At 34.2% G+C, this 144,179-nt stretch overlaps 1 long non-coding RNA gene across 1 annotated transcript; it reads left to right on the top strand.

Annotated features, from left to right (window-relative positions):
- Nucleotides 1–56,950: 56,950 nt before the first annotated feature.
- LOC150098080 (uncharacterized) lies at nucleotides 56,951–136,810 on the top strand. The gene is made up of 2 exons (XR_016549607.1): nucleotides 56,951–57,223; nucleotides 136,617–136,810. It is a non-coding gene; the product is annotated as an uncharacterized LOC150098080 (long non-coding RNA).
- The last annotated feature ends 7,369 nt before the right edge of the window (nucleotides 136,811–144,179 follow it).

Raw genomic sequence — 144,179 nt, 5'->3', positions numbered from 1 at the left:
TCCCCCCCCAAAACAGGAAAACCGGCCCCGTGAACACACAGGGACTTACAGACATGAATACCTACGACAATATGCGGAAGTCATGGGGGTCCTCACCACATGTCGTAACGTCAGTAGTTAACTATGAGTCACGTCATGGTAGTTAACTTCCTAGATAAGAGACTACACTTGAATGGGATGGGATGGGATGGGATAGGATGGGATGGGATAGGTACTCAGTACGTCAAGAGAATAACACATGATCCAATTATTTTTGAAGTATTTCAGAAAGTATGGCTTCTTACACTTTCATACTGCAGTAAATTAATACCACAATCCAAAGTTATCCAATGCATTTCTTTGCAGTTGGATAATAGATTGCCGGAGAAACAAAGCTCTAACATTTTGTTGGCGATTATTTAAATAAAACCCAGTCGATGATTATTGAGATCACTTGATATAATAATAGAATGTTTATTCTTACTTGAAGTTAATCTAACTCAAGTTATATTTATTCTGGGATATCGCATATCCACATGAAATCTAAAACCGATAACTGCAAATAAATAGGCCTGATTTGCAAATACCTTAAACCTTTCCCAGAAATAAATACTAATATAATGATTTAACATAATTTTTGGTGTCATTTCGGCAGTTCATTTTCTGCAAATAACGTGAATTACTTCTTTTGAAATTTAGTTTTTATGGATAACTCTACAGGCTTCAGCTTCCCTTTAGTTAAAACTAGGAACACGTCCTAATTGCTTTGCGTATGACTTGTTTAAGGTTACCGACTAATTATTCTGATTAAAAGCAACATACATTAACGCACGGTATTATAACGATAATGTGATTGTAGTTTATTCACCATCCTTACATAACTCTGTGACTTCAGCAGAACGGTAATGGATTGTCTCCCTCGGTGTTCAAGAGAGAAAGAGAGTCCATTATGTCCATGGATTTATTCAAATAGAAAGACAGACTTCCATCTGTGCATAAGGCACATTTATCTAGATGACAATAAGGGATATTTAAGACTTATTTAAATTTCCATGTGTTAGAATTAGGAACAGAACAAACCGCTAATAAATTTCGCTGAAGAGTAAAGCAACAATCCTGAAAGGAATCCAGGACTGTGCAACATACCACGAATCGTCATCACCATAATGTTCTCTATCACTCTCGAAAGTCTGTTGTTCCCTTTTGAAACGTAACTGTTATTATGTGTGGTTGGCGAGAAAACACAATGGAATTGTGATTAGCTTCAAAATCATGATATTCATCTTCGCGGCAATTTAAGTAATGTGTTGCTTATCGATCCAGAGGCAATCGCCTCCATTTCTTATGACCTTTGCAATGTGGCGGTTCTTTTTTTTTTTTTATCCGACCCGCACAAGAGTGGTCGCATGAAATATAGCCCATCAGCGCCTTGTACTAGTATGAGGTGTAAAAAAGAAACACAGGCGGAAAGAAGAAAGAAAGAAAGAAGGAAGGAAAGGAGAAAGAAAGAATCTTTTGTAATCTTTCCTAATTTTGTAATCTTTTTAAATATCCAGTTTTGCAGTCTGGTGAACCGACAAACCAGCAAAACTCTCCAAAACCCTGCAAGGACTCCATTCTCTTAATGCCGGCACTGGAAAATTCACGATAGAAGCAACAGTGTTTATTAACATACTTTTTCTTCTTTTTTTTTTTGGCTATTTTGCATACTTTTTTCATCAAAAATTATACTGATTCTTTTGCGTTCATAAATATGATCAAGATCAAACTTAATCTCGATTACTTTATGGATTATCTCCATAGTTAACCTAATAATCTGAAAATATTGTTTAACTGGTATTTAACTTTGATTTCGTAATATTTACATTTACGTCTTGTGAATTATAAGCCATTAAGCTGTTTATCGAAGCATACCCCTCTTCATTATCGTATCGATTTATTTTAAGACAATTTCGATAATTTTTGGTTGTGTCTCTCCGTGTGCGTATTATGATCACACATTTCTCCAAAGTTCTTTTAACATTACGAACTATTCCTAATGACTGCTTCAACACATTGCAAGTTAATTCGTAAACATTTTCCACACGTACTTAGTGAAACGCTCTCTCTTTCACACACATGCACACATTAGAAATTAAGTTCTTGCAGTAACAACAGTTCAACTCGGGTTTTTTCCAGTGATAAAAACGTCAACAGTAAAACACGAATATAATGAAAGATGCCCATGCAGGAGCACGTGCAGTGGACAGAAACAGCAAACAACGAAAGAGAGCAATCGTTCGCCAAAATGCAACTTGTCTACATAAATTGTGTCACAACCTGGCACTGTCACTCTGTTCGTGGTGATGCCTGTTGTGCCCATCGCTATGGTTACTTTGGAGCACCTCCACGATAAGCTGTTTTGGTTTTCATTTCGACATATCACGCATTTTCATTACGAATAAAAACGGTATGCATTATAAAAATATATGAATTAAAATAATAAAATAATATAAACTGCTGAGTCCGTTATACAGTAATTATACCAGCATTATAAAGGCACTTAAATCCAATATTGAGAAACAAGTTATTAAAAAGGAGCATTTTAATCTTTCATGTTCTCAAAAAGTTCATAAAAGTAATATATCTATCTATACATTTTCATTATTGTGGAAAATTATTATCGATTCCCCTGTTCATCTTCTCTAATGGCCAAAAGCTTCTCCTAAGAGTGGTCATCAGGGCTCTAACTTTGCTCCAACAAGCACTATATGAAATATGTAGAATAATCTGGGCCAAATCATTACCTTAATCTCTATGGAAGGCTTATGAACACCAAATAAATATTCGTCTAAGCGAATATAGACCTCTAAGGGGCTCGCAAATTTCGTTCCTGTTTATGAAATGAAAATATCTGATTCCTGTAGCAGGTAAGAAAGGTTTAAGTCCTGAATGATACTCCATATTAAATCAGAAAAATCAACTATTGAATCCATATTACGTAAGATTTGGAATAAAAGATGATGATAATTGTTAGAAAGAGATTGCATAAATTATTTTCCTGCGATGGAGACTGACCATCAACCAATTTCTAAGGCCTTAGGACTAACGAATACCACATGTACCATTTGAGGAACATAAAAGGAATAAAAGACTTTTTATTAAGTTTGTATTTAATTTTAGCCTGACTATTACTAATCGAAATGCTTTTTATTTTTCATATTTTTTTTAAAATTACAATATCATCTAAGGAGTGAGACGAGTGAATTATATCTGATAGTTGCGTGTATTCTAATTTCATTGAATGACTGTTTACTATTTGGTGAATGAAAACTTCGAGGTATTTCAAGGAAGAAAACTCACTTCCGTGTGAAAGCAGATCTTAAACTGCAATGCTTTATAAAGGTTCTTTATGTTCCAGACAGGATTAGAACGAAATGAGAACAAACAGGTCTTTCTACCCAAATGGCATAATCTCTTCCCACTAAACTATGAAGGCTCTAAAGGCGAATAATTGGTTTCTTTCTAGTTTGTGATATGGAAGTCACATTGATACCACGTTTGTCCATCGGCTAGAAATATCCAGGCTCGAATCCATTTGAAATGCCCAAAACCTTTATCACAGCCGTTTCTACTGAAGGTGAGTTTGCTAACCTCATATGGAGTGTCAGACGTTTTTTGTTTCTGTTTTAACGAATCAACAACGATGCTGAATAGCATATTCAGTTAATCAACAAACATAACATTACTGATCCCATAGCCTTAGTTGTTCCAATCAAACCAAACCAACTAGTAACCTGAACAGCAACTAGAAGCTACTGTAAAAATATTAAATGTGGATTACGATATGTAGAAATTAAACTGCATTTATCCAAAAGGTCATTAATTTCAGAAGCTTTTAGAGACGCTATTAAAATATAACTGGGACACTAAATAAAGGTATGGAGAACATTTAACATGAGGAAGTTTCTTGATGAAAAGATTAACGATATTCTTAATTAACCAACTCCATATCCTATACAAACAACATTACATTGAGATATGCTTTACCGTCCTATGTTCAATCATATAATAACCAGAAACAGTAAATATCAGTATTTTATTTTATTACCATAAGGTTGTAGTTCGTATTAATATTTGCCATCTACAGCCATTACAATCAGGAAATAAATCAGAATTTTTCAATCGAAACAGGCTGGGAAGTATTAATAAAACTGAAGTGCAGTTAATAAAAATATAGCAAATTAGCTGTTAGATGGTATATTTGTCCTCAGGGAAATATCAGCATAATCCAGTAAGGCAATCAACTGATTGCAATTTTTCTGATGTTAGGATTTCGACATCGAAGTTTATTCATGAAAGGGGAAAAGATCGCAAAATATCAAATGAAATACAGAAAATCGACGAAATGCCTGCCATATCAATAAAAGTACTTCCATTAATAATCACAATAGTATTAGACGAGAAAATGTCGTAAATGAAATTTCATACAACGAAGTTAATGTCATCTTTCATTATCTCCAGTAGGGAAAAGGAAGAAAGATTATATGAATAGCGAGACGTTAGACAAACAATCAGTGAACGCGAGAAACGATACTGAACATAAAGGAGAGTCATTTATTATGGAGAAGTGAATAGAATATTGGAAATCCTCTCAGTGTATTGTCATGATCATATGAGTGGATAAATTATTATAAAGAACCGTAGAGCTCGATGGAGTTTTCTTTCATGATTAGTAAAAATACGCACTTTTTTGTCAGATGAAACTGTAGCAGACTTTAGAATTACATGAAGTAGAGTCGTGATCGGATTACGTTCGGAAAAAGAATTTTACCGAACCCTAATTAGACAAGCCAGCCCGTAAACACAAGCTGTTTACTCATACAAAACGCTTTTTTTCATGTCCTTAGTTGCCTTAGATATTAAAAGAACGAAATCGGTTTTGCAATGATAGTAATCATAGGATATTACAGAATTATAACCATTGAATTTTACCGTTAGTCTTGAGTTGTAGACAACTATAACTCAAAACTAACTGTAAAATTGCCACTCTGTGGTAGCTGGGATTCGGACCCATGACCTCTCAAAAGAAGGACAAATATCAGCACATTTCTACTGAATTTTCCACGCTATCCAGATAGGAAGTATTCCTCATATACATTTATAATCAAATACCTACCTTCCCTTTTTTGTGTCAGTCTTTACGTAAATACTTGAAGGAGAAATATGCTATCGTACAGTAACGAATATTATTAATAGTTACCCTTATTTCCTTCTAGAATTCTAAATTACTGCAATAAATTATTCCTAGCTAGCGGGTAAACATTCAGCGATCGTGATTACTCCAAGAGTGATTACCCCATTATGATGGAACTCAGCGAGTTATAATAATATCTAATTGAGCATTCTGCAGTTACATATTATTTTTTTTTTCTTCTTCCCGAAACTCTGCAGTGAATCCTACACGAAAATGGATTAGAGTGTTTACTATTGAAAGATAAATTTCATCATTAGTTACTAAACGGACGCTGCGCAAGAAGGGATACGTGCGTGAAATAAAATACCATAATTACTTTGAATAATGAGAATAAATATCGGTGAAGAATCTTTCTTAAACTAGATGAGTTTCTATTAGTAATCCGCTACTTTAACGCTAATGATAAAACTATACACGTAAATAGTTTGCGAAATAGTAATGATATTACATAGTATAAAAGCTTATAGTAAACTGGGTAAACGCATTTTATTTCAAGACTACTAAACAGGCTTAATAGGGGACTCTATCATCCGTTTGCTTAAGGCTCTCAATATCCCGCTTCTACCATTTGCGGAGGAGAGGGCCAATGGCATTCCAAAGCAAGCGCTAGAAGGAATCGTTCCGGGATCAAGAATTAGGGGCCGACCGCGATTAAAATGGACTGATAACATTAAAAAATGGATAAATTCCTTCCTTTCTCAACTGATATCAAGAAAAAGTGTCCGAGATGATTGGAGGAGGCTAACAAAGAATATCATCTACCAGCCATGATGACCCAACGGTCCATTTAGGACTATGGGAGAGAAAGATAGACCATTTGCGGTGGAGTCGGCTTGAATACGGACTAATCTATTATCGATGGTATTCTGTTGACGACTTGAAGCGTGAATGTGAAACATAATGTTGTATTGCCGGAATTTTCTTTTGAACGCATGTACTATTTCAGTTTCGTCACCACTAACCTCGTCGTTATTCATGGCATTAATCTTCGACAGACGATCTATTTATTGTTGTAAAATTAATGGCAAAGTATGCTATCAGTAAAAGAAAGACAAGCAGCTGGACACGTGATCACTTTCAACCAATAAGCAGTATGACTTGTAAATACATGAACACTGATTATTTTTCGAGAATATCCGAGTGTGATTTTACATACACTGAATATTCGGTTTTATAATTATGATCGGAATATTGATTTCTGACTGGATGTTATTGCTCAAATATTTGATTTGCAAGATTGTTTGGTTCTGTTCAGCATAACAGTTATGTCACCAGTGGCGTTTTTTTCAAGTTTCTCGGAAAAGATGGCCTTCGTGATTATCTTGCAGGGCATCTTCACTAGCAATTAAACTATAAACGCTTTTGACATCTGCCAATATCAGCTACCTACAAACAAAGGGAAATTAAAAGATAAAACTGAAATGGATGACGAGCACTCATAATAGGCCAATGTAAGAATTACTTTAATAAAGCACAGCGAATATCAACTTCACGGGAAGATAACAGTAGCTAGCTCTATAGCAAACATTACCCCTACAAGGTAATCATTATCTCTTCGTTAAGGTGATATTCGCTCTTCTTCACTAAAGTATTTTTTACATTATTTTATTAAGTGTTCCTCATATTGCGCAGTTTTATCTTTTACTTCCGTATTGCCATACATTTAAAAGTTTACATTGACTATATTACTGTATTTTCACCGAATAGTACTGTTTAAATAATTAAAGCCAAACCAGAACGAATGTTTCAATTCATCCGACAGTTGATTTTCTGATGGTGTTCTCTTAACGTATTGATTTCCAGCACTATGAATGAAATGCGATGTCGTTAGCCATGTCAAAGTACTTTCATACTCTATTAAAAGTTAAAGGATTATTCGATCAAACATTAGTATCTAGGGACTAAAGAGCCATCGAACTAATAGTCATACAAGACTTGCTACTCAATAAACGTGCAACTTCAATGTTCCATAAACAAATGGCCGCCCGATCTCCTATTACTGCAAGCATTAATAGTATACCTTACGAAACTGATACCGTGATTGAAGGATAATAGAGTTTTGAAGGAGTCATTTAAGGAACCTAAAACCATGTTATTATGTTAGCCTGCATATCTTCTTAGGCATTATGCTGGGAAAAAACCATTAAAACTTCCGTATAAAAATCAGCCTTGTTTGACAACATACTTAGCAGAATACAAAGAGTATATTTGATCTCTGGACATTCATTAAAAAATCCCCTAGTCTAATCGAAATCTCTATCTGAGTTCTGTTAAATAAAAGCGGAACCGTAACAGAAGTGGAACTGGATGTCACAGTTTATTCTTCACAGAACTAGAACAACAGCTCATCAAATCGAAGAGCTGCAGTTGAACTTCAAATTGCTCATGTCCGATGCATTTGTCGCTCTCATCATCATACATTATGGCAGTCATTGCTGCCAACTGGTATACGACGAATGGAAGAAAACAAATAAGTAATTACCATAAGATTCATTAAGTACAAATCCATTTTCTGCAAAAGGAATTCAATACTTATTTCAAAGCCGATCTTATTTCTAATTATTTATTAATACGTTTCTTGACGAGAAAGAGTTGGATTATTAACATTCAAGAGTATTTTAATCCAGTACGTTTATCGATTTTCTTAATTAAAAACAAAAAAATCTAAGCAACGATTCACTTACCCGCTGATGTCGAAGTTCAGGGGAACGGAGTGCGCAAGCCTCAAGGGTTCTTTCAAAATCGAGTTCAACCACAGTCCTGGACTCGGGGTCTTTTTCTTGCGTTTCGAATGTGCCGTTAACACCCTTCTGAGTCGACTTTGTGGACAGCTACTGTGAACAGTAGATTCCGCCATGTGAGCCAGATCCAGGGCCGATCCACTAGCCGCACGGTACCTTCTCTGCATTGTGCACGAGTTAGTCCGAAAAATGGGATGGACCGCTGGTGGAGGAGCAGTAGCGATGGTGTCGAGAGAGTGAGAGACAGAGAAATGCTTTAGCGATGGAGCTTGCTAAACGTCATCGCCACACGGCACGAGATCAGAGGCATGTTGAAATCGCACGAGGAAAGAGTGTTGTTTCCGATCGACCAGCACACCATCAATACGTGATATGTGACTTTGAGCTCTAATTAAACGGTTCCTTTAGATCTTAAGGAGGGAAGGATTTCGTCATTTTTTTTTCTCCTGCCTATTCATCGGAGATCGTTTCCACGAAGGTCCATCCTACTGGTGCACATACATGTGGATTCCCCGCCGTAGCCTCGATCCCAGGATAAATAGCAAGCGCAGCAACGGAGGAGGAGCAGCAGCAGCAGCACACACACGCACACACTCGAACAGGGTTCGGAGGAAGTAGATTTGCCGCGTTCTCGTTACGTTGCCCGCCTTTGCTTTCGATGAGCCGGCAGAGATACCCCCCTCCTGGTTATCGCTTCTTAAATGCGCAGAAATCGCTGCGCAGATGTTTAAAGAAAAAAGGTTGGAACAAAAATGCGAGACACATCCAGGTACAGGTGGATAATGTTTGTTTTCTATTTTCTGTTGCATTCCACTAAAGAACTTCTTACCTGCTATTCGTTGATCCGTGTGATTGTAAGACGACGAAAAATGCAATGTTTACAGAGAAAGATGGAAAAAGGGAGGATAATGGGGAACCAGACGAGAACGCAGAGGATGAAAACGAAGCAGGTGATCTATCGCGTGAGTTATATGAAAAGCAAAACTATTGAAACCGAGATATAAAATATGGAAAAATGAGATCATGCTATCTATTTTGAAATAATGTTCGAATGAGTGCTGACTGGGAAAATGCGTGGATTGAGTGATAGCTCGAAAGACCGCATTAAGAGAGAAAAAGCAGAATTTTCATTTCAATAAGATAATCGAGAAACCAGGATGGAAGTATGTTGTCAAATACAAAGATGGTTAGGATAAGCTCCGGATTCAAAGAACGATATAAATAGAACTAATAGCTTTCTGAACGTCATCAGCGCTTATTGTTAACTGAAGAGGTTTCAGAGAGATTGCGAAATGCACCACGAAATCGACATTTTTGCTATTGTTACATCTTCGTCTTCTTTTATCATTATTATGAGTTATTTTGTATTTATTTTTATTTATGTATTTATTTGCATATATATGCTACACGTTTCCCTTCTTGAAGATCTTTGGTGATATATTTTCTCAAGAAATTTAGCTAGAAGGAATAGAAAATTCTTAGGCAATTTTATACGACATACTTGTGTCATTACCACGTATGTCAGTACTGATAAAAAAGAATATATTTTATTTGAATTAGTTTTGATTCCATTTATCCTCATCCAATCAATAACAAGTCCACATAATTTTATTTTTCACAAATAGACCGCCGATGTTTATTTGTTTCTTTCCTAATTGTATATTAACTGTCTACAATGCTATAATCTGATAGTAAAGGAAAAGTCAGAATCAACACCAATCACTGACTGACCGATGAGTGTTGCTAATCACTTTCCTTACTTCTGGTCAAGAGATCTAAAATTAAGGTAAAACTTGAATCATCAGACTATATGATTCGCGTTCTCATCATCTATAAAATACTGTTCATTGACAAACAAATCCAGACAGCACGTGTTTTATTTTGTAAATCCCAAAAGAGATTTTTAAAACATTTCATTTTGTTGTATTTTTACATATTCCGGAAGCCCTACTCTACAGACCAAAACTCGTGGCATTTTTTCAAGCTACTTCAGGCCTCCAACAAGTTGGATGATTTTCTCTCACCGGACGACGAATTTCATCTCCCACCTAAACATAATCACGAACATCCAAGTCCATAGCGGAATTCGAAATAGCATCCTTTACGTTAGAGAGCGAGTGCATAAACTACTTCGCGGTAATTTATCTACAGAGCCGAGTTTTTTTTTTTTTTTAATTTTTATCAGCCCTCATTTAATGAGCATAGCATATAAAACAACAAAATATATGTTATTAAATGCAAGAACGAGCTCCCTACTTAAATTCTCGTTAATTTATGGACAGTGAGAACGTAATTAAGTACTAAGCGATTACAAGTCACTCAAATTACCAAGAAAAATAAAGTAAATAAAAGTGACCTTAGCTGAAGTGCGTTCGCTATCTTCTTCTTTGAGTGTCCCTTCCGCCACGGCGTGAAGAAGCTTTTATTGCAGCCGAGTCATCGCATGAGCTGAGGATCTCTTTTATTGGAACGTAGTCAGGTCGGGGTGTACTCGTAACCAAGCAACAAATATCCAATGCGACCTACAAAGCACATGGACGTATTTTCTCGATTCTTTTCTTATTTAATATCTTAGATCTGTATATCTTTTCTGTTTCCTTCGAATTCGTGAAACTATTCGCAAAGCATATAAGACGAATTCCAAATTAAGATTTATAAGTTTCTAAATTAAATTCTTCAGACACCACACGGCACCTTTTAACTTCTACCACTGTCTGTCTGGCAATATAGAATTCTCTCTCTCTCTCTCTCTCTCTCTCTCTCTCTCTCTCTCTCTCTATGAATGTCGCATTATTCTGTTCTGTTTTATTTATTCGTTTATTTGGTTTCCTTTTATAACCGGTTTATTAAATATTTTAAAAAGAAAACCAAACTGATCCTTCAATAGATTGATTTAGATATTTGATTAAATACAAAATGTTATACCCCATTTATGAGAAAAGTTGTTGATATTCTTTATTGGTATTAATAATAATAATAATAATAATAATAATAATAATAATAATAATAATAATAATAATAATAATAATAATAATAATTAGCAGTTAAATGCTGTATGGCAGAAAAGTTATACTTGGAAAATGTTAACAGTACTTGGTTTTGTAAGAATTTGTTTTCTATCTAATATTGAAAATCACTACAAGATGGTGTATTGGATTTTCAGAATTTATAGTTTGGGAATTTTCAGAAAAGTAATAAATAAATAAATAAAAGAAAAGAAAACAGATTGTTGTTTCTTTAAAATATTACAAACAATGCTACGTTAAAGAGCTATAAAATAATAAGAGTATAATTGCAATCGTATGAATAATAAATTTTTACCTAACTTACGCGTACTGGTTAACCATTGTATTGGGATTTGATATCAGGGGATGCGGTAATTTAAATAATATATACAAAAAGTTTATTTATACGATTAAAGTTAGGAAAGAACATAAAATTTTCTGTTTATTTCTGAAGCTATTAATTCTTTCATGTTTGTTTGTGAAAAAACGTGAGAAAAATATATAATTTAGAAAAAAATAAAAATTAGAGCAGAAAAAAGAAGAAAAAGAAAGAAAAATAGAAACAGAAAAATATAGAAGAATATAAAAATAGAACAATACAGAACGAAGCTGGCCTGATTAGTCGAGTGGTTAGCGTATCTACTTTCCAGCCAAAAGGCTGCGGGTTCGAATCCCTCCGTGGGCATGGATGTTTGTGATTGTCTTTGAAAATACTAGTAATGGGCGGTAGATGGCGTTGGTGTAGACGTGGTTCATTGTGGGTGATGGAGATAGAGAGTTGTAGAGCAGATGCCCTCCTTCGATGAGTCCTTAGACTCCCTGGAGATGTGAATTAATAATAATAATATTAAAATATAGAAAAATATAGCCATATTTCTGTAATATTCGTACGCATTCTTTATATTAGCAAGCAGTCTGCGTCGAATTGAGGTTTACTTTGACTCCAAATTTCACAGATTCTATTTTTAAATTTGCGATGAACTGTTAGACAAATAACTTTGAATTTAAAGACCAACGCTTTTAACTATTCAGAAATTAATAGTTACATAATTGTATTTACCGTAATAAAACTCATATAGTGTAATGGCCAATTTAATAGTCTTAATAGTGAGACTATGCGAGCACGCGCGCGCGCGCTTACGCATACACATACAAAGAAACACACTTTGGTTGTGTGTTCTTGTCGACATTGCAAAGAAATGAAGGGAAAATTCCCATAATATATTTTATGTTGGATGTGGTGTCATTCCAAAATATAAACGACACAGACTAACAGCACCTAGTTGAAATACTCTAGGACCATTTGAAACTATTACTGGTAATTATTAAATAGACAAAAGTAAATAAATAAAGAAAAGTATCCCTGTGTCGCACGATATGAAATGTATCGTGCGACACAGGGATACGTTTCATTTCAACTTTGCCCCTTTGATTATATTATCTTATTATTTCTATTGACTTTGAACGTCAGAATAATCATGTAAATGGAGAGAAATTCATAATTAACCAACAAGACCAAAAAATAAAAAAATAAAAATGAAATGAATGAATATTTAATTTATCTAAATAGAAAACAAAAAACTAATCGCTTGATTTGGAAGACGTTACCTCATTTCGGCCTGTTTGTTTGCTGAATGTTTACCTTCGTGTTTAAAAGATATAGAGTTGGGCGAATACTTTACTTTGTGGCAGGAACTAACAAATACTAAAGAAACTAAATATTCTACTGAGATTGCATAATTTATAGCTTAATGGAGTGATTTTACAGGATTAAGAAGAGGAAGGAAATTGAGATGAGTTTTGGAAGTGATGGTACTCTGCATGGTAAGATGCATTAAACTGTGACTTAAAATAAAAAAAACGTTTTAGCTTCCAATCTCCAACAAAATGGAATAAATTATAAATTAGATAGTGTACGATGAATTCCAGAAAAAGAATTAGTACAGTGAGCTCCATAAACTTCAAACTTTGCACTTAATCTTAAAAGAAAACCAAGAGATTCTAAAGGATACTCTGAGGCAACTCATGTTGTTAAAATCGTTGTAATCAGGATAAATTGAGTCAGAAATGGAGAGCCTATAAAAGCATTGATATACTTTATCCATGTCAGAAATTTATTCCGAGTAAAATATATTTCTATTTGAAACAAACAAAAAAAACAAAAAATTCTAATCACTTTGCATGTCGACGTTTTTTTAAAAAAAAAAGTCCACTCACAGCGATTATGGTGGTGCTATAATTCTTTGAGCAATTAATATTTTAGTAATAATAATAATAATAATAATAATAATAATAATAATAATAATAATATTTGACTAAATTCAGACACACCGTTCCAGAAGCAGGTGTATAAAAGAAAAGAACTGAAAGAAAAAAAAATCATAATACGAGCAGGTTATGCATAAATCTCTTGAAAATCGGACCAAAAGTTCTAGTGAACTTTAATAAAAGTATCGGATACTAGTTGAACACAGCAGCAAATGTCAGTGACGGTAAACTGCCTTAAGGTGATTGTTGTGCCGACAATAATACGTTGGACATCAGAGTGACAACATTTTTAAGCGGTTCTTTCGTTTAAGACAAAAGTGAGATAGGCGAAAGAAATAAAGTATTTTTTATCTTCTTCGCGTACATAAACTTTACTTTTTTTCTGAAGCTAGGGGAAGCTATTCATCACCAGGTGGCAGACCAGTAGGAAAGCAACAATGGAATCGTGCATAAGGAAAACGTAGAACAGAGAAAATCCTATTTGACGTTAGAATGTCAAATTTTGCACAGTATTTCGGATGATTTATTGAAAAAGAAAAATCCTCTGACAAACAAATGTTTTCGTACAGCAAGTTAAGAGGAAACTATCACAGTTCTGAGAATACTTTGTAATAATAATAATAATAATGGCACAAATTTTTTATGTTATTTTTTCTGTTTTATTTTAATGCCGATAAATGGTAACAAATGCTGGTTTTGAGAATCGGGTGTTTGTAATATTTTTTAAAATGGAGAACTCAGAACTTCTCTACTTATTTTGTGGATTAGAAATAGATTTTCCTTTCTCACAATGAGTTTAAATCCTGGAATTAAATTTATTTTAAGTCTGCAATAGAAGGAATGAACCCGGTAGGCTTTAGAACATCAGTAGAACATTAATAATAAAAAGGAGAAATATCCACAATCCTCATATGGATGCCGTCAACGTTTGAAATGACCTTATGGAACCTGCATCCGCTTTTAAAGTCATAGTTAGTTACTTTCTAATAAGCTGCGAGGTTTCCATTCTCCGAAATGCGAATATTTCCTCCAGCAAAACAGACAAACCAGCCAAAGAACACTCATTAATGGACACACCAGATTAATCATCCTATCATTACCAACCGCCGCCCCCAATCGTTTTGTATGCTTTTATTACTGTCACTGCTTTTCTGTCAAACACGTTACTATTGGTTGAAAAAATTCCAAAAGTCAACAAGGTTTTGACACTAGATATTATAAACAATTTTACGAGTTTTCTTTCAATATTAATTTATTAGTATTGATTAGTCATTCGTTAGTATCGCTAAAAGTTGTTAGTCGTTTATCTGTCAGTCTTGATATTTGCATATTACTTTTCGCTGAAAATCAAAAAGTATTTTTAACGGTTCTTCCATTTCAAATAAACGTTAGTCACCTTATTTGGTATTTTATAATTTTGGTGTCTTCTTCATTTGCGAAAAATATGCCGGTTCATTTTAAAAACTCAAAGCTATTGAAAACTAAGATAACCAATTCTGTTAAAGCAAAATTCCTCTTCGTTCTTGTAAATACGATGTCATAAATTCCACTCGGTAATAATAAATATAATGATTAGAATGAGAAGAGACGATAAAAGCATTTTGATAGAGCTGATTGAAATAGTCCCTATGAAAACACGAGATCTGTTGTAAATAAAGTTGTCAATAGCTTCATTAAAATTACTTTAATAACATTTCCAGTCTCTTTACTATCTGTAAAAGACCAAAGGCAACATTATATTTTTTTAATGTCAAGAGAAGTGGGAGATAATCGGAGAATAACAAAATTATGGAAAAACGTGAACGAAGAAAAATTACTAATGAAGAAAAAAAACTGAAAGAAAGAAAGAAAGAATAGAATACGTAGAGCCGAATGCAGATTATTTTTACTTTATTTATTTTTTAAATCATTCTCCAGAAACTAATTTTCTAAAGTTTTTTTTTTTCCTAATTTCCTTCACTAGCTAACAATAGTGCTACCATTTAATTCTCCCATCCGTCCTCGCCGTTCGTTCTTTTTGTTCACGTGCGAATTGCCAATGTTTCAATATGCAAGTTGGTCACGCGATTTGCACATTCGCTTCCTTCGTCATCAGAATACGAGAGTACAATTCAACGCTTGTCCAAAAAGAGGCGTTTTGCTATTTGCTCACTTTATATGTATGTGGGTGGGTGGGTGGGTGCAAGTGAACGAGCATTAAGATATAGCTCGCTTTTCTTTCCTTTTCTTTTTCTACCTCATTTGTTCTAATAGCGCAAAATATTAAAGAATTTGTCAAAAATTCTTGCCTATTCTCAAAGTATTTCAATAGACTGATTTTAAAAGAAATAATGAGGAATAAAACTCTATAATTCTCTATTCATAAATGTGATATCGATTGATATTAAATCCTATAATTTAACAGCAATAATTTTTATTTGCTTGTAAAAGTTACTAATATGTATACATTACGGTTCATAATTTTATAATAAAATTTCATAATAATATTCATAACAAGTTTCATAATAAAATTCATAACAAATTTCGTAATCTCATCTCATCTTCCTTTTCCCTCTTTTACCTTGCGGAGTAGAGGGTGTATTAATCATCGGACCTCAAACCGTTCACAGGATAAGGTGGATGTATCCTAGCCCCCCCCCCGTGAATCCTATGTCCGTAGTGTTGAGTTCTCAAGGCAGGTTTGCCTGCTTTGCGGCGGGATGAAACGCCCAGATAAACTGGAGGAAAAACCCTGCGGTACACGCCCAAGACCGGCTAACTTGGCTATGACTGAGGAAGATCCTTCAGCTCCTCACGTCACCGACGAGAATCGAACCTAGGACACTCCTTCCCCAGACATATGGTTGCGAAGCGCATAGCCCCTAGGCTAATCGCGCGGACAAATTTCCTAATAATATTCATAAAAAATTCGTAATAATTTAATAATGATGAAAGATAAAAGAAAGAAATTGAAATCAAAGTGCCAGCCTGATTGGCCCCCTACTGGTTAGCGTATCCGCTTTCAAACAAACAAGTTGCGGGTTCGAATCATACTGTGGACATGGATGTATGTGAGTGTCATTAGGTGGGAGATGGATTTCATCGCTCGGTGTGAGACCAAATCCCAGCTTATTGGAAGCCTGAAGTGGCTTGAAAAAGTCCGATCTTTGGTCTCTAGAGAGGGGTTTATGGAATATGTAAAAAAATAAATACAAATACAAAATTAATTAAAAATAAAGGAAAAAAATCTTAACCCATCCACGGTGCTAATGTGGATGGGGATAAAAAGCCTAAATCAATAGAGATCATAGCATTTAACTATATAACGTAGTTTATCTGTTATTAATACATAGAATTCTTAATAGAAAACATAGTTCTTGGCACCAAACCGTTTTCATACTTAGGTCAGTCTAAAAAAAAACAAAAAACATAGACTTTATTGTAATCCCAGTTTTCATTCTTCTATACCAGCTGGGTGCTTTTTAAAGCATTCTTTATCCAATCGCGCATTTTTAAAACAGCCATTAGCTAGAAAATTTATAAATTTAAGGGATTCGAATTGATCCTCAATTCAGTCGTTCGAATAGAAACAAAGCAAGGCTATCGATCGCTACGTTAATTTAGATGTTTGTTATTAAAGCTTGCTTAGATTATCCGGGTGTATCTGGAAAGAAAAATTATGAAGGTTTTTAAGCAGGTAGTGAGGTACAGACTGCCTTTATAATGATGCTCATGAAAATTAATTCCTTTAACGGGATTAAAATTCAATTACAAAAGAGGTATTCGTTGCACTTATAAGTAATTAGCTTCCTTCTGCTTGTCGGAGTTTTCTACACAAAACTAGTCCTAGATTATACATCTCTAAGGCAGTAAGGTAATTCCCTAAGAAAAAAGGCATTCTTACGTGTTTTTTTTTTTTGACATATTTACATTAGTTGAGCAGCTGCACGCAGTTAAGATCCTCGCTCATAAGAGTGCAAGCACTTTATCTGACGCTGAACTGCTGTGGAAAGAAAAGAACATTTAATGCCGTGAGAGTCAATTCGTTTATTTTAACTGAACCTACACGATTGAAACAACAAAAGAGTACTTTAAATCATTCGCTGTTTTACCTAGAATTTTCACTCTTCAGTTGTCACTTATACTACCCGACAGGCATTTGAAATGAAATCAAAACAAATGTAAACCAACACTGCAGAGCGTACTAAGAAAAATGTACCTTTTATAACACACATGTGCGTGCTACGCGTGATATAAAATCTCAACTTCTGAATTTTCAATGACATCAACAATAGATGGACAGGCTGATAATAATAAGGTGAATGAAAGCCAACAATAGCTTATTCTTGTAAATAATTACTACTCAATCTTCACGCTATCAACAATTAAAATACCTTACAATATTCATAACAGAATCGCAATACAAAATAATATTTTAGATGTTGTGCAATTACGTCGGTCTGATGATAATATGAGTAAAAACATAGGTTTCAAAGGCCACATGATTGATCTACTTGTTCTTAAAATTTAAACTGGATATTTTAATATTTTATTTTAATATATTTGACGACATATTATACGTTTAAGTTTTATTCTTCTTAATTACCCTTTTATCATTTTTAAATACTCCTAAAAATGACATCATCTAGTATTTCATAACACTATGCAGAGACACGTTTTTTAATGGATATCAAGTTCACTTAATTTTAATTATTGTTGTTTATTATGGTCCTTTATTATTAGTAAAATAATATACGATGAAATCCTGTAACATAAGCTTCATTTTCTCTCAAATGACCATAATAATCTTAATAGGACGCTTGCCTGGAGACATTTTTTCCCTTCGTGTAAATATAAATTATTCAGACGGCAAGCTTGCTTCCTTGCATAACACGTGTGTAATGCCGGGAATTTATCGTCACACAATCTGATGTCTTAATGAGACATAACTGAGAGTCTCGACTCTGTTACTTAGAAGTTCATTTAATGGGTTAAAATGAACAAATTAGGTCTAAAGATGCTTAGTTTATTAAGTATGTGTTTCAAACCCTATGCTGAAATTATTTAGTGCGCATTTCATTAATATAAAATTTTTATAGAAAATTTCAGCAATGCGCAACTGTGTTTTGTGAAGAAGCATATTCGAGTATTTCATTTAACAGATCATAAAACATATAGAGTAATGTATTATAATAAACATTAAACGGGTTGCTATCAATATTGTATATAAAAATGTGCAATACTCGTATAATTAACTCTCTCTCTCTCTCTCTCTCTCTCTCTCTCTCATTTAAAAATGTTAATAAACCCTTCTGCACATATCTATTATCCTAATCCTACATACTAAACCGTTAAATAAATTCTTAGACGTCTAATTATTCACGAACCAGAAAATTGTATTTATTTTTTCTAAACTTCGTAAGATGAATGCATATTCTATTATATTTCCCACGTTCCCAACTGTTAAAAGAATAAACGACAGTAGTATCATACATGTGCGTGCTATGGTGATATAAAATCTCAACTTCTGAATTTTCAATGACGTCAGCAATAGATGGACATGCTGGTAATAATAAGCATAACAGCTTGATATGAACTGACAGAACCAATGGAATTTATTATGTGGTATATTATCTGGAATTAAAACAATTGGCGGAAGTTACTACGATAACGAGCCAAGAGGCTATTTTTCCGGCGACATAAATTAAGTTTAAGGGAGATAGTAAATCCCGTGTTATTCTTCAGCCGGGTACGAAACTCGGATCGAAATCCAAGAGTTTCATGCCGAAGAACTATCGGCGAGTTCAAGCGTAAGTATCACTGATGAGACCTCAATAAGGGTCGAAACCGGTTTGGGTAGTGACCTCTTCTCATAATGTAAAACAGTAATACATCTCCTAGGAACTGCGTTTTACATTACGAGAAAATATTAAGGATAGTGACGGATCTTGCTCCACCTTTGCTACGAGTTGCCATAGTGTTGTACTACCCAAGTAATTACTTACGCTTGGACTCGCCGATAGTTCTTCGGCATGAAGCACTTGGATTTCGATGGATTTCGATCCGAGTTTCGTACCTGGCTGTAGAATAATATGGGATTTACTATCTCCCTTAAACTTAATTGGCGGAAGTGTTCGATGATTTATATGAAAAATTACCAATTAATAAATAAAGAAAATGATATTCCTTTATTTATGCACTTTTGTTCTTGTTGGAAAGTACACTGATCCGAATTTAAACAAATTAATATAATAAAGGTAGTTTGGATAAAAATTATTATTAATTGAATGATTTATACAACTACTGCTAATTTAAAAGATGTTCTAGAAGACAATTATAAATTCTGTTAGATTATTAATTCAAAAATAAACTATTAATTGTAGCCAACAATTACGTTTCTCGTATACTTCATTAAATATTAGAAGACAATGATCATGTCCATGCATTAAATGATTGGTCTACCCTTTATTTGTTAGCATGCGAGTGAACCACCATTCCCAGGAAAAAAGTATTAAATACATCAAGACAATCAACAGAGAAGAATAAGAAGGGTATTAATTAGCATGAAATATATTTAGAAATGTGTTTGTGTTCTCTAATCAAATCAAGGTTTGTGTGTAAAAGGACCAAAACACGAAACACCTTAAGAGTTTTGTGGTATTTCTTCTCCGGCTATATATCTTTAATATCACTTCCCCCGTCGTGCATTTGGTAGAGAGAGAGATAGAAATGCCCCACAGAGCTCAAAAATATCTCTGACTAGAATTTCTCATCCAATTACGTAGCATGCAATCTTTACGATATATTGTTGTGACTATCTAGTTTCGCAATTCCTCCGGTTTGTTGCCAGGAAACGACCTTTTGCCTCCTGTGGACTCTTTATCTGTTACGTGACTGAAGTAGGATGGGGAAGGGAAAAAGAGGTCCAGATTGTCCTCGAGATGAACGCAATTATTGATCTACGCTGCTCTCTTACTAAAGTGTGGTTCTTCGGTTTCTTGCTGATGGCTGCCAGATGAGTGGGAGTGTTGACAAAAAAAAACCAAGTACTGTTATACGTAGGCCATATTGGCAGCAAAAGAGAGAATAAAAGTAATGAGGAGCAAACGCAGAGATAGCTAAGTCAAACAGTTTATTTATTGTTACGATCCGACCATCGATTGACGATCCCATTCGCACCAAATGAGGATAACGTTAGAGTCTTTGGGAACTAAAATTGCAACGTCATTGTCGTGTAGAGATAAACAAATTAAGGTTCTCGTTAAAACAAAAGGAAACGATGAGAGATGAGTCGTTTTCTTACTTCTTTTGCCAAGAAAATGGCAATAAACACTCATATAAATCTATCATGAATCTACAAGAAAGATTAGCCAAAGATTCAAGTATCTCCAAAGAAAATTCCCTCTTATGGGTATACTGTTGATGTAGAGAGAGAGAGAGAGAGCATAACATGTTCTCTCTTTAGATTAATGTGAAGTATATGTAAATTATCATTAACTAAGAGTTAATTCATGGGAAGCAGTACAATAGGCTAACGTAGATCATTCAACATATATACTATTTAGTATTTTAATTGTTGTCCATGAAGCTTGTCTTTGCAAACAACAATCTTGCATTTGTTATTGCAAGTTTTTATCTTACTTTTTGCAGATTATGTTAGAGATAGTGTTTCAATTGAGACACTATCTTGCAGATTGTCTCAATTGCTGAATATGGTTGCTGATTTTGATTTCGAGATACTGCTCCAATTGTTGCAGATTTTCTCAGTGTCACGATTGTTGAAGATTGCAATTTCGAGATACAGCTTCAGTCATTGCATATTTGATTATTACTCAATTGTTGCGGATTATCTTAGAGACAGTGTATCAATTGTTGCAGATGCTGCTACAAAACGTATCTTAATGATCTTAATGGTTGCAGATTTAGATTTCGACATACTACTCCAATTGTTCTATATTTTAATTAGAGATATTGTCTCAGTTATCGCAAACGGTACTACAAATATGTCTTCAAAATTTGTAAAAATTATTACAGATAATCTCAAATGTTACAGATGTCTTAATTGTTTCAGATTTTATATAGCATATGCCATTACTGGTTATATCCCAGAAAGAACAAATCTATGAGCATTATACGTAGAAAATATGAAATACTAATTATTTATAAAACGTTAATTGAAATAACGCGCACATCGTTATAGTAATAAAAGTGGAGAACTATTTTACTAAAAAAGACTTCGACGACGAATGTATCGTGAACAGCAAATCCAGTGATGTTACTCAAGAGGTTTAGATAACAACCTCTCTATTGTCTTTTGGGTAGTTTATGTACAAAGTGATAAGGAAACCATTATTAGAAAACGTGAATTTAGCTTTCCACTGCAATAAGTCCTAATAGTGCGACGAAAAACTTCCCTTCCTTTTTCTCATGCGACAAAAAACACTTCTGCTGCGTATGATCCTTTGGCCTGAATTTCTTTCAAATAATTTATTAAAATATTCAAATATAAGAATAGAAATTGAAGTAAGAGTAATGTTCTTCAGTTCTGTTTGTCTATTCAGTATCAACAAAATCCATAAAATATATTAGTCGCTTTAAAATGTGAAGTATTCGCATGCGAATTAATAAAAACCAGAAAATATTTATTATATTCCTTCACCTATTGGGATTTTTCAATATTAAATTTTCTTCATATGTTTATAATTCTATTAAGAATCAAAACAAGATAATCTGCCCCACCTAGAAAAAATCATTAATCTTAAAATGTGCCACAACCAAATTTAAAATTAAATAAACCAAAAGAAATGCTGTAAAATTTAACCTCATTGCATGTGCACTAAAACCTAACTCGTGCAGCAAGCTCTGTATACATAGAAACACGCTAGCAAAAAGTAGCTTTGTACACACATTGTTTTCCTGAATTTACTCAGAAAAATTTTAAAAAATTAAAAAAAATGCAAACGTAAAAAACTTCGAATGGCATTTAGCTTCCTACATTTCCTCCTTTCCACTAAACAAAATACAGAGAATAGTGTACATGCCAATTATTCGAAAATTATAATAATAATATATTTAACTTTCAATGTTGTCTTTTAATGAATGAACGTCTACAGGCGCAAAAAGGAAGCTAAAAGTCTCTTATTTATGAAGTGAACAATTGCACACTCTAGTTTAAGTGAAGGTCAGAAAGTTACTCTAGCTCAGCAAAGTGTGAGCACTTTTCTAAATCTCGATGCTCTTCCAAGGCATACGTCTACGCGAACTCTAACGGATGTGCTACAAAATCAATGCACTACCTGAATACAAGCATTTGCTTTCTAGCACGCATTAAACAACAGTGCTATTCCCACTGTTCAGTTAATAGGAGAGAGAGAGAGAGAGAGAGAGAGAGAGAGAGAGAGAGAGAGAGAGAGAGAGAGAGAGATTGATCCCCAGTTTCTTTTTTTGTAAAATATAATTATTACACATAGCGACCGATAGCAGACGAATAAGATAAGCACATCTCTCTTAATTGCAAATTTACATAACGAAACAATAATATCGTATGCAAATCACGAGAGAAAAAGGTCCACGTACTGGAGTAATTGACAACAATGAAAACTCACCCATTGGGAAACTGTCCAAAAGACTAAACCATGTTTCGAACTAGTAACCTGCTTGCGAAACCAGAGCAAGTTGTAATTTCACAAATCTGGCACTGAAAGATTGTCTTCTTCCACTTCGTGAAGCATCCCATTACTCTGTGGAGATGGTGAATGCCTCAGCAAGAGGAACATGACAAGCACGGAATGAAAACTCATTCAAATTGATAAGAGAGTAATTGTTTGAGTTGATATCTCTTTTACGAAACTTGCGAAGAGTTTTCCATCACATCTAGCTTATTTTGTTTATTTATTTATTTGTTTCTAGTAAGGAATTCATCCAAAGTTCCAGAATATGATAAAAAGTGTGAGTTTCTCCCCAACTTCTTTTTTCTTTCTGTGGGAAAAAAACGGTCATTGAAGTGACTAACAATATATTATTTTATGTAAGACACAGCGGCTAATGAAGGTGGAAGAACAAAACTCATTCGGGAAAGAAGAAAGAAAGACAAGGAAAAGAATAAAGAAAGAAGTTACACATTTTGTGAAACGTATCTAAAAATGAAAATGAAAATACACACACACACAGAGAGAGAGAGAGAGAGAGAGAGAGAGAGAACAAAACCATACAAGAAAAGATAAATAATACATAAGAAGATAACATCTTAGAACTGTTTTTTATTTTTTATTTTTCCTTCTGAGGCAGATGAAGACAGTTCAAACAATACTTATTCGTTCCTTCCTCGTTAATGCTACCGTAAGTCAATGTATAGCATAGAAGATATTTATTAGAAATGATATTTATACAAAGAAATAGATTCTAATTAATACCCAAAGATTCTCTGTAGTCGTGCAAATTAAAATGATGCCATAATTTAAATAAATCATTTGCTAAACATACCTAAGATACTGAGGTGAGATTAGTCACAAATGGCTTTTGAAAATAACAACCCGCGGATATAATTACAGTTCAATACATCGTCTAAATATTGCGCTTAGATTTATCGTTATGAAAACGAAATGTCAAGAACAGGCAGATATTCAATATTTAAAATGCTAACAATGCAAACTCGTGGCACGTAATTAAAATTAATAAGTCTGAAACAGAAATTACACGCGACCTTTCCTTTCTGATTTTATTCGTTTGATCACAAAGAACGTCGCTACGACCCAAACTTATTTAAAAGGCCACATTTTGAATTTCCAATAACCATTAAGCACGATACAGCACCTGAACTAAGGACCGTACGTGCAACCCCATACGATGGAACATTTAATTAGCAGAAAGAAAACGGGTAAGAGTGATGGTTTTCTATTGGCAACGGTCCAAAATGTCAAGTAGGAAACAGAAATAACTAGATTATTTCTTTGAGAAAAGTGAGAATTTCCAGGTGGATTCAGACATCGTTTGTTAAATCAGAGACAGCTTCCTTGCACTTTCTGTTTTGAAATAATGGGTATGGTGTGCTGAAATGTAATTTCAAATAATGATGCGAGTAATAAACATCCGTTATTGTGTAAGAGCGATGTTTACTAACTGTACATACGTACTTTAAATAATATACACACTTTAGGTTAGCAGTGCATTGTGCAAAATAATGGTTGTCAAATAATAAGTGGGTCTTTGTAATAATCCTATAGTAGAACTACTCTTTCTTGAAAAAAAGAAAACAAACTCCTTAAATGTCTTCTCGATAAACTCAAGTGAAAAGAGAATATAAAATATATTACGCTGGCATCGAGGATAAAGTGAACAATATTTTTGTAAAATTCACTCCTATTCAAGTAAAGAAAACAGGGTTTGCAATAATGCTCTTTTGACATTTTAGCAAGTTATATATGGCCACTTTTATGTTGTTTTTAAGATCCATGGGTTTAGTGTTTTACCCTATATGACGGACGTATTCGCATGATTGTTGTTGTTGGAGCATAGGCCGCGTTTCATCTATGAATTTTTCAAAACCCTTACAAGACCTGGAAACTCAAAAACCAACCGTACTGTACAGCGTCAGGTCAGCAGTACACGATGTATTTGTAACTTTAGAAGTCCATTATTCCTAAACGCTGACAAAAGTGACACTTTCTCTTTGTTCTACTATCCGCATCTCAATCTTCGAGAGCACAATTTACGTTAATTACAATTTACGAGCGACTTGCACATACTGTAAGGTGCTCGAAACAGGCATATGCTTACCGCTTCAGCAAGAACACTGTTCTAATTGTTCGTTTAAAGCATTGAGCAGTGAATCCAGTCTTGAAACTTCTTGATTACTATGTGTGAGTTCGTTCAGTGCTACGAAATTGTTCACTGACAATTTTACTTTTCTTGGCCCACTATCATCAGCAGATACAAAATTCTCTGTGTTGATTGTTGATTTCGAAAGTTGAGAATAGTGAACATTCGTGTAACATTTCTTTCATTAAAGGTATTATAATGGGTAATATTATATATTCAGTGATGTTGGAAGTCCTTCTGGAAGTTCCAAGTATTGATCTTTTTTTTTTTTTTTTTTTTTTTGGCCAGTAAGACCTATTTGAATGCGTGGTAAAGTTGTTGATGTTTTTTTTTTTTTTTACAGAGAGGAATCGTCTTCATTACAATGAAAGTTTTATTATGTAATATTAGATATTCAACCAGTTTCTAGGACTATGCAGTCCTATAAACTGGTTAAATGTCCTATGTTACGTACAAACTGTATTAACAGATAAATATCGAACTAACTGCATCTCACGAACAGTAATACTTAACAATGTTGAACTATAGCTTTAAAGTGCTTAACAATCATGAACTAAAGCTAACAAAGACTAACATCGATGAAATACAACTTAAAGAACAACGCTTAACAATTAAGAAATGCGTAAAAATTAAGTTATAGTTTTAATTATTCTTAACTATCGAGCGATGAATTCTGTCATCATTTTAACTAAGGAATTTAGAAATCAATAAGATTGCATTCGTTTCAACTGTAAAGTGAAACTCATTACAATGGAGATGTCTTTTGCTTCAGCATGATTAGATGAAGAACCTTAAATGGCGAAGGAGAAATCTGTCTAAATTTCCATACTATTGTATTTTAATTAAATTTTAAATTCCTATTTTAATTCTAATTTATTTAAGAAACAGGATCATTATTCACATGTCAATAGCAATTTTTCTATTGTTTCTTTTACATTACGTATTTTTTCATAATAAACATTAATTCTTACTTAATGAATGAAAATTAATAATAATTTAAATACGTTAATATTTAATCATTTAAATATCAAATAAAAACGTTCTGACTTTTGATATATGGGAAAACTACAGATTTCATTATAAATACATTCGTTAACATGAAAAACATGTCTGCGAATATGCAGCAGATATTTCTTTATTTTCATTTTAATCAATCTTTGACGGTGTTCTGAAAGCACTCAATTCTTCTCTATGACTTTTGGATTAGATCGTAGCATTGACGTTTATTTTGTGGTCTGAGTGATTGTAGCGAATATGAGAATGTCTCATGAGGATTTTTCTTAATTTAATTGGAAAATTATTCACTGGCAACACTGATGACACCCCGATATTCAAACTTTGTTGAATATATGATTATGTTTATTTTGATCGTAATTTGAATATTTTGTATCATTTCCTATTTTAAAACAAATATGTGTCTTTTTATTCTTCTAAGGAAATCGATGCTATTTCTTTGGCTAGTTGGTACAGCCAATGTACATTATTAATCATCGTTGTAGCTGAATGTATTTCCACTGTGTACTAGATAATTTAGTGCACAAAATGCTTTTTTGTGTACACTATACACAAGATGACATTCGTCTTATGTGCTAGTTATTTTAAGCTCGGATAAGATTCGCGATTTTTGCTCTCTCCTGTCAAGTATCATCTCCATCCAGGAGGTTTACTGTTATGAACCTCCAGCTGAGATCCATAATGTCCAGTACAAAGTTAAGATATATATATATATATATATATAATAAATTTTTTAACTTGGGGATATTGTATATTAGGATAACCAAGTTATTCTATAAACTTGGTTATTTTAACTCCTAATCTATATACTGTTATTTTTTAACTAAGTTTATAAAATAACTTGGGTATCCTAATATACAATATCCCTAAGTTAAAAAATTTATTATATCTATATCTTCTCCAAAGATTTTTATTAAAAATAAAAACACCTCGTTGCAACTTCTATAGATAAAATTGATAAGGCTCCGTATTACTATAACCTTAGTATTTACAATCGACCGTGAGATGCGGTGATTGATTCATTCAATCCAATATCCTTGGAGGGTAATGGATGGTAATGCTGTAGCCAATGAAGTTCTAACTGAGGCTCGGCTATTGCTGTTACCCTCCTGCCATGATCAGAGCTTTAATTGCTCAATACCACCTTATCCCTACACTGTCCTCTACAGATAACGGGGAATATGAAAAGCATTCTTGCTTCGCCCCTTTAAGCCAGTCCTTATATAAGGACTATAAGGAACCTTAGTATTTAGGATCTAGCTACTCACTAAGGAGACCTCCAAAAAGGTTGAAACCGGTGGGGCTATTCTTAAGGTTTTTGCCTTAAGGACGTAATTTGAGTCTCCGGGGGAAAGAGTTCTTCGGCATGGCACGCTGAGGGGCTTTTCGGTGAATGCTTTTCTTCGGAATTTGAGGGGTTCTGCTCGGTGGTGGTGGGTGGAAGGCCAACGCTGAGATAGACAGTCTTTCGCCCACAATTGAGTGGCCTAGGGATCGTCCGAATTTTTAGAGACGGCTTTACTTATTCATAAGGTTGAAACTGGTCTGGGTAGTGACCCCACCCATAATGCATTGCAGTATACATCTTCTAGTGAGATGTGCTTTACATTATGGGAAAATACTAAGAATAGTGATCAGAGCTTTACCCACCTTTACAATGAGTTCCCTGGTGTTGTACCATCTTTAGACTTGAACTTTGTTTCAGGCGCAAACTTAATTGTTTGCATACTTGGGATTAGGAGTTAAAATAACCAAGTTTATAAAATAACTTAGTTATCCTGATATATATATATATATATATATATATATATATATATTAAGATTTAAGATGGTAAGGCTCTAACCTCTTGCATCCAGGCCAGTTATTCTTTTTTTTAATTTTTTTTATTTTTCGGAGAGAAAGATCCTGAGTTTCCCGAGATCCAAATAATATCGCCTGTTATTTGAAATCTGCATTATGAAATTAATTTCGGAATTATGAGTTAAAATTTATTTTGTCCAATATACAATGACTGAGGCACGGACGAGAAAACATAATCTCAGTATTAGATCAAATATATCGCATTTCGTACTTAATAAACAACTCTTCGATTCTACAATAAATTCCACCGAAGAAGAAAATTATAAGAATTGCAATAAGGTGAGAGATTTTAAGTAAATCAAACTGAATTATTCCTTCTAATTTTTTCGCTGACGCTTCTTATTAGAAAGTAAATAAAAAAGGAGGAAGATGCATTACAAGTTGCAATCGGAACCAATAAAGAATTGATATTTTTGCCTAAATAAGTAACCTTTGCTTAAATCTAATTTGCAGTTACGCATAAATTATTTTTCCGTTTCAGTAACTTGCTTATGAATCCTGGAGAGATCTCTGTTATATTTTTTTATTTCTTTAAGATGTTATTATCATTTTTTTTTCTCTCTCCCTCCACCGCAGCTTCATTTTCACCTGCCTCCCTCCCTCCCTCCATCTCTCTCTCTCTCTCTACTTTTTTTCCTCTCCCAGTCTTGTCGTTCTGCCTTCAAAAGCTTCTGTGTTCATCCTTATGTAAATCTTTTGTTATTTCCTGCATCAGAGTTGGCTCAGATGCTAACTAAATAAAAACGCGATACCCGTAAAGAGAAATCGAGTCGTGAATTCCCCGTTGAGCTTGTGAGAGCACAAGGGAGTTCTATCAGCCGCGTTCAGCGCTACGGAATGTTGTTTACAAAGCTTTATTGGATCCTTAACTAGCAAATTAGGAAAAATGTAACTTGGCGAGATCTTCGTCATGTTAGCAGGTGTATGTGTGTGTATCTCTCTCTCTCTCTCTCTCTCTCTCTCTCTCTCTCTCTCTCTCTCCATTGTGTTTTCTTCAAGCATAAAAACAACTTCATTTCAAATAATAATTTCGCTATGAAAAACGAAAGATGATAATTTCGTAGGAATGTATTAAACATTTAACTATCGTTAGGGTGAAAGGGGAATAGATGCACGTTGCAAACATATTACGAAGATAATAAAAGAAATTAGAGGAATAATCGAAGTCATCTTCTAAGTATCTTTGTTTCTTAGAATTCTGATGGGAAAATATCTTGGTGAAAGACTTCACTTTGTGTTCATTGTTTATTCATTATTTTCTTACCTTTACGTGCATTAAGTGAAATTGATAACACTAAAAAGGGTTTCTTCCTTTTAGTAGGTAAGTTTAATCTCCTAATGCAGCCTTCAGTGAACCATTTCTAATTCGAGGCCTAAATTTCGTTTAAAATTACGACGTTTAATCTGTGTAGAATGGTTTCTGAATTATTCTGTCCATCAGGATAATAATATGCTAAAAAGATACTTCTGGGGCTGAGTGGTTTCGTTATGCGCATAAAAACAAGCGATTACTGCATACTTCCTTCAAGCGAGGCTAAGTTAACTAGCCTTAAACTAAGGTTTAAAGATTTGTGTTTGTTCCTTTTGATAGTAACTCAGATGTTTTGAATATTCTCTTTTCTGTAAACGATAAATCAGAACATTTTCATTTTGCAGCCTTATAAGACTATAAAAAACGTGTTGTCCTGCCAATCGAAGATTAGATTTGCAAAGCCAATAAAATTAATTAATTCGGTTTTTTAATTAACAATTAACTACCTAAAATTTATTTAAAATGAAAAATTAAGAATAATACTGGAAAAGAAGGCGATGAACTGATTGCTATATCAAATGTACACAAATAGTTCGTTAAATATCACAGACATATAAAACAACCATACAGTATACACTCCCCGCATTTTGTAGATGATTTTCACCTGTTCGTTGCGAGACAACAACTTTGCTTACTAAAACTTGAGACTTAAAAATATATTATGTTTTGTCTCAAGAAAGTGTTATGTTTTGTCGTGTAATATTTCTACATAATCGTGTACTATTTTGAATCACTAGTTTGATTCTTTGAAACTTCATACAATTTTCCAAAAACACCATCTTAAATGTGCACACCATTAAGATGATTTGCTTGGTCTTAATATAAACATTTAAAAATTGACATAATGCTGAAATTATAGAAGGATTAATACAGAAATCGCATTCAAACAAATTATTGCAATCTTCTAGATGATGTTAGTAATTGTGATTGATGCGCGGAGCAGTGTCGATCGAAGCGACACCACTCCGAGATGTCGATTTTGTGTATGTTGTGACCTGGTCACAACATACACAAAATTTATTTTATCGAAAGGTGAGAGGGACAGCTATTATGAAAATAGCGATACATTGGAAAATGAAAAACATACGAAAATAAAACCTACTTAAAAATCCATTGTGGCAAGTCAATTGTTTTTGCTTTCCCTCTGACATGAATCCAATCAGAGATGGCCTGCAGTTTGCCAAGAGAGGAATCCATGCTGCGATTATTTAATACAGCTAAAACGTTTCAAAGTGGGCTACATTGAAATGTTTTAAAGGACAGTAAGAGAACTAATTGTCACATTCCTATTGGTCTCAACTGTTAAATGTTAATTGTTGAGTGCGGTTTAATTGTTCGAAGTCAGTCCAACCAACTGAATGATTGTTGTATGTTTTCTGATGGTCAGATGTCAATATTTTACTTGTGTTATTTCTATAGCAACTGGGAAACATTACGCAAGTGCGTTCAGTGGGTAGCAATAGTATTACGTGATTATATTTCGATGCTATATTTCATCATAACGACAATTTATTTACTTTATCCACTGGATATTTACAGAGTTTTGTAGTTGGAAATGCGTTTAAATGCTACTACCAATGTACTTGCCTATAACCACGTTTTTTGCTGGCTGTTAAGTAGTGTAACTGGTGTGTGTGTGTGTGTGTGTGTGTGTGTGTGTGTGTGTGTGTGTGTGTGTGTGTGTGTGTGTGTGTGTGTGTGTGTGTGTGTGTGTGTGTGTGTGTGTGTGTGTGTGTGTGTGTGTGTGTGTGTGTGTGGTTGTAAATTCTCCAATAATAGATTAAAATGTCTGCAACAGGGATAGCGAGAGCAATTCTACAGATAAGCAACACCTGACAGGTAAAATTGCCACTTGCAGATCGAACACTTACAGTCAAACTAACAAAAAGTAAGTTATTTGTCTCCTACATACTCCATCTTAGCAATTCATCTTTCATTTATTCATTCCCATACTCTAAACTTGACCTAGATGAAAGTATCCTCCTTATAAGACAGCATCTGGCACTTCGCCAAAGTGGCAAGCAGACATTGATTACTTAGGTGGAGCTGTGATGTGGGTGAAGGCAACAAATTAGTGATAAATTCCATACGTTGCTACAAAACAGGGGACGCTTTTGCACTGTATCCAAAATCAGTGAATACTGAAACGATTATAGAATAAAAATATTTTGCTAAGAAAAAGAAAAGTTGCTACTACGCCAAAAGAGTACGTCTAAACTAGATTATTTGTACTTAAAATTAATTAGTATTAACGCACGTAATGATAAAAAAAAGTCAGACATTTTTATCCATTAATTGCAAAAAGGTTAACACCGCCGACTGAGACTAGTAAACTTCTGTTCAGTCGAAACGTGTCCTTATGAATGTTTCTTGCTTGTTAAGAAAATCAATTTTAACTCATCTCCTTATAATCAATTTTGAATGGGTAGCAATAGTTTAATATTTATTTAATATATTTCTTGCCACAGTTTGTATTTCCATTTTCGGAAAAACTACTTATACTGCTGTATATGAACTGTTATGAAAATGTGAAGGCAGTTTGTTATTTTAAACACGATTATCGGACACAAGATCTCTTAAGAAGTCCATTTTGCCATATCATTCTACCTTCACGTTTATCAAGCGTCATAACTCTACCATTTATTGTTTTTATTGTCATAAATCCGTTGTTATGAAATAGCATATGGTGAAACGATCTATTATGAGAGAGTGAAGTTTATCAGACTTTCAGCCCTTCCAAAAACGTGTCACAATTTCATAACTTGATTTTTAATTCGCGTATTATTCTCTATAGCTTCTTCATCTCTGCTAGTGTTTCTGTAAATTAGCTTCAGTTTCTTTCTTTTTTTTACTGTCTCAGAGATATTTTCAGTCTAGAAATTTTAAAATGTAGCGTTTTTCCGATACACTGTTCTCTTCGTTTTCTCATTTATCGATTTCCGTTCCTTCTTTGTCATGTTATCAACTTCCCTGCTATCATTTATTATTTATTTCTCGTGCATTCTTTTAAGAAACTAAAAAAGATTGTGTATAATAGTCTTTGGAAGACAAAGTGCATATAAACGGAATTAATCAAGGAAAGTTTAGCCCCCCCCCCCTCAACTGAAGTGGTCATTATATCATACAATTTTACATCACCATACCCTTGACAATTATTTCAAAATTTTCAAAATCGAATTCATATTTCACAGTGTCAATTAATGATAAAAATGGCAAAGTCTAGAAGTATACTCAATCTTAAACATGCTCGAGTTCAGTTTCTTTTGTTTCCACTAAAATATACTCGTTTTCTACAAAAACTCAGAGTTTCTAATGTGAAACAACAAAAATCTAAAGGAATTATTCACAGTGATAGATGCATTTTGCATTGGTTGCAGAACATTTTGAAATAGTTGCTGATCCAACTGTAGTAGTTGCAGAACCCTTTGAAATAGTTGTTGATACTATTGTAGTAGTTGCAGAACCTTTTGAAATAGTTGCTAATCCTACTCTAGTAGTTGCAGAACCTTTTGAAATAGTTGCTAATCCTACTCTAGTAGTTTTAGAGCCCTTTGAAATAGTTGCTGATCCTATTGTACTAGTTGCAGAACTTTTTGAAATAGTTGCTGATTCTACTGTAGTAGTTACAGAACCTTTTGAAATAGTTGCTGATCCTACTCTAGTAGTTGCAGAATCTTTTGAAATAGTTGCTGATCCTATTGTAGTAGTTGCAAAACCCTTTAAAATAGTTGCTGATACTCTTGTATTAGTTGCAGAACCGAACCCTTTGAAATAGTTGCTGATACTCTTGTATTAGTTGCAGAATCCTTTGAATAGTTGCTGACTCTATTATAGTGGTTGAACAACCTTTTGAAATAGTTGCTGATCCTACTGTAGTAGTTGCCGAACCTTTTGAAATAATTGATGACCCTATTGTAGCAGTTGCAGAACCTTCAGTTGAAAAGTCCTTCATATGAAAAGTTTCTTCCACTCTACATGGAATTCTAATCCAGTTTTCCGATTGGTTGAAAGATAATCCTCGCAACTGCGCTACGAACACGTTGTGTTTTTATAAGTAATAAGTACTTCAGAAACTAAAAAAGAATAGCTGGTGCTTATCCATTATCTGAATCACATGACTGTTTTGGTTAGGAGAAAATTAAAAAGGTTCCCTTAGCTGTAATCCGCAGAAACTTCAGAATTAATTATTTCTATATTACATTTTTAAAGGTACCAGAAATTGCCAAGACAGCTCCTTAGTGGAAACTAAGAAAATGGTAATCACGTGAAAAGTATGTGGTAGAAAAACAGAACAAAAAGTTCTAATAAAGAACACTGTAAGTATTCCCAATGTTATCGTACAAAAACTACAGCTAATTAAGCATAAACGGTAGTCGCCTTAGTAACCAGCCGTGAGATCTATAAAAAAAGCAAAGCAGTGTGAATTGAAATTATTATCGCGTGTAACTTTGATGTTTTGTTTTTAATCTTCAATTTTCTGGTTGCTGTTCCGTGTTATAGGAAATTCCGCTTCTTTTAAATTTATCCAAATTTGAATTAACAGTAAACAACTCGTACACAGCATGAAAGATGTGCAACGTTCCTGCCTATTCAACGCCGTTAACTTTGTGAGAATATTTTTCTAAATCAATCAACTTCTTGGAAAAAGAATAACTATAGAATAATAATGGTGAACTCGTTATTCAAATACTGTTCTCTCTCTCTCTCTCTCTCTCTTAAATGTTTAATAGGGTACTAAACAACAAATGCAATCTATAAGATATTTAATAAGAAATGAGGTTTACAAGGTATTTAATAACAAATAAGACTTGTTAATGAAACCCGAAAATACACTATGATGAACACAGTCCTTTATTTGTTTTACCTTAGTAGAAAGTTTCTTATGAAGAATGAGAAGTTTATCTTAGGTAGGTTTTGGTTGCCATAGCCACTCTACCCTAACAAATGCCACATATCATACTAATTAGAAAAATAATCATAGTTTTGATGATCTCAAAGTTTTAGTTAACTTTCTAGTCAATTACATTAAAATTTTATGCGAACTACGTCATTCGCTTTTGATCAATTACGGTACTCAAAGAGTCCTCACTAACTCCAGTAGCTGCTGCACCAATAATTCAAGTTCTTTTTCCTGTCGTGTTCATAAAGGTGTCCCGGACTGATATTTCCTTCTAAATCTTGCTGACTGCACCCAAATTATCACTTTATGCTTTGATTCAGATAAATGAGTTACTAACACCCAGGTGACTAGTTAGAAGCGCTTCGCTGCTTCATTTGCATACACGTGACCTCTTTCTCCTGTCGGAAACTTCGACTTACGGTCTGTTGCAAGCATCACGAATGAGGAAGGTCATAAATTATGTAACAATTGTTCTTCTTTTTAACCCTAGCGAGCGTTCAAAAAGCAAAACTTGACGTTACCATCCTATAAGACCATGCTCGTTTATCATCTCATAATAAATAAATGATTACCTCCTGACGACTTATCTACAGAAAATTTTTCCTCGCCTTTATTCTGGTGAGATTACATTAAATAGAAGAGCGAAACGTCAAATTGTTGTTAATTGAAAAGTAAAAGGATTTCGAAAGGATTGCATTAATTATTGAAGCTACGCTTGATTATATTTTTATTAGACATGACTGCAAATAAAAATACTAAAACCCTTGATACCAAATTACTCGATATTATAAACAAGATCCCTTTTCAGGTAAGCACGCGCTGGGATCGCATTCAAATTTATTTTGCTAAATAGTGTTGCGTATAAATTTTGCAACACTAGATTTCCACGTTCATGTCAATTAACAGAGTGCGACAACAATGTAGAATAACACACTCAATAAAAGATGAGCTCGTGCCTCTGTGTTACTACGTCACAAGCAATAACAAGTCATTCTTTCTCGCACATTTCATTTTCAATAGAATGCGACTGCAAACAATATACAATCTTTCTGATAATAGCATATATGATAACATAAAGAACTGTAAACATAACCGAGTAAGATAACACAATTATTTCAAGTTCTACGTTTTGATTATGTTTGTTTAATGAATGTTGAAAATTAACACTTACAGATGAATGATAATAAGTATATCTTTATAAGTATTTGTTTTCATAGAAAAATTAAAATGAAGTTTACTAAAATTATTGGATTCCTAACAAAACTAAATGTATTCATTTACATTGGATTAATAATTCACTATAAACACACAGAACATACATCAACCGATAACTGTATGCATATTTTATCACAATAACAATGGACTACTTATTAAATATGAAGTAGTTCTTAAGCACAGTAGTATTCCGATCTCCCAAAACACCATATGCATCTCCTATGATGTGTTAAAGTCTACTTTGGGTTGTGTTGTTTCAGTTCACATTTTCCATCGTCTTCATTTGATATACATAAATCATTCCTATTGGGAACTAAGAACAAAACCATCTCCCCCCCATTATTTTACATACGCACAAAAACAACAGTCCTTCATCGATCACTGTCACTGAGCTGTCCTAGGTAATTGTTACCTGCTGTCTTTATTCAATCTTTTGAGGTTCTTGCACGAATTTTGAGAACAACGTAAGAAATTCAGTGCAAGTATGCAGTTCCCCTTTCTAAGAAAATCCTATTCAATGAGATTTCGCTTCCTATCTGTCTTGGAAAGTGAACATGCTGGAGAATATCCGAACACGAACACAAACAGATCATTTCATGGATTGCAAGAACAGAACAGGGTCCGTCATGTTTTTTTTTTTCTTCAATAAGAAAGGAGAGAACGATAAAAAAAATTAAAAATATATAATTCATAGTGTGATAATGTTATAATAATAGTATATTTACTGAAGAAGCAAATCAGAAATTAGAAATGGAATTTAAATGGATTCATTAGCAGGGTGTTAACTAATCCTATCACTGACAAACAAATAATTAAGCAACTGTTTTGTACGCCGAGTTTTTATTGTGTATTTGTTTCTTCTTTGGCAACCCCAGACGCACTAATCAAATTAAGACTTTTGTTTTTAAATAAAGTTAATTTATATGATTTAATTGTATTTTAAGATACTGAATTAAAAAAAAAAGCAACAATTCAGAAATGTTCATACTTTTGAGAATATTTTATCAGGACTTTAATTACAGACGTCTAATTATTGTTCATTTTTACTGAGATACCTCTCAAGGAGTGCCGCAGTATTTTAAAAATGAATAAAGTGGTACTCTGCACATGTCTGAACAAAACAGAATCTGTTTTGTATCAACGAATACGAAGCATACACATTCAATGTTTAGAGCGAATGTTTTAGCATCTGTTTACTTAGACGCATTTATGTCTCTCGTTTCTTCTTCTTACTATTATTTATATGTGCGTGATTTATTTACTGTGAAATGATAGAGAGATAGCCTTAAAAACTTCATTTGATAGACTGTCTTGTTTTTCCGGTTCGGTTTCTTTCGATATATGAAAAGTCACAACATCGGAGAATACATCAGTAAATTTGTTAGTATTCACAGTGAATATAAAGTTTTTTTTATATCACAGTGAATAATAAGTTTTACAGGAAGATCTTCTCCAGTTAACAGATTATTTAACGTTTTTTATTTGTTTGCAATTATCTCATTATTAGTCGATATAGGAGCATGTCGTGATACTTTTCTTGATGTCATTAAGGTCATCGGATATATCCCTCTTATTACACAGCAAAATTCTTGTCATTTCATTAACCTGGAATTATGAGGCTGAAATATACGACGGTGTCACATCACTGTAAAATTAATTAAAAATGACGTGTTGGTACCCAATCGATCGCTATCGACCAGCTGATTATGAACTCAATATCAGAAGTTCGCAGAAAAACTTTGTTGATTAAGAGGGCACGTGAGATTACGATAGAAAGATCATCGTATGCGACGGTTCCATTGAAGAAGTGCTAGTGAGGTGATCGAAATGACTGAAATTATTCAAAAAAAAAGAAGCAGCTATAACAATGATTGGTAATAGATGTTAAATAGATACCTTCCATAGCAGTTTAATAACACTAGATCAGCAGAATTCAAATAACTTAGGATTAGGAACACAAGATGGCGGATTATGTGTTATTCTCGTCGACACTCATCTAACATGCTGGCCACATCCCGATTTCCAAACATTACAAATAAAAGTATGCAATTGACTCCCTTTGGGAGCAGGAAAAATGAATCAGCAGTCGTGTTAATATTTATAATAATCATGAAATATCTTAATATTTATGATTATATGCCTGGAATAGACAAAGACGTTACTGACTGCTTACCCATATAAACATCACTTATTTTCACTTAAGTTTCAAGGAAACTTAGAATAACTATCAGAAAATAAATAACTGCATTATGTCAAATGTACTGTTAGTTTTCTTTTATTGCTTTTATTCAAAATAAATCTTCGTTTGTATATATTTTTATTTTTAACGTATTTTCCGACTGGCATTTGATTTTTGCATAAAGAAATCTCTAGTCTTAAGAAATCTCTAGTGCTGCCATCTAGTACACATATAGCATACCAATACGGTGCTAAATATGGAGAATTTATTTAGTGATATATATTTCCGGTAGATGGCAGCATTAAATGTGAGCTTTTGTTTTATATTATTCTATAATGAATCATGTAATGAATAATATGATTCTATGACAGTATTGTTAGAAATATTTGCCACAATGTTTTTCAAAAAAAAAAAAATAATAAAATACTGCATTACAAATATTTTATTGCATCTTGATGAAATAGGAATTAGCATAATTGAAAGACAGATTTCAAATATAGCACGATTTACCTTGAGCATGTGCCTTAAAAATCCAGAGCAAAATTATTTGCAGCTAAAAAGATGATAAAATAGAAGATGCAAATGATCTCCACGGAATCGCTTACGTCTTACTACGAAAAAGCGTATGTTTGAACGTTTCCTTGTGGACGTTATCATATTCTTTGATTTATCTGTTCAATTGTTATTTCATTCTTCAATCCAAAAAAAAAAAAATTAACTTTATAAGAAAAAAAATTAAAGTTTTTTTTTCTACTCAACTTTTAAAAATGCCTTCAGAATTACAGTGTTTTCAGAGGTAAAACATTCAGAATTTTTATATCTTAAGAAAGACGCTAAACAATATCTAACATAATTTACCGTAAAATAATAACACTACCTAGATTTGTATTGGAATCTAACATAGGCTCCTTAATTAATCTTACTCTAGATTTCCTATGACGTGATTCTCTCTCTTTCTCTCTCTCTCTCTCTCTCTCGTAGCAGAATCCTTCCGTTTGCCACAATTTGTTTTCATAACAAGCTGGAAGGTGGGAAAGCAATTCACAAGGAATGTCAGATATGGTTTGAGATCTGTAGGTTCGATATTACTTTTATTCAGCTGTCCTGTTGAAAGCGATTTTAGATAGCCTAGTAAAAGCTCTGTAAGTCGAAGGAATTAGACTTGTCATTCTAGAAAGTGGGACTTCCAATATGTCCTGCAGAATGACATGTGTAGGTTGACGTTTGATTACGTGGTCAGACGCTATATTGCCAAAAGGCTATTTCTGGAGCCAGTTTCTGCCTGCTTACTTATTATTATTATGAGCTAATATATTTGTATGTAAGCAGTAATGAAGCATTGCGTTAATATTTAAAGACGTGTTAACAACATGGCAGTAAATTAAGGCCTCTAAAGATAAGAAAAATTTAGAAATGTCATCAATTAATCGTTGACGTTTTATTAATTAAATTCTCAATAAAATAATTTAATTTACATAACTTAAATCTAATCATCTTAACTCTTCATAAAAATGAGTTTCTTGCCTGTTTCTTAATATTTTTTTTCAGTGATGAATTCGCATTCATATTAATCAAATTCATTAAATGCTCATTCAGTAATCACGTGATTCTTAAACACAGAATTTAGCTGATCTTGCATTTGTCTTCGATTTGTAGTCACAATGTAACTATTCTGGTATGTGAAAGCATTGCCGTTTTTTCTTTGCAAATTAGCTTGGGACAACATTTCAGTAGTATAAACCAGATCATTAAAACAAGCGACATGAAATCATCAGAAAAATGAAAATATTAGTCGAATCAGCTAAATAATGAAGTCCAATTTTGTAAGCGAATAAAATATCAATAATAGGGACAGTTGGTTGGTCACACGTGACGAGAGTTCCGCTGAATATTTTTGATAGGACTTGAAGTGGTACGTACATAAAGTTCTGTTGTCTCCTCCTTCACGTAAAACTTCGAAATATTTAGACATTTCACGGAGTAAATACAGGAAAAACAATATTTGCAGGTTTTCAAGTGATTCTTAGAAAAGAAGTGCTTGCAATCTTCCATACGCCGAGAGTAACGACTAAAATGTGACGTGCATCACCTGAAGACGAAAACGCCCACTTCAGATTAAAAGGAAAATACTTTCTAGCAATCGTTCTTCCTTCTGCTAAGAAAAATCAAACAAATTATTGCCATGTGTGTTCAAACATCTCAATGTGAAGGGAGTAAAAGTAGACAAAAAGTAGATAATGTGTGCGATAAATTTTGAATATCCATGTATCTGTCCCCCTTTTTTTGGATAAATACTTAATTTTTCAATAATGATGAAGACGATACCGAATGTTCAGTATTCTATAAAAATACAAAGTCAGATTTTCAATAAAAAAATTATTTTGTGTCCCTGTTTTGGCTAAACTTAAATCGGAAAAAAAATCGTAAAGGTTGCACGCATTTTCTAAAAAAATTTAAATTAAATGGAAAACAAGCTAGCAAGGAGATTTTAGCTAAGTCATATACTACAATCAGTGAAAGGGTCAAATAGTGAGGATCCGTCCTCGTGCGTAAACCCTATAACTTAGAGTATATATGACATCGCACTCTATTCGTTTAAAAAAAACAGCAAGTTATTTGTCAGTTTTCTTTTTTTTTTACGAAAACGATATTGACGCTTTCCATTTATCAGGAATTAAACTGTTAGCTGGCTAACCCACAAGTAGATCCCACAAATCTATTTGAGACATAACGAATAGCCAGGCCTCAAGATAAATGCGTTAACCGACATTCTCTCTCTCTCTCTCTCTCTCTCTCTCTCTCTATATATATATATATATATATATATATATATATATATATACATCTTTTATTTTGCGGTGTCGAGGGGTTTTATTAATCGTCGGACCTCAAGCCGTTCTCAGGATAAGGTGGTCAGCCCAACGCCCCGTAGTGTTGAGTTCTCAATGCCGGTTTGCTTGCTTTGCGCGATGAAAAACCCCGGATAAACTGGGGAAAAACCCTACTGTCCACACCCGGCTAACTTGGCTATGGCCGATGAGATCCTTCAGCTCCTCAAGTCACCGACGAGAATCGAATCTAAGACACTCCGTTCCCAGGCATATGGTTGCGAAGCGCAAAGCCACTAGGCTAACCGCGCGGTAATAATAATATATATAAAATAAATAATTCTTTAAATTATTGTTGATATCAATTCTTTATTTTCAACGGCTGCTTGTATACTTCTTGTTATTTTTTTTTGTTTCCTATTTTTCCATTAAACAATCCAAAATAATTAAAATATCACGATTATAAACCATTATATGAATGTCCTTTAAATTAAAACTAATAAAATCAAACCGCAATAGAAATCATATAAAATAAGCCGAGTGTAAAATATTTCAAGACTTCTTTTTTATGAAAGTATGACAGGGCTTCCTCTTTCTTTTGTGCATTCCAATCTCTCGAAGGATGTGAAGCATCCTGTTGGATGACCTACTTTCTGAATCTTTACGAAATATCCATCAGAACTATTTCGGAAATGGAACAAACTGAAACAAATCATTTAATCTTGACCTCAAAATCATACATTTTTTACTTTGGTATGCATTTTTACGAATATCATGGAGTAGTTCTAGTGTGTTGAGAGAGAGAGAGAGAGAGAGAGAGAGAGAGAGAGAGAGAGAGAGAGAGAGAGAGAGAGATGCTAATGACTTCCTCAAGTAGATGAGATTTGGAGGTTTGCATTTTCTCGCGACAAGAAATGCGTACATTACCAGGGATGTATGACTGTCGAAAGATAATCAGGAATTTTTTTGTCGTTGTTTAAAGGGCAGAGGAAGAAATAAAGGATAAACGAACTCTCCTGTCTTCCATCGTGTTAAAGCAAGGAATGTGTTTCATTTACAGGAGGGTCATTTAAACTCCGAGAAGATGAAACATTAAGCCATAAAATGCGTTACATTCGCCAAGAAAGCTGGTATCTGAGAACTAGCCGAGGCTATTACCCAGCATCTAACAATTCTAAATAATTTACTTTCGAAGGAGAGAGCCGTTCGAGCAGCGTAAATCTACGATAACATAAAAAAAGAACATGAATAAATAACTTTAGTTAAGGTAGGAAATAAAGCAAAGAATGGAAATAAATCTCAAGAATAGAATGTAATCTGTAACGAACATTAACTAAAAACGATACTTTCAGCAGCAAAGATTTAATTAAAGTATTTTAATTATACAAGAAAAGAAAAGGTGTCTTCGATTTCGACCGAACAATTTGAAAGTTTTAAAGAAATTAAATTGCTGTTAGAATATTTTGTCGCAATTCTTACGAAACATAAAACATAATAAAAAGTTAAGGATTAATTGAATTTATAGTAGTTTGGAAATTACTAATTATAATTAAAATTAAAGGCATTAATAAAATAATAACATTTCTAATAACATTGACCGTTACATTCATTTACTGGTTTTTCATACTCCATTATCGAGGAGTGTATAAAATTAATATTAATTGAAACTGAAGGTTAATTAAAGGCAAAAGGAAAATGCGGTATTCGCACAGTCGTGTTCTTTTTTTTTTTTTTATTTCTGAACGCGTGTTCTATATTTTTATGCTTGCAATGAACTGCGTGTGTCCCGGATGTTAAGGTAAAATGCATACAGGTCAGCCATCAATATCTATCCTGCTGGTCACGTGGTCGCTATCTAATAACAAATCGTTTGCAAATGACGATATAAACAATTCAGAGTATGTATGGGATCAAACACAGCACATGGGTACTAGAAATTTCTGTAAAAAAACATTTGAAGGCTATACAAATGCATTTTAAATTTTTGGATGTGCATACCAAGAAGACGTCGACACGCATTGCATAAATAGTCCTGACTGTTATAGCTAAAGTAGGAAAATTGACAGTACATCCACGGCGTGACCTAAAATAAACTGAAGCAGTCAATGCTAAGCTCTAACAGTAATAATACGGCAACAGCTTTTTCTACTAAGTAACAATGACAATTGTTACTTAGTAGATGTAAGTTCTTTTGGCAAAATACCAGTTTCTTTTCGTAAATATATAGAGTGAACTCAAAGTTAAAAGAAAACAAATATGTAACATCAAGACAGGTTTTCAACTTTTAGATCCAAATCGTATCAAATTTGGCACCATTTTAACCAATTAACTAATTTTAAGCGATGCTAAATGTTCTCTTTAAAAAATCAAGAAGAAAAAACTCATTATACTTATTATGCACTCAAATTATCTGCTTTCATCAACTTGTATTTTTTTTTCGGACTACAGATTGATTATTGAATCCATTCACTAGAAACTCATTTCACAGGAGAGATCTAGAAGCGAATACTGTTCAGGATGCGAGGATTATTTATAAGGAGTTATCACTTAACAAGTCCCATAATCAAGTGATAGTGATTTTGTTCGTCCCCAGAAAGTTCAGTTTTTATTCCTGAAAAATAAATAATTATTCAATGACAGCCATATCAGACTACCCGACTATTATCAAAATTTCTAAAAAAAAAAAGGAACAAATGGGATTAAAAATCAGAGTTCCATAATTAATCGATACGATTTGCTTAGTTCATGTTTCTTCCAAAATGGGTAACGTGTTGTTTTGGGCGACGAAATGCAAGACGAAGGCCACTTTAATTTATGGGAGAGCATCGCATGTTGCACAGCGGAGTTAACAGCAAAATGAAACTCCCGTAAAAACAATTTTGTGCCATCCTTAATTTAAATCCATTGACCAGAAGGTGGACATCTTTGAATACACTGTTCATAACTCATCATCAATTAGACTACCGTTTCTAGATTGAAAACAGAATTCGGTAACTTACTCTTATAACGTCTCAAAAACTACAAGTTCATCCGTATCTTCTGTATCATGCATGCTCGACGTTAAAGCAGTTGGAATTAACTCTCAGTTTACTATAAGATGATTATGGTCAGTATCGCCGAATGAATGAAGAAATGCAACAAGTAGAGATTGCAATTGCGCAGTGAATAAATGAAAGATAGCAGTGAGAAAGCAACTGGCAAAAGATTATTTTTATAAAGAAAGACAAATTAAAGACCTTTGGGCTTCTAACATGGATGAGTAGAGGAGGTTATGTGCTGTCCTTTTGCACTGATAATTTTTGAGATACGGTGACAGACGCTTACGTACGAAGTATGCTTTGTCTGTTCTCATCTGAACGAATACGTTTCCTGTTGATTGACATTCTGGAGTAACCGAAAACTTCCCAAGTTAGTTATGCTTAGATCAACGGCCTGGCTCTTCTTTAATGCAGAATCTCCTTGTAGCAGCAGGAGGGAAGGAAAGAGAACATCGGCAACTATCCAATGAAATGAGACCAAGTCATTCCTTTCGAAGAGAGAGAGAGAGAGAGAGAGAGAGAGAATCTATTCAAAGTAAGGCATGCAACTGATGAGCGACAATGTTAGTTCGTTAAGTTCTCCCAAACAACCGAACAGCAAATTTACTTTGGAAATCAAACTGCAAAGATTTGTAAGTTACTCTTCTTTACAAATAACGAAATACATTCATTGTTACACAAAAGAAATAAATGAATTATTCTACATTTGTGTGTCCAATGTGTGTCCACTCTAATATTTTGTTAATGGTCTGCAACACAAACAAATCAATTTTGGCACTTCTTCAATGGCATGTTTTTTTCCTTCAGGTATTCTTCGTATCCTTATTATATAATAACTGAAACAAATACACTCAATAACTTAATTGTATTTTTATTTACTGTGACAGAAGAAAGAAGCTAAGAAGGAAAGAAGACAAAAAAGTAACATTTAAATAAATTAATAAACATAGATAACTGCTAAAATTAGCTTCTTTAGTCGCTAACTCTCATTTTGAAGTGGAGGATTAGCAGACATCTTTATATAACATCAGTGAACTCGAGTCTACAATCCCAAAGATCAAGAAATCCTTGATCTTTGGGATTAGTTGCTTATTTCTAAAAGTTCCTGTTTTCAGGTATGATAATCGCAACTTTCTATACTTTATATTTAAAAAAAAACAGACCTATTAAAAGGTGCTATGTAACTGCTCGTCTCAAAACCAAATTAAATATATTTAAAACATAATATGATGCATACCTGAATTTTAGTTCTCTTGTTTCTTGACTGGTTTGAATACGAATCGCATGTAATGATTCGACTGATTCAAGAAATAACGGATTTTTTATTTATTTAAAAAAAAAACAGTTCTTTATATTATTAGGTTATTTATATTGATTTATTATATTATTCTATAGTATATTCTATATTTTTATTTTTATTTTGATGTTATTATTTGCATATGAAAATTAAAATCGGCTATTCATTTTAAAATGCTACTTTATCCAAATAACAATCTAAATATTCATTTAAATTCTTTCTATAATATATATATATATTGATAATTGATTGATATATAAAATGATTTCATTTCCGTCCAGTAGATGGCACCACTAAATTCTTCGAGGTTTTGCCTAAAAGTAGTTCGACTAAAAATATTGCCACTATTCGACTATACTGATCTTATTAAAAGTACAATATTTTTATAATAATTATTTTTATTAATTGAAATATTTTATGTCCTGGTAAGTGTATAGCACTATCAATTAAGTTAGAACAACACTGAAATGTATATATCTAGAAAGTCTTAATAATAAATGCAAATTTTATCATAATTGAAAGCATTCACAGATTTAGATTCGTTTAAAAATCCAATCCAAAGTTAGATTAATTAATTAATTAAATTTTAATTAAATAAAATAAAAAGGGAACTGATTCTTTCAAGCATTACTCACAATACTTCTATAAATTTATAACTCATTGCATTTTCATTTTATTACTGGGAACTGTGATCTGCAATACACATACAACAGTAGTTGGCCGATAGACAGTAAATAAATAATTATTAATAAGAGAACACACTAGAAACCAATAACATATGAGAAACTATAAGAAAAATTCTAACTAAATTAGAAATATTAAGATATCTTATCCTTTATTTATGTATCGAATAATAGCATTACGAGTCCTAAAGTGAAATCCATTACTATTGTGGATATGCTAATAATTTTTATAATTTTATTTTCATATTTTCGTACTTTTTATTTATTTTTACACAGTCCATAAACCCTTCTGTAGAGACCAAGCATGGAACATATTTCTCTAAGCCACTTCAGGCTCATACGTGGGTCTCACACCGCGCAATGAAATTCATCTCACACCATTTGATCGGATTCGTAACATTTTTGTAGTGCAAATTTTTTTCACTATAGCAGAATGATAGAATAATGAACTCATCCTTCAAGTGTAATCATTTTATTTTTCCGATGTAAAATGAAACACTTAAATAAATTAAGACGAAAACGAAGTGTCAGTTAATATACAGTACACATACTTGGCACTGATAGTTCGTTCGTAATATCTGGTATGTTAAAATAATTGCCTATTGCATGTTGCTTATTCCTAAACGTTCCTGTTTTTAGGTATGATAATCGCAACTTTCTATGCTCTTTAAGTGATAATTGCAACTTTCTGTGCTCTTTAATTGGTAATTGAAACTTTCTGTGCTCTTTAATTGGTAATTGAAACTTTCTGTGCTCTTTAAGTGATAATTGAAACTTTCTGTGCTCTTTAAGTGATAATTGCAATTAAAAAGTGATGAAAGTTGCGATTGCCAGTTAAAGAGCATAGAAAGTGGCAATCGCAACTTTCATTGCTTTTTAAGTGCTATGTCCAACTTATCTTACTATTAATATTTTAATTGTACCTCTGTAGTACAAACATTGTGTCCTTTGAGAAACGATGTGATTCAAATACCCTTTATGATACTTTATAAAGAAAATCTTATCTAAATGTCTTAACTCAAGGCGAGCTAATAATTCTCAGTTCATTAAAGCTGGTTCCTCTCACAAAATAACATTTACAGACATAAATACATTAGTTTCAAACTATTTCAAAACGTGTTAAAGTGCTGATTGAAATAGTGCAAATAATACTCGATGTCATAGTCGTAGAAGTGAATGAAGCTACCATAGACCGTGGCATTTAACTCGAAACCTGCAGGAACAAAGAGAATAAATGAAGTTTCAATGTTTAATGAATACATCGAATGGATTCATTAAATGTTTAATAAAACTGATGAGTGTGTAATGCCAACACTAGACTTATAAGTACTTTATAAATCTCATTAAGAACATTGGGTTTTGATACGGATACGAAGAATGATGCAGGAAATATTTTAAGTATTCAGCAAAGTGATTTGCAAATCACAAAAATAAGGAATGAATAAATATTAAATTAACAATAGGAAGGGAATAATTCGCATGCTAGGGTAAGTTTGCATTAGTCATGAGCCCTCCACGGGAACAACAATAACACTTTCAATAAGTAACAGAACAGGAACAGACACTCGTGAACTCAATGTTACCAATCTTTTCATACGAAAACGTCAAAAGACATTATAATCATTATTTTTGTGAGCACATGCATTAGGTTGGCCAGAGGCAATTGACATGCATATTTAAAATATACATATTCGATGGCATATTTTAAAAAGATTGACGAACTGTATCAAGGAATTAAATGACGCAGAAGTATATTTCAATCATACAAAATAAGAATGTTTGCAGGTAAAGAAATAATTATAATAACTAAGTACATGGCAAGTGTCCTTCGTTACGCATGTATTTATGTTTCAGGTATACGGTGAGCTTTTGATATCTCTCATTACTAAAGGCCTCACCCTACTTTAATGGGGATTGGGTCTATTACTGCCTCATTTATGTAAATTCTACCCATAAAAGGTTGTAACCGACTTATTTATTACTATATATAGACTAAGGATAAGATAATCCAGTTTCCCACCTTAAATATTAAGCGAAAACGTTTTTTCAACAACTGTAATAAGTAGTCGGTGGTCTCTTACGGTGACCTATCACTAAAACAGATTTGCAAACATGGGTACCACATTAGGACTAGAAGTCACATCCTATTGGCTGGAGAGAAGCAACAAAATTTCATCAATTCGCGGTGCATTTAATCGTAGCAGTTTGTGGAATCTGCCTGATAAACAACTCCAGACTAGGCATCAAAAACGTTCAGTCGATTTGAGTACATGCCACTCTAAAGCTCTAAGTAAGAATAATAATAAACGACATACATATTAATACCCTGGAAACAGTATCAACTGGGTTGATTATCTCTCTCTTACCACTGCTTTCCGATTAATAATGCTATCTTATTGAACTGAGCCTTTCAAGCTAAACAGAATTAAAATTTAGGCACATCGTTTACAAAATATCTCGGGTTACTCATTTTACAGGAGAGCTATAATTAGTTCACCATTACTGGTGAACAGCATGTTTGGCTCATGATTATAACTACATGAAAATCTAATCAGGAATGTAACTATGCATTTATGAAGTAAGAATTATATTAAAATGATAACTTGCTATAGGATGATAACCTCATAAGTTCTTAAAGAAGAACTAAAGATTTAGGGAATGAGTTCTTGGTTTTTATTAAAAGACTAGATTTAATAAGAACTAAAGATTTCTTTCTTTCTTTCTTTCTTTCTTTATTTTATTCTCGTTCTTTGGTAAACGAGCTTTTTTCAAATTACACATACAAATAGAATGTAGTTGTTTTGACAACTGAAAATCCGTTTGTTAAAGTTGTTTTGGACTATTCCTTTGGCGCTGAGAGAAAAGTTGAATTTTAAATTAACCAGTTTCATCGAATTTATGCATTCTAACATTTTCTTATTTCCAAGCTAATAGCTTTCCCTGAAGCAATGGTGACCTCTTTCCGAAAACAGTGAATTCGCGATACTTTTTCTTTATCAGTATACAGATCGATTTCTCTCTCTCTCTCTCTCTCTCTCTCTCTCTCTCTCTCTCTCTCTCTCTCAGCTAGTCATATTTTAAAATGTTTGTTGCTGACAGCAATTTAATGTTTTATTTTCACAGCTGTTTGTTTATTATGTTTTCACATAATAAACTTTCTGAGAAAAAGAAATTGTTTCATTAATACCAACATATACTGAGGCTTGTTAAGAAACATATCCATACTATCCACAAAATCTTTCCCTTTGTCAGCTTTGTAGACTACAAAAAGCCAAAAAATAGAAATCAAAGAATTGTGAGGTATTCCCTCGCAATGCTGTTGAAGTATATGAAGGATGATTCCATTAAAAAAATAAAAGATGCAATCTTTTATCTTTTTATATCTATATATAAATGAAAGCATGGACTGCAGATTGCAAAATAACTTTTATTCATAAAGATACTTAAAGCATAATTTTTTTAATTATTTTTATTGAGTGTAAAAATGCTCACTGCAGCGCTAAACCATTATCTCATGCATCACTGTATTAGAACTAAGAGATAAATTTAAAATTTATAATTTTAAGCTATTGTCCTTCGCGCCGTTAGCCTAGTGACTACACGCTTCGCAACTATATGCGTGGGGAAGGAGTGTCTGTCCTAGGTTCGATTCCCGTCGACGACGTGAGGAGCTTAAGGAACTGCCATAGCCAAGTTAGCCGGTCTTGGGCGTAGACAGCAGGATTTTTCACTCAGTTTAGCTGGGGTTTTATCATCCCGAAAACCGGCCCCTTGAACACACACGGATACAGTCAGGAATACTTAAGACAATCCCTCCAGCCATAGGTCTGAATTGTCAGCTATGCCGGTCCCGAGCACGGATAAAAATAGGGGGGAGGGTTAAGGTGGTGCCGTACCTCCTCGTAAAAGGGGCTCACGGCCGTTGAATCACCATACGAAATGAATGAATGAAGCTATTGACAAGTTACCTGGAAAGTTGCGTTACAATAATTTTAATATATAATATATATATTATAAAGAAATGTGGATCTGTTACATTGCGACTGTGAATCATTCCTAGCAGTAGAAGAGAAACGCCTCTCAGCGAATGATAGCAGATATCTTCCTATAAGAAAAACATCCATCGGATGTCATTGGCAAATCAAAACACGCCCGCTGCAGAAACCACATTCCCTCTTAAGTGGTAGCTACATATTAAAAACAATCCTCAAAAACAGAATTCGGAATGTTCTCCATGGCAGACCTACTCATGTTGCTTGTTACTAGTCAAGAGACACTAAAATAATATTTCCCAATAACTATTATTCCGTGAATTATGAAATGGAAATTCGTCTAATAATATAACTTAATTTTTTTAAGGTTCAGTCCTTTCTATGACTTTTCTATGAAAAACTGTGATGAAAAGTGTCTTTTCCTGAATCAATATAAATTTACTGATACTAATAGAGAGAAAAACTGAAACCAAGTTATGTATTTCAATATTGTTTCCTCACCAACGTACCATTTCATTTCGCATTTAATCATTTTGGTGATGGTTACTTTCAAATGAATAAGGTGCAGCGCTACAAAGAATGGATCGTTCAGGAATGGCTTCATGTGACTTCAGCGCTCATTATTGGTCTGCGAAATCAACGGATCTCGGACAGACATCATCTGCTGGATGAATAACGATCTCTTCTCGACAAGGATCCGCTGCAGATCAGTATGAGGCGACTACAGAATTCTGCATTCCAAATAAAAGAGTTGATCTGTTCCAAGAGCTAAGGTGGAGGTTGGGGAATGATACTTATTATTCGATAGGTTTGCGTAATCAACTGATCATTCAGTGTATATATACAACTACAATGCAGTCTATTTATCAGTCGGTTTATTTCTTATTTATTTCGTTTTTGAAATAACTGGCAAAACTTTAATTTAGAGATTCTTTACTCATGGGTGGGTGAGTATTTTTGTCTAATTAGATACAGATTGAATTATTAGTAATATTGTATCGTTAGTTTCCTATTTAGAATACGCACAAACATTTGAAACCAGTAAAAATATCCACTAAATTATAAATAAACACATCGTCCTTAACATATTTTAGAATGTTAAAAATTATTTTGAAAAATTAAGCCATCCTTTTAAAAATCTAGTTTAAAGCTCATCAAAGAACTGTCCAAATTAATAACCGGATGTTTGTTTGCATTTATTATAATTTCTAATACAAAATAAAATTTTTAAATATAGTAATCGGACTACCAACATGGAATTACTGAAGTTACTAAAAACGAAAATTATTGGAAAAATTCAAAATCCAAATTGTATACGTAATTTGATATTTAATGTAGATGGTATAGTATAAGTAAAATGCGAATCTACGTGACATTACTGATATAGAAAAGATGGCTAAAACTTCTCTTCCCATCATCGAAAAGGATATTGCATTAGTTACGAATACTACATATATGTAACTTCAGGTAGGGAAACAGTATCTATTGTGATCTATTTTTTTATTGTACAAAATCTCTTCAGAATACTCAGAGACAACTAAGTGTAAAGGTCTATTACGATTCCCCACAGATCAAATAACCATCCGTTAAGTTAAAGAACTTGAAACCATCTTTAAAATGTGGCAACACTTTCTGAGATGCATTGTTTCTCATTCTGACATCTATTGCGACATTCCCATCGAGTCACATGACTACCGATTGCCACACGCTCCTCCATATCGGTTAAAGATTTCCAGAATGCGTTATCTGCTCTGTTACCTCTCACAGCGTTAAGGAACTCTGTTTCCGTAACCTCTCCGACGGCTGACGCTCTAAATGACCCTAGGGGGCAGTCTACGGCATCGGGAGAATTGTGCGCGAGTGTATTTATAACCCCACGTTGTAATTTGGAGAGACCTCCCGACTGTGATATTCTGCTCCCCTCCAGCACCCTCCTATTCATGTATCGTGGATGAAACACGGCACAGCATCGTCAATAAAGCCGACGAAAAAGTTTGTCCTTTCTTAATGAGTTCACAGGGTCCGCTTTTTCTTTCTTTCTTTCTTTAGGGAGACTTTCAGTTTCTTTCGCTGGGTAAAAATACGGCCATTGCAGCTGAATAGTTTAGGGATGAGAGGTGCTATCTGAAGAAGAAAGTGCGACAGACAAAGGAGATAAGAATGAGAAAAAAAGGCGTAAGATAAAATCGCTAACGACTCGAAAAGTTCGCTGTCCGAAAGATTCGTGTCCTTGTTCATCTTTCCGGGAAAGAAAAGAAAGGCCAACACTGTTTTACACCGTGAAGTTAATAAAATGATGTCAGGGTGCACTTAAAGATCATTTTTCCCCCTTCTTCTTACTGGAAACAATGTTATAGAAACAGTGCCATCTAGTGGTGTCCAGATTAGTAATTTCGTTGACGAACTCCTATAGTTCAACAGTCTTTTTTTTACACGACTGTCCTATTTTCTAATTATGCTAATGTTCTCTGCGCCGTCATTTATTGGACGTCGTTAGTGAACGAAATTCAGTTACAGGCCACGAGGGACAATTATTAAGGACTATTAAGTATGAACAGATGCGGATACAATATATACAGCCCTAACCCTCAATTAAATCATCTGCTATTATCCAGAAAAGCCTTTGGTCTCGAGAGAATGAATTCTGTATGCATTTTGGGATTTTGGGGAATTATTTTAAGAAAAGATCATAAATAATCATATTTTTCACATCTTTTAAACGCGAAAAAAAAACTGAGTTTACCCAGATTTTTTTTTCTGTTACTTTCTTTATTAGATTTTTAAAAAATATAAATTATTTTTATTAAATGAAATTGAAATATATTATAAATATATATAATTAATATATATTATTATATTATATTTATCTCATTTATAATTATTTATTATATTTTATATTTCCGGTCGAAATTCTGCCACAAAGCTTAACTTCACCCTGGAAGTTTTTTTTTCCCCATTTAATTAGATTATAATAAATTTAGTTTAATCCTTTATCCAAGTGTAAGCAAACGAAGTTTGCGCTTGAAGTATCTTCAGAACTGAGGCAACTCGTGGTAAAGGTGAACCAAGCTCTCATCACTCCTTGTCTTAGTATCTCCCATAATGCAAAGCACATCTCCTTGTGGATATGAGTTGCCTCAGTCCTGAAAATACTTCAGACGCAAGCTTTGTTTGCTTACACTTGGATAAAGGATTAAACTAAATTTATTATAGTCTAACCAAGTAGAAAACACTTCCAACATCTTTCTCTAAATCCAGAGTAATTTAATAATAAGGTGAGACACTTTTTGGCAACTCGTATAGGTAAATAGGACTTCTCCATTGCTTCCACCTTAATATCACGGAGGCTAATTTCTAATCGACCGTGAGATGCGGTGATTAATACTCTTGGATGGTAATGGATGGCAATGCTGTAGCCAATGAAGTTCTAACTGAGGCTCGGCTATTGCTGTTACTCTCCTGCCATGATCAGAGCTTTAATAGCTCATTAACACCTTATCCCTACACTGTCCTGTACAGATAACGGGGAATATGAAAAGCATTCTTAGTCCTTTTAAGGACTTTAAGGACTTAATATCACCACCTCTGGGTCTGGCTCCCACTGACGAGACTTCAATAAAGGTCGAAACCGGTCTGGGTAGTGGCCTTCCCTTAATGTATAGCATTATAGATGTCCGCAAGGAAATGTGCTTTGCATTAGGGGAGATACTGAGACAAGGAGTGATGAGATCTTGATCCACCTTTACTACGAGTTGCCTCAGTCCTGAAAATACATCAGGAGCAAACTTTGTTTGCTTACACTTGGATAAAGGATTAAACTAAATTTATTATAGATGCACTCCTGCAAAACAGGGAAAATCTTTGTGAGAAAGTCTGTTAAAATATGATATGTTAAAATATATTATACCTACACATCAGTATAAGATAATATTTTCGAAAGAGAAAGTAAATAAAAAATAAAAATAAATAAAACAGAACACGATTGTGAATTGGGAACACCTATTTGTAATTAAACATGTGCTGTATCTTAAAAGTACAAATTTGAGCACTATTAAAAGTTTCTTAGAAAAATATGTACATAAAAATAATATTAGCATGCTCCAGGGATTAATAAAAAACAATACGTTATCTTATACAATTATCAGAAAAATTACTCTTTCTTGAAATTCCAGGTAAATACGATAAAGCTGGTGGGCGACATCTGCTGGCAAAAGATGTATCCATTTCATTTGTAATAGAATAACCAATAGCAATAATGTCATAAAGAATGCTTACGTATACAGCACATGGCTACTCGCCCACGAGACCTACTATTTGAGCAAGAAAGTAGTTGCTCGTGATGAATGACGTGATATACACGATAACACTCGAAGAGTAGGTAAGACTGTAAGTGAATCGCACAAAAACCAGCAACACTTCACGTTAAACAAACCATACATATGGGCCTAATGCAAGACTGGATGCTCACAAGTCTTGTGAAATTTATATGTGTATACAAAGATGACGCATTTCTTGCATACAAAGATAAACAGACGAGAACGTTATCAGTGTAGCAGTTTGATTCCTCTTCGCATTTTATGGGTATCTACAGGTCATTATGCGTTACTTTAAACAATGAAAGCCACCTGGCGCCTCTGGTGGAATTTATTTTATCCCATTTGCTTGACTACATCTTTTGCTTCTGAAAACCCACAGGAATGTAAAAAAAAAGAAAAGAAAACGAAAGAAATTCATCCACGAAATTTTTGAGACGATGCATAAGCCTGTTTGCCGGTTCCCGGTGCGTATAAAAATTGGCTTATTTACTTCAGAATCTTCAACTGGATGTGTATCGGATTCGGATTTAAATCAAAGGAATGGAAAATATTTTATAAATAAACGCAGAAGGGGAGGAAGAGGATTTTCTCGTTATACTATCAACACTTCCCTCAGGATACTCACTGACAGGAAAGCTGACTGCCTTCATAAGTAAACAATTTCTTAGATAAGTTACTTTTTTCTTCCTCATATCTTGCATTTCGTAGTACTATGACAATAAACTAAGCTTGTATTTTCATTTTTGGTTCATTTTCTGTCTGTTTATTGTCTATTTTATCATAAAGAATAAATATATCGGTTTAAAGAGCTCATGCTTACGAACAAAAATAACCCAATTCAATAGCAAGTAATTAATTAACAATACCATTATTAGCGTTATTGTTTTCCATGAATTACCTGACAAGCTAAATTCAGTACTTTTTACTTTAAAAGTTTGAATTGAAAATGTTTAACAAAGCACTCCAAAATATCCATGAAACGAATACTGCCGAAGAAAACTGTCACATTATTAGAATCGTTAACAATTTCAAGCAACATCGCATTGCTATAAGCAACTTTGTTCCTGATGTCATTTGTGTTACGCTCAGTGGTGAGCTATGGAAATTTTAACAAAGGGCTCGCATCGTCGAGCAAAACAAAAGCCGTATTTCACACAAAAACTTCTTAATACAGCTTGTGTACAGATGCCAATCAAAAAGTATGAAAGGACAATCAACCTGTAAAGGCTATCATTTTTAAACAAATATTTCATAATCTAAACATGAAATATTTGTTTAAAAATTAACACACAATCATCTGTGTTAATTTATCTTACATAAGAAAAACATTTTTTAACTATCAAAATATAACAAAAATAAAATCTTTTATAATCGCACACATGCGATAGAAGTTTTTATGACAAACAATCTATAAATAATAAATATTATCTAAACACAATAATATTGAACTATGTTATATTTCTCTTTGTTTTATACTTCACGTGATAATTAACGGTACCAATCAAGGGGCATTATTTTATAGTCCTGTTTATTTACATGCGATTACCAAAAGTGAATTCTTATTTGTAAAATGGTAGTAACAGTAACTATAATATTTTATTTAATAAAATCACTTTGTTAGGTTACCGTATGAGTTTGTTGCTTAATATATTTAAAAAAATTATTTTTTTTTTGAAAAAATAAAAAAGTAAACAATAAGAACAAGCAATTTGCAAATTTGAGAAAAATTTACCAAAGGGCTCGCGCGAGCCCCTTATAGCTCACCACTGATAGTCTAATTTGGCACTTCTGAGTGAAATTTAACAGTGTGGTAAGATCAGTAGGAACTGTCGAAGTGATCGGCATGATGGGTAATCCTCTAACATGACAATGCCAGATCATGTACAGTTGGGAACCAAGAAAAACTCAAGTTCACCATGATGGCAGTCTCTTTCGCACTCTTGGAAAGAATAGATTTAATGCCGTGGAAAAAAGAGACACAATTTCTTCATCATTCTTTCCACTCTTTGCTTTACTTTCTGTGCGGGCAGATTCTCTAATGTAGATGAAGATGGGGTGAACTTTTCACTCTCAAGGACTACCAAAGATGATTATTATGATTAATAATTACTATTAAAATACGCTTATTATGATATTTGCTAGGTTATCTCTGCATGAAGGTGTTACCATCTTCGTGCAGGAATCTCTTATCTAACATCGAATTACTGATACATATTGCGTGTAATCATCAAGTTTTTGAAAGTGAGTTTTTTTATTAAATGTTACTTCCGCATGAGGACAGCCACTTCCTGTAAACGATCTGCAATGATCTGAGTACTTCCTCCATTGGTCGATCTATCCTATAACACGGCTCGGGTATTCTTCTTAACAAACTTATTAGTTATCTTAAGAATAATATCTGTGCAAACTTTCTCTAGGCTTGAAAAAAACAAAGTCTATCCGAAGAGATCGTTGAGGGTGTGGTAATATTAACGAGTTGATTATGGGGATGAAATGTTAACAGACTCTTCATTTAGAAGACATCGAAGTAGCTGATGCTGAGATGATGAGGAAGAGGAGATTTTGTCGCTGATGTGTTGATGATGTAACTCAGATACTAAAGTTGATGTGTATGTTGATGACGTCAATAGCGATTGCTGCTGCTGATGATGATGATGAAATGTTAATGCCATGGTGACGATGGGATGATATTCCTGGTGGATGCTGATTTCATTAAACTATCGGGAAAAAAAAAACTAGAAATCCATCATCTATTTATGAAATTTACTCATCTTTTCAGTCTGGGCAAAGAAACATCTTTTAATCACTCAGTTGAAAAACTTCCGTGTCTCTCTTTACGGCGTTAACGCCAGCCTAACAGTAATACCGTAGTGCGGGTGTAAAACATAATCCTTTAAGCAATCCAATAACAGGAGGACATCCTTGGACAGTTTCCCAGGATGCAATTCTCAGGTATATCACGACCATCTCAAATGGTTCTCATAAAAAGAACAAGGGAAAAAAAATTTTAACTTTCTTATCCATCTTATTTTCTTTTGGATTCTGTTTCGACGGCTTCCACATTGTGAACGAGGCAATAATCAGAGCCATAACAGTTTACGTCACGAGATTACACCTAGACATGCGATGACCCGAGTGCTGCCCACGAAGATTTATGTTTTGTCAATAATCGCGAACGTGATGATAAGCCGTTGATTTCGTCCGTAGAAGGCAAAGTAGCGATAAGAGAATGCCAAAGACGTTACGTGTGTAATTTGGACCAGACGATCCGGTGAGAATATTGTATTACAGGAACTGTGACACTGCCTGAGAGGGACTCTCCCCCCCCTCCCCCATTCTCGAGATGGCCACATTATCCTGTTAGAGAGGCAAACATTCGATTAGCTTCTTTCGTCCTGGGAGCACCGCCTTTCACGTAATTCCCGCACATTCGTTACACAAGGAAACAGTCTTTTGTCTCGAAACACGAGGATCTTAGAAACATGCTAAAGATATTTGCATAAGTAATTTTTGCCGGAAGTTTCTCAGACAGAATTACTGTCTAGTAACTACTGAACACAAAAGTAAGTAGAAAAATTTCTTTTGACAATATATTATTCTTGATAAAAATTTTACTTTTGGGAAAGGCGAAGTTTTTTTTTTTTTTTTTTTTTTTTTTTTTTTTTTTTTTTCCCTCGTGTATTGAAATCCAAGAAACACAATAAGGTTTTGCATAATTGGTTTGGTTAATAAAATCTCCCATTTCTAAGCCACTGCACTATTCTATAAGTTTAATGCTTCCTTTTCAAAACATTATAAAACAGGGGGAAAAATATAAGAATTTTGTAATCTAAATGGGATTTTTCAGATCCATTTGTTATTTTCTTATTGAAGAACGAAACAGTTTGAAGTTTCTTGTAGGAAAACCTATTCGATAAATTAAGGGATGGTTTTTCTCAAAGAAGTCGGAAGAGAGGAAGAAAAAAAAACAACAAAAATTATGTAACTTACTAACGAAGAGTTGTAAACTTATAGCATACATTCGTACCGTGAGTGGGCTAAGGAGTTTTCTATTTTAATTATTTTTTCATTCTCCGAAGCGTTGCTCTAACTACCCTGCCGGTGTGGTATAGTTCGCCCACCGATTAGAGATCCTTCGACACTTTTGCGCATCTTAGAAAAAGGAGAATCCATTCCGATAATAAGGTAATCAGTCCGTATTGTGGGATGAGTTGTTTATTATTACCGGTCGGAAAATTAACTTCTCTTTTATGATTATTGGGGTTTTTAAAGTGGTAACTATGTTGCTTGTATAAGAGTTGGAAAATTTTACCTATAAAGCACGTGATTTCGCGTGTTGGCGACCAATTCGGACGTCCTTCATTTCTTTCTCCCCTTCAGCATGAATCGACTATTCTTGGCAAGTCGCCAAGCAGGGACCTACAAACGGTGGGCGAACTATATTTACATTACAATTTATATATTCTGAAATTTATTTTTTATGTGAGCACAACCCAAACAAAGACTGCAAACATGCAGTACGTTAGTACAGTATTAACATGCGAGCCTCATAGCCTTCATTGCTTTGGAATCAATTTCAAGCTGATGTTCTTAATTATATTTTTACATTTTTTTTTATGATTCCCTATGCTGTGATTTCTCGACGTGTTTCTTTCAAAATGGATTATATAGAACGACATTTAGTTCGTTGAAACAAAATACCTTTCCTTCCTTTCCATGTGACGGTACGGTACCCCCCCCCCACACCTAACAAAATACCTAAAATTATTTACATTTTATTTTAAAATTTTACCTTAACCAAGTCCGTATAGTGAGTGAATTTTTATGATTTGTTTTTACAAAAGTTCGTTTTTTGGTGAACCTGTTTTTAGATTTTAATCATTCAGGTGTCTTTAAATCTACAATAGCTGTTATTACTACGATATATTCAAGTTTTCTAACATTTAGAACTCCTTCTGGAGTAGCAGCATAACATCTGACGAACGGGAATGTTGCATAACAAAATGGACTTCAAAATTACAGATGAAAATGAATAATTGATAAGAATACCATACGGTTTCTATAAGATGATCCTTTCGCCATCTAAGTGCCGTAAAACGATGGAAATATTTTCAGAAAATTCAAAACAGTTCTCGAATTAACGTGATAAAACTCTTGATTTAAATCACGTGATAAATATTCATATACCGACACATTACGAGCTATTATTACTTCTCCTAGAAGTATTGTGGCATCAATGAAAACATTACTTATTGCTAAGGTGTTTCAGCATTTGTTTCAAAGCAACTCTTAATAATTACACCGTACGAAGTTGAATAATGTTAATAATCACGAGGTGTTGAACATTCTAAGAAGACACATTGATCTGAATTAAACGAACCAGACACACGCTAGCAGCATCATTAAATAACAAATGATTTCCACTCATTGAGATACCATTGTTGCGTCAGAGGCATACGTCATTAAGCATCTGGCAATGTTCCAGGTTTGTGACAGTAGTGAGGAAAATCAGTCACCTGAGACAGGTTTCACCGGCGTTTAATAGCTTGCAAGGCGAAAAACATTTTTCTGTCGCTCTTCCATTTCGCATTAATATTGACAATGATGAAACGATCACCAAACTTGTTCCATCAGTATGACGGGCGTGTAATTACTAACCTTCTACTCACTCTTACGCTACTATCACTGTAGAAATTTAGACGTCTACATAATTCCAAAAGATTAAATATTTCGCAAAGGTTTTCGCTACATTAAACACTTGAAGCACTTCATTAATATTCGCGAATTGAGATTAGACCGAAAGGAATTTTTCATACAGCGGAAGGCAAAACCTTAATAAAAATTACATAAATGAATATTTCAAAAAATGCTTTCAATTAAACCTACCTAGTGATACATAAATAAGTCTTAAACCTTCATCTTTGAATAAGAAATTCATGAAGTTAGAATTCATTTTAAGGCGAATGACCGGCGAAGTAAGTTTGGCTCAGTAAACTGCACATCCGTATGGATTTCTTTGACGTTTTTTTCTTTCATAAATAAGATTTAATTCCTCCTTCAAGAAAAGGTAGCTTTAGTGTTCTTATTACCGCGATATGAGAAAATGCAAATGAACTCCCAGTGAAAATCACCTCCACAGACAATTTTATACTTTGTGTCGAGAATTCTGGCGTCTAATTATGAATCTTTCGTTCACGATCGCATATTAGATGCCGGGAGGATGAAAACAAACTGCATTTATTCCAAAAGTAATACTTTAAAGATGGGAGGATTTCTAACTTGACAGTCGTCGTAATGACAAATTAACAGCCTAAGTAGAAATACTTCTACGATGAATTGAACGAAGGGGATAAAAAAGTAATCACATGGTGGGGAATGCCTTTTGTGGGAACATTGCGAGCGACATTTAATGCAATATTTATCGCACTGAATGAGAAAGATTTCAAAACTCGTATGAAAAATTAAAGTCTTTTGGATCGAAGTCTTATTTCGTTGAAATAGTCAACATACTTTGTATAATGAGAAAGAAAATTAGTATCGGATTTCCCAAGGAATAAGTTAAGAGTTGCTAACAGTGACACGATAGAAATAAACACATAATTTAAGAATGAACGATGAGCAGGTTAAGCTTTAAATACTCCACTCTCATTAAACTCATTACATTTAATTAGTTCTTTTAATTACGTGGAGTTAATTTAGTGACTCCTAGCACAGTTAATTTACGATTATTAGATTCTTCGCTCTCTCGTCTTTTCTAGTTACTAAAAGAATACTTGACCACTTCGTTCGGTTCTTAGCTTCCTACGCAAACGTGTTACTAATTGCTAAACAATAACCTTCAAAAATGAATCAAGATGGCATTTTATATGTGCAAGGCGCAAAGCGGTTTGTCCAATGCCAAAAACATTGACGGAAGGTATTGAACAACGCATTGAAACCATACTAGAGTGAAGTAACTCTATTTTCATTTTTTACATTTGGCAGTGTTTGTGAGTCTTTGTATTTTGAGGCGAAGCCTTTGATTGGAAAGACGCGGGTTCGAATCCCATCTATAACGAGAAGATTCTTTTTCAAGACATTTGATTTACAAGTGAGTTAGCCAGTCTCATACGAAGGGGGGGGGATTTGAACACCTGTGACCCTAATAAGGAGAATTTATCCGTCAAAGGGGGATGGAAGTGACGAAAAACCAAAGAAAGAAAACGATTATTTTGCGCTAATTTCCTTTCCGGCAGAAGTCTCTTACGCTCTCATGAATTGGCAAACGATTTCTAATCCTAGCAGAAAAAGGAACAATGACTTGATTAAATGGATAAGATACGGATTCGATTCTCATCAGTGAAATGGACACATTTCTTTTAAATATTTTTTTTCCAGCTGAAAGTCAGTTAGTGAAAGTGATATTTCAACGGCATGAGGGCTCGAACAAAGATGAAACCATTTCGGCCAATGCATGGAAAAGAAGAGTCGTTACCTTTGGAAGAATCTCAAGACGTGCAGTCTCAGGACTAATTGTTCAAGTCCACATTGATAGCGAGAGTGATGCACGCTAACGTTTATTTTGGATTATGCAACTGATAAACAAGACCTTCAAATCAGAAGATGCCAAGGCAAATCAACCTGGACTTGCATGAGAGAGAGCGAGCAATGCGTGCTAATTAGATATTCTCATCTCAAATATACATTTCATGGAAAGACGTAAACGAAAACCATACTGTTCGCAGGTGTGAGGAAACAGTATAATGTGAGGAAAAAACTGCTATGGCGCCCATCTTAATAAGATGCAAAACGGAACTTCACTGAGATGACTACAGCAATCCTACGGGACACACTTTCCAAAAGTGTCGATAGCAATCGATGGAAAGTTTGGACAGTTTATCCCACAACTGTTCAGTAGAGTTCATATGAGGGCTCTCTGGACGCCAATCAAGTGTGGAGACGTTCATATCCACAAACCACGGAGTTACGGCAGCAGCATTACGACACGGTGCATTATCTTGATGAAAGAGACAATGGTTACTTCCGTAGAATTGCCACAAAGTAGGAGGAATTGCATTGTCCAGAATGTTCAAATACCTATCGGAGTTCAATTTTCATGCACCACAGAGGTCCCAGACCAAATCAAGAAAAACAGGACTATACCATCACACTCCCACCTCTGAATTTCATTTGGGGTTACGCACTCCGGTTAGAGACGTCCACCGGGCATTTTGCCACAACCGGTCATCTGCTCGGTAGCATTTTTAGCGTGATTCGTCGCTCTATAACACAGATTTCTAAGCTTCCACGTCCTACTGTACACGCTCTTTGTACCACTAAAGACGCCGTCGCATGTTGGTTCGGATAACGTAGGGCCTGCATATTGCTGTCCTGCCATGTAAACCATATTATGAGCCACGATTTTGTTCACGTTCCCTTAGATGCCCAGAATTCACGTTCCCTTAGATGCCCAGAATTTCGCACTCAACATGTCGGCAGGCGAACGATGGTTTTTACATATCATCCTTTGTAGCTTCGCAGTGGACGATCCACTACACTGATGTTCTTTGAGTGTAGTGGATCGTCGACTGCGGGTAGCACTTAAACTTGACTCCCTGAGCTTCCATTTCAGTATGGTATCACTGATAATTGACCTAGGATGGCTTAGTTTTTCAACAATTTGCGAACAGATCTTGCACCATGGCATCCTAACAGAACACCTGTTTCAAATTCCGTAAGTCATTTCACCCAAAAGCAGCAGTGTATTCAGCGAAGTTAATACTTGTTGTTGCTTATAGACAGTGTAATAAACATATCAGTTGGAAATATAATTGATTTCGAGGTTACATTCATCCATCCATCTATATATCAGACGGTCACTCTTTTCTTCTGTGATGTTCCACACCATCTCTACCAGATGGTCTTGTTTATGCTTCTCTGGAGACTTCAACTCTCTCTCTCTCTCTCTCTCTCTCTCTCTCTCTCTCTCTCTCTCTCTCTCTCTGATGATCAGGACACAACATCCATCCATCCATCTCAGTGAGGGTCTACTCCTTCTTTTTCTGTAGACTACTTAACATTTGCTAATATTGGATCAGAACTTATAAACAAAATAAGCACATTCTTGCTTCTTTTTTATACTAATTTATTTCCAGCAGATATTTCCATGAAGCATTTTCTATCAATAGTCATTGAAATGGGAACATGAGTATTATTAAGTCAAAATGCATTTCCCGATAGAACGTTGAATGTTTTCGAAATAATCTGACATTTTTATTGTTTCTAATGCAAAGAAAGAGCAGTGTTATCATCAACTATCAGACATCCGCGTAAAATAATGCATGAACAATTTATTTGCTTTTTACATTGAGTGAATATTCAGGAATGTTCATAATGCTGCTTGATGCCCTCTAAAATGCATTCTTAATTCAGGGTTAGGAAAACTATTCGCACATATCAGTCGCATTCTCCCTGATATCCCTTGAAGATTATGCACCTGTTCCAGGAATAGAAATGACGATCGTCATAGTTGACCAACTGCGCCACTTTTTTTTTGGTACGGCATTACATATCAGCACAAACGGTTAATCTAATTTTCTCATTGAAACTGCTAATAACAATATTATTGGGAATGAGGGATTAAAATAATCAACACGAAACTGGGGAGAATTGCACGTTTATGTATAACTCTTCCAACAATCTCCATATCATATTGTACTGGTATATCATTGAATTAAATTCGTTGCTATAAGTTAGAAATAGTCAGAAATATCCGACTCTTCTGAATATTTTTAAAGGGTTCTCTTTCTTCCAATATTTATAACTCTCACACTTTCACTTCTTGGTGGTGTATGCCAAATACACGACACAGTAGCAATGCATATTACTCCATCACTTGCCAGTGCACATTATCCTGCCCTATCATTTCTCGCCTGTCTCTTTCTTAACATCACCATCCGTCTCTACGTCTGTTTCTCTTCACGAGTCCTGTAGGTCACATCCTTTGGGCACAAGAGTCATTTTTTTCTCTTTTATGAACGAAACAGAAAAACTATTTCATGGAAAATAGGAATTCGAAGGATGGTTAATTCTCGTATGAGTTCGTGGAGTTCCAAAATGTGTCGCTCTCGTTGTTTCCGTCGGGTTTTAGAGAAGATAGGCAAGCATTGTACTTTACAACAGTTCTCTGATTTCCCAGCAGTCTTAACTGTATTCGGGCTACGAGTGACATCACAGGCGTCTGAGGTTTTTGAAACTTTAGATTGTTAGATTTCTTCCATTCGTCTGGATATATTGTTCGCAATTTGTTATCTAGAAACAGTAACTTTCTATTTTTACTGATGCTATCTACACGACGTCAAATAGGAGAATAGATTGATCCGCATTTAATAATTATGAATTATTAAAGTCGTATTACCTTCCTTTGTAGAAGTCATATATTTAGTCAAATAACAGTTGACTGAGCTACCGTAATTTAAACGAAACAGATTTCGTTTAATTACTCAATAGATAAAACATTAAATGGGTTTAATTCGCAAAGAGTTGTCAAATATTTCCTAGTGCAAACTAAGATTTTCACTATAACATTTCAAATGAAATTTGTAAAAAATCATAAAAGTCTGCGTAAAAAATAACTCATAAAGGCCTAAGTTATCTTGTTAAAATATCACATTAAAAATGCATGAAAAACCTCTCATTAGTATTTTGATTAAATTATTATACTGACTGATAACTGTTTCAAATCCACAATTTACAGATTAGTTAAAAACCCAAAATATTCAGCATCATACTGAATACTTCGAGGATCTCTTTCATTCAAAAACATGTTCGTTTCAAAATCCGCAATATTGATTGCAACAGCAGAACATTACTGGTTTGATGGGTGAAGGACTAATGTTTTTCATATTCCCCTTTGTCTGTGAGGGAGGTTCTTTAAGTGGAGTGTTATTGAGCTCTAGGCTCGCCCTGTGAAGGCATTGAGATTAGCTGCATTCAGCTGAGCATAAGATTGATTTGGGTCTTTTATATTTGTAGTGTTCCGCTTCATTGTAGTCCGAGGCTTGTTTGATCAGCGGGTTTGGACTTGCCTTGATGAAGAACTCTGTTTGTTTGAAGAAAATTGTTGATTGTAGAGCTGAACCAAGCTGTGTGTTTGGCGTTGAAATCTCCAGCCATAATAATGCAGTCAGTAGAGTGGAATCCAAATCAGATGCCAACAGTGGGATGCTAGGTGGGTTGCATGCGGCGTAGATTTTGATTCTGCCGGTATTGTTAGTATGAATTATACCTGTTATCTCAAGGTTCTTGATTTGTGGGTTGGTCAGGACTTTATGGCTTAAATATGTTTTGGTTGTATACGGCTGTGCCTCCTCCACAGGCGGCACGTCTGTCTGTTTTATACATCACGAAGCCTCTTAATTTAGAGCTATTGGCTGGCCTGAGATACGTTTCATTAACGGATAATGTCCGGGTTATATCTGTGAGTAAACTCTTGTAGTTCGAGAATCTTGTTAGTCAGACCATTTGCGTTCCATGATATGATCATGAGGGAGTTAGGTTTATGTTTACTTTTATTCATGATCGAGGGCTGTCAGAATTGAATGGGTACCTTGCAAGAATTTCTTCGTGGAGGATGGCGAAGGATTTGTTTTGCTGAATTCCTGAAGCATGGTAACTAGTGAGGTAGTTAATACTGATGTTAGATTAGAGCTTGTGAGTTCGTAGGAGGAAGAATCCTTGGCTCGTACAACCTTAGCGTATGTTTTCATGATTTCAGGTTGTTTTCCTTCCTGAGTTATTGGAGTGGAGGTTGTTTGGACGAGATGGCGATCTGCACGGTTGCCCGGAGTGTCGCTGCAGGGCGGTGGTAGGGCGGCGTTTGCTGACCCGCGGTTCTTTGGGTGTGCTAGGCACCCTTTATAGTTGACAGGTGGGACCTCCGCAGTTAGTCGGTTTAGATCTTGGTTTGATGCGTGTGATGGTCTGGTGGCTTTCGCCGAATTAAGCACCTGAAGTTGGCCCGCCCGGCATAGTTTTCGAGCGTGCCTAAACCGCTGACATCTGTGGAACTGTCCTGTTGACCCTCTCTTTCATAGAGGCTCCGTGTAATTCTGAGGCCAAATAGCAGTCAGTTCATATATCTTCTTCTGAGTGTTATCAATCTTTACAAGTACTAACGGCATTGGCCTTTTGTCTGACCTGAGCATCCTGCTCACTTTGATTAGGTTGGCTCTGGTTGATTAGATCAACGGAGATTTCTTCGGGGGTGATTCCTTCTGTAAGACCGCGCATCACCACCTTTAAGGTCTTTTCGCTTGGTAAAGCAAAGCTATGGTAGGGAATATATTTGTTATCCATTAGCCGTGTCATCTGCCTGTAGTCAGTGACAGTAGCTGGTTAGATTTTGGCTCCCTCATCTGAGTTTTTTGCCCAGGAGTATGTGATGGTATGCTTCCTGAGGGATGATGTGACGGAAGTCCATTTATCCTTATCGCTTAATGTGACTGGGGGAACGTTTTACGAATTTTTCAGAACATCCTGTGTTGGTGAGTTCTCCTGCATAAGATCTTCTGTTGTTCTTCGCCTTTTGTTTGACTTGTGAGTTATCATGGCGGGGGGTTTTATGTGAATGAACAGTAGTGAATTCTCCTTGAGTTTCCTCATTCTCTCCTTCTGGATACAGGTTTAAATAACCCGGCCAATCAGTCTGAAACTTTGTCATGATGAACTTCAGCACATCGAGTGACTCCTCCTTGTTCAGAGCCCGGATCTGTTCCTTGATGCCATCCATACCAATGAGACATCTCCTGTCGCCTGGAGTTATTTGAGGACTGTGAAAGATTTGGTGATAAAGTAGGACGGTGAGTCTACAGTTATGTTCCGCAGGCTTAGGACCTGCCAGTACAATCCTGTTGACTGGAACAGTCAACTAGCAGAGATCGAGAAGCGGTGTTTTGTAGTGTTGTGGGAAGAAACCGTGAAACTGCTTGGCTCAGCTCGTATTTCCTACCTCCCTAAAATCATACATCCACCATTGGTCATCAATTGCGGGTGGGGCTTACGCGGCCATTGACCTCATATACATTTCGTGTATAGGGGGAGATAATAGGAATTCCGGCAGGGTTAGAGTCAGTGCAATGCAAAATTCGCAGAATACCTCCGTAAATTGTGTAATACATCCTAAAAGAGCGCGGCTTTCAAGCACAATTAATAAAACACGTCTGTTCGCATCGAGCTTTTCAATTTAACCAATCTCTTTGATTGTACCAGAACGCAGAACGTTACTGTCTATAAGAGTGAAGCTTTTATAATCCTTGCTATCCTATTTGATAAGGTTACTGTGTAGGGGAAGGTTTATGAGCTAAGTGCTCTGCTCGAGTGGGCGGAAGATCCTTGTTAGGAACCAGGATGGCCTTAGGTCTCCTATATTCGAAGAACTCTGATTCACCATAGTTTACTGCTTGTTGAATTAGTTCATTTGGATGTGAGGACGATGTTGAGAAGAACTTTACTGCTAAAGATTGCAGGAAAGAGTAGATATAAGGAATATTTGTGTCTTCTAAATTCTTGGCACTCCTGCCAAGATTCGTAGCTGGGTAGATAATGCGCCATTTAATTTGACTTGCATTTGTCTTCCACTAAGAAATGACTTTATAAGGTGGACCAGATCCAATGGAAAGCCGGATAAAATTAGCCTGTATGTAGTCCAAAGTTCCATAGTTTGTCAAATGCCTTTTCTAAGTCAAAAAAAACTGCTCCGGTGTATTGATGAAAATTGTAGCTTATGGTAATGAACTCAATCGGTCTATGGATTTGTTGAGTAGTGCTGTGAAACTGGCGAAAGCCAAACTGTTCTGTAGGAAGGATATTTAACTTGTTTACAAACACATGAATTCTGAAAAGGATAACGTTTTTTCCAATATGTGGAAATTAGAAAACAGACTGATGAGACGATAACTTTGAGGCAGCTGTGGATCCTTGCCAGGCTTATAAATAGGAACCACGTCTGCCAACTTCCATGCAGAGGGAAAGTACTAGAATCTGAACATGACATTTATTATTGTTGTAAGATGTACAATGGCCTTTCGGGGCAGCGGTTTAATAACTTTATTAGGAATGCCGTCAGGCCCAGGAGCTTTTTTTTTTTTCATTTTAGTTGATTGTAGAATTTTTTTTTTTTGGCTAGATGGGCGAAGCAAGAATGCTTTTCATATTCCCCGTTATCTGTAGAGGACAATGTAACTTGTGAGTTACAGATAGGGTGTTATGGGATAGGGTGTTATGAGCTATGACCTCTGACATTACAGGAGGGTAACAACAATACCCAAGCCTCAGTTAGAACTTCATTGGCTGCAGCATTACCATCCATTACTCTCCCTGGGTACCGATTTTGGTCGCCTCATACGACATGCATGGGCTTAAGTGGAGCTATTTTTATCCCGGCAGCGTTTCAATCCAAATATATATATATATATATATATATATATATATATATATATATATATATATATATATATATATATATATATATATATATATATTAAATAACGAAACCTATAGTGAGATCATAATTAAAAGAAACACACGTACTAACCACAGTGAAAATTATTTAATTGTAAATATTTCATCCTAAGTATCTTAGGACATGATCAGTACAGTAGTTTAAACAATAATAGGAATAACATACAGTTAGGGCGCATGATTACAATAGAATCTCATTAAATGTGCGTAACATGTTACAGAAGTAAAAAAAAAAAAAAAAAAACTAATAACAATTATTTTAACACAGTTTTTATGACAATTTCCCATACTTTAGGAATAGTAAGAACGTCGTTGCGGTTTAAATTTGGTCTGTGTAGTAGGGCTTCAGAACTTTCTTTATATAAACGTTCATGTTTATATAAAGATCTATGTAAAAGTTTAGACTTTTCCCACTGGATTCTATGGCTTGGATTTTCAATTCCGTGTTGAGAGAGGCCAGATTTCTGCGGTTTAAAAAGACGAATGTGGTCTTGATGTTCCAAGATGCGTTTCTGAACAGACCTACCTGTCTCTCCAAAGTAAGACAATTTGCATGAGCATGGAATCTCATAAACGCCAGGCAACATCAAAGGTGAGAGTTTGTCCTTAGGAGAAGGTAACAAGTTATAGATTTGGTTGATGGGTTTGTAAGTAGTGGCCCAATTGTATTTCTTCATAATTTTAGAAAGACGTTCGGAGATGCCTTTGACGTAAGGTATGGGAATCCTATGGACGTCTTGTCTGGTTTGATGTGTGGGAAAGGGACTGATGATTTTCTGAGTTGTTTTAGGATTATATCCATTTAAGATGGCTGTATTTTTGATTACTTCTAATTCTTGGTTTAGAGAATCTTCAGAGGAGCAGAATTTGTGTGCTCTGGAAACTAGTGATTTAATGATGCCAAATTTCTGAGATGGATGATGAGCGGAAGAATTGTGAATGTAGCGACCTGAGAATGTAGGCTTGCGAAAGACAGACGTGGCGATGGAACCGTCTTCTTTTCTTTGAATGTGTAAATCCAAAAAGGAGATACCCTGTAAAGATTCTTTTTCTAACGTAAAGTTGATGTGATGATCAAGAAGGATAATGTTATCTAGAAACAGTTGTAAATCATGTTCGGGATGATTCCAGACTGCAAATACGTCGTCGACATATCTTAACCAAATTTTTGGTTTGGGTTCAAAAGTAAATATTTTTTCCTCAAGGTGTTCTAGAAACAGGTTTGCTAGGTTTGATGATAAAGGAGATCCCATTGCTGTTCCTTCTTCTTGCTTGTAAATTTGATCTTTCCAGGTGAAGTAACCTGATGCAATAACAAACTTGAACAATTCATCTATATCAGACGGAATTTTTGAGTTAATAATTCTATTGTTTCTTTATGGGGAATGTTCGTGAAGAGCGAGACAATGTCGAAGCTGATTAACAAGTCAGTATTTGAAAGTTGAATGTCTTTCATTGTTGTGTGAAACGATAGAATTTTTGATTGAAGAGACTGAGTGGCCTATGTGATCACGGAGAAGGTTAGATAAGAATTTTGATAACTTGTAAGTTGCACTGCTGATACAGTCTACGACGGGTCTGAGTGGTACAGTAGTTTTGTGTAGCTTACGTAAGCCATAAATTCTAGGAGGTCTGGCATGGTATGTCTTACGTTTTTTGATTGTTTCTTCATCTAATGAGGAAGTTTCATTAAGTAGTTTATTTAATTTTCTGAGTTCATTTTGTAGGATCATAATCCAATTCGGCATAAGTATTACGATCTCGAAGAAGTAAATTCATTTTTCGGTCATATAAATTGGTATCAAGAACCACAGTGGTATTTCCTTTATCAGCACTGGTAATGATTATGTTTTTATTACATTTTAAGGATATAATAGCTTTCAATTCTGATGGTGGGATATTTAATTTAGAAGGTTTAGCATTGTAGATCACTTTAGCTACCTTCAAACGAAGTCTGTTGGCTTCAATACTGGAGAGATGGTTGACGTTTCTTTCTATATTATGTATGAAGTCTAAATATGGGAAACATTTTGGTGAAATCGCAAATTAATGGCCTCTTGCTAGAACATTTAATTCGTCTGTTGTTAGTGGACGATTAGATAAATTGACTAGCCATTTTCCCGTTGGTAATTTGTTAGTGGTCTTTTTTCATCGATTTAGCAGATTAAGGTATTTATTATGTAGAGCAATATTGCTTTTATAAAAAGCTTTTTTTCCTGAATTACAACTGTTTCTAGATAAAATTGACCTTCTTCATCATCGCATCAAATTTACGTTAGAAAAAGAATCTCCACAGGGTATCTCCTTTTTGGATTTACACATTCAAAGAAAAGAAGACGGTTCCATCGCCACGTCTGTCTTTCGCAAGCCTACATTCTCAGGTCGCTACATTCACAATTCTTCCGCTCATCATCCATCTCAGAAATAATCTGGCATTATTAAATCACTAGTTTCGAGAGCACACAAATTCTGCTCCTCTGAAGAATCTCTAAACCAAGAATTAGAAGTAATCAAAAATACAGCCATCCTAAATGGATATAATCCTAAAACAACTCAGAAAATCATCAGTCCCTTTCCCACACATCAAACCAGACAAGACGTCCATAGGATTCCCATACCTTACGTCAAAGGCATCTCCGAACGTCTTTCTAAAATTATGAAGAAATACAATTTTGCCACTACTTACAAACCTATCAACCAAATTTACAACTTGTTACCTTCTCCTAAGGACAAACTCTCACCTTTGATGTTGCCTGGCGTTTATGAGATTCCATGCTCATGCAAATTGTCTTACTTTGGAGAGACAGGTAGGTCTGTTCAGAAACGCATCTTGGAACATCAAGACCACATTCGTCTTTTTAAACCGCAGAAATCTGGCCTCTCTCTCAACACGAATTAAAAATCCAAGCCATAGGATCCATTGGGAAAAGTCTAAACTTTTACATAGATCTTTGTATAAACATGAACGTTTATATAAAGAATATAAAGAAAGTTCTGAAGCCCTATCACACAAACCAAATTTAAACCGCAATGACGTTCTTACTATTCCTAATGTGGTTAATACGTGTGTTTCTTTGAATTAATTAATCCAAAAATATTAACTCTTTATATATGAACTGCGAATAGGTGTAGGAATTGTAACTATTAAAATAAAGCATTGGAAGCTTCAGTTTGCATTCAATTTTATTATGAAATAATAAAATAAGGATGCATTATGATCTAGATGTTGATTTACTTATTTGACTAACTATAATCTACACACTTTTATTCTTCCTTATATTAATGAAACTGATATTTCCGTTTGAAATTTATTTTGTATACTCATTGAAATTCACATTTGGGACTTATCGTCATCTGATCACTAATCTTGCTATATTTTAATGCGTTCGCTGGAGATAACGAGCAAGTTGGGCATAACAATTTCAGTGTTTGCCTCAAAATGTCTAGAAGTTTAACAATCGCATTCAAAAGGAAATTGAGGCGAAGAATTGTTTTATTTCAATTGCCAAGCTGACCTTTTAGATATCAAAGCAACACGAGAAGGCACTTTTAATGAATTTATTAGCGTCACGGACCAAATTACGAACTTGGTGTTCACAATGATCTCATCATGAGCTTCAGATAAATTAAAATGGATTCGGTCGCAGAATAATTTCACTAACTACAAGAGAGAAAACGTTTCGGATCTTATAATAAATATTTGAAAGCATTTATTCCCCCGTAACAACAGTTTCATATCGAAATTCAAGTGACTCTGTTAACTGTAATCCAAGCAGTAACTTATAATTCAAAAGAATTATAAGCATACGAAGTACACATCTTATCTAAAGACACTGTTTTTTTTTTTTTGGAGCTTTCATAATTATTCAACCTTTCTTTACTAAAATTCAATTTCTCATTAATTCAAGGCTAAAGTCCTACAAAATTTGGTCAAGTGCTATTAGATAATTATACGAAACTACTTTAAAAGTATTAGAGAAAAAATCCCCAACATTTTAGCAATCTCCGCACCCTTTGAGTGGCAAGGGATGAAATTAAACGCTAAAAATCTCACCCTAGGAGCTCCTCAAACTTGAGTAGCTGTATATTAATTATCCAGGTGAAATATTGAGCGATATATAAAGGAGAAAATTTAATGTACTTATATTTTTTTAAAAAAAGCAAGATCACGATATTAATTCCTATGTCAAGGAGTTTACTTATTACTATTTTGGAAAAGCACACTCTCATAAGCAGTGTATTTTATGCTATACGTGTTAAATAAAAGTGCGTTACTTTCTTAGTATTTTGATAATTAAAATAAACTATACTGGTTAAATCAATTTAAAAACACGAAATTCAAAGTAAAAAAAAATCTTTGTTATCGATTGATGTTGCTCGAGGTTTTATGCACTGTCTTATCCTTGCCACATAATGACGTGTAATGAAGAAAAAGAAAGAAATCCAATTATCAGAATTTACGGGGGAAAAAAAGCCGTTTTTATTCAATACATCTGTATTGAATTAAAACGGCTGGTATCGCTCGATATTGCACAAGGATAATTTTATTCAATACAATACAAAAACCTTACAAGAACTTTCAAGGAAATTCTATACCGGAAACCGAGCCTTCCAAAGAATACTTAGTTCACAAAGCAAGAATCTCAGAAGGAAATAATTCTCCGTGACTGCTAACACGGAATTAACTTTCCTCAACTCCCTTCTCTACCTCCCACTCCTTCCTCGTCTAAGCTACTAGACATCTAATATTGGCTGCTTTACACTGACTTCCACTGCGTGTTACAGCTGCTGGTAAAGGTGACGTCTAAATTTCACGGAATTCTAACTTACGACAGCTAACCGTTTCCTTAACCATCTACGCATATCCTGAATTGTAAAATGTCAGTCAGAAAGAGAGGAAACAGACCACAGACACTTCGGCATAAATGAAGCTGGCGTAACCATGTAATGTCTGTTCATTGTCTTCCCAACAAAATATTATTAACTTCGTCATCTTACCGCACTGTCTCAAATGGTCGATGTTCTGATTAACAGCTGCAATTATTAAGATTCGTTTCTCCTTACCAACGCGAACCTCTATTAAACCGCTCCAACAGGAATGTAATTACTTCGTGACAAGGTCAGAATGGAGTCTGTCGCTCTTTACTACGTATGCAGCAACGTAGAATGATTAGCATCCCTAATCTGGCAGTTTCCTGCGGAAATTTGCTGTCATCTTAAGGGCCAATAACATCCTCTCTTAAATAATGATCCAACATCAGCAAGTAAAGATATTGTCCTCGTTCTTATCTTTCTCACTCACGCCTTTCTTACCTGCTTTCCTATTTTTCGTTGGCTGCCTGAAGGCCCGAATGATTTGACTCGGCTGTGTTGAAGGAGAAAGTGAAAACTTGAGCGAATAAAAACCCAACACTTACCAGACGTGTACCGAAAGGATTTATTGGAAGCTAAATTATAACTCAATCCGAAAACAAAACAAACTTTCATTTCTCTTCACGCTGGTGTGTATGGGGAACAAGAAAACAAGTGCGATCAATATTTCAAACACGCTTCACTTAAGAAGGGATGCGGAAGGGATGTGAATAGGGAATGTTACAACAGCGGTTCTTTTCAAGAAGGTTATCACGTGAGTGTCTACACTTACCCGCTTTTCTTCTGTAAACTCGCCTTGCAGCCGAAACTTAGCAACTTCAAACTTTTCTCCTTCTTACACTTCAGTGCAAATTATGTTCTCGATATTCATCAATGCTCAAAATAATGTAAAAAAAGCAACACCCTTTATCCATTTAAGATCAACAATAGTGTTGTTGGATTTATGAAAAATGAAAGAAAGTTTAATTCCGCTTATTTTAATTAGTAGTTAAATCCATTTCTGTTAAACAGGCTTCTGTGTCTACTCATTGAATACTTAAAGCTAATACAGAAACATCGTTATAGACATGAATCATTATAATTATACATGAATCATTATAATTAGTATCCATGGCTAACAATAGTTAAATAGCATTCTGAAAACACTGTGGATATCCACACCAAATATCAACAAAAACTATCCAAGCAGGGAGACTATACAGCATTCTTACGGAGAGATATAGTGAATTTTACAGATTCTGGTTTAGTATTATTAGAATTAGAGCTAAAACGAAAGAAATAATGCCAGTACCTTATATCTATTAGACTATTATTCTATTGCCGGAATATTTTATTTTGTATCGCATTTACCAACCATCATTCAAGAAAGTGATATCATGATATTGAAATCGAGTTACGTAATGGTAATATTAGACACTTGCTAAACTCGACGGTATTTTTAATATCAAAAATTGTACATTACTCTCTTCTGTTTATTTATCTATTTTTTTTATTTTACCTAACTCATGTTTCTGTCACCTTTCTATTATTGGCAGCGTTATGAGCACACTACAACTTTGGATATGTTATCGGCAAGGCCATACTTTCATATATATTGACCGAGTTGCTTTTAAGCTAGCAAAATCCCGAAATAACATAGAATAAAATCCAAATTCACTCCTCTTATTACGATTTCGAAGAATACTTTAAACATGTATTTCCTTCTCAAAGATTAAACTTGATATTCCAACATCCGGAAATACATAAAACGATAATTCCCAAAATCATCTATCAAATAAAATGCAACTCTTTTATTGTTTTAATAAGTAGTATTCGAAAATTATATATGGTCTTTAGTCTCTCTCTCTCTCTCTCTCTCTCTCTCTCTCTCTCTCTCTCTCTCTCTCTCTCTTTCTGCGTGTGTTGTGAATACTGGAGAAGGACATGTTAATACTAACTCACACTAGCCAGTTCTAATGCCAAATTAAAACACGTATGTAGTTCCCTGTTTCATATATTTTAACTGCAGGTTGTTCTAGAATTCAATTCAATTTGTATGATTTCTAGATGTAAAAATGAAATAGGCTTCTCGGCGAGAGTTTGTAATTCAGTAAGCGAAGAAAAACATGTCCGGATTCTCTAAAGACATGATCAAGTCTTCAAACTATTCCTCGAAACTCAGCAGACAAGAGCCACAATTCCTCAGCCTTCATCCTCTTATCTGATGCGTGCAGTGGGTACAAATATATTCTCTCCCATTCATCGCTATAGACTTCACGTTTCCGTATGTTTTAGTTCTTTGTATAGCAGGTGCCTACAAATGTTAATTATGGCGTTAGAATATTTTTTTTCTTTTTTTTTTTGTTATTGATGGGTGAAGAAAAACACATTACTGGACAATCACCTTAATGAAATGTCGACTTAAATGAATCAACATAATTTTGTGTTGGTGTGATTTTTTAAGAAACAGAAGTTTATCATCAGAAGCTCATCAAATATAAGCACATATCCAGTGGATTCTGTAAAACTAAAATTTTCATTAGAATATCTCACTTTGTTAAAACGTGAGCCGAGTACTGAAGATGCAAAAGGATGACTGCAGTTAAAAAGATACCAGCTGACGTTATGTTTAATCATTAGTCCTCTTGGTTTTGCTACTGCTGTAATATTATACGAATATCAGATGAGAACGTTCTAAATAACTGAAACAATGATGGTAGTTAAACTCTTCAAAAATTGCAGCCTACGTCCTCTTTCCTTAGTGCTTGGATACTGTTTTAAATATATTTAATACGATATCACTTTCTTTATATGAAGTTAGTAAAATGGACAATCGGTCGAGAAAGTTTGAATGATGCGACTTGTACAAATGTCTATAAAGGAGAAATGGATACCTCTTCAGTTGCCCTTTATTTTAGTATGATTAGGATGAATTTCTCGGGAGACCTTTAACAATCTTAGAAACAACTATATTATAAACGTGGTCGAACGGTGCGACTTGTAGGGGAAAACAAGCAAAGTTTGCAAGAGAAGCGGTAGCTTATAATCTTCCCTGTTCGATTCGACTGAATTTTGCAGAGGACCTTCACCGACGTTAAGAAACAAATTTGTTCGTTATCGTTCTAGATTCCGAATTTGACTGAAGCGGGAACACGTTTGAGACTGGTAGAGTTATTTGATAGAAGGAGGACGGGGAGAAGTTTGTTAATTTCGCCAGATTTAGTGCTCTGGTATTTTATATTAACTATATTTTCTTAATTTGTCACTTTGAAGTTCTGTGTTTTGTTGAAGATCACTGTCAAGGAAAAATGACGGATCGATAATATTCAATTTAGAATTAATGTTAAAGCAGATTAAGCTACCGCTCTTTTCTTGTGAGAAGATCAGCTTGACTCAATGTATTACTAGATGAATATCACAACTAGCCACTGATTGCGTAAGCTGTTCATCTCAGTAGCGTAAAAAAATAAGATGTACAAAATAATTTAAGGCTGAGAATGAATTCCTTTAAAGTATCGATACACAGATTATAACTCTCGCAGATAATTTTATAGATAAGCCATTTTTATATAATCAAAAAGAATTAATAGTAACTAATCAGATAATCTGAAGTACGCAAATGAAAAATAAAATTTAATTTTAAATAAATATATTAAAATTATTAATCATTAGGAAGCACGTTCTCTCGCTTTTAACATATATTTTAATTATGAAAGTTATGGTTATAGTTAATTATGAAATACATATTCCTATTGACGATATCTTTAGAATGACAGTTGAAGTTTGCAATGATTAGCACTTTCATGAACAGAACCAGTCATTACCATTGAAACAAAACAATATATTGAGAAATATATTGAATTGCTGTTTTGATCAAACAGCATTAGATGAGATAATTCCAATAACCAAAAGAGATATTAAAGGTGTGATAATGGCTCCATTTTGTACCTCTTTTTCCAGAGATATCTATAGGAAGTAGAGATGCAAAACGGAAACTATACAACATTTTAAATTTATCTTTGCTATAGTAAATGCAATTTTGTTACAAATATCAGTGAACTAAATTTTCTTAGTTTGTCACTTTATGACAGATGTAATTAACATAATCGCAATTACTCTGGCAAAGATACTTTAGTCTCTTACTATTAGTTCTTCATAACATAATCAAAATGGCATTTTATTTTTATTTTTATTTATTTAGATTTTTATGCCTAGGTGTTAAGAAGGTTTATTATACTTTATAAAAAATTGTTATCAAAGTCTTATCTTAATTGTTCATAAAAAAACACAGAAATGTGGGAAAGCAGATTTTTATTCTTCAGACTCCACATCACTCCACTCGTTCCAATAGCAACCTTTTATAAGTCGCTTTTCCTTATAACTAAAGATAAACACTTCTGATATTCAATGGCAAACAACTAAGCTAAGTTTTATATTTTGAACAGAGAATGAGGATTTTACTTACTTTTTTTAAATTAAAATTTTATTTCATGACATTTTCTTGGTTTAAGTTTATGCTATATCACAAATACACGGTGGATCTATCGTTAAGCCTCAAGAATATTACAAGTGAAATGCAATGAACAAACAGCAGTCTGCTATCGTCATAAGATTTAGGGATTTATTTTCGGTCTAACACGGATCCGTAACACACTCATGAAGACCAACTGTGAACATTTCTCGCTCATTTAGAAACAACCGGGTTCGAACCCCGTCTAATAGGTGGAATATCTTTAAAAGAACTTTTCTGTTAAGTTAACCACTCTAATATAAACTGAGGTGAAAGTCTTTATTTTCTGGTGTTCCTCTTCAGTGCAATTAAAAAACGTCATTATGTAATACTTGTATCTTCGTCTTAGTTGTTTAGGACATAATTCTAAAAATCCAAACTCGAATAAATGTAGTATAGTTTAGAATAACAGTTTAAAATATAAAGTTGAATATCAACTGGATTATAACTATTTTATGAATCAAAACTCGCTGTGAAGAGGAAATCAAATTATGCCTGCCAATAAATTATATTCTTGCCAGGTATAATCCTCAATCCACTTCCGAAGGGATGAGTGATTTACATTATGGGATATTATATCAGCCTACATACGTGTGTATATATATATATATATATATATATATATGTATGTATTATAAATGTCCATAATGAATATGAGAATGCATTACGTATAAGTGCTTAGATTCCATCTTTTAAATCTGCCATAAACAATAAACAAACATTTGCAGACAAATGTTTGTTTGTTCAAAACTTGCTCTTATTGATGTTCATGGTTACAATTTTATTTCCATTTCTTTGAATGGCTCACACAATGATCATGTCAAATAAATATATTTCAAAATGATCACATAAATAAATATATTTTCTTTAACTCACCAGCCGTTAGAGTGAACAAATAGCACTTTGTGATATGATGCAGAAATGGCTCACCATTTCTCTTGATTATTATATTAACAAAGATTGAATCATTCCAAACGGCACATTTTCATTTGTTTGCAGTCAGATTTTTTTTTTAAATGTTTATTTCGAATTTATTTTTATTAATAAATTATATTAATATTATACTAATAATTTTGTTAATTTATTTTTCCCTCTCTGGGGGACCCTGTAACCCCTAGAGAGCGCGTCCCCTGGGTGGCGGATAGGGGAGCCCACCATGTGTGTGTGTGTGTGTGTGTGTGTGTGTGTGTGGCGGGGTGGTCCGAATATACTGAATAAGGACTCGTGGATCAACAGGGCCATAAGGGGCAATCATCTTGATTGTAAGGGAAGTAGCACTCCCATGGATCCCTAGCTGGATCTATTCTCTTCTTCTTCTACTTTGAGGAGGATCCACTTACTTTAATCTTTCCTATAAGGCCTTATCAGCCAACTTCTCTAATTTTATGATCCTTATGCTATTAGAGTACTCGAGGGCCTTTTCATTTCTGGCCTTACAACTATGCCCTCTCTACAAACCTTACTATAATTCTTCTATAATCTACTCATTCCCCCTTCAATATACCCTATTCCTCCTATGGGTTTAAATTCGTAAGAAGGCTAGTTCAGAAGCCTTAAGGTAGCAGCCCTACTACTGAACTATTTTTATCGTCAGGCTAGTCCCCCAACATGGAGAACATAATTCTACTTGCAAGCTGACAGAAAAAGATAATCGGATTGAATCTATGGAAAACAATCCTGGAATGGAAAAGGTAAAACAAAAATGGAAACGACAAAATATAATACACATAACAAACTGGAATGTAAGAGGAATAGCATATAAAGAAATAGAATTAGACCAGTTATTAAATGAAAGAAATTTTAAAATAGCAGTAATCACTGAAACAAAAAAGAAATTAAAAGGAACTATGAGAACTGAAAATGTTAATGTGATATACAGTGGAGTCGACAGAGACCAAAGAGTACAAGCAGAAGTCATGATTTGGATACATAACTCCCTTTCAAAACAGTTAAAACATTATAAATTATGGAATGAAAGAATAATAGAAGCTAGAATAAAAATAGATAGAGGCTATTTAACAATAATTGGTTTATATGCCACAGAAGAAGGAAAAGAACAGGATAATATTGATTTTTATAATCAGCTACAAAACATATATAATAAAATAAATAAAAATGATTACGTAATTTTAGCAGGAGACTTAAATGCAAGAATTGGTAACACAAAAATTAATAATAATATAGGGATACATGAAGAACATACTCTAAACAGGAATGGTAAAAAATTGATTGGTTTTGTAGTTTATAATAACCTAAAAATAATGAATTCCTTCTATAAACATGAAGACATACATAAATATACTTGGGCAGCAAGAGGATGGAAATCATTATTAGATTATTTTATATTAAATGAAAAGAGATCAAAATTTTCACCAGATGTTAGAGTTCACAGAGGATATGAAATAAGCAGTGACCACTTCCTTGTTAAAATAAAATTAAGATTACCACCTAAATGGCTACAAGTAACAAGAACAGAAAAAAAAATTGAAACATTTGTTTATAAGACTATTGAATGACACAAATGTACAATGGCTATATGAACAAAGAATTAACCAATATCTAATCTAGATAAAATAAAACAAAATGAAGAAATAGAAACAGAATGGCTTAATATAAAAACGATACTAAATGCAGCAGCAAACGAAAGCTTAGGAAAGACCAAAAAATTCAATAAAAGGAAAAAACTGAAGATCTGGGATGATACAATCAAAGAAATAATCAAAAAGAAAAAAGAAGCCTATCACAAATGGTTAAGCAGTAAAAGATTAGAAGATGAAATAGAATATACAATAATAAGAGCCATAGCTAAAAGAGAAGCCAGAAAAAGACATAGAGAATCATGGAATAAATTTGTTTCTAATTTAGAACATGATTTATATAAAATAAGACCCAATGTTTATACGAGTTTGAAACACTTCAATGAAGATACCAAAGAAAACATAAAATTAAACACTGAATTGAAATTAGAACAATTTCTAAATTACTACACAGAACTGTGGACAGACAAATATTTTAAAAAAGACAACTGGCAAACAATTAACCAAAATAAAAAGGAAATAAATAAAGAAGAATTAGAAATCAGCCTGAAAGAAACAAGAAACGGAAAATCACCTGGAGAAGATAAGCTATGTTCAGAACCATATAAATACGCAGGAACAAGATTCAACGAAAGACTCTTATTATTTTTAAATAAAATGTATTCAACTGGTATCTCCCCAACAGAATGGAAAAAAGCAATTGTGATTCCTATCTTTAAAAAAGGTAATACAGATGACCCTAAAAACTATAGAGGTATCAGTATACTAAATTCCTGTTACAAAATACATAGCAGAATCTTAAATAGCAAACTAATTAAATATTCCGAAAACTTTATTTTAGAAGTACAGAATGGATTTAGAAAAGGACGACCATGTATAGACCCAGCCTTTTGCCTAAAATTAATAATAGAGAAAAGAAGAGAATACAATTTAGAAACACATATTGCATTTATTGACTTTGAAAAAACATTTCACAAAGTTAAAAGAAACATATTATTTAACACATTAAAAGAAAGACAAATATCAAATAATATCCTAAAAGCTATCACAAGTATACATGAAAATAATCAAATACAAATAAGATTAAATCACGAGCTATCATACACGATAGAGATAAACCAAGGGGTCCGACAAGGATGTCCCCTCTCAGCCACTCTTTCTAATATTTACTTAAATGAAATAATAATAAAATGGAATAAAAATTTACATCAAGGTATTAAACTTTCTCCTACAGTGAACTTAAACACTCTACTTTTTGCCAACGACCAAATAATAATTATAAATTCTGAAGATAACTTACAGAAAGCTATTTTAGATCTAAATGAGATATCCAAAGATTTTAGTATGAAAATATCAACAGAAAAATCAAAAACTATGGCCTTTAAAGGACAAGATCCAGCATGAACTAAAATAGTAATAGATAACAAGATCTTAGAACAGGTGAATTCATTTAACTACCTAGGATATATGATCACATATGAAAATGAAAAAGATATCAACGTAAAAATTGTAAAATATTTAAAAATAACAGGTGTAATTAACTCTACATTTAAGCCAAATCTAGTTCAAAAACAAACCAGACTAAAAGTATACAATACATTAGCCCTACCAGTCTTAATGTATGGAAGCGAAATCAGGACAATAAAACAAAAAGACAAACAAGGATTAACAACAGCAGAAATGGAGTTTATGAGAAAAACTGCAAAGTATACCCTATTTGATCACAAAAGAAACGAAGAAATTATGGAAGAATTAAACCAAGAACCAGTAATAGAAAAAATCAAAAATATAAACATAAATGGATGGAACACGTTCAAAGAATGAAAGCAGAAAGATTACCAAAACAATTCTTAAAGTACAAGGCATTAGGAAAAAGGACGTCCTCTTAAACGATTCAACGATGACTTCTAAGTCTGGAACAGGCCGCTCTAGGCCTAAATCCTTGACAGGCATGATGATGATGATGATGATGATTTATTTTTCCATCGATATTATAAAATATGTTGCTATTTGTTTACTTATTCAATCACTTTAAATCGATTTTTATATATAAGAACCGGGTTCGAATTTTGTCTCGAAAACGTCGAACCTTCAAACGTATTTTTCACCGTAAGTGACTAAGCATTCAGAAGTTGTAGGTTGGTTTTTGCTCCAGCAAACTTGGGTTTATTCCTCCTGGTGAGTTAATCAAACAATTTTAAAGTAGGCTGCCTGCATCACTCGCAAGGATCAAATGTAGGAAATTATAACTCATTACAGATGAGAGTCGAGTTTTTATATTTTCAATTGCTAAACTGCTGGAATTAAAATACTAAAAAGACCGAAAATGGAGCATTCTAAATCAAAGAAATGCAAAAGACCATAAATATAACTACAAACGTTACTGCTAGTGCTACTTTGGCAATAAACGGCAAAGTAATTGTCGTGGCAAAAAAAAAATACTCTTGCTTACGAATCTACTAAGAGGGAATCGTTCAAGTATTTCAGTAACACGTCTTTTATAGTGTAATTGTAGGAGGAAAACTTGTAATCTATCAGGGTGTCACCTACAACTGAGTGTTCTGTTCATTCTCTTTCAGGAAGTTTACTGTCACTGTTCCAGTGGTTTCCAGATTTATAGACGTTTTACAGATATTTTAAAAAGTAACACATAATGAAGGGAGGTTTGTCAAACAAGACATTCAAGAGATACAGGGCAGGAAAAGAGAGAGAGAGAGAGAGAGAGAGAGAGAGATGGCAGTAATAGGACTTGTAAACATTTCTGTCAGTGATCGATTGGCTTTTTACGTTCCATTTAAATGCTAAGCAAGATGACATTCTCCATCATGTTGTCCTGTTAAACAAACATCATCACGATGGAGGCTAATGCAAAAAAGAGGTGTTGTTTTGTTTAGCAAATCTGTAGGCTTCACGGTTAATCATTAGGATTTACTAGACATAAACCGTCATGATTAACTATGAATGAACATTACAAGACAATTACAGTTCGCTATCAGCCAAAGATGGTTCCTTAACCCAAACCAGTGAACAGATAGATAAATTGAATAGAGTGATACAGTAACACAATGAAGCATTTTCCTAGATGATGCTCACAAAAGTATCACCGAATACCCTGTTCAGCTGAAGTGAATGTTCATTCATAAAAGCAGATTAAACTCAGTTCATGTTTTTTATTAAAATAAATAACTCGTTAAGTGGTGCAGATTTCATGCAATTCTTTTCTGAAGATTTTCTTTTAACATTTCTTACAATCAGCAACCTCATTTGTAGTGAACTCATCTGTTTTTGTTGTAATTACTTCCTCTCTATTTTAGCTAAATTAATAATGGTACGTCAGCTTTTAAGTTGCTTGTAAACATTAGTTAATCTAGAAGATTGAAAGAGAATATTTTATTATAACTAGATTAGAAAGTTATTTAAACCGCTTTCATGTGCTCTCCATTAAGAGGACTAGACTTGAAGACTTATAAACGAACGGTTTTAGAGTTCAGTTTTATCCAAGAGTTGGCTTTTACGTGACAAACATTTCGTGATGGGAATGCCTTTCTTTTCCATGACATTTCGCCTACACACACACACACACTCTCTCTCCAGATCCGGCTCTTAGATATTTTTGTTGCTTTGTTTCTCAGATTAAATAGAGAACGTATAGTTTTAACAACTTTTGGGCATTCAATGAAACCTAAAAGGAATTAATGTCGGAATTTATTTGAAATTTGAATCTTAAAACTGTACCAGAAACTTATAATAAAGTTACAGCTTTCGAAGATGCACATGTTAATAGAGAAAAAGAAATAAATTTATTAAAAAATTTTTTTGTATTCACTTATCCCGCATTTTTACACATCCCCTATGCTAAACAGGATAAGAAACTGAAAGCACCTACTTTAAATTGCAAATTAAGGGACTTGTTCTATTAGAATATTCTCACCGTAACGTCTGAACCGTAGTAAGGATTAATGCATATTAATACAGAGTTTAAACATATACGGGAAAATCGTAATACCGAATGAGCATTTTCTTACATGAAATAGGAAACGCATTTTCTTTTTCGTCCTTTACTGTAGACTTTTTCTAGTTTTCATTATCGAAAACTCATCAATCATATTTTTATTCATTTTTGAGTTATAGCGGAAATAAATAATCGCCAATCATATTGTAGGCTCATATGGCATCAGAATCAACAATTCGTATTGCGTCAGAATGGTTGAAATTATTGCTGACATTTGCATTCAAAGAATTCATTTGATTCTCAAAATAATTGCAGCAGCGAAATTCATGCCTTCCCCGAATTCCTCTCCATCCATTTAAGTGATATTTTAAACTTTGAGGTTTATGGTAAATCCATCATAGTCCATTATACACACGCTCCTTCCCTCTTACCAGGTAGGTATTATTAAGTTCCATAAAACCAAAGTAGTTTAGTTCTTCTCTGAAAGCCTTCCTAGAACAACAGTTATACAACATTAAGGACATTTTATTCCTAAGAACGACTACAAAATATAATACTTCAAAACACTATTTAAACAAGTATTTCAAGTACAAATACTTGAAAGATACTTAATTCACAATGCAATGAATACTAAACTGCCAGAAGTCACCAACTGGCAGATCTCAATCTACCTCTAAACCAACTGCAGACTATTCATAGATTGCAGATGGAAACATGTTTTCATGTAACATTCCAAAAATAATCCCTGATGCAGAATATGATTATATTCTGATAGCTTGTAAATGTATACATGGGTTTATTTCTGTTATCAAAATTTTAGACTTTTATTTCCAACAATTTCCCAACATCTTTATAAGGAAAACATTCTCGGTGAGAATTTATATATATTTTTTCAAATAACAACCATTCTTTAGAGGTAGCTGAATAATGTGTGCCAGCAGTAATTAAATTTTCTAGTTCATATGTTTGCATATTTGTGTATATATACTTTGGATGTGCAATTAGCGAGAGCTAATTATTATTATTATTAAAAGTTTTTGGAGTCAACAGATTCATCGCAGCGATCTCGCACACCTAGAAATGTGTCTATCGTGTTGAATTTAATTTATATAATTTAATTTATATAAACATAATTTATCCACAGGATTAATTATTTTTGTGTGTGTTTTTATGTTGTGAATTTAAAGCCAGGCGTTGTATTCACATGAAAAAAGCTGTTGCTTGCCTGAAGTGGCACATGACGTAATCATTTAATAATTTCTGGCTCACTCACTACATTTTTTTTCTTTCCTTCATATCCAAGGAAAGCGATACCTTACTTCACTTTGCAACATCCTGAATGCTTCCTCTCACTTGTTTTACTCAACACCGAAACGTTGAGCATGTCGTTTTATTTTGCAGTAAAACGTGAGACTCTGCTCGAAATGAACAATTTTCAGACATTCTTGAAATTTGTAGACGGCTCGCTTGGCCCTTTGGGACCCGTATGTTGAGAATTCATAGAGCATGTGATAGAAGTCTGTAACGAATATGGAATCTCCGTCGTTATTATGCTATACTTCTTCCAGAGTTTCTTAGGATCAGAAACTAAGATCTTCGTTCGAACTAAGACAGGATAGAAATTTAAACAGAAGTAATTATGTCAATGGAAGACCGGAACTTGCTGACTCTTGAAAAGAGTACAGTGAACATCATAAACCTGTACGAACAACGTAGCATATATGTGTTACTGTAAATCAATTTTTCACACGCGGCGCATGCATCTTTCAGTTATCATTTCTTTTAAAAAATGTTTCAACTTCACTGGAACTGACAGCTTTCGTGGCTTTAATTTTTTATTAAACTTGAGCGGAAATGTGCACAGAAATAAAATTTATTTTCTGGTGACAGTGAGACTGCGAAACAAGTTATTGGAATTTCTCTAGGATAGAATGCGCGCGCGCGCGCGTGCGTGCATGCGTGCGTGCGTGTGTGTGTGTGTGTGTGTGTGTGTGTGTGTGAGAGAGAGAGAGAGAGAGACGGTTTTTTTCATATTTTTCAAAGAATTAAAATATCACACGTTGGGTTTTGTGGCTTTCAAATTGCAGTTTACAAATATATCCTAAAAATTACTCTTGTATATTAAACTACTGTTCAGTCTCGACACATTGCAGGTTTATTATTTCTAACACCTATACAGTGTAGAGTGAAGTTGCGATGATGTCATGACATCTGTTCTTCACTTACATTCGAAACTCGTCCAGTTGGCAGGAACTGGTATAAATGTTTTAACTGATGATGAGTTCGCAGGTCTGGATTAATAATGGCAGGATTTTTCTCCATAAAACTCGTCTTTTTGTGTCCTCCTGAAAATTAAGTTTAAGCCCTGAGAACTCTGATTATGCGTTAGAACGCATAATCTTAAATACCTTTGAAAACCCGGTACACTTTCAGCAAAATTTTACAAATCAAATGCAGTCCAAGTTTTAATTTTTTAAAACATGCATAACCTAATAGAAAAGTATCAGAAGTAAAACAAGTGTGTTCCTAATCCTAATTCGTATTACATGTGTATATTGTAACCAAGTTCTTTTCCACCAAAGGCGGTCCATCCTCGATATCACAAATATCACGTGTTATAGTTTTCTACGATAGTAACCTAAAGTAGAGTGCAAGACTTTCATTCAAAAGCAATGGTCTCTGTTTATTTCCCAAAGCGTATGAACCGACTTATCGATATAAATTACACAGGAAATAAGATTAAAATCAATCTACGATATATGGAAGTGCTGCAGAACCAGTTGTGTTTGATCAGATCTCTCTTCCATTTTCTCCTTTTCCGAACATTGATCACCTCGCTTTAAAATGGAAGCAAGAAATTTTGCATCGAAGGCATTCGTTTTGGATTGAATAACAAGAGATCCAATAGACGTTGAAGATGTCTCTGGAGTGTTCAGAAGTGTTGGCGAAAATGATGCGTTTTCAGTTTTCTCTGCCGAATGATTGACAAGGGGGGTAGAAGCTTCGGGCTGATTACATATGTCCGTGCAGTTTAGATGAAAAACAGGCTTTCGATGATCAGGAAGCGTTACGCGTTTAAGGTTCAGAAGCAGGTAATTACAGGTGATAGTAGAGCAGCACGGAATTCCACAAGAGTTGTAGAAGTTTGATTCTGCTAGAAAAGTTTTAATGAAAGTAAATATTGGACATCCGAATGAACACCTTGTGCAGTGACCTGAGGGTTGTTAGTACCGACAGCACGTAGAAAACTTCGCTCACTTTTCAAGTCACGGATAAAAGTTCCAAATATTTCAGAAATTACAGGAGTGGAATTTTGAAATGTGCTTTTCTTTACGCAGCGAATATCGTGCATTTTTGGCATAAGCATCAGTAAGTCAATCATATCGATGAAGAAGCATTAAAGCCATCAGTTAACCTGGCAATTAATGTCATTTAAAAGTGAAAAATGTTCACAGAGAGGTGCAAGTTGGGATTGAAACATCAAAAGAGAACTGCTGAAAATTCTCCATGTTTGTGTGTGTGTGTGTGTGTGTGTGTGTGTGTGTGTGTGTGTGTGTGTGTGTGTGTGTGTGTGTGTGTGTGTGTGTGTGTGTGTGTGTGTGTGTGTGTGTGTGTGTGTGTGTGTGTGAGAGAGAGAGAGAGAGAGAGAGAGAGAGAGGTGATTGTTCTATTCATAAATTTTGGTTACCGAGATATCAACAAATATTTTATCTTGGGAATGCGACCGAGCCAAGAATTATTCGCTGCGCTAACTTGCTCTTGAAGTCACCATGAAATAACTCCAGAAATATTTAAACTTTCTAAATCATAAACGAATCAATTAATAAATGAATTAAGAATCAATTATGTAAATTAAGTAATGATTAGTGAAGAATAAATTAAGTGTTAGGAAACCTAAGCGAAAATTACAACAAAAATTTTGATTTTGAAAATAATATTTTTTTAAATGACAACGGAAATTAGAAACAAAGTCAGGAAAATCTTTAAAAACAGCAAAAAAAAAAAAATAATGCGTAGAAACTCTTCTTTTCAGAATATTTCGTACCAAACGAGCATCGCTTACAAACAATTCCTGTTCCTCAAAAAATATGCCAACACTTCTCATGAAAGCTTTCTTTACGGTATTATCGAGCGTATATAGAACAGAAAAGTTAAACATATTGCAGAGTAATTAAATAATTGCAAATGGCCTTTATAGTTTTGAAACTTTTATCACTGAAGGTCTGCAAGAATCGTAGAAGTGAACTTACATCGCTGATTATCAGGAAGGCAAAATTTTATTCAAATACTGATATCACCCAATATTTTATTTACGCTTTGCAAATGCTGCAGAGAATTAATAAATACTATATTTTCATTCAAATAAAAGCACATTATTATTATTATTATTATTATTATTATTATTATTATTATTATTATTATTATTATTATTAATTGTCGCACTATAGTCACTAACGGGAAGAAAGGCTAAAGGTCACCGAGACAGCGAAGTTCAAGCAAAATGAGCTGTAACAAATGCAATAAGCCATTAAGCGATGAAGGGGACCCGCAGTGTTCCGGATGTAACAAAAAACAACACTTCCACTGTTCAGGGATCTCAGAAAGCACGTGAAAAGCAAAAGGAGCTGTGAAACGGACCGAATTGCGATGTCAACAGTGCCGTGAGAAAACGAAGAACAAAGACCAGACACCAAAGAAAAATAACGACGCATATCAAGGTAAGCCGCTTCCGGATCCTAAAATTATAGATAACTTTGATTCATTAAAGCTCATGGTGAAAGACTTATTAAATGCACACATGGAACAAATTAACAAAAAATTCGAGGAGTATGATCATTACATGCAGTTCAATAACGAGTCATCTGAAGAAATGTTAGAAACCGTGCGAGAAATAAAGACGAAATTAACGGTAGCGATAGAAACGCAAGAAACACTCCAACGCAAAAATCAAGAATTGCGGAAAGAAGTAAACACACTCAAGTGTCAAATGGAACACATGCTACAAAACGAAAGAAAAAAATAACTTCAAATTGAGGGAATAACGAAAGAAAATACAGAAGAATTAAGCAACATAATGCAACTGATCGGCAGCAAAATTGGAATTCAAATCGCAACCAGAGATATCACCTATGTCAACCGAGGCCCACAACAAAATAAAGAGAGACCGCCACCAATCATCGCTCGTTTCACCAACAGAAATCTGAGAGACTCCATGCTTACAGCAAGCAAGAAAACAAGGCCGACAACAACGATCCCAACTGACAAGAAACTCCCAATACCAATCTATATAACGGAACATTGGACTCCACACTTCAAAAATCTTCTATACCAAGCAAGGAAGACAAAAACAGAGAAAAACTACAAGTTCCTGTGGACAAAGAATTCCCAGATATTTTTGAGAAAGAATGAAAACACTCGAGTATACATAATTACAAGTGAATCTGACTTACACAGCCTACCAATATAAAAAACTAACTCTTTACATCCTTAAGAATAAGATTAGAACTCATTTAAAAACTATATAATGGAGATCTCAAACATAGGAGAACATATCCAGTCAGACAACATAAACTTCAAGGTTTTTGACTCTTTGAAGAATTGGTCAGACAACATTTCCATCAACACTAACTTCACAATCATACACACAGACATAAGAAGTATAAAAAAAACATTGGCTTACATTGATAACACAGCTCAGTTATTCCATGATAAACATAGATGCGCTAATTCTGACCGAAGTTGCAATAAACGACACAGAAATTTACGCATGCTAAATAAATAATTATCAAACCTACAACTTATGCAGACCAAAAAAAAGAGGAGGTGGAATTGTGGCGTTTATCAAAGAAATATACGATGTGACAGAAAAACAAACTCACTTCGAACATGCGGAAACTAATTTTGGAACTCACAAATAGCCACAATAGTATCAAATACACAATAAACACAATATACAGACCCCCAGATAATAATCCACTCAATTTTCTTCACCAGTTAGAAACATGGCTAAGCGGCATCGAACCGCATACAACACACAGGCTCATCCTAATAGGAGACATTAACATAAATACTCTTGACCACGCCTCTTCAACCACTAACACATATCTTGATATACTAAGTCAGTACAACATAAACCCTACCGTTAACTCCCCAACAAGAGAAGAAATACTCAATAACTCACTAACACAATCATGCATTGATCATATCAATATACGGGCTCCCATCCATACATATACATCATCAGTAATTAACGTAAAAATTGCCGATCACTACTTTGTCACAACTTCGTTTAATTATGTTTCCTACCCCCCACCCTCCCACCACCACCACCACCACCACCACCACAGAAGTCGACAAAACTCGATCATACTAAAGAGCATTGTCGATAACCAAGTAAAAAATACAGACTGGAATTCCCTACTTAAAATAAATGATCCTGTAACATTATAAGAGAATTTTCAACTAAAGTTCACAGAAATATACAAAAGGGCAACAAAACCTACACAAACGAGGCGACACACAGACAACAATCCATGGATAAATGACGACATACTAAATACTATTACTGAAAAAGAAAATCTATGGAAAAAACTTAAAAAGTCAACCAGTAACACACAATTACAAACCGTATACAAAAACACAAGAAATAAACTAACAACAAAAATTCGTAAGGCAGAAAGACGCTACTACTTTCAAAAATTCATGGAATATAACGACAACATGAAACAAACATGGGCAACACTCAACGAATTAGTAACTTGAAAAAAGAAAATTTCAGCACAAGATTTTATTGCAAAAAGCTTCGGTCAGGACACAAACCAAGAGGAACTAGCAGACTCATTCAACCATGCTTTCACAATCAACATCACACAACTCAAAAAAGACCAACTACCAACGATCAACAAAAAACTACCAACACAGAGTCAACAACAAACGATGTATTTTCAACCCTTAACAAAACATTAACTGAAAGAAGCACTCCTAACACTAAAACCATAGACCACTCCAGGAATAGACAAAATAAGACTCACAGACCTTATAACACACTTTGAACAAATAAATCCAATACTTTTGAAACTCGTGAACATAATATTCAACACAAGCGTTATTCCACAACAACTAAAAACTGCAGTAATTATGCCAATATACAACGGCAAAAGAAACAATACTCAGAACTACAGACCAATAGCTACACTACCAGTCATCTGAAAAATTCCAGAAAAAAATAACACACACCAGACTACAGAACTATTTACAGAAGTACAACATCATCTCACGAAACCAATATGGCTTTTAGAAAACAAAAAGCACCATTACTTTATTAGAAGACATCGCCGACACAATAAACAAAGCTCTCGACAAAAACAAGTACGCCGTCCTTATACTGCTGGACCTAACCAAAGCATTTGACACACTTGAACATGACATACTATTCACCAAACTATAATCAATAGGTATAAGAGGAACACTGCATACATGGTTCAAGAACTACCGCTCAAACAGAACACAAGTAACAAAAATAGGTACATGTCACAGTCGGAGTATACAAGTAAAACACGGTGTACCTCAAGGTGCCATATTATCACCCACTCTATTCAACATATACATTAACGATGTTCATAACATATCCATAAGAAGTCAAATATTTCAATACGCAGATGGCACTGCACTACTAGCAATCCACACAGACATTAACACGGCTCTCTGCAAAGCACAACAAGACCTAAACGAAATCACAACATACTTCCACCAAAACGCAATTCTAATCAACGGCACCAAAACACAGATGTTGATAATACACAACCCAAGAATCATACTCCCCGTATCACTATCGATATATTGTCACACATACCGCTGCATTAACAACAAAAAATACCTGCGAATGTTCCGAAATCAAACCTGTAACTCATGCAAAATACCTCGGTCTCTATATAGATTCCCACCTTAAATCGACAAAACATATAGAATACCTACACACCAAACTCCGGATCATCGCAGCAAAACTCTTCCAAGTTAAAGACATTATTCTACCCAACATAAAAAAATGCCTATATCACGGTATCTGCGAATCCCTACTCAGATACAGAATAAGAGTCTATACAAATACATCAAACAGCCACCTAACAAAATTAGAAATACTACACAGGAAAATCATGTCAACAGTGATCTGGACACCTTACACGCAACAACTAATATCCGACAAGCACATGGCGATACACAGAATTCTGAGCATTAAAAACATGAAACACTACATGACATTAACATGGAATTACTTCAACATCACCTATCGAAACAACAGAGACACATATCGTATAACACGACCAACAACAACTCTCTACATCCCACACCCTTCAACAACTCATACGGTTCTTTTGTGAGATCACATCAGATACCCACGCAACTCAACAACCTACCAAGAAAGTTAAAACACGTAGATAACTACAGAACATTAAAAAACGAACTCTGGAAAATATACCAACAAAGTTAAGAAACCATTCACACTAATATACACATCACAAATCGCTAGCATCCAATATGCCTACGTCCCATACATAAACAGTAGCAACAACACAAATAGTGAAGGCTAAATCCCACTCTCTTCATAAAAGCTAACCCTAGCTTCGAAGTAGGTGGGATTAAATTGCCTCACTCATTTCCAAGTAAGCTTTATAAGCAAATGCAGAAGTTTGTATGTATAATCATTCTTTCTCAAACTTAAAAAAAATATATAAATAAATAAATAAAATAAAAACAAAATAAAATAATAAAAATTATTCAAAAAATTCTGTATAATCTTCATTGTTAAAGAAGAACATGTATTGTAAATATGTAATATAAAGGCAAAAAAGTATTATTAAAAATTTTAATTGAAATCCAATGTAGGAATTGCAGCATTTAGTGCTGAACTCTGTAAAATTATAAAATGCACCCTTCAACAACTCATACGGTTCTCCTGTGAGATCGCATCAGATACCCACGCAACTCAACAACCTACCGAGAAAGTTAAAACACGTAGATAACCACAGAACATTAAAAAACGAACTCTGGAAAATATACCAACAAAGTTAATATACCATAATACATATCGCAAATCACCAGCATCCAATGCCTACATCCCATTCATAAACATTAACAACAACAAAAATAGTGAAGGCTAATCCCACTCTCTCCATAAAAGCTAACCCAAGCTTCGAAGTAGGTGGGATTAAACTGCCGCACTCATCCACACGTAATCCTCATAATCAAAGACTGCAAATTATGTAACAAAACAGTCATTATGGTGTATTATAATAATAATGAAGATACTGATATATATATATATATATATATATATATATATATATAAGAAAAAAAATACTTAAAAGAAATGATGTGCTTAAACTGCATACAGTATAATGTACAGAGCATCAAGCGTAATATGCATTTAATTGTAAATATGTAAATATTCTGTACGATGAAAATAGAAAAATTGTTATTTTATACACAATGTGTGAAAATGTCTGTAATAATCATATGTATGTAATTCATCTGAGACATTAACATATTATTATTATTATTATTATTATTATTATTATCCATTATTCAAAAATTCCGTGTATTCTTCATTGTTAATACTATAAGAACACGTGTTGCAAATACAGACGCAGAAAAGTATTATTATCAAAATTTTAATTAATTGAAATGCAATGTAGAAAATGAATCATTTAGTGCTGAATTTCGTAAAAATTACAAGCTGGCATATCACTAAAGACGATTATTGTAATTGTGTAAATATTTCAGAAATCAATAAAAAATTATTATTATTATTATTATTATTATTATTATTATTATTATTATTATTATTATTATTATTATTATAGTAACAAAGGCATCTACGAGAACAAGAATGGAACGTTTTGGGTTCTAAAGATATCCCAACTAGTATAGCATTAACTATGTTAATCAGTAGAGATTTTCTAAGAATTAAAATTTCTTATTAATTTTATCAAGTATAAAGAAGGTAGAAATCTCATTTACTATAAAATGGCACCCGATGGATTCCTAAAGTCATCTGTGAGGATGACGTTGTTCTCTAATCACTCTAACTACACTAATCAACCTCCTGTGGTTACTCCGCATTACATAATTCTATACTACGTTATGTACCGCGTATAGGCACTCCACATACTAGCAATACTCATTAATATACACAAACATACTTTAGTGTGTTAAGTGCTTCAATTGTTTTCTTGAGTGCTTTCTGAAGGGAAAAACCAATTATCCGAAGTAGAAACCTTCATATCAGACTAGTTAAACCACCTTCAGTTGAAATACTCTTATTATTAGTCCCTCGTTTTCCAATTGAAAATGCAAATTTTATATTATGTGCATGAAATAAATCAAAATGGTGAATATTTGAATGAAAATAAATAATAAATTATGTACAGCATTTGGTATAATGAATGAAAAAAAAAACTAAAAAAAACTGTGTGCAATATCACACATCGATATCAGTATACGCAACAATAAGTGCTATTTGTTCGTCTGCATGTTTCTTTTCGGTTTCATTCATTAGCACGATAAGCATCAAAAAAGTCTGATATTTCTTTTCTCAAGAATAAAAATTTGCGAGTTGCTATTGGAATATTGCGTGCATGACTTTAATCAGGAGAGCTTCCTTCTCTTTCACTTCACGGGCGAGTCTATAATGTAAGTGCAACTCATAAATTTTTATGATTCTTACTTTTCCAATAAAAACAGGGTGACGAAAGATTTCGAACAACACAACTGGCATCGGAAGTTCGTTTCTAGGGCTTGTTGTTAAATCCACGAGTCATTAAGCAAGTGCCTGTAAATATTACTGTACGTATTATGTTTCCGAAGCAACTGGTCATGTGATAGCAAAGACGGAAATTGGAAGCGAACTCTCGGTGTGTACGTTCATCACACCAACGTTCGTTATTTTCCGGTGGAAACGAAGAACTTTCATTGACCTAATTACCTCCGCGTTCGATTCCATCGTCCTCGACAGAAGAGCAAAACGTGACTTCAATGCACCGCAAACACGAACTTCGTACAGCGAAGGTATAAAAACGTTTAAAATTACGAACGTATTGCCGACTTTGTATTAGCAGGTTCTTTGACTAGTGGCCCAAATGAATTACAGGAAACGATTTTGTATCTGTTGATACACTATTATTGCTGACATTTTCCGGTATAAGTTGAGCAACGATATTTGCACTTTCTTGTAATTAATCATAGTATTTTTTCTATTCCTATTCAAATAAGGGATTTACGGCGGAAGTGCATGATTATGAAACAGTTAAAGTATGTTAAACAGTTTTGGAAGCTCAGTTATTGGCCTTAGAAATCATGAATTGTAAGCCTTTTGTTGTATAACATTACCAAGTTAATAATTCTCTTACTTGCATAAAAATTTGTATTTTGACTATGTGGCTTTCACGTTCTCTAACAAAAAAAATAATAAATTTTGTGGTAAATATTGTAAATAAGGTTTTAGATTTCGTTAATTATTGTAAATAAGATTACATTGTTGTAAATTAGGTTGAAAATTTGGTTAATTGTTGTAAATTACGTTGTAGATTTATTTATTATTGTAATTTATGTTGTACACTTCGTCGCCACTTTGCATTATAATTTTGTTTACAGTGAACCTATTTATTCAACCACCGTGCCTCGAATCAGCAAGCGTTCTATTTCAGTTAGGGTTCACGCGTTCTGATGTTAGTTATGTGTAGTAATTAGCATATCTCGAGATTGTATTCGAAGTGGAAATTCATTAAATTTTCAAACAAGAAACAAAAAATTGCATGTATTATGCAAGTACGACCGAAAAGTGGTAAGACGTTTGTTCAGGATGGTTAAGTGAAGTTCTCTGATGAAATAAGCAGCTTAGATGTGTCATTTTTAACGCTGGTTGAATTAAAGACAAGAATTCCGTGTTTGTTTGCGATAAGGGGGGGGCGGAGAGGAGAGCATAGTATTCTGCTCCATGACGAAAGAATGTATAAGAGGACAAAACTCTATATGATTTGTTGTCATATGTCAACTTAAGCGAACAGGAAAGTATTTTATCAGCAATTCTAATGCATTCTTTGGGCAGTTTGACTACTTTGAGGGATGTGTAACGTCAGATTTTGGGAGGAAAACTCTCCGATCCCACACGATGGAGTGTATTGGATTTTGCAAAAATCCCAGTGAGCAAAAATGAGGTAATTCTTAGCACCTGCATTTTTCACTTAAGAGGAGGGATGTTAAGTACTTCTTAACAACTAAAAAAGATCCAAGCGTTCATGAAGCATAGGTACTTCCATGCATACTTCGTGTAGTTCTTAAGAAGAGCCATTATCATAATTTATTATCTTTTTTTTTAATATATAAAAAGAAATCATCGTCTTAATGAGATCCCAGATTAAAATACAAAGGCTTCACAACTTATCAAATTCTTGATAAGTTTTTCATAATCGCACTTCAAGATATTTTATTACGTGCATTTTAAATAATGAATCTATTTCTTACTTAGAATAACCGTCACTTATCTCTCTTCAGAAGTCCTGAGTTCAAATTTCATTCAAGTACAAAAGGAATATTTTCTATGACTTTTTACAGTTAAGGCCGAGATAGTCTTAGACAAAATAGTAAGGATTGTGTATCTAAGACTCCTGTATCCCAGAAAAAAGGAAAAGATATAAGCCAACTCTTATACACAAACATTATGCAGATATAATACTCACGTGCATTTGCTCCCATCAATAAATCTGTTAGGAGTCGTCTCACTTTGTAGTGGATTGAGGATAGCTCTGGTGAAATGACTGAAGATTTTCTGTTTAAAATTACCATTTTTAATACACTATGTTTTTCAGAAGTATTGCAATACCTGAGCACAAGCACACAATTTGCAATATAGTTCTGGTAACAGCATAACGCAGCTCAGATAACAATATAAATGCAATTACGTTCTTTATGGCTGATAGTTGGACTGATTCTGAGCGGTTTCGAACTTCCCTTTTTTTTGGAATACCTCATTAAAGAAAAATGTAAAAGGCCATACCGATGATGATCCACAAATCATCAACTATATATTTTTATTCCGACAACATTCCACAGAAGTCGCAAGTGTTTCCAAACAAAATGACATCACCAGATGTAACGAAGAGTCCAGAAAGTGTATACATGATAGAATTAGGAATTCAAACGTATAGTGCGCCCCAGAAAGCAAACTCTGAATCATAAATTATGAAGTTCTTCATACTATATAATGCAGAATTGTTTTTATAGAAGGGATGACTGGAGCATAGGTTATTGTAAGTCACAGGCTACTATAGGAGCCAACGTAACTCAGTAATCAGTTTCGACGATGCTCTTTGGTTGGAACCATCTAGGCTTGTTAACGAGGCCAAGATTATGCCCTTTCTATAGATATTTTCATAAACACTAAAAGGACATAATCAGCTGTTTTACTTCTTCTTTCATTTCATCTATCTTATATTTCTAGATAACGTGAGGACCGTGAAATATAGCGGTCCTCACGCCAAACCTAGTTGTTCTAGAATTGCGCGTAACAGTTTCTTTATATTATTAAATCATTTACTCACATCTGGTAAAGATTTGCAATAAGTTTTGCAACCTATCGTATGCTGGGTTAATAAAAAAACGAGATCAAATAAATTACATAAGAAAAATCGATAAACAGAACCTATACAGTTGGCATTCTTCTTACTTCCAATACAACACGTCAACGTTTGTCCATTATAACATGGTATTCCTTTCAAATATTTCTGCTGCAACAAATTTTTGTCTTTAATAATTAATAAATTATTTCTAAAACTTGCTATTTTATAGGATTTAAATTAAGAAAGTATCTTACTCGAACTACTGTATATTGTCTTTTACAGATCGAAACTTTAAGTTTCTACAGTGATACTTTCTATTTAGCTATCACGTATGGGTGACGTCATTTTAAATATACTCTATATTAATCCTTTTGTTTTCCCTTTTTCCTAGATTTAAGTAATACAATTACCCTATTGCTGAAAATGTAAGCAATAGAATTGGCGATGGTTCTGCCTCGGAATAAAAGATAATGTTTACGAATATGCATAGAACAATATTCATTTTATTTATGTGAAAATTATCAATTATCCGTAGATTACACATCTTTCTTTTAAGGTAACACGGTGATCAGCTTTCATATTTATGAATTTAGGGACACAAAACACACGTGTTGAAAATATTATTTTACTGATTATTAATAAAATAATAACTTGATGTTTCGACCCCTGTATCGAGGTCATCATCAGAAGTACAGGTTGCTATTGAATGTTCAGGAAAAAAAAATACTTCACCAAGACTTCTTGTGTGGAGATTTTCCCTTGTGGTTGCTATGAATGCTGCAGATGGGTCCTCCACATTCTTGGAATGATTAGACCATCATTTTTATTCAGATTCGGATCATGTTTGAGCATTTCACATGCTTCCTTGAATTTCCGCTCGAACCGTGTTTTGATGCGGTGTAGGGACTTGGTACCTTTCCAATCCGTTATGTAGCATGTTTGGAGTGCGTGGTCAGAATGGCCGGTTTTTCCAAACTGGAGGTATTTTATGTGTCGTTGGTGTTCATCCTTCCTGATTGGGATGGTTCGCTATGTTTCCCCCTATGTATGGTAAGTTACATGTGCATTGTATTTTGTAAACCCCTGGGTGGACTAGGTGTGGCAGAGGATCCTTGGAAGAACTGAGTAGGTGTCTTAATTTTGTCGTGGGTTTAAAGGTGGTTTTGATGACGTATTTGTGTAGTGTTCTGTCTATTTTTTCGGAAATGTCTCTAACATATGGTATGGCAATAGCATTCTTGAAATCATTTTTTGTTATTAGTGGTATCTTTGTGGAGGATCTTGTGAATGATTTTTGTACTGTATCCATTTTTTATAAAGGTATGTTTGATGATCTCATGTTCATGGTTAAGAGCTTGTTCATTTGAACAAATGGTTTGAGCTCTGTGTTTAAGGGTGCTTATGACCCCTCGTTTTTGTGTTGGGTGGTGATAAGAAGTTTTGTGTATGTACTGGCCTGTGTGTGTAGGTTTGCGGTAGACTGAGAAGGAGAGACAGCCTGAAGGAAGACGTGTGACGAGTGTGTCTAGGAACGGAAGAGAGTTGTTTTTTCTATTTCAATGGCGAATTGGATGCGTTTGTGTTGTTTGTTCAGGTGGCTAAGGAATGTATTTAGTGCTTCGCGGCCGTGGGGCCAAATGGCGAAAATATCGTCGACGTATCTGAACCAAATGTTGCGCTTTAGGCACGCCGACTCTAGAGCTCTTTGCTCAAAGTCTTCCATCTTCCAAAAGTTCGCTATTGGGGGGGGAAGTGGTGAGCCCATGGCTGTACCCTCTTTTTAAAGGTAAAACTTGTTTCGCCACACGAAATATCCGGACCGGAGTACGTGGGCAAAGAGGGCCGGGATGTCGTGTGGAAATATGTTCTGTAAGAGCAAGATAGTATAACTGATTGGGGCATTGGTGAAAAGGGAAGTTATGTCAAATCTGACTAATAGATCGTGGTCACTGAGTGTAATTTTTTAATTTTGTTTATGAAATGTTGCGTATTTTTGTATAGGAAGCAATGATCAACCAATTCCTTGAGTGTGGCCGCTAACTTTTTGGCTAAGTGGTAATTCGGGCAGTCGATTCCTTCCACAATTGGACTTAAGAATGGTGTGTCTGTTTTGTGTACATTTGGCAGGCCATAAATTCTGGGCGCGCGGGCATACTGCGGTATTAATTTTTAAATTGTTTCTTCCGGCCACGTGTTAACTGATTTAAGTAGTTCAGTTGTATTCTTTTTGTTGCGTTGCGTGGGGTTGTAATTTACCATTTGATAGGTGTTGTGGTCTGATACCAAATGGTTCATTTTTTCTATGTAGGTTGTTCGATTTAAAACAACAGTAGCATTCCCTTTATCTGCGTTTGTGATAATAATGTCATGGTTATTTTTTAAGGATTTGAGGGCCAGTTTTTCCGCTTTGTTGAGGTTGCTGCTTAATTTTCGCCATTTGGCTCCACAGCCGCGAAGCACTAAATACATTCCTTAGCCACCTGAACAAACAACACAAACGCATCCAATTCGCCATTGAAATAGAAAAAACAACTCTCTTCCGTTCCTAGACACACTCGTCACACGTCTTCCTTCAGGCTGTCTCTCCTTCTCAGTCTACCGCAAACCTACACACACAGGCCAGTACATACACAAAACTTCTTATCACCACCCAACACAAAAACTAGGGGTCATAAGCACCTTTAAACACAGAGCTCAAACCATTTGTTCAAATGAACAAGCTCTTAACCATGAATATGAGATCATCAAACGTACCTTCATAAAAAATGGATACAGTATAAATAACAACCATTCACAAAATCCTCCACAGAGATACCACTAATAACAAAAAAAGATTTCAAGAATGCTATTGCCATACCATATGTTAGAGACATTTCCGAAAAAATAGACAGAACACTACACAAATACGACATCAAAACCACCTTTAAACCCACGACAAAATTAAGACGCCTACTCAGTTCTTCCAAGGATCCTCTGCCACACCTAGTCCACCCAGAGGTTTACAAAATACAATGCACATGTAACACCTACCATACATAGGGGAAACATAGCGAACCATCCCAATCAAGAAGGATGAACACAAACGACACATAAAATACCTCCAGTTTGGAAAAACCTGCCAATTCTGACCACGCACTCCAAACATACTACATAACGGATTGGAAAGGTACCAAGTCCCTACACAGCACCAAAACCCGGTTCGAGCGGAAATTCAAGGAAGCATGTGAAATGCTCAAACATGATCCGAATCTGAATAAAAATGGTGTAACCCAGGGGTCGGCAACCTTTCTGGATTGAAGAGCCATTTTTAAAATTATATCTGTTTTAAAAAAAATAGGGAGCCGCATGCAGTGATGAGCAACAAATGGTCCGCGGGTTGCATGCGGCCCTCTCAGGTTTTTTGCACGGTGTTCGTTTTGTAAGGCAGAATTAGTATATTTTAATTAAAAATCTATTTTATGATTGTAGATTTTTACATGTGGATTTATTTGTGCAAGTTAAAAAATTAAAATATACCTAAATAATGGAAAATAAATTAATACTATCTTATCAAAGAAAAAGAAAATATTCTTTATGTGGATCGAACCGAGTATTTGATTTACTATTTAATTGCTCATCACTGCTTTAAATGTAGAACCTACATTGAAAAATATTATAATTAAATTATTTATTCAGTTTTTATTTTTTTATTTTTTTTATAGTAACACGTTATCATACTTGTAAAACACAGGGGTATCATGTCACAGGAAATTATGTGATATTTTTAAATATTAAACAAAAAAAAACAAAGATTTGCACCTCCTTACAAAAACATATGTATAAAATCCGATAACATACCTATTTCTTTAATTTTCTTTTTAAATTAAAATATCTTCTTAATGCAACTTTTGCTGTTGAACGTCTTGGGATAGTTTCTCAATATGCGGCGAATACGCCTTAATTTTCATTTTCAAACATGACGAAAGACTCACGTTGTTTAGTAGGTTTTTCAACTTACTTTTAATTAAATTCATATTAGAAAATATTTGCTCACACAAATATGTCGATCCGAAAATCGATAGAAGTCCAAATGCGTATGTTTGAAATCACTGAATGTAAGTGTCCGGTAAATAATTCCACGTGTCAAATACAATCTGATCTTGCTTTTTAAGATCTTCTATTTCAGACCATTTGTTTTGTATTGCAAAGGTATATTTTTGTCTTTCCAACTCCTCCAGGTCAGCTTCAAGATTTCTAAATGTTGAATTCCACAAATCCTTGGTTTTCAGGTCCTCTAACCGAAGTTGAAATGCAGCCTCATCAGTTCCAGCAGAAGGTGAAAAATTTAATTCGGCTGGATTAATTTCAAGTGGTCGCAATAAAAGTGACATAGTTGACTTGTTCTTTCTAAACTCCTCAAATCTCCCATTAAATTCAGATCGCATATTTACCACAATTTCTTTGAAAAAGGTTAAATTTATGGAATTATTATCAGCTTGTTCTTGTTGATATTTCTTCAGCGTAGGAAAATGTAATAATGTGCCTTTCTCTAAGTCTGTCGCAAACAAATAATTTTTGTTCAAACGAAATCACTTCTTCTAAAAGCAAAACAGCTGTATTTCCCTTTCCTGTAGTTTCTTATTTAGTGCGTTTAAATGGGAAGTCATGTCCACCATAAAGTAGAATTTTCGTAAAATGTAAATAGAATGTAAAGAAGGATTATCGCGTATGATTTCAGAGAGTTCAAACATGAAAGTATTAAATTTTTCAGCATCGCATGTACTAGTTTCAAGTGTAAAATATCCTTGACTTAAAGTAAAATGTTCCTTAATTTATTGCAAATGCTAAATTTAGGGTTTTTAGGTTCTAATTTAATAAATAACATTCATTTTTTACATTATTCTAGTAGCATTGTACTAAGTGAAAGCAATAAAACCATTTTGTAATTGCACAATATTATATATATGATGATAATTTATTAAAAATGTCCATCTAAGTGTGTTGGACCGCATATAGCATTTAGAATAGAATAGCGTCAATATACCAATCTTAATGACCAATCCGTCATTAAGATTGAAACACTCCAGACGTATCCTATCCTTCTCCACGCTGCTATGATGGAGTTTTTATAGCTGCATTATCCATGACATCTGCATCAAATAACAAAACTAGATTCAGTAAGTCCTTGTTACCACCTTTCTTCAAGACTTTACGGTCCAGTGTTCATATTCTGTTACTCGCCTAAGCGCAGATTGCTTTATTTTGTTGGCCTTACTTCAGTGATTGTTTGGCTCTTATATCTGATCAGTTCAGATAGACTTTCTGTAGTATTTGCATGTATCGCGTAGTCATTTCACGAGATGTAGTACATCTATTAGATTTTACGTGATTAGCGTTATGTGGATTAAAACGTCAAGTAGATTAATGCCATCTATGTGCTTATGAAGAAAGGAGCATTGCAAGAACTATTAACGTATTACTATTATGAGATATAAATAACGAATAAAGTCTAAAATTCATAATTCTAATAAATGATACTTTTTTGACATTTGATTTTTTTATGAAAGAGGTGAGAAATTGTATAAGAGTTTGCTAATAAACGTGAAGTGCCCCTTACCAGCTGTTTTACAGAGATAAAGAGAAGGCGATAGATACATGTTTTACATGTATCTATCGCCTTCCTCGATGGCTTTCTTTATCGCTGGCAAGAAATAATAAACTCCATAAACATAACTAAGCTTGTGTGTCTGTGGATTCATATATTTTATTCGAATGCAAAATAAAAATGCATTGAATGGAAACATTTAACTCCGTCTTATTATAAATCATATTATTTATAATGTTCTGTTTCAGAGAACATAAAACAGTATATTCTGTTTACATTCATATTCACAGAACTGTAGTTAGTCCGTGGAGTAAAACACAGAAGTAAAGAAATTTGAATTGATTTGCTAAACTTCTTAAGGCAAAGCTCTGTACTGCTGATTTCGCCATAGAGTCGTTCTATACTTATGTCTGATGTAAGACTTGTATTTTATTTAATAAAAACGCACGTAGATTGCACTACATTTCCGAAAAAAAAAAGTTTAAAATTCTACCGAAAAGGGTAAACACCCAGCTAAGCGATAACACAAGCACTCATTCACGAATACCACCCTTTTTATGGTTTAAACCAGATCGTATCTGACGAGGTTTCCAGACATAAGTAGTCGCTAAATTTAGTCATTTTTAAATGGCCTAACAAATTCTGTGATCTAAACGATCCACTATTGATGGTTGGTTGGCTGTCATTCCTCCCGGTAACAACCTCCTTTTCACCGTCTTATCTCACTCTTAGCAAACAATCGTATGTCCCCAAGCCACAACTGCTATCGGGGGTTCTCCACTCAACCCTATGGAGATCAATACTGGTTTGTTCCTCTTTGCGATAAACTACTTCTGTGTCTGTCTACTCTTTTCTCTGTTTATTCTTCGAAACGGTCTCTTTCTGTGTCTTTTACAGTAGCTAAAATATACAAAAAGTGCAAGTGACACAGACACACATACATGCACGCACGTGTATAAAAGCCCATTTCGCTATTCATTTGAAGAAAAGATTTACGGTGCACATAAATGCATCAGTTTCTTGAATTAAATGCAATCCCAGCGAAGCGTTCGTATTTAAATGGATCCCATTCAAAAATGAAAATAATATCCTAAGATTTTATTTTGATAGTGGATAAAATTTCTTTCTTGTAGACAATTTATGAAGTAATATATTTACAACTGTTTACGTTATGTGTGTACATACTGTAAACATTTTAGCATACAAGACTCTTGGAGCATTTTAAAATAGACTTGAGTAACAGACGTTATAGAGAAGGCGAAATACAAGTTACCCCGGTGGCGAGTTTATTTTTGGCACGAGTAAATATATAATAAATCTGCATGCTTTTCAGCATTCTCTCTAGCCACACAAACACTAAATCTTCTCTTGATCGATTTTTATATACATTTTTTTTTTTCATTTTAATGGGGTTCTAGAGCGTAGTCGATAGTGACGACGTCTTGTGAGAATGTATGATATAAGTATTTAAGTGATATTTTTCAGTTGCCTGAGTGATTCTCTCTCATATATGGTAAAGTTTTCCGTTCTCAAATTTCAAGATTTTTCATCTGCAAACCCGTCTTAGAACACACACACACAGTTAACAGATATAACATATTGGTCCCCAAGTCTTAGTTGTTATGACTTAATTTAAATAAATAACTAGCCTTCATTTTCTCCAGACAAAATTCGACTGTTGTTCTAAAATGGTAGTAATTTTGTGAGAAATTATTAAAACTAAAGGACTAAAATTAACCATAAAGGCCTTCAAAATTTAATCGCATCCTACAGCTGTCAGAAGTCGTAAAATCTTTGATTAATTATAAAACATTATAAAATAGTGCACATACGGACCACTGAATTAGATACGTCGAAGAAATTAGTGGTTTCCTTATAGGCATATTACTACCAATACTGATTCTCTATCCTTTTCAATGCCTTGGGCATAGTTCGGTGATATATGATTCGTGAGCAGCCTTCATTATTAAAGGCTTCGGTCAATTGCTGCACACAGAAAGTTCTGTTTGTCAGTAGACGACAACGATCTCGTTCTTGCCACTGTCTTAGAACCACAGTTACGCTTCTCAGACAAGCAATGTGGGTTATTTTTCCACTGATTAAAAACTTGGGATAACTCATCTTTTGAGAAAAGAGTCAGCTCTGCTGTTTTCAAAATCTTGATGACAACCAGACGGACACCCACAATAAGCCCTTTATCGAGTAGTCAAAAATCTTTTTTTTTTTTTTTCATTGTGATCAAGACTATTGACGATTACTGACAGCAGCAGCATTCTTAAATAGTCGCTTAGAACACGTGGTGACGCACGTGATCAAGTATTTTGTATATACGCTGCGAAAGTGACATTTACTCATCTTCATAAATGTTCCTAATTCAGTGGTCGGTATATGTTATATCCATCTTAACTTATAAAAGTGTGTTTTCTCCTACTTTTTTTCCTCTTTTATGAAAGCAAGATTACAATGGTGTAATGCAAAACGATTATTGCTTTAAGATGCACACCGGAAATGTATGTCTCGATGTACCTCTTTATGCGTGTGCATTAATTTCTTCGATATGTTCTCAGCAGATGCTTCGTCTAAAAACAGTTTTTATTGTTTTTGTTGAAATTGCTTTGCTGATGTCGAATATTTGGACTTAGTGTTGAACTCATAGACAACGAAGCACAACATGATGACCACAGTTTAGTTCGTATAAAAGAGAATGTGCTGATCAGCCTGTCAATATGTCTGATGACAGATCCCTTTTAAACAATATACAACGTCTACTTAAAGCAGAAGTAAGGTCAAGTACCCAATGAACTCCGGAACACTAAATGATGAATCTGTACGCTATGCTATCAATGGTAGTGGTACTAAAAGATAAGGTCAAACAAGAAGATTAGCAACACAGATCCTCCTTATCATGGTTTAAATCAGATAAAATTCATACTTAATGTTCTGTAATTGCCAATACGATATGATTTTGCAATAGTATAAAGAAACATTATTTCTTTCAAGTAGTATCCATGGAAATAAAATAAAGGACTGTATGGATGCATGTTAGTATCTTGAGAAGAGGAAAACTCCCATTGTTCTATCAAAAGAAGAAAAGACAAAAAAAACTTCAATTAAAATATCATCAACAAGCAAGTTCTCTCTAACATCTGAATCGCTTCAGTAATTCTTTCATTAATAACAACGTTTTTTTTTATTTGAACAGCGAATATTAAGTGGTTTGCGTTATCTCACAAAGCAAATACACATTTTACATTTTGTATGCCTTTCCAGAGCCCTGCTTTTACTATACAAATAACTAGAGAACTCGTATTTAGCTCTTGTATTTTTATTAAAAAATCATACATGAGTTCTTCAGTACTCTGCATATATCCAATCTGATGCTGATAGAAGTCCAATTAACAATTCATTTCATTCTTATTTTCCTAACAATGATTTTCATTTAAAATTTGTCGTAAGTTTCATTCTTATGCCAAATTGTCAGCTTCGTTTTTCTTTTAATCAATAAGCTTCATTTTCAAGGATTTATATGCAATATAAATCGTAAATTTTGATGCAGTTTTAAAGTATCTTTCAGTCAACTGAATATTTTAGCAAAACAAACGAAAAATATTTCATTATTGGGCATTTGTAAAACTTTATCGTTTATTAATCTAAAAATGCGAAAAATGTTCCATTCTTTCTGTTTGATTACAGTAGAAGTTTTTTGCCAGTCTGTTAGTTTTACGAAGCTAATAAAACTAGAAATGGTGGTTCAAGATTTCGGTTTGCTTCCACAAAGCGATGTACACAAAGTATAATTCTATAAAAGTGCGTTTTATGCACTGTTTTATGTAGATTTCATGGCAAGAAAGCGAAGGGAAAACGCAATATCCTGCTTCTCTATAAAAAGCGATACCATGGACCATTTATGGCACTTCTGGCGAAGACAACTACAAAGTAAGCAGACGGAACAAGTGAAAAGAAAATATTCGATAGTGCACCCTTGTAAAGGGTTTGGAAACTTGGTAAATAAAAACTTTAGTACAATCCTATTGTAAAGTGTCTTTTGGAGAAGAGTGGAGAAGAACAAACTATTATGTACCACGCAGTTCTTCATTAAATGTACGTCACTATGTTTCTCTCATTTTAATCTATTGCTCTAATTCAGATTAAATGTGCTCAAGTTCAAAAATGCTATCGGACTTTCATATTCTATTATAGTATCTGATTTTCGATATTTAATGCTTCCTGCACTCCTGATAATTGCTTTTCTATTTCATAAAGAAAAGCAGTTGTGATTGATTCGATTACTGTTGAGGTAGCTAAGGGGACCGGGAGTTTTATGTGATTTTTCTGAACATTAAGGTGTTCAGAAAAATCACATAAATGTTCAGAACATTAAGATGTCTCTTTTTATGGAAAGAAATCTGCAGCTTTTCTTCTGATAAAAAAAAGTCTATTCGTTTCTTCACAAAACAAGAGTGTATTTATATTTAAATCCTGTGTGAAATTCTCTATCCGTAGAGCAAATCCAGTCTTAAATTGTCTATGTAATGGCTTTGCATTCTTCATTCGCACTTCCATCGTCGCGATGAAAGTAAAACAAATGCCAAATAACATATGCCAAAGAACTTCCTGAGATAGAATACGGAATTTTCTTGAGACTGAAATCTAACAAAAATATCAAAATGCATGAATTAAAGTAACTTTTCAACCATTTAGAAATATTCTAAGATTGTTAAAAATAATACGTTTCAATTTACTTATTGAAATTTTCAATACTGGAGAGAATAGTAATTAAACATTAAGTCAATATGATTTAATAAAACCAACCTACAAAAGCGTTAGGAAATGTTTTAGTTAACCTTAATTAGACAGAGAAAGAGAGTAAACCACATAGTTACTCTGGAAAGAAAAAAAATATTTTGTGATAGCTTTTTATTCAATACTGCTGTCTCATGCCGGAGAAAGATATCTAAATTCAAATCTTATTTATAGCTCTAAAGGAATTTATAGTCCTTTATTAGTAAATTATCCAGAATAAGACGCAGAAAAAGAGTTTTTCCTTCTGTAGAGCAGGCAATTGGCTTGTGAGCACCACATGGCTGAGCAGAAATGTTCCCATCATGGCCTCTGGAGACCGACCTTGCCAAACAGACGATTAGAATTAACATGCAAATAAATAAATTCGGTATTTGGAATTTAACAAAAAAGATAAATACAACTTTAACTAATCTGATTTATTCTTTCGTGCTCTTAATTATTTATGTAAATAGACAGTTAGTGGAGAGACAGAAGGGACACTGAAGGATTAGGGAGAAGAAGAAGAAGAAAGGAAAGTTTAAAAATATTATCCACAAGGAAAGAATCGTCTTTCCTAAGGACTCAATGGATTTTTGTGTTTCAGAAAAACGTAAATAATAATAGTACAGGCCATAAAATAACTTTCCCTGTTTAGAGGCATCTGTAGCTAAAAACCAATAAACAGAATGAGACCAAATTTTTTATTGAAACTTTTGAAAGCATGTGGAGATGATGTCCGAGAAAAAAAGATTTAGTCGCAGATAGGGGAAATTTTGGCGCTGGCGGAGCCGAAAACAAGCGGATAATTACATTAAAGGCAGATAAAATGGATAATAACATCTCATTCCAGCTGAATATGTGGCGCGTTACAATGATAAGAATAATAATAATAATTAAACTAAAACAACTTGCGAGAGACACAGAAATTAATGTGGTGATTGAACTCACAGGAAATAATGTTTTATTCGTCATAATCAGGGTCCACTGGACCACATACTCGATTTTCAATGTGCTGACCTTTCTTGTGTACAACAAATTGCATCCGGTGTGCGACATGCTTATAGCTGAGCGTAAGGAGTCGGTTTGGATGTTCATAACAGCCCGTTTTATGTTCTCTTTCAAGAAACGCAAGTTGGGAACGCCTTCAACATACACAGCGGATTTCAAATAGCCCCACAGCCAAAATTCACTTAAAGCACTGTTTAAGGTAAAACAACTTAACAAGTAAAGCACGTTGAGGCAAGGTAGGACTCGTATTGAGCATAATTCGTCAGTCATTCGAATAACTGCCTGAACGTTTCCAATCCCTTTTTAAGTGGAATTGGTGCCGCTGCTCTCACGTACGCACTGTAAAATTTGCATAATCATTTTTACCTGCGTTTACTGCAAATATATGACTACTTTCGGCTCCTCCAGCGCCAAAATTTCCCCTACCGCCGACTTTTGGTACTAATTTTTTTTTTTTCTCGGAATTCATCTCCCCATGCCTTCGAAAGTCTCAATTAGGGCAAGAGTGTGGTTAGCAAGGGTGTTAGAGCTAGGTTTTTACTTGAAGAGTGGTGAACGGGTAGAATAAGCTGCGAGTCTGTTGTGGGCCATGACTGTGAATGAGTTCAAGGTGAAGTATGATAGATGCTGTGTGAATGTTGAATAGTTGTTCTTGACATGATGTTAGGGCCTCTCTCGATGAGTCTATCGACTCCTTGGAATTGCCCGTAATAATAATAATAGTAATAATAAAAATGTGGTCTCATTTCGTGTATTTGTTTTAGCTACAGATACCTCCAAAGAGGTAAAGTTAATTTATGGCCACCCTGCATATAATTATAGTGGAAGATAATAATGTATTAAATAAACCCCAGTTATAAATTCTCTCTCTGCTTGCTTGCCCTTCGGTACTTTTTTAAAATAGCCCCCGTAACGAATTTGTATAAATCTATAGCGCATTATGGAGACTAAATATTAGATAAGCATAGATAGGTATGTTATTTTTCAAGCCACAAAAACTCTCAGCAACATTTCTACCTCGGTGGGATACGAAACCTACAGTTTGGGGTTGAAAAGTGGAAATGCTATCTGTTCTGCCAGACAGAGTAGATTAAATAAAGAAAATATATTAAAAGAATATAAAAAAAGAAAACAAAATCTTTCTTACTCAACCACAAACGAACAACTAATGAAAATGAATAAGTAACATTTTTAAAATGTACCGAAATCATTACTCATCTGATGCAAAACCTTACATCTAAAGAGCAAATATATATAAAAATATTCGTATCGAAAACAGACGTTTTCTAATCAATCTTCATTTAAAATAATCTCATGCATGTTGCATAAAGGACAGGCAAAAAATCACAAAAAATGTTCAAATTAATACGCACTATTAAACGGTCTTACTGATTTTAAGGGGAAAAAAAAGAAAGAAAATCCGCTTATCACGCTTTTGTGATATATCCTTGGATGCTAATGGGGATCACTTTGTGCATCAATTGCTTTTTAAAGGATTAAAATGATAACACTAAGTGAAAGAGAGAAAAAATACATTAATGAAATATCGACAGTAAAAATCTTTGCGAATACACTCGCTCTAAAATGTAATAAATAAATAAATTGAAAATATAACTTCAGTTACATTTAACCTTAACATAATTAATCAAAAAATAATTGTGAAACAGGAAAAATAACTGAAATCAATGGAAATATTTTTCAATGTTTTCTTTACGCTAGTACCATGTCTTTATTGTTCCTTAATCCATTCTTCTTCTGGTGTAGTAACAGGATGTATAATTTCGTCCGAAAACTGATGTGCTAAACATCAATTATTCCCAATACTTCCCATTAATTAGAAAACACATCGAAGAAGTGAATGCGAATACTACAAATTAGTTTTGTTCATGATTAAACAGATTACTGTTCTAACGTTTTTAAACGTTTGATAAGTTAAACTGCGATGTATTTATTTGTTATCGTCATCACTCAAATAAATGTTGATCATATTTTTCAATTGCATGTGTTTTTATGTTTCTGTGGAATGGCAAAAAAACGGGAGTTTCTGAGTGCAATAACCCTGTCGTCCAATGACACTGACAAAGTCATCTTCAGCTAAACGTTTCTTGTAAATGTCTCCCTAATCCACACTATTCCAATCACTGAGAATTAGTCGTTTCTGACTCCAACAGAATGGGGTCGTGTCCGGGAGGGAAACTGGATAATTCACACATCTGAAAATCCTCCAAAGAAAATTGTTAATACAGTTCTTTAACATAAGCGAAACATAATGGAACAGATATTCGCTATTCAGTTATTAAAATAACTTTAACCTTGCGTGTGTTGTCTTTATGTATTTCCTTAAATATTAGACGAGACAGAAATAATGATTAAAGTCAAACAAAAAAGAAAATTGAATGATCGTATGTGTAATCTAAGAGAAGTTATCTATCCAGATTAATATAAAGGCACCGATTACAGACAGATAAACACTTCATCAATGTATGCAAATATATTCAAAATAAGTGCGATGTATTTAGCTATAACGTATGATGATTTCATTTTTACTGAAAATTTTATACATATTGTGCATAATATTTGATATTTTAGTGAAATGTAAGTATTAACCGAAACAATGAGGTGGTTTCTACAGAGATAAGTGAACGCAGAAAGAAATCCATTCAGTAATTATTCCAAACGAAGTAACTGAATAAATCAATACCATTTCGGATCCTCTCCGTGAAATTCTCTATTTAACATCTCACTTAATTAAAGTTGAATCAACAGACCTCATGTTGGAAGTGATTTGGAGTTTCAGATAGATGTCTGGGTGTGAATTCGAAGTAACAGAGCATCTCCATATTGAATGAATTTATTCATAAAGCACCTCTTGATAAATCGCTGTATCATCAAATAGTCGAATACATTCACACAAATAATACTCGTTTAATACGCCATATTTAAATTAGCTAACAGACACGCATGGAAAAAATTAAATACACCATATCATATTGTACATTAAGAAATTATTTATTTATTTATTTATTTTTCTTCCGTAATTATTTCTATTGTCGCGATTATGTTGAAAAAGATGATGGATATGTTAAGTTTTCGTTGCATTTTTCTTCTCTCTGTGGTTCATCATCCGACGAAATAGTCTTCTGCAAAGATCTGAATTTATTAAGTTCCAAATTCCTCACTACTCACATGACCAATATACACGGAAGAAAAATATTCTTTCTTATTGAAGCATGAACACAATATAATACTCGAAGACATCAAGATTATAGAACCAAGTAGATTTGTTTTATACCAAGGAAGCGCGGATAGCACTTGGAAAGGGTTCTGTTGGAAGTGATGTAGACCATACGGTCAAAATGGAAAACTAGGCTTTTCACGTGCGTGCGTGCGTGCGTGCGTGCGTGTGTGTGTGTGTGTGTGTTCACACACACATGCGATCTTGCGGTATTAAGTAAAAATGAACTAAATATTATTATTATTATTACGTGACACCTCCAAGGAGTCCAAGGACCCATCGAGGGGGACACCCTACAACTTCCCGTCTGTACCACTTAATTCACCAACTACAACACAGGACCGCTATTACCACCATCACCTACACACAACGCAATTTAACGCCCATCACCACCAATTACAGTATTTGTTTTGTCTGTAAATTGCGTGTGTTCTCACGGCCGATTTGCCTGTATGCGGAATGAAAACCCTGAGTTTTCGGGTAAAAAAAAAAAAAAAAACTACTACCTCCGTAGGAGATCAGCTAACTCACCATCAGCTGAAAAAAAAAACATAAAGATTCCTCTCGAGAATTGAACTTATGCCTCTCTTCCAACCGACGGACGCAACGTATCTTCGTATTTCCTGTTGTTCTCCGGAGGCGCTTATTATTCGTATACACTAATAATTACAGAATTAAATATAGCATGATTTAGTAATATATGGATAAAGCTTACAGTAAGAAAAAATAAATGAATTAATTGTAATTTCTTACTTACGACGTGCTGTCACGCAATCTCTTTCATATTCAGATCCTTACAGGAATTTTATGTATTCTCGACATAACAGTCCGAATTTTCGTAGTCCACTTATACGTCGAAGTAGTTCAGGCTACGAGAGCTTCAGGTTGCTGTTAGCCTTTGTGTGTGTGTGTGTGTGTGTGTGTGTGTGCGTGCGTGCGTGCGTGCGCGTGCGCGCGTTCAAGACCACAAACCAGCAGAATAATTACATGCAACAGAACTGCTCTCCTTGTTATTATGCCATAAAATCGTTAATTCATGGAAGTCTGGTTGTGACATCGAATTTTTGCTTCCTCTCTTGCAACGCCGTTATTAAATAAAAGCCATAAAAGCTCACTAAAAAACATCGTAAAGGCTAGCGAAAGACAATATACTTCAGCACCTGCTATTCGAGCGAGTGCTATTCAGTTAGGATAAACAGTACACATGCGGTATATATACTCAAAATGTTAATCATGAAGTACTATAGAGTAGTAGTAGGAGGAGGAGGAAGAGGTGGAATAAATTCCAATTATTATTATTATCATTATTTTAATATTTCCCAAATGACATTAATTCATCCAGAGTAACAACAACATGAACTCTACAAATCACCCATCCTGTTACTCACTGAAGTGAACATGAAATTACAAAAGATATTCGAATATGCTTTTGTTTCTGAGAAGTTCGAAGCTCTGGGAAGGAAACGCATCATAAAAACAGTAGATTGAAACCAACTAACTCAGCTGAAGTTAAATGATCTTATTGTATTAGTTTTGCCTTTCTTGTTCAATAATTATTATTATGCCAGCTACAAGAAGACATAATAGCTCAGTTAAGTGCAACAGATCCATTTGTGTACAATATTTCGTTAGCCAACTTGTAAATTTCAATTAAGTCTTCTTTCCTTCTCCTATTACTTTAGTTATAATAACTATCATTGAACTGAAAAGTGGTATTTAACAATAATTACAGCATTTAAAGTGCTGCTTGCTGCTTACCACATAGTTTATCGGTTATTATTGCAATAACGGCTATTTAAATTTCATAGCAAATAAACTACAGTAACTAATTGTAAGAATAATAGCGTAAGCAATAGGATGATTACTTTGAACAGTATGATAATTATTTTTAATTTGTTGATATTATTGATGATAAGCTCCAATTCATCCATGGACTAATTGAACGCACTGGTTTGCTTTGAGCTAGGTAGTCAGATTTTGTTAGATTAACATCAAATCATTCAGGTTTTAAAACATGATGTGAATTAAAATTAAAATTAATTAGAATTGCAATCATGAGCATTCGAACTCAAAGAGAGATGAATTTCTAACAACACACTTCGAGGCTCCACAGTATTGGAATTATTGCACTACTACAGACAAAGCCACATGTCCATTAGCATTCGTCCTTCCGTCCACCTAAATTTCAAGTTTTAACCAAATTTCAAAGGAAATGCCAGGAGAAACAGCTGTAGACCGACCATTACAACTCCGCAACAAACTTCGTAGTTGCGATGGCACAGTCATAAGACATTCCTCCAGGCATCCATCACATCCACACTCTCCACGATTTTCGGGAGCAACGAACAATATCATTTCGACCATTTCTTTCGTATATAATTTCTTACGAATTTAGTTATTAATTTTTTTATGGTCACTTCTTTGATATCTCATCACCGAATTCCCTTAAAAATCGTGATACAGTTTTTGAGTTATTATCGTGATTTTTTCTTTGTTCTTTAACTTATGAAGAAAAGTGGCAGCGCTTATAATCGATATTAGGTGTCTATTCGTTATCATTCCCTCATTTAAATTCTCTACTGACCAAAAATATCCAAGTGTTTATATTCAATTGGTATTTCTAAAGCTTTTTTATCCAGCTGAAATTACATTGTAAACAGAAATGGCCTAGACTTACATTTCTCTATCAGAAAATTTAGTGCTTACTCACGAGTATTTGTGCACTTTTCCAAACTTATAATCTCATTAATAACTTTCTTTTTCAATCCGTCTGTCCCGTAGTACAGGCAAAATATGTTAATTAGAGTCAAGGCTAATTAATGATATGCGATACGCCTCTCCTCTAGTGCATCCCCCTAAAAACAGCTATTTATGCTTGTACATCTGTGATTTCGCGGGGCCGAAGAAAGAAGATGAAAAAAAGCGAGTTCCCGGGATTTAAAACCGCCACTTGCGTATGAGACCAGCTTATTAAGATTTGGCTAAAAATAAAGGAGTTCAAGTCTTGTGTATGACGTGATGAATCAACTTTATAGACGTGTTCGAACTCATGTCTTTCCAACCAAAGGGCTCGTCTATAGCAGCTGAGCTATGGAGCTCTCATTAGATATAACATTATTGAATATACTAAACAAGAGTTTAAAACTGCACTATGGGCTATTCTATTCTAACCAACTAATTACTGGATGTCTTCCCTCTAAACATTCCTCGCTGTCAGTAAATATCAACATATTTTCCGCTCTCTCTCTCTCTCTCTCTCTCTCACTATATAATCATCGATACTCTTCGGCAACTTAAAGGTCGATATTTAGAGCACAATAAAAAAAGCTTTGCGTTTTCTGAAATCGAAATAAATGCATAAAAGTCATTGGCGTAATCCATTTCCAGCTTTACCTCGTCATATAATTTGTTAAATTTGTAATAATCTGCTGCAGTTTTATGATATCATGCCGGACATTATGCATTAATGATCCTTATGAAATATATTTAGGATGAGAATTTTAATTGTTTTTTTACATTGTTTAGTCAATTACCCCTACAATGCTAACTTATTCAATATAATTCTCAATTGTATATAAGCCTGTCGATGCTCTATATGAATGAAACTTAGAAATATGCTATCAGTGCAATTCCAATCTTAACGATTCAATAAAGATGGGTATCCAGGCTATAATATTTTAGCCTATGTGACCAATTCAGGCTATCTCAGGGTAGGGAAGTGAAAAACAAAGCGACTAGCAGAATGAGAAGTATCAAAGATTATCATTGTGGATACGGTAGTTATACAATGTTCATCATCTCAGCTTAGGGAGTTTTATATGTGAATCTGAAATAGCCCAACATAATCTTTCTTAGCAGAAAAAATCTCATTCTAGTCAAGTTTTTCATTACTCCTGATTGTTATATATCAATCATCAAAGGTTGCATAACATATTCATTTACATTAGTTGTTAAAACTACCAATGGTGATTAATGATTTTGAAACAGACCAACGGAGTTTAAAAACGAACAAGGAAAGTGTGCATTGATACAAACGCAGAGGTGTTCTGTATACTTTTTCTTCTTTATATTATATTATCAATGAGCATATTCAACAGCTGATGATGTCCATGAAATGCTTCAGCTTCCTAATAACTTACTTTGAGTTCATTTTAATCGATGATGATGATGATGAACAAAAGAATAAAAATGCATACTAAAGCGTGCATCACATTCCTTATTCTCTTTATGTTGACATTGCAATCTCCAAAACGTTCAAGTGCTTCACTCGTAGATATGAGATCGCAGTCTATAAGTGCAAACAAATTATATCAAATCTAGGAAAATTTTTTTCATCAGAAGATGACTTACAAAGATGATTAAAATCATTAAATGATATCTCAAAGCAATATAATATGACAATATCTAAAGAAAAAAACAAAAATAATGGCATTCACAGGAGAAAACCCAATAAGAAGTAAAATAGTGGTAGATAATAAAATATTAGAACAAGTAAACACTTTCAGATACTTGTGATGTGATTTATCATACGAAGAAGAAAAAGACACAGACATTAAAATATCAAACTTTGTCAAAGTAAATGGCATAATAAATAATATATTTAAGTACAAAAATAGTACAAAAATGCCCTAAATCAGATTACATAATGTCTTGTCAAAACCAACTCTACTATATGGAAGCGAAACATGGATCATGAAAAGGAAAGATGAAAAACGAATTCAAACAGCAGAAATGAAGTTCCTCAGAAAAACAGCTGGATATACCACGTGGGACCACAAAACAAATGAAGAAATCTTACAATGCCTGAAAATAAAACCAATTAATTACTACATAAGTATAAACAAAAATGGCTAGAACATTCAAATCGAATGGACAACAGCAGACTACCAAAAATATTATGCAGATACAAAATAAGTGGGAAAAGAAGAAGAATGGGAAGACCCAGAAAGAGATAGCATGAGACCGGAACAGGCCACTTGGCCTAAATTCCATGTTAGGAAGAAGAAGAAGGAAAATTTTATAAACATCAAAACGAAAACTTGCCACGCGCACAAACACAGTAGCAGCTGCAAGTTTACTCCATTGTTGAAGTTCCCGGTTGTAGCTTTTCTTCGAACACGAATCCGTTTCTTTTGTATCCAAATGCTTTAAACGTTGTATAATAAAAAAGCAGACGGTCCGTAGAAACTTTCATCTCCACCAACTCCTGCGTTGATTATCTAGGTAACGTCGTACAGCGCTAAGCGCACTGTAACTCCGCTGCACTTCTGATTTGATCCTACCAGAATTTCTCAGTGCATTCCTGAGATTCGCTCAGATGTTAACTATTATTTTGGCGAATCAATTACACTCAACTATTTGGCCAATTATGCTATATCTTAAATTCATCCCCTCCATTAATTCTAGTATTTATATAACAAGATAGATCTTTATTCTTCCAAAGTATCCATAGTAAATTAAAGAGAAAGAAAATCAGTCAACAAACACCTCTGTTTCGTCAAATTTCCCACCTAAAAATATCGAACTATATTCTCTCTCTCTCTCTCTCTCTCTCTCTCTCTCTCTCTCTTACGTACCTGCTGTTATATGTGGCATAAAAGTTTTCAAAAAGAAAAACTCGAACAGTTGCGCGTATTATGTCTCAGGGCTTACACAAGAGCCTTCTAACCAAGCTTACACTTCACGATTTATATTCTGCCTTTTGAAATTTTCATCTGATCTCTCTCTCTCTCTCTCTCTCTCTCTCTCATGTTGGCGGAAATAACTCTATCACCGTACTTTGCAATTGCACCAGATGCGTCCCAATTTAGTCCTTTCATACTCCTTTCTCCTTTCTTTTGCACTCAAATGGACTTCTTCAAGTGATTTACATTCAACTGAACTTTTCCAACTGATTGTAAATTCAATCCTCAGCATTTATGACCCAATATATTGCAATGCACTACTTTGACAAACCAACCTTTCAGTACTGGATACGTATTCCATTCAGCTTTAGCTTGACTCATAGAAAACCATTACTCTTTTAGGTACATTTCATAAAAAAAAGAAGAAGAAGAAAGACGAACGGTAAACCTAGCAAATGCCACAAGCGCCATAAATGTATATACTCCTGGTTTCTTTATGGAAGGATGTGGAGGTTTTGTTGATGTAAGAACCTAGAAATCATTCATAGGAAAGGAAGCCGCTCTAACATTGTAATTAGGAAGCAATGCTGCACTTTGGGCCATAACATTCAGACAAAGTGCAGTGTCTTTCTCAATGATTTCCAAGTTTTTACACCAAAACTTCCACATCATCCCATAAAGAAGTGGAAGTTTTGGTTTAAAAAAAGCATGCGTTTTTTTAACCAAAAAAGATTCTCCTCGTTTAAAAAAAGCATGCGCTATTTTTAAACGAGGAGACGTTGCCCTTCCTTGTGGTCTTTTCATGGTCGCATTTAATAGTGTACATCATACGAACTAAAGTAAGTGAATTTAGGAATAGAAGAATGTCCCTTTAGAATCTTTTCTACAGGTGAAATCTTTTATCAGAACAGTCAACGCTCCTATGGAGAATGTTTAAAATAGTTTGACATAGATTATGCAGAAACTGTCCGAAAAATTCGGACAACAACAATTCTTTGAACGACAATTCAAAAATTTCTTGTTGGTTCGATAAACCGTTAAATATTGTCGACAATTTGCCGAAAGTAATCAAGAGTCTGAAGACCATTTCTCCGAAGAAGCAATTCATCGAAAGGTATTTCGCCGAAAATCCGCACTTCATCGAAGTAGTAAATAACTGAAGAAAACATGTGACCAAAAATTAATTAAAATAGATAAAATTAACAACAGCAATATACAAAATGCAAAACGTCACCAAAAAGGTTGCAACTGCACCCTGAAAATTTTCTTCGTTACTGTTTTGTTTTGAAACGCCGGTAATAACAGAGAGAAATGCAACAGTAGTTATGTGGCCAAGAACGTTGGAAATTTTCTTTTAATTTATATACTAAGTAGCGTTCGATTAAAATATTTGAGCAATCTGAACACAATGAGAACGTGAGAAGTGTCCCACGTTCTCTTTGCGTTCATAACTATTGCAATTTCTATTATTTAATCTGTGTTGAATTATTTTCTTAAATTATTGTGGTACTCCTTTCTTTCTGGTTAAAAGGTCCTCCGTTTGTTGCTATTCAATAACTAACAACTCACCGTCAATGCATGCGAGGAGGTTGTGCACGTCGAAAGAAAACATTAACCGAAATAAAGAACAAAACAGGAACATGAAGCGATGCCAAAATGCAAACTGTTCTTGACAACTGAAAAGAATTTTAAGAGCTTCTCTAGAGTATTCAGAATCAATCAATAATTTCTTCCCAAAAGTGCAGACGCAATGAATTATACATTGTGATTCCACACCTTGTATAATTCATTGAGTTCGGCCATTTGTAGTGGCCGTACGAACTCACATCCTGCAAAGCACATAGAAAACAAATGTCAAGAAATAAACAGAAATCGAGAAATTTGCTAACGCAATGCTGTAGGGTGAACGTGCCTCAGAGAAAATGTTGTAAATGATATCCATTACAAGTCATCATGTAGCCATTGAGATGTCTCCTTATTGACAGTCTTACGTGCTCAAAAGTTACTGGCCGGTGTTTGATGGCAGTGCATGCATGCAAGTATATTCAACACGTTCCTGTAGGTTATGACTGTTCCCACTGGGTAAAATACACCAATGTTTTCAAATACCTTAAGTAAAAATCGACAGTATCTAAGTCAGGTGACCGAGAAAGCTGTGTAATTGGTCCTCTTCGACCAATCCAACTTTCAGTAAAGTTTGCTAAAGATACCCTGGGGCCTCATGACCGAAGAGTGGTGGATCTCCGCCATGTATATTTCTCCTTTATGTTTCTTAATATGTTTCTCCTTTATGTTTCTTAATATGTTTCTCCTTTATGCCGAGGAGAGGTCATTAAGCACATTATGGAAGAAATTTATTTACCTTTAGGTTTTGCAATAAGTCACGGTATATACCTCTTAATAGCCTCATTGGCAAAACATATGGCCTTGCACCTGTTTCCACAAATATCACCAACATACATTGATTGAGAATTGATGGTGATTTTACTGAATAACTGCATGTGAATTTTGATTGGTTCACATTTGATTGGTTTACGTTCTTGAATAAACCACTGACAAAATACCCATCATCGGTCATTATCGTCTGGTAAAAGTACTGGAACTCGTATCCACGACCCTTTATAAAACTGCTTGGATGACAGATTCTTCTACAACATTGCTCCGGGTGTTGCTTCACTGATCCTCGCCATTTGACGTTGAATATGTTTTTCTCAGTTTCATTGTGTAGGAATAATTCCAGGTTCTCAAAGACGTTGATGAAAACGAGTGAACATTCAAAAACATGAAATTCTAAAAACTAGGGAATGCCTGTTGGTACAGAAGAAGTGCTTCGCGTGCATTTGCGCTACAATAAAAGTTTATATCAAGAAAGTAAATTCATTAAACGGGAATTTACCTTCTATTGCAAAACACCGAAGTATGATATAGAAATAATGAAACAAATAGCAAATACTGTCACTCGTTCAGGATGAACCTGTTAGATTGAATGCAACTCCAGATATGTCATGCATGTGCTTCGAGTTGCGCCGATATGCTCTGAACGCTGTCAGAGAAATGTGCCACAGCCAATCAAACAAACAGTGGCACATTTCCAAACTTATGTTCATTTGGTATTTTCATTATTTTTGAGGTGTAGAATACATTCAATTTATGAGAAGGTAATTCTACACATCTGTTATAAATTTTAAAGGTATTAGCTGTAATAATTAGTAATGGATGAGTATTTTAATATTTAATAAAAGTTAATCCAGTAAGGAAGAAGCTTTTTGAGTGGAGAAATTAAATTCCCATCTGCATTGCAAGGAAGTTTAATAAATAATTTCTGATTATAGATGAGCAAGCCGGTGTCATATGGAAGTGTGAGACACATCCCAAAAAATCAGATTTTTAATACCACGAAAGAGGAAATCGCCTCTTTCGTGGTATTTCTAAAAGGATAAACACAATCAACAGACATAATAATACATTAGACACTTAGCCTTAGCTGCATCAACCAATTCAAATCAACACAAACCGACAGAGAGAGAAATGAATACTTAATAAGTCACAATTGATTAAAGAGGACACATTTTTATGAGGAAAACTCAAAAACAAAATTACACTACTGAGAGAAACATTTTACGGATACAAATGTATAAGCTTAAAAAGGAGTCACTGGCTTCATTTTTAAGGCAAAGCTGAAATTCTATGTATGACTTTGAAATATTCTAAGAAGTAATCGAACAAGTTATCGCAATCATCCTTTTAGATTTAAAGAGTACTCTAACGCAGTTTATTTCCACTAGGAGATTCTTTTTAGCAATAACATTCGGAAGATAATTCGTCATTCTGACCCCTCACTGAAAAGTGAACATACGGTTATCAATACTTTAATAGACATGAGGAAGGAGGAAGAAAGAGAGCGTATGGAAGGCATCGACCGCCATCTCGTGATCCTAAACCATAACAAATATATATTATTGTCTGAAGTAGTATAAGTTCTAAGGCGTATTTCTTTGTTTTTTTTCTTTCTTTTTTCTTTGTTTTCATGAAACGGATAAATAAATGATAGCGTTCACATAACAAAGTAAAGGGTGACGAAGCCTAAAATTGGTAACTTCATGATTAACACTTATCAGTACCTTGGGATTTCTCAAGAAAAAAAAGTACAATAATCCTCAGTAAATAAAGATTTTTAGGAAGAAGAGACGGGGGACACACAGCAAAATTTCCTTTCCTCGGATACTCATTACTATTGAATAAAACAAAAAGAATATTTCAATAGAACTATTAAATGAAAAAACTCCCTTGCTACCAATTCTTTCTTCTGAATAATATTCCGATCTAATTAATTTTCCTGACTTTCTTTCATCTCTTTACTGTTGGCCTTTAGCGCATCTTTTTGCTTTCTCAAAATTCCAATTTAGTGATAGCCAATTTAAATATTAATGCAGTTCGTTGTTCTTGTCAATCGTTCACCTTTCACCGCTTTATGTACAACATCAACATCCTTTTACTCGTATGTCTGAAATTGTTCATTCTTCCTTTTGAATGTTACTTGGTAATCTATATATTATTGGGATTTAGGTTCATTTCGGCCTTCTTAATGAAAAGAATAAATCTTCTTATGATTTGCCAATGCCCTCTTGTGTTCGCTATTTTAATAATCGCTTTATGTTACTTATCATTTCTCATTATTCTGTTTGTTATACATCTATTTAAAAGACTACAACTTCCTCTGCATGAACATTTGCTTGTTTAGCTCTTCATTGCTTTTCTCAAAATATCTCATGCGTTACTGCATGTTTTTGGTGCTGTCAGAGAATATTTAGTTTAGTTTTCAGATCGCATCATATTATCAACTGCTGAGGGTATGAAAAAAATAAATTAAATCAAATAATCTTTTGTTATGAGAATTTAAATGCACATTTATTTGATAAACATGTATTGTCTAGTGCACTTAAGTAAATCTGACTCAAATATCGTATTGAAATCAGAATTAATGGAAGGTTCGTTTGATATTTTCTAACCTGCGGTTTCTGTTTCTTTCTGAGTAGTTTTTATAGACTTTTGGATTATTATGGTAATATTGCAATGCATTCTAAACTAGTAAAATTAACATAATGCATTGAAGGAGTAGTTCATTCGCTTCGCCTTCTTATTTGAATGGGGAATGATAGCCATGGCTATGACCTCAGTTAATCTTCAGGCAAGAATTATGTTTGTGTCTTATGATTCCGAACACAGTTTCATCTTTTCAGTTATGGTTACCGCACGACTATGAACTGCGGAAGATCACTTAAAAGTTCGTATCTCATCATTCTCCTTTCATCGCTCTCAATAGAGTTCTACTTCTAAAGGTAATCAAATATATCATTCTAAGAAATATATAAGTTATCTAACTGCAGTGATGGAACAGGTTATATCCTACACGTGAAACGATTCTAGAAGGTCACCATTATAATCTGACTTGCAATAAATTCTACGATGATTTCGAAATAAACCTTCGAAATAAACGAAATATTTAAAATATTTTATAGGCTACAATGATATGTAAAATGACCTCATTCTCCTTCTCATCTTTCATATTACTGTTTATTTTAAACTCTTACTATAGTATTTTTTTAAATATTACATTTTCTATGATTCATTATGAGTAGCAGCATAAAAAGGCTCACGTACTTTCACTATGAGGTTATAATCAATGTAGCTTGTTATACCATGCTTGCTATTATCTATTATTATAATTTCGTTGTACTATTTGGGTCTTTATTCAACCTCGAACATTTCCATGCATATATAAATGCATTCCTTACAAGAAAAAAGAGAAGAAGAAGAAGAAGAAAGAAAACCTAAGATGACTAAGCATTATTTTAAATATTATGATGACCAACGACAGTTTTGGATTAGCACATACACTGCTTGGAAAGAAGTCAACGGACACGTTAATGTGAAGAACAAACAGCCATGGCGACTACCTTAATAAGATCTAGGACTACCTTTCGCTGTGATGACTGCAGAAATCCTAATACTTTCCACAAGCGTGCGATAGCGATCAATGGGAATTTTGGACCATTCTTCCAGTAGACATGTAATGAGGTCATGAACTGCTGTGGAGCGGACATCCCTTGACCTCACCCGATGCTCTAGTTTATCCCACAGATTTCAATATGGTTGAGATCAGGGCTCTATGGAGTCCATTCAATTGGGGTAACGTTCATGTGCACAAACAAGGCAGTTACAGAAGCATCCTTATGACAGGGTATGCAGCCTTGCTGAAAGAGAGATTAGAAACGCCACAAAGTAGGAAGCATTACATTATTCATTGCATTTTCCTGGTTCGGAAGCCAAACCAGGAAATCCAGGACTATCATACTGCTACTTACGAATTTTATAGTTGGGATTATGCACTCTGGTAAGAGACGTTCACCTAGCACCCGCCATACTCATACCCATCCATCTACTCGTAGAGTGGTGTATTCGTTGATCCAGGCGTCTACATCCCGCTCTTTGCACCACTGAAGACGATACTGCATGTTGGTTGGGGTAATGTGAGGCTTGCATATTGTGGTCATTCCATGGAAACCCAGGTTGAGAGCGTTGGTTCTGAACATTTTTGTGCAGATTCTTATTTGTTTCGATGCCCAGAACTCCGCATTCAACGTGTCTGCCGAGGAATGGCGGTTTAACCTTCGTAGCACCCGGTCACGTTCAGTGAATCGTCCACTACTTGCACTAGACTCCTTATGCTTCCATGCCAGTATGATATCACTGATTCTTGAACTAGAATGGCTCAATTTCTTCAAACAAGTTGCGACAGATAGGGTTGCAACATGGCATCCTATCACAATGCCTCTTTCAGACTCCTTCAGTGCCCTTCTCGAAGCCATTTGAACCGACACTGATTTGGGATTATCATATTCCTCCAATTTATACCGGCTACAAACATGTGACTCTTTACATGACATGATGCACAGTGCCCATGTGGGTGTCCTTTGGCGTCTTTCCAAGAAGTGTATTTACTCTATGAATATGCCAAAAATAACGAATTGATGTTTCAATAATTGTTCAAATTGTTCCAATGCACACTTAATAGCATTACTACCAAGGATGCTGAATTATATCAATGAATACTGATAGGCTAATGACTTTTGCCATCAGCGTGAATACCTATAGGTTATAGGGGGGGAAAAAGAAAACTGTATGAAAAGAGAAAAAAAAAAGCAGCTTGCATCAAACAAATAAACTTCTCAATGCTTCACTTTATATATATATATATATATATATATATATATATATATATATATATATCCTGTTTAAATATTAAGAAACAGACGACTCTCTATAGATCATTGGTCATTTTCAACTTTATTCTTTTCAAATGCTAATCAAGCAGCAGTCAAGAAATCTCGCGATTGCTACGAAATCCCTTTGCACACGTGCAAATCCTATTTTACATACGAATCACACAAATCACGTTGACGGGCTTATGGTTGCATTGTATTCGCTGAATCATTACACGTGGAAATGTTCCCGTGTGCGACATTTACCTGACCATTGGAAATAAAAGCTTACCAATCGCAAACAACAATGACATGCTGTGATTTAAGTTAAACAGAAACATCACGATCGTGCTTGAAGAGATTCCGAGACACTTATGAAAGCAGCTATGGAGAGAGAAAGAGAGAGGGGGGGGGGCTCTATATAGCAGCAATGAATCTGCGTTATCAGCTGGATTCAAAGCCGAAGAGGTGGTGCGTAATATTCGCTAAAATTACTGGTCTAAATATAGGCTTCGATTTCACTTTAAGCACCGTTTAAGCATGGATCCATATAAATATAAATATAAATAAAACTAATATAAATCCATCTCCGAAACAATGTTGAAACGAACTTCATCGAAACATAAAATGAATAGCCTGATACACACACACATTTCTACAAAGAAGTGGGACATCAAACTTTATCTCTTCCAGTGTCTCAGTGGATTAAAACACTGGGAAAAGATTGTCATACTATAGCAAGTTTTTCCCCAAATTGGGTGAAAAGTAAAATTAGACGTGATAAGAAAGAGCATTCATAATTTTCGTCCTGAGTGAACTAAAATGACTGCAATAAACTTGGATTTTTTGATTTTTGAACTTGGATCTCCACCAGCGCGACTTACGCAAAATCTGAATATTCTGCCATGCAGATATCAACTCTTACTCTAGTTGCAGTTTGTGCTTTCCAAATCATAAAATGTTCGCGAGTGGGATGACTCCCACGAACAGAAGCATAAAAATTTAGACGATATATCACATTATAATATATCAATAATAAAATGGTGTATTTCCTTATGAAAATACACCATTTTTATTTTAGAAACAAAAATTTCTTCAAGAGTTTTACGAAAATTGAAAATAAATTATATTTGACAAGAAATTATATTCAAATTTTTATTGTTTTTTTTTTAAAAAGCATAAGAAAAAATGGGTATATCTAGTACTTATTACACAATAAATCCAAACTACTTTGGATAGTGACTTCATAAAATGCGAGCAGTTTTCCTGTATAATATAATTTAGATAGTCCCGTACTTTCTATTGGGAAGAATACACGCAATACTGGAATTCTACAGAGTAGCAGTATCACGTTGAATTTTACATGGCAATACTGCTTCATTGCAACCAAACAGAGAGTCAGATGAAAAACAAAAATAGCATTTCTATCATTGTCGTTTTAATATAGTATTCTGAACCATCATATTATAACAAGAAATTTCCGAAACAATACAAGTTATACATTTCAGTCCTTTTCTCTAGTCTACAAGATAACTAACATTTTTAAAATATCTATTGAAATATATGAAAAATTATTTTTACTATCCACAAATCATTAAAAACACCTTCCTGTTTCCGAATCAGTGATTACATTTATTTGTTAGCAGTTAACAATGAGGCGATGTTTTTGAAGGAAATCATTCACTTTAAAGTTTGTGTTTAGTGGTACTATCTTTGCAAACCACAGAATGTCTCTATAAATGTTTTATAGAACTTTAAATGAATAGAACTTTTATAAAACTTTTGTAGAATTTTAAATGCGTTTTTTTAATGTTCAGTGAATGAGGAAGAGGGACTTGAGACTAAAAGAAAAACCTCAAAGATGTATGAAGTTACCAAGATAATTTTGCAATGTTTTTTATACCTAAAATATCTGTTTGTTTATTATCCAGTTAGATGGACAAAAAGTTCAAGTAGATGGCTTCTAAGATTGTTTCCTTGTTTTATTAGTATATTTCCAGAATAAAATAAAATATTAGTTTAAACTATATTATGGAAAACTTAATTTTAAAATGTTTTAATTAAAGGAATAAATAAATATCAACCTGATCTGCCGAGTGTTTATTATCTCCTCCCTCTAACCATTAGAAGGTGGATACGAATCTCAGTGCAGCATGGATGTTTGGGAATGCGTTACTATGGTCAGGAGAATGTCATCGTACATCAAGAGACCTGAGGCGACTTGAAAAGTTTCTTGTTTGGACCTTCTGGAGTCGTGTTTTCAGATTCTCTAATCACTAGCTCACCTAAGATGCTAAACGTATGACTGGTTCATACGTTTAGCATCTTAGGTTCACACGTTTAGCATCACCCTTTCGTGCATGGGATAAAAAGGAATGTAGCACTTATTTGCTGCTATTTTACTCATGCTAAATGAGTACGATATTGTAATGATTAGAAATATTACAATGATGATTATTGTTTTTGATTTTAAATAATTTTTGCTCCTTCGAAACCTACGTAAATCATAAAACTGAAAGAGAATTCACACGACATTCTATAGCTGAAATCTGTGCAACATAATAACGAATTGCAAACTTTTACAAATTAAATTAAATTAACTCGAACTGACTCGAAAAAATCTAAGCTGATGAACATGTCCTCGCTTTATTAATACAGTAATAAATCATGATAAAACCAGATGGAAATTTTTACGTATGTAGACAATTGAGAAACCTTTATATACTTCCTTTAGCATTAAAACATAGGCTTAATAACTCTTTGTAAATTAACTAATGTTGTCTGAGCCATGTGCCGGAGTGCGAACTTTTATCTCATGTTATGTTCTCAAGGAATGGACGTTGACTAGAATGCACTGAACAAAAGGATAGGTAAATCATAGAGTATTAATGCGATTGATAAATATATAGTTAAAATAAAATAAAATGAAATTTCCATGGTCAGGTTTAACAAATACCTCAGTTCCTGGTAAGCTTAATCCAGTGTAGCCAAGTGTGGTGTTCACAAGTGCATTACAGTAGATAACTCTGATACGCTTCTAGACTCATCCTGAGGATCCTCTGAAGAGGATCCTCCTGATAAAAGAGACATTATAAATATTACAAATATATTACAAAAGGAGAAAATTAATTGAAATTTAACTTCACACTTACCGTGTCCAAGGGACCAGCCCTCTACAGGATGTGCTGTCCAAACTCGAACTGCGTCTCTCATTCTTAAAGTGTGTCTTGACTAGTAAAGAGTGGAACATCGCTAATCCGAAAGGGTTAAAAGTGTCAAATCACAAACGAAGTAAAAGTCTACAAATAGTATTTCGAAGTTTTAGGGAAGAAATAACCAAAAGTTGGATTTAAAAAAAAATGAGAAACTTCGCTGTTAACCGAATTGTAGAAACAAAATCTGTTGACTCAGCTCACAGAACAAGAGTCTGTATTTTGGGAGAAAGGGAGATCGCGCGACTGTTCGGCGCCCCTCCGATGTCGTCGATGCTCCCGTAACTACACGGGATAAATCGAACGAATTAGAAGAAACCATGTGGCCGCAGAACACAGCGAATGCCGATCGAATGCCCTGACCGTCAGTGGACACAGTCTTTCCCAACATAAAAACATCACTTGCTTCGAAGAGTTACGACTTCTAACTCGAGGAGTGTAGTCAGCATTCATGCAAGTTGCGAAAGAAACGCGGTCACAAGCGGCACAACACTATGTGGCTTGTTGCGGACTTCTAGCGCCTCCACTTACTACTCTATGTTGCCATAGCGATCGATTAGAGTGTGTATATTACAGAATAAAGGAAAGCGAAAAAATATTCTAGGTGGCGCTTCTTTACTAATGATCGCTTATGAAATATACAATATGGTTTATTGTTTAATAAACTAAATTTTGCATTTATGTAGCCTGATTACTTACTTCTTTCAATAAACAATAGCATACTTCTATTTATTCACTAAACTGTTTCCTTCTTTAGTTGATATACTACCTTTAGGTAATTTATCTTACAATTTATGTCAACTTATGGCGTTAATTATGTTAAGTTTGCGATGAATAATTATTGCATTAATTAATGCAATAGTTAATTACTTTTTATTGTGGACAAGCATCTCTTTCTCTAACCAACAAACTGTGGATTTGAATGCCGCTGAATACAGATATTTTGAATGTGTTTAGGTGATAGAGGATTTTTATCATCTGGTGTGAAATTGCTCTCCTTACTGAAGAGGCGTAAGATAGCTTGATAAAATTGCATGTTTTCGTCTCCATAATGGGATCTCAGATTATCGAATCTTTACCTCTCCGGAAATACTAATGTATGTTTTGTTTAAATGCTCTGTATGTGAACTGATATAAAAAAGATAAAATAATGACATTTTATTCTCCTCTTTTTACTTTCGAATTTTAAGTCCAAAAAAACTCTTATGGCTAAGTAAACTCGCCTTTCAAAAACTGCTAATTTATAACCGAAAGATTCCATCGTCTGCATTATTTATTACTGCGTGTGCTCTTTGGCAGGTTTGTTTATTTCTCGGAAGTAAAAAAATTCAAATTCTATCTAATCCATATATGACCGGTCAATAAAACTATTTTAGATGGAAAGTCCTTATAAATAGTCCACGCATTCTAGAATTCGAATCCAGATCTTTCTCCTGGAAGCAGCATCTACTTCACTATTAAGGTCACTAATAATACGAGAAAAACTCGTAGAACTGTGGATTATAAATAAAGCATTAAAGCATTAGGATTCAAAAAATTTATCCCAGAAAATTCTGAAATAAAATACTTAAAGTTTTCGTGAAATATTTTATATTGAATGAGAAAGCTTCGATCTATAGTTATAAACAATGAATACGAATGACCTTTACAAAAGCGTTGAAGCAGAAATATCCTATAAATATGTTTTTAAAAATTACAAAACATTATATTGATGTGCAATTTATAAATTCAATTTAATTTTTAAAATTTTTTCCTGTTAAAAAAATTTCGATTTACATTCTAAGCCGCTAGACAGATAAACTATATATTTTCTGCCTGAATATTTTTAAGAACAGAAAAAAATATAATTATTTATAACTAGTGGATGCTATATAGTTCTCTAATTTAATTTTATTCTAAATAATTCTATAATTCTATATAACTACTAAAAATAAAGATAAAAAACATAAGAAACCAAATCTCTTAACACAAACTTATAAGTTAATTTCAGTTGAATGTTTGCAACTATCTGGACCCCTTGAAACCCCTTGAAAAAATATAGTAATAGTGATGATGTTATCAAGTATTTGGTAAAGTAATTAGGTACATTTACATTTTTTTCTATTCTCTCTTCTTTTTTCAATTATTCTTATTTTTAAAATGTACTATATAATACAAACAGCTACTCTATTAGAATTCTAACTTACACAAGATTAGACAGATTATAATATGATGCATTTTATTAAGGAGAATGAGGAAGGAGTGATCAACTTCGGCAAACATGGAATATGTTTCAACATGCTTCAATTCTGTCCATTGTGTGTTTCTGAATTGATTTGTTCAATGTTCGTGCTATAAATGATACAAAATCTGTAACAAAGAATTAATGCCAGATTTCAATAAAAGGATAATTAACATTTATGGAAAGAATGCGATCTTCATAGACTTGGATTTTAATGAGTGAAATACTTTTTTTTTCTTTGAAGTAATTAAAATTTTTAAAGAGAAATCATTTGAAAGCCTAGCAATTTCACATTTCGGTAAAAAAAGTTAAATAATGAATTGTTGGATAAGAGTATTATCCCTTATCAAATAATCCATTTATTTATTTTTTACATTTTAATGTAAAAATCATGAAACTAATTTTAGTTTCATGATTTTTAACTAATCTGTAGTTGGCATCGAAATAATGTTTTAGCAAGGCTGCATAGTAGTGACATAAATGTTTTGCTGTCAGTATTTTGTGTTCTGCCATTGCAATGTTTATAAGGTCGTGATTTACAAATAATAATACAAATAACCTTACAAATAATAATAATAATAATAATAATAATAATAATAATAATAATAATAATAATAATAATAATAATAATAATAATAATTTCTTATGGGAGGTTTCAGTTCGTTGAGAATCCATAAGATACTACTGTAGTTTTAAAAGTTCGAACATAATTTATATATTTGCTTAGAAAATCTAAAAGAGGATATTATAGCAGAATGGTACTAAATCTGAGCGTCATTTATTATGACAGTGTACTGAACTTTATTTTTATCACATCCTATTAAAGCTGTAGAACATAATATGGTAAGTTATTAGGAATAGAGAGGGATAATTTCAGAATCTACGTACATATTTTTTTGAATTTCATACGTATGGTATAGCAAATTCTCTGCTCCTGTAAAAGCATCCTTCCTGTATATCACATAGGTTGGCAACACAAAAGGGAAGCTACTAAAGTTGCTCGAATGCTATTCGGAATCAACAAGGAAGGTTTTACGTTTCTTTCTTTTTTTTCTTCTTCTTTTTTTTAGGAGGAAAGTAACGCGATTTTCTACTAACACCGATTCATAAATTCTAATTTAAAACGGTCTAGTTGGACGAATTCTAGGTTATTGCTCTTTTACGATCTTCGAAAACATAGTGATGGATACACATATACACGCAACATACACACAAGGGAATGATCTCCTGACTATCCTACTGAGCAAGAGAATTTTGTTTCGATGGACCTCTTTATGTGGGTTCTTTGAGATAGTTTTTAAAGAATATTAAAGAAAAATAAACATTTGAAATACGCTTAAACTGAATTTTTTTTTTCAACGAACTCTTTTACAGCTGAAGTAATAATATTTTTATATTCGATGTATTCATACTAGATTATAATTTAACATCCTCTAAACATTCCTAACATAAGCTGAAGAACAGTACAGCTCTTCCTTGCAAATTGTCACGTCATTAAACATCTACGATATTTTTTAACCAAAAGATCCAATCTGGGATTAGCAAATGAATCTACGTTGCTCTAAAGAATATGGCCTCGATGATCCATTCGCTATTTATTAGTAAAAGCACTACTGTGCAGCTGGTCATTAATCAATCGCCTCCTTATTAATGATACCTCTAACATCGTTTATCATTCGGTAATCATTTTATCAGTTCAATGTTCTTTCGTTTTACCACCAAAGGTCGCATTTTTTCGTTTGTTACCTATTGCCTCATTTTTCTCTCTTCTTTTCCCATTAGATATGTTTGTATGATGTTAAATGCATTCTTTCAATACTGGGTATTTCCTATGACAAAGTTAGAATCACGTTATCGCTAGTAGCAATTTAGCAATTATGCTACCTAATTAAATTAAGCTTAAAGTAAATGTTAATTTCATCGAAACAGTAATTTTCGAATATGAATTGATATAAAAATAGTTTCACAATTAGTATTAATTTAATTGAATTCATTTTTAAGGTTATATCAACTCTGTTCTAATATAACTTTTAAACGATTAAAGAATACTCAATAATTTAATGATCCGAAATTAGATTTGGTCGATAATTATTCGAATGGATTAATAGTCCCTGTGTAATATAAAGGAAGGGTGAGTAATTTTCGTTGTAATTAGTCATTTACCTCAATATCTGTATTAAACTTCCTTTTCTTAAATAAATGTATTTTTAACGTGATTCCCGCTCACCAAAGATGTACACGTGTAGTATATTAGTACCGTGAGTGGGCTGGGATTTTTTTCTATTATTTAATTAATTTCATAATTTGTTTTGTATTTTTATTTATTTTTACATAGTCTGCAAGTGCTGCTCTGGAGACCGAACACAGAACTATTTAACGCCTCCTCTGGACTTTAATAAGCAGGGCGGTGATCTCACACCAAGAAATGAAATTCATCTCTCACCCAAATTTACTCAGCGGTAGCAATTCTTGTTTCAAAAACTCGTTGCACTTACTAAATAATCATATGGCTCATCCATTTGCCCTTATAATAGCAAGTAATCTTTAGTGATGTAAAACAGCAAACATTTGAGAAACGACCAGCAGCGATTGATTCAAAAGTTTCTGAACTATGGCTTATCCCTCGTTGGTATGGCAAATTCTCTACTATCATAGTTTTGTTTTTAGCATTAATTAAAGAGATTCGAAGATCCCTGAGTGACTGAGCTCCACGTTTATGAACTAAATAGCCCAGTTCAAATAAAGAGTGTATGCACAATTTCAATCAAGTATGAAAATCATCCCAATTTCCTCAAAGTACGGCTTTATTATATGTTGATTAGGAGAGAGAGAGTGTGTGTCCACTCACTTAATCCTTGATAAATCTAATAAACAAATATCTTAGAAGTTGGATCTATTTTTGATAGAATTTGGACGGTTAACTATCTATAAGCTATTGAAGATTATTCGGATAATTAAGGGTTTAGTTTAAGCTGCTCCAGAATTTGTATGCTGATAACTGCGCTTTCAGCTAAAACGTCTCAAGGAATTAATTATAATAATTATTTATTCTATAGATAAATTTTGCAATGAAGTATGATGCAATTAGTATCAGAATAGCAGAGGAAAAGGAATCGAATTCGTTTATACTCGTGTATTATAAATTCCACGTTTACACAATGAATACATTTTTAACATTTCTTGAGATTTCGAATAGCTCTATTTTATTTATTTAAAAAAAAGTGAAAGAAAACAACAGAAGGTTTTGGTTTTAATCGGTTTTATTTTCTTCTACCGAATTCTATAAAGCAAAGTGTTTAACCTCTTTATACAAATATCTCTTAACATTTCCATGATTATTTAAAGAAAAATATTTATTTTCTCCTATAACCTAAATGTTTAACTCAATCTTTGAAAGAAAATCTTATTTGTTAAAACAATTTCTTAGATTTGAAAATTATATAAAAAAACACCTTTTAATTTTTTATATCGCTATAATATAATTAGTTTATGACGATAACATTTATAGAAACTTTTTTTTTTGAACTGGGATTACAGGGAAAAAAAAAAAACCATCCTGGGAGGGTAATGGATGGCAATGCTGTAGTCAATGAAGTTCTAACTGAGGCTCGGCTATTGCTGTTACCCTCCTGCCATGATCACAACTTTATTTATATTTATATAACTCAATAACACTATCCGAATTATCCCTACACTGTCCACTACAGATAACGGGGAATATGAAAAGACTTTCTTGCTTCGACCTTTTAAGTGAATCCTTTTAAGGACTTAAGGATTTATAAAAACTATTCTCCAACTACGATGGAATTGGTAGATAAAGATTTATTATCTCTAGTTGATAGGGAAATTTTATCAGGTTAGCATCTCATTAAAAAATAATAAGAATCACTAAAAGGAATTCCTTATTCCACCGACGGCATTGATGTATTATTGCACTGTTACCTTTCATGAGCGGGTGATGCACCCAAATACAATTACATTGTAACAATGAATGAATTTAGTGCAATATAATGTGCAGGTGGCCATTAAATAACTTTCCTACTTATTTGGAGGCATCTGTAGCTAAAACCAATAAACGGAAGGAGACTAAATTTTATATTGAGGCTTTTGAAGGCATGGAGAGATGATTTCCACAACAAAAAAAAGATTTAGTACCAAACGTCGCGGATAGGGGGAGAATTTTGGCTCTGGCGGAGCCGAAAATAAGCGGATAATTACATTAAAGTCAGATAAAATGGAATAATAACATTTCGACGTTGTAAGCGACAGCCGTGTCACTCACTCCAGTTGTGAGTGTTGACCGACCCATTCAGATAAAAATGAGCCTCATTAGCCCCACAATATTCTCCAAGGCCAGTCATTGTCGACTTCCATTCGGGCAAGAAACGTTAGCGAGAAGATCATGCGCTTATCATAATCAGCGGTAGTTAGTGCTTGCACACGACTGAACTTATACGGATAGAAGTGAAGCATTTTCCGTACGATTTTCCAGACTGTACCATAAGCCATATCAAGTTTGCGAACTATGGCACGAGCGCTTTGACCAGTACTGGTCCCTGTGTCGTCGAACACCGCAGTAGCAACATCTGCTACTGTCTCTTCTTGCACTGCTTTCCGTCCTCTGCCAGGTCTAACTCCTAGTGATCCAGTTTCTTTAAACTTCTTAATCATAGCTCTCAGTGCTACAGCTGACATAAGACCTGTACGCAGTGTATGAAGCCTTCTAAATTCCCGAAGGGCCGCTACGGCATTGCACTGTTTAAGGTAAAACAACTTAACAAGTAAAGCACGCTGAGGAAAGATAGGACGCATATTGAGCTCAATTCGTCAGTCATTCGAATAACTGCCTGAACGTTCCCAATCCCTTTTTAAGTGAAATTGGTGGCGCTGCTGTCACGTACGCACAGTAATATTTGCATAATCCTTTTTACCTGCGTTTACTGCAAATATTCGACTGCGTTCGGCTCCGCCAGCGCCAAAATTTCCCCTATCGGCGACTTCTGGTACTTTTTTTCGCAGAATTCACCTCCCCATGCCTTCGAAAGTCTCAATATAAAATGTGATCTCATTCCGTGTATGAGTTTTTAGCTACAGATACCTCCAAAGAGGGAAACTTAATTTATGGCCACCTTGTATAATGTGAAATATAGTATATGCATAATATATAGTATAATGCGATTGAAGTAAAGTAAAAGTAAGTGTGGAATATTATAACATAATGTAAAAATAAGTGTATACAAATATATGATTGAGTGTATAATAAAATAATTAGAAATTAGATCCGAGATTTTTTCAGTCAACACAATGATGTAAAACTAAGCATTTTACCGAGCATCTGAATTCAACTTCTTTTCTTAATCTTAAAATAATTCTCTAAAGAATCTTAAAAAGTATAGTTCTAGGCAAAGAGCAATCTTCAAGTGATTGGTTTCAATAAAATTCTTTCCATAACGATGAAAGAACTCTACATCATTAGCATAACTCTCTATTCTAGAAATTAAAAGAGAATTCTAAATCTTTCTTACCAAAACTTTATTTAGTTATTCAAAGAAATAGTTTACTCTTCCTTGGCAATCATATTACGAAGTTTCGTAGTGTTTTCTCTCTTTCTTTCACTTTACAACGTCTCAATTCGAAGTAAGATTGTAAGATTGCATTTAAGTGTTGTGTGTTATGACCACAGTTCAGTTAGTGAAACGACGCGCATTACAAGAAGGTAGACTCACAATAGGCACACGTATTCACACAAAACGATTCACTTTTCGTGTTCTCCATCAGCAAAGCTCTTAAGTAAATACCTAGAAGACTTTCCTTTTAACACAAAACTATTCTCATAACAGAGAAGAGCTTTACAAGAAAAGGCAAACACTGTTAGTGGCATGGATAAGACGTTGGAAACGCTATACTCATCTACAACAAAGACATCTAAAACGCATGCAATTTTAAAGCTTCAATTACGACTATAATAAAATAATTGATTAAAAAATAAAGGATTTGATTAAAATAATATTTTAATTAAAATATCTTTAGCCTCTCAAGTCATTTCATCTTAATTTTTCGATTTAGCTAAAGACTCGGAAGAACAGCTGGTGCTCCTTTAGTTCCAATCCATAAGCTTGGAATCTGTCAAGGATGCGAGGAACATTTTTAGTATTTTCAACTGAAATTGAAAGTCTCTGTAGCTAAGTCTGTATTAACGACGATGCCTATCTAATGTGTAATAAATTGTGTAATAAAATGTGGATTCGTTTGCCTCCTCACTCATTCTAAAAATGCTTTAAGACGTAATTTATACAGACGCACTAGCTTAATTCTAAACACATGATGAAACTATATGCAAGAACTTAAATCTGTATGCCGCTCTCTCACTCTGATACACAGAGCGATACCTCCTGAAATTCGGGATAAACCGTTCTTTCGTATAGTGTGGACACTGCAATAGAGTAAAGTTTGAAATTTGCGGTTCCTACTGCGTGGTCGTCTCTGCCTTGAGGGTGATAGCCTGCAAAGTAACGATTCCATAAATAGGAATGACTTGGTTGTAGTACGACTAGAAAACTGTGTACCCTGACATCGAATGAATGATTGTTGCATTGGAATATAATTTATTATCACAACAATTGAAAGTTTTCAGTATTGCTAACCACAGTAGGAATACTTCAAATTCTAATTTAAAAGTGATTTCATTGTTTGTCCATTAACCTTTGATTATGGACGATTAAAGTTCATCAAATCTTCTCCTGCAAAGGAGGCTAGGAGAGTTACAGTATATTATACAAATTAATTGTTTAAAGCGAGAACAACTCAAACATTGCACCAACCCTATTTCAACTATATTATTTCGAGAAAAACTTATAAATCAAATATTAACTGAGGGACAAATGGAATTGGGGTGTTCCTACCGAATAAACAGACATGGTGTTTATTTTAGAAACTTGTTAGATTTATTATGCTCGTTTGCAATAACTGCCTAGACAACTAAGATTATAAGGCCATTACCTTATGTCTGTTTGCCTATTAATTTCATGTGTTCTGGTTGGCTTGCCGGTGTCAGAATGAGAAATCTGGGTTACGCTACTGAGAAACAAATTTGCTATCTCCATCTAAACCGAAATAAGCTGCGAAAGTCCTCAGTTTAATTCTATTATATAATTAAATTTTGTGAATCTGGAGAACTTCTCATTGATGCTCAGAACAGCTTATCGGCTATTCTGAGCATCAATGAGAGCACCAAATCTGAGCATCAATAGGCATAAAACGGCCTTAACTGTTCGTTAAGTGCTGAACAGGAAGTTGTAATTCTTGGTGTATTTCCTGTTTTGGATAATGTTAGAATCTGTCTAATTGTGAAATATTGGTTTGGTTTTTTGAATTAAATCTCACGTATTCCTTTACCCGTACCTGATCTATCTTCATTTAAGAGAGGAGTTACTTGCGAAATATAGATCGAAATCACTTATCACTAGCATCAATGCTATTTATGGTTACAGCTCCTTCTTTACACTCGTCATCCTTCCGCGTCTTTCAACCACGTTTTTACCGTCGTGTAGTGAAAAATTTCCTGATTCTCCGCGTACTAGCTACTCAAACAACCAAATGCCCTGGGGAAAAGTTACTTTTAAGAAATGTAATATACGAAGCCTCGTTCTTAAGCTGTCTAACGTCTGAGTACTTATGTAACTGACAGACCAATACAAGAACGGAAAAGGCTATAAACCACAGATACACCACATGAATTGCTGGCACCGCTAAGGCGAGTTGCTTATTGTTAGAGAACGACATCTAGCTGAAGATCGAAAGACAAAAATACTGCCGCAATATTAGTCGGAAAGATCTCCTGCAGATAGAAATCGCTTTTGTCCTCCCAACTCTGACTCACCAGAAATAGTGTCAATAGAGAACCATGTTGAAGATACCAACGTTGGTGAAAAATAAATAAAAACTTAATAAAAACTAAATAAAAACAAATGACATGATCAGGGAAAATTTAATGATTTGACAATAATCACGGAAATCAATCTCCCCAGATGATTTTCCTTGTCGCATGTCGATAATTCGATTGCATTCATGACGGTACAAATGCTGATTAATCAGATAAGCTTACAGAATTGATTTATACCTTACAAGTCTCTGTAAAGTTAACTTCGTTGTTATCTCTTGCGTTACGACTGTGAATTAAATAATACACAAACTATCGAAGCTACGTAACACATTTCGCCAACTATATTCCTGCGATCGTCAATAGTTAAGTGCTATTTGTCGCTGTTGACTTTCTAGTTAATGGATAGTGGGGGATGGCAAAAGAGGGAAGAGCATCGAGGTGATCGATGAGTGTCTGATGTGCCGTCTGCAATAACTTCAAAGAATCGGTGGACTTCGAAACCACTGTCGTCTTACGACAACAACAGAAAAGTGCGCATTATTGGAAATGATGGCTCTAGTGAAGTTCTCTAGCTCGCAATGAAAACAATTATTGATAGTAGTATTGAACGAACAATTAGCGAAACTATCGAGCGATAATTAGCCTTCGAGGCTTTCTTGTCGCAGAGATGGACGAAGTTATTGTCGGTGATGACGTCACATTCAAAAGATAGACCGTGTTGTGTGTGCTGAATCAGCATTTTATTATAATATTATTAAACGCATTTTCCTACGACAATTGCGCCATTGTTGAAATTCAGCAATTAGCACAACTGATTGCCAAATTCTAACAATGACGTAGTTCTCTCATAGCTTGCTATGAGAGAACTACGTCCAGAGATAAAAAATAATATCCTGAAATGGGAGTAGATAACTTATAGGAATTTGCGCTTTCAGCAGTGCAAAAATACGGCAACTGATGACGAATATCGCGAAAGAATGTTTCTAAGTTATCTCTCATTTTACCAAATTGCTTAAACGTTTCATAGTGTAAATATTTTTCTTCATTCAAAATATGGATATTTCGTGCTCCTTTTATTAGATGAACTCCTTTCTCCAGAAATTATACTTTAATTATCAACAATCCGACTTCTCTTAAATTTAATATACTTCATATTATGTTGTACTTGACAAGAATTAATACATCTCTGAATTTCCATGAATACGTTTATATAACGCGTAAAACAGAGAAACGTGAAAATTACACAACATTTTAATGTTTCTGTGACACAATTTCGAAATAAATATAATTCTCTCTCTCTCTCTCACACACACACACACACACGCGCGCGCGCGCGCGCGTTTCTCACCTGATTCATTACATAACAAATGAGTTTCCAATAATGTAGTGTGTCTGGGACAGATTATGAAATGTTAGTAACATTTGATATATTACAAATGTTTCATGTTGCAAATGTTGACAAAAGTATTTGAAAACTTTACGGGCCATGCAAATTTCAGATCCTACCACATGCAAATGTTAAAAGAGTTTTTGCATAAGTCTAGTAATAAAAGGTAGGATGCTTTACACTGTAATCGATGTCAAGATGCCACATTCAGCTGAACTCACCGACTTCCAACCTGGGATGGTAGTTGGGTGTCACATCAAGTAGTCTTTCTGTCCGTGACATTGATACCTGTCTCCGTATACCGAAATCCACCGTTGCTTATGTCATACGTAGATGGAAATTTGACTGTGCTACAACAGCAGCAAAACACCTTGGGATGCCACCAACATGCACCGACCAAGATTGACGAGCTCGTCTCTGAATGTTCGAGCATCCCGTACGTCACCAACTGCGAACCTCGGAGTTAACGGGGAAAATGCTACAGGGACATCTGTCAACACTTGAACCGTCCACAGAGAGCTGCATGCCTCAGGTTACCACGGCAGAGCAGAGCTCCCTTAGGTCACCACTGCGAACAAAATGAGCTACACACATCCCCAGCCCCCTCAACGCCAAACCATTTTTAGACTGGTATCTTACACACCAGTCTGCAAGGATCACTGCCTAGACGTTATATGATTGGGAAAGGGTTCTGTAGAGCGACGAATCACGCTTCCAAATGTTTCCCTCTGATGGTCATGTTTGGATCTGGTGGAACGGTTCCGGAAGGACTGCATCATTCCAACTGTCAAGTTTGGTGGAGGCTCGGTTATGGTATGAGGATGTTTCAGTTGGATGAGGCGTGGTGCATTGGTGGACTTGCCCCAAAACCCTGACGTCTGATGGCTAACTGGATATCCTGGACGACTTCACGCTTCCGACGCTGTGTAAGCATTTTGGCAGTGATCCTTGCATGCTTTAGCACGACAATGCTCCATGCCCCATACTGCACTAAGTGTTCGAGACTGGTTTCCAAAAAACAACGTTGAAGTGTTGGACTGGCCGGCTCAGAGTCCAGACAGACCTCAACCTCATCGAACATTTTTGGGAAAAATTAGAACGCCAAATTCTCTCTACATCACAGAGGCTGTAATCAGCAATTGGGGTAGCTTTGCGCGAGGAATGGAAGAATATTTCTGTTGCGACGTGTCAGAACTTGGTTGCAAGCATGACCCGAAGGATAGTTGCTGTCTTCTTTCAGGCCAAAGGTGGTCACACTCGGTACTAGAAATGTAATTAAAACTCTTGTTTTGACCACAACTAGGTGTCGCAATACTTTTGGTCAACATAGTGTATATGTGAATCAGACATACTGGCTTCTCTACAGTAGATCTGTTTCTTTTTTTTCCTTTTTAGATTTATTATTGATTATACTTTATTAGACTTTTTATTGAGTGGTATTCTCTGTGATACTACGTGGCAAGCGAAACATCCTACGCATTTACAATAGCATATTCAAATAATAATAATAATAGACTTTTGCTATGATATTTTACATTGAGCTCATATCTAGTTTCTTTCATAATGCGTTCCATATATTCAAGGAAAGATAAGACAGACTTCCTTCCTACAAATTACTAAGAGCAACTTACCCTATGCTTCCTCTAATCGTTCAGAAATCAGAAAAATCATGAATAGCTTTTACACCAACATAGTCATATAGTCCTTGTGGATCCCTCCTGTTATGAAGAAACAAGTGTTTCAGAATCGAACCCTGTATTATTGTGTCCGGATTTCCTCTCATGTAAGTGCTCAGCAAATTATTGACTTGCAGTGTGAATTTCACCATAATCAACCCACCTCAGACGTCATTGCAATTATCAACCACTGCAGACCTCCTTGCTATTATCACCTATCTCTGAAGACACGATTAACGCTCCGAAGAGATATTCATGTATCCAATCATCACATTAAAAGGACATTTAATAGTGTCTCTCAAAGAGGCCCGATTGCTAAATTACTATCTTAAGATCAGTCACCCTTTGCAAGGTGGGGTATCCAGCTTTTCCTCTTGTCTGCACTAAACGTAGATGACTTCCTCTTTGCAGATTTCCCAGCAAAATATAAACTACCCTAAGGCTTTTTACTTTCATTCATTCTCTTAGTAACCCCCAATCCAATAAATACCTCTTCTCTGTTTCACGAACACAGCAGTGCACAATCATTAGAGAACCCGAATATAACAGCATACAGCGACATCATCGAGACCAGATTTGTATTTGAATCCGGAAACTCCGTATGCGGGAATTTTCTTTAGCTCTTCTTAATGTCCCCGGATTGATAAGTCTCCAGCAGTAACTCAAAATAATCAACAACTAGATTTTTGCTATTTGAAAACTCATGGTTTCATTAATGATCACTAAAATATTGTACAGCAAACCTCCTTGCTAACAATTTCTAATCTTTGACCCAAAGAAAAGATTTGGATGAACCCATATGATCGTTTGTGATAATTACAAGATATTTGATCATGTAGAGTTTCGAGGTCCTCTTAAAAAAGCTACAATGTTGTAGTCTCTTTACTGCTCTTTATGATAGGATTTACCAATTTTCACTCGTCGCTCATTACATATCTTGGAGGACGGCTTCCTCTCATTGGATTACTTCACCAGTGGTACAGTATCTCAGGGATTTGTACGCTTTCCTAAACTCTTCTTCCTTTACATCAATGATCTTTCCTCTCTAACCTCAAATCCAGATCTTCTGCTGATAACCGTACATTCTTCTTCATTCGAGAAGCCTTGTAGTAGTCAAATAATTCAAGTTTCAAGATCTTCCATAACTTCCATAACCACTGCCTTAAATACTGTTTCCTCGCTGTCTCAAGCGGGGGTGAAAATAATGTACTGAATTTCAATGCTATCAAGAAACCGTTCTGCCATACAACCGGGAAGGAAGATGCTACTTCACTTTCTTTTACTTTTGATAAGGTTCCCATTTCTACTCACTTCCGGACTAGAGATCGAAGTCAAGAAGAAGGTTCTGTCTTGCTCAACTCTGATCATCTCATGAATCCAAAAATCAGACTAACCTTAGAATATTGTGCAAACACACCTAAAACTTCTTAGGAATTTTGATTATAGGATTATTCACTTATTAATGGATCCTCCACCTTTCACAGACTTCCACTAATCACTTTCTTGTTGTAAGTGTGCTTCATCTGCATTATACCTTTTATCGATTTTGTCATTGGCGCTTCTCAGCAGAACTGGCCAATATTATTCCACAGCTTTTTTCTAAGACGGAGAGAGAGAGAGAAAAAGAGATGGAAGCATTCCCATAAATGATCGGTCAAGTTTAGATCGGGATTCTCAACTCTCCAGTTTATTTGAAGCACGTCAGTATTTGCAATCTAACGTACTTGAAACTATCGTGTGACGTGACAGGTCTTGCTGAAAGAGATATTGTTCTTCACTGTAACATTCTATAAATGCAGTAAGTTCAACGTATATATATATATATATATATATATATATATATATATATATATATATATATATATATACAATATATATCAACAGCCAAAGATCAACAGCCAGAGAAAGTATGCTTCAGAGGTGTGCCATATTATGCGTAAACAAAATGAATGGACTCTTCATTTTGTTTACGCATAATTCATGTGAAATTCATGTGAAAATTAATTAACGCTGTTAATTAATTTTCTATGAAGCGAAAGTACTTTTCTATGAGAGGTAGTTGAACTTGAACATGTCAAGGGAAATATGAATTGTCCTGTTCCTGAAAAGGAATTCCTCAGTAGGTGGGAGACAATATTTTCTGACTAATAGGTTCCACCTGGTAATGAAGTCCCACTGGGTTCAGAAGATATTCTTTCTGCCTGTGAGCTCCATTTCTATGGAAACTAATGAGAAATTTTTAATCGATAGATCCTTTTTTTCACAGTAATGAGAACTTAGCATACAAATATACGTTTACTCATACTGAAGTAAGATATGTTCTTCCAAATTCTTTTCCCACCTAATACTTTTCTCCAAGAGAGTAAATGTTATAAAATGTGAAACAAGTTACTTCGTATCACTTCAAGTGTGGTTTGCACCTCCTCACTGCGTATCAGATATGCAAAATAATCAGAAGCATCTATCCCTTTTATAAATTACGTAATGCTGTTCAGATAGGATAGGCAGTGAAGTAATCAGTCTTTTGTGAAATGTGTAGACTCGGTCTCCATTCTGTTATAATGTGAGGCTTTGTGATAGAAGGAGGCAGGAATAAAATGCATTACGTAATTCGTCGACTAATTCCTGCTTGAATCTCCAAAACAAATCACATTATTACAAAATTTCCTCATATTTTATTAATA

The sequence above is a fragment of the Typopeltis vanoorti genome, chromosome 16 (genome assembly GCF_054136105.1).
Source record: "Typopeltis vanoorti isolate ZY-2024b chromosome 16, IOZ_Tvanoo_1.0, whole genome shotgun sequence".
In the NCBI taxonomy this organism is placed as follows: Eukaryota; Metazoa; Arthropoda; class Arachnida; order Uropygi; family Thelyphonidae; genus Typopeltis; species Typopeltis vanoorti.
This window is presented reverse-complemented; position numbering and strand designations above follow the sequence as displayed.